This window comes from Scyliorhinus torazame, chromosome 17 (assembly GCF_047496885.1).
Source record: "Scyliorhinus torazame isolate Kashiwa2021f chromosome 17, sScyTor2.1, whole genome shotgun sequence".
NCBI classification, from domain to species: domain Eukaryota; kingdom Metazoa; phylum Chordata; class Chondrichthyes; order Carcharhiniformes; family Scyliorhinidae; genus Scyliorhinus; species Scyliorhinus torazame.
In genome coordinates, this window is record NC_092723.1 from 12,202,500 (window position 1) to 12,346,678 (window position 144,179).

The 144,179-nt window shown below is 48.8% G+C and overlaps 1 protein-coding gene across 1 annotated transcript; it reads left to right on the forward strand.

Moving 5' to 3' along the window:
* Positions 1–3,491: 3,491 nt before the first annotated feature.
* On the forward strand, positions 3,492–86,580 carry LOC140393717 (polymeric immunoglobulin receptor-like). The gene is made up of 9 exons (XM_072480036.1): positions 3,492–3,568; positions 25,273–25,593; positions 31,438–31,761; positions 67,524–67,844; positions 72,524–72,847; positions 74,556–74,613; positions 75,664–75,752; positions 83,787–83,839; positions 85,354–86,580. Exons 1-9 carry the CDS (start codon positions 3,532–3,534, stop codon positions 85,666–85,668), a joined length of 1,842 nt encoding a protein of 613 aa, XP_072336137.1. The 5' UTR covers positions 3,492–3,531; the 3' UTR covers positions 85,669–86,580.
* The last annotated feature ends 57,599 nt before the right edge of the window (positions 86,581–144,179 follow it).

Consider the following 144,179-nt stretch of genomic DNA (forward strand, 5'->3'; position numbering starts at 1 on the left):
TTCACCAGTAATGCTACAGGTGAAGGCAGTGACAGCCTCCTCCTGCCCCAGGGAGCAGGTCCTTCTCCCAGACAAAAAAAAGACAGCACAGTAGCAGCAGAGACAGCAGCTGCAGCAGAGGGTGTTGACAATTGGGTGCCAATCAGTGGCATACATGCATTTCAATGCTGACTAAATTGGTCTCACCAAGAAAGGGTCAGGGAGCTGAAAAGGCAACTGGCTGTCCCTTGTGGTCAGGCGAGGCACAACTGATTCGTGTGAAGACAGAAATGGGCATGTCAACTTCATCCTTAGAGGGAACCCTCATTTCTCCAGCTTACTTGGGCTACAGATTAAATGACCCTTCCAACTGGAACAGCCAGTCACCCGGACACTACTCCCTAACGGCCTGGCCACCATAACCAGTGGCCTTGAACTTCCATACAGATCTGAAGGAAACCTGCTATTTCTGACAGCTAAAAGGATCATTGATTTAGCCATTTTGTTATAAATACTAAAGCCCAGTTCAAAAATCATTTGTAAAATGGATTCCATCATAAGACTGCAAATATAATCAAACACAACCTCAGATTACAAAAGCACATAGCTTGCAATAATAAAAGCATGGATTTCGAAACATTTGCAGTCCAACCAAAAGCAAATGTAACATTTCTACTGAAGGTCAAAATGAGCACCATAGTTAACATGAATGTACCATTGCTCAAAATGTGAATAGTATAGCAGTCAGCAAATACCAGAACTGATAATAAGTGTAAATGTACATTCCAACAGAAAACACCCAAAGATGCAACATAGTCATACCTCTGTGGCACATTGATGATTGACAACTAACCATCCAATCAAATGCATTTAAGATTCATCCAAACCAATCAGCATGTTACAAGGGTAGGAACAGATGGAATCACTCTATAATATTTGCCTAAGCTATCGACTATCTTTATTTTGTATTTTCATATTTCCACTCTAACTCTAAGTCTGCGCAAGCTGTTTTGCTTTGAGCAAGAAACCATTACTGTATTTTGAAAGTTCAATTTGTTTGTACGCTACTAAGTTTAATTATATCTCTTAAAGCATCCTGCAGGGGCTTTCTTGAGAACATTTGATTTGTAACGACAAGAAGATTTAAAACTCTCAATTATAATAAATAGACACCCAATAAGGATTTCATTACGCATCCGAGACGTGTAGTGCAAATTTCTACTGAGTTAAAGTGTATACGAGACTACACTTAAACCGCACGGTAGATTTCTTCAAGCTTGTGCCCTCTGGCTTCACAGTGCTGACTGAGTGTGGGGGTTCACTCTCACTGCAGGCGTTTTGCCCCCTGTGTGAGGGACTTCAGGCCTCATGAGGCTGGAAATCACCCCTTGTCAGAGTCTCCCACTCTGCCCGTACAGCCTGGCCTCTCACGGGACCCCACCCAAGAACCTTACAGTCACCCTCGGTGCTGACCTGCTCCCGTCCACTTTCCAGCTGCCCCACCGGAAGGGCGATCCCTCATCACGCGGCTCGCTTGGGGCCGGGAAATTCGGATATAGTGATCTCGCCGCAGAGAATAGCGTTTCCGATTCAGGCTGAATTTCCTGCCCGCGTCGCCATTCCCACTGCCTGCCAACGCGGGCTCAAAATCGCACCCAAGAATACTACGCGCAATGTTATTCTCCATATTTAGGGGGGGACATGTTTGCATTGGAGGTGGTGGAGGAAAGGTTCACTGGCTTGGTTCCTGAGATTGGAGGCCTGCCCTAAGAAGACACGTTGAGTACAGTTTGGCTTCTACTCTCTGGCGTTTAGAAGAATGGGAGGTGGCCCAATTCAAACAGATGAAATTCTGAAGGGACTGAACGCACTGAGGGGGTGTTTGTTTCTCCGATTGGAGAGTCGCAAACACGGGGCACAGAGTTTCAATAGGGAAACAATCATTTAGGAATGGGATGAGGGGCAGAATTTCCGATCCCCAGCTACATGTATCCCGACCGTGCGCCATTCGCTGGTGGAGGAACTCTCTACTCCCAACACTTGTCAACGGGATTTCCCATTGAAGCCCCCCCACAATGCTGGTAAACCGATAGGTAGGAGTGCGCTGCCGACAGGAATTGAGAGCTCAGAAAGTTTCTTCACTCAAAGGCACCTGAATCTTTCGATATTCTCTACCCCAGGAGGCTCTGAATGCTCTGTTTGCTTCTTTTCTCTCTTTCCCTTTTTCTGTTTCTTGGTTAGTTTTTATTTTCCAGTGAGCGTCCGCCTCCAAAAAAACAAAGCTCTTCAACCATGATGATGGTTTAAGGCTGAGACAGACATAGAGTTTTAGCCTGGCAGGTAATCAAGGAATATGGGAAGAGGACAGAAAACCGGGTTTAAGGAAAATGATGAAGATTGATTGTATTGAACGGTGGACCAGGTTCGAGACGCAGTGTGGTCAACTCCTGCCCTTCCTTCTGCAAATATGGGACACAATCGACAGAATACCCTTCGTCGTCCAGTACTTCCCCGGAGCGGAGAAACTACGACATCTTCTTCACAGCCTTCAACACGTCATTGATGAAGATGAACATCTTGCCAAGATCATCCCCACACCCCCACTACTTGCCTTCAAACAACCGCGCAACCTCAAACAAACCATTGTTTGCGCAAACTACCCAGTCTTCAGAACAGTGACCACAACACCACACAACCCTGCCATGGCAATCTCTGCAAAACGTGCCAGATCATCGACATGGATACCACCATTACACGTGAGAACACCACCCACCAGGTACGCGGTACATACTCGTGCGACTCGGCCAACGTTGTCTACCTCATACGCTGCAGGAAAGGATGTCCCAAAGCGTGGTACAGTGGTACAGACCATGCAGACGCTGCGACAACGAATGAACGGACATCGCGCGACAATCACCAGGCAGGAATGTTCCCTTCCAGTCGGGGAACACTTCAGCAATCAAGGGCATTCAGCCTCTGATCTCCGGGTAAGGGTTCTCCAAGGCGGCCTTCAGGACGCGCGACAACGCAGAATCGCCGAGCAGAAACTTATAGCCAAGTTCCGCACACATGAGGCCTCAACCGGGACCTGGGATTCATGTCGCATTACATTCATCCCCCACCATCAGGCCTGCAAAATCCTACCAACTGTCCTGGCTTGACACAATTCACACCTCTTTAACCTGGGGTTACCCCATCTCTGGATCTGTAAAGATTTAATCACCTGCTAATGGTCGCATTCCAAGCATTGTCTGGCATCTTTGAATCTGTCTATATATATGTTTCTGGAACATACCTCTCCATTCACCCGAGGAAGGAGCAGCGCTCCGAAAGCTAGTGACACCGAAACAAACCTGTTGGACTTTAACCTGGTGTTGTAAGACTTCGTACTGTACTTATTTCATCAGCAGTTAACTGTAATTTCATTACCCTGATTTCCTGCTGCCTTCTTCCTCTTTCAAGTTGTTTGTCATCTATTTCAGACAATTATTTCAATATGAAAACGAGGAGCGACTGACGACAAGTGCTGGTCTGACCTCTGCAAATAAAACGATGTGGATTCTGATTCCCCTCATCTGTTCCCTGCCCGGTGAGTAACAGCCCGAACTGAATATTCAGATCATCAGCGTTAGTTAAATTCTAGTCCACAGTTTACACAACAGAGATGTTAAAATACTTGGAGAAATGTAAAAGCATAAGAAACTAGGTAGAGATAAATGAATGACATTTGTATGAAGTTCTGTCCCTTTCAACTATTGTAACACCAAAATATTTATTAATTTATTATCTGTGAATAGAAAATTAAAAGACAATTTAATTAATTAAAAAGCTACACGTGGAAGAAACAAAACACAAAGGTAATCTGTTTAAATCATGTAAAGTGTGATGCTTCTTAATATAATCTGATGTCCAATATAATGATGTTGAAAACTGTACTGCGAGTGATCTCTACAACAGAACATGGGCGGGGTTCTCTGATCCGGCTTCCCCCGGCTACCCCTCCCAGCCAGAGCGGAGAATGTGGGGCTCAGCCCAAACTCCATTCACTGTAGCGGAATCAGAGAATCCCGGCCCATGTCACGAGTTTCCAGTTATTTTGGTTGTTTAAAGTGTTCGATATAAAATGAGGCTCTGCGAGACACGGGTAGATTGTTCATCTACATTTCCCTCCCAATGGATTTTATTCACATTCTTTTACAAGAAACAACTCTCTTATGTTTCACTCTAACTCTATATAATCCAGGAAAATGAGACGGCCGTGGGATCTTTGATCAACGCTACCACTGCTGATGAATCGATGTTCTATCTCGCAATGTTAAACTCAGTCTCACACTGATATAATTGGCCAAGAAAAACAACAGGTCTGAGGATTGGGAGCAGTTTAGAATTCAGCAAAGTACCAAGAGAAAGCGAAAGCAGCGCGAGAGAAGAAAGAGCCGGGACAGCGAAAACAGCGCGGGAGGAGAGAGCCGGGACAGCGAAAACAGCGCGAGAGGAGAGAGAGCCGGGACAGCGAAAACAGTGCGGGAGGAGAGAGCCGGGAGATTTAAAAAGCGCGGGAGGAGAGAGAGCCGGGACAGCGAAAACAGCGCGGGAGGAGAGAGCCGGGAGATTTAAAAAGCGCGGGAGAAGAGAGAGCCGGGACAGCGAAAACAGCGCGGGAGGAGAGAGCCGGGAGATTTAAAAAGCGCGGGAGGAGAGAGAGCCGGGACAGCGAAAACAGCGCGAGAGGAGAGAGAGCAGGGACAGCGAAAACAGCGTGGGAGGAGAGAGCCGGGAGATTTTAAAAGCGCGGGAGGAGAGAGAGCCGGGACAGCGAAAACAGTGCGGGAGGAGAGAGCCGGGAGATTTAAAAAGCGCGGGAGGAGAGAGAGCCGGGACAGCGAAAACAGTGCGGGAGGAGAGAGCCGGGAGATTTAAAAAGCGCGGGAGGAGAGAGAGCCGGGACAGCGAAAACAGCGCGGGAGGAGAGAGCCGGGAGATTTAAAAAGCGCGGGAGAAGAGAGAGCCGGGACAGCGAAAACAGCGCGAGAGGAGAGAGAGCCGGGACAGCGAAAACAGCGCGGGAGGAGAGAGCCGGGAGATTTAAAAAGCGCGGGAGGAGAGAGAGCCGGGACAGCGAAAACAGCGCGAGAGGAGAGAGAGCAGGGACAGCGAAAACAGCGTGGGAGGAGAGAGCCGGGAGATTTTAAAAGCGCGGGAGAGAGAGCCGGGACAGCGAAAACAGCGCGAGAGGAGAGAGAGCCGGGACAGCAAAAACAGTGCGGGAGGAGAGAGCCGGGAGATTTAAAAAGCGCTGGAGGAGAGAGAGCCGGGACAGCAAAAACAGCGCGGGAGGAGAGAGCCGGGAGATTTAAAAAGCGCGGGAGGAGAGAGAGCCGGGACAGCGAAAACAGCGCGAGAGGAGAGAGAGCCGGGACAGCGAAAACAGCGCGGAAGGAGAGAGCCGGGAGATTTAAAAAGCGCGGGAGGAGAGAGAGCCGGGAGAGCGAAAACAGCGCGAGAGGAGAGAGAGCCGGGACAGCGAAAACAGCGCGGGAGGAGAGAGCCGGGAGATTTTAAAAGCGCAGGAGGAGAGAGAGCCGGGACAGCGAAAACAGCGCGGAAGGAGAGAGCCGGGAGATTTAAAAAGCGCGGGAGGAGAGAGAGCCGGGAGAGCGAAAACAGCGCGAGAGGAGAGAGAGCCGGGACAGCGAAAACAGCGCGGGAGGAGAGAGCCGGGAGATTTTAAAAGCGCAGGAGGAGAGAGAGCCGGGACAGCGAAAACAGCGCGGGAGGAGAGAGCCGGGAGATTCAAAAAGCACGGGAGGAGAGAGAGCCGGGACAGCGAAAACAGAGCGAGAGGGGAGAGAGCCGGGACAGCGAAAACAGCGCGGAAGGAGAGAGAGCCGGGACAGCGAAAACAGCGCGGGAGGAGAGAGCCGGGAGATTTAAAAAGCACGGGAGGAGAGAGAGCCGGGACAGCGAAAACAGAGCGAGAGGGGAGAGAGCCGGGACAGCGGAAACAGCGCGGGAGGAGAGAGAGCCGGGACAGTGCTGGGAGAGGTGAGTGCACAAAAGGTGTGGCAGGAGTGCCTTTAGTCACGAAGTGCTGGTTGGAACAGAGTGCATCTGAGTTTAGGTGAATGACTGAGTTTGGGTGAGTGGCGAGAGGGGGCCGTGTTTGGGTTTATCCTTGAGGTTCTATAATAAAAAATAAAATATATATTTTTTTAAAATTATTATTTAAATTAATTAACTAATTGATTATGGCTGGACAGGTGATGTGCTGTTGCTGTATGACGATGGAACTGGTGGATCCCATTGAGACCGTCAGTGACCACATCTGCAGCAAGTGTTGGCTGCTCGAGGAACTTTGGCTCAGAATTGATGAGCTGGAGACCGAGCTGCACACACTGCGGCACATCAGGGAGGGGGAACATTACCTGGACGCTTTGTTTCAGGAGGCAGTCACACCCGGTAGAATAAGTACTGTTAATTCGGACAGTGGTCAGGGACAGAGTGGTGTGACTGCAAAGGAGGCAGGTAGGGGGATCCTGAGTTTAGGAGTTGAGGAGCCTCAGCCCTTGACCTTGTCCAACAGGTGTGAGGTACTTGCTCCCTGTGTGGATGAGGAAGAGGGCTGTAGGGAGGATGCGTTAACTGACCACTGCACCGTGGTACAGGAAGCCATTCAAGAGGGGGGAGCAAAAAGACAAGTGGTAGTTGTAGGGGATTCTATAATTAGGGGGATTGATGGCATCCTTTGTAAGCCAGATTGTGAGTCCCGCATGGTATGTTGCCTGCCCGGTGCCAGGGTGAGGGACATCTCTGATCGGCTTGAAAAGATTTTGGAGAGGGAGGGAGGATCCAGTTGTTGTGGTCCACGTTGGGACTAACAACATAGGTAAGACTAGGAAAGAGGACCTGTTTGGGGATTATCAAACACTAGGGACTAAATTAAAGAACAGGTCCTCCAGGGTTATAATCTCTGGATTACTACCCGAGCCACGTGCCAATTGGCATCGGGTTGAGAAAATTAGAGAAGTTAACATGTGGCTAAAGGAGTGGTGCGGGAAAGAGGGATTCCATTTCATGGGGCATTGGCATCAGTACTGGGGCAGGATGGACCTGTACCGTTGGGACGGTCTTCACCTGAACCATTCTGGGACCAGTGTTCTAGCGAATAGGATAAATAGGTTGGTCACAAGGACTTTAAACTAGCAAGTTGGGGGGAAGGGAAGTGTAAAGCTATGGACAGTATAATGGTTAATGGAGATCAAGGCAGCAGGTTACGTGACAGGTTATTATGTAGAGATATGGGTTCAAAGACAAGGAAAATTAGGAGAAAGGGTAAGAGGAAAAATAAATTGCGAAAAGTTACTGATCAAAGTGTTAGGATTCATAACAAAGACATTAAAAGCAGCATAAGTGTACTTTACCTGAATGCTCGTAGTATAGGAAATAAGGTAAATGAGTTGATGGCGCAAAGCATCGTGAATGACTATGATTTAGTGGCCATTACTGAAACATGGTTAAAAGATGGTCACGACTGGGAGTTAAATATCCAAGGGTATCAGACTATACGAAAGGATAGAATGGACGGTAAGGGCGGTGGTGTAGCTTTGTTGTTTAAGGATGGCATCCGGGCAATAGTAAGGGATGATATTGGTGCTATGGAGGACAAGGTTGAATCAATTTGGGTGGAAATCAGGAATAGTAAGGCGAAAAGGTCACTGATAGGAGTAGTCAATAGGCCACCAAATAGTAACAGGATGGTAGGGCAGGCAATAAGCAAAGAAATAACGGATGTATGTAGAAATGGTACAGCGGTTATCATGGGAGATTTTAATCTGCATATCGATTGGTTTAACCAGGTTGGTAAAGGCAGCCTTGAGGAGGAGTTTATAGAATGTGCCCAGGATAATTTCCTGGAACAGTATGTAATGGAACCTACAAGGGAACAAGCGGTCCTAGATCTGGTCCGGTGTAATGAGGCAGGATTGATTAATGATCTCATAGTTCGGGATCCTCTTGGAAGGAGCGACCACAATATGGTGGAATTTAAAATAAAGTTGGAGGATGACGAGGTAAAATCAAACACTAGTGTTTTGTGCTTAAACAAAGGCGATTACAATGGGATGAGAGAAGAACTAGCTACGGTAGACTGGGAGCAAAGACTTCATGGTGAAGCAGTTGAGGAACAGTGGAGAACCTTCCGAGTGATCTTTCACAGTGTTCAGGAAAGGTTCATACCGACAAAAAAGAAAGACGGTAGAAAGGGGAAAAATCGACCGTGGATATCTAAGGAGGTGAGGGAGAGTATCAAATTGAAGGAAGAAACATACAAAGTGGCAAAAATTAGTGGGAGACTAGAGGACTGGGAAGTCTTTAGGGGACAACAGAAAGCTACTAAAAAAGCTATAAAGAAGAGTAAGGTAGACTATGAACGTAAACTGGCTCAGAACATAAAAGCAGATAGTAAAAGCTTCTACAAATATATAAGACAAAAAAGAGTGGCTAAGGTAAATATTGGTCCTTTGGAAGATGAGAAGGGAGATTTAATAATAGGAGACGGGGAAATGGCTGAGGAGCTGAACAGGTTTTTTGGGTCAGTCTTCACAGTGGAGGACTCAAATAACATGCCAATGACTGATGGAAATAAAGATATGATAGGTGAGGACCTTGAGATGATTGTAATCACTAAGGAGGCAGTATTGGGCAAGCTAATGGGGCTAAAGGTAGACAAGTCTCCTGGCCCTGATGGGATGCATCCCAGAGTGTTAAAAGAGATGGCTAGGGAAATTGTAAACGCACTAGTGATAATTTATCAAAATTCACTAGACCCTGGGGTGGTCCCAGAGGATTGGAAAGTAGCAAACGTGACACCACTGTTTAAAAAAGGAGGTCGGCAGAAAGCGGGTAATTATAGGCCGGTAAGCTTAACGTCGGTTGTAGGGAAAATGCTGGAATCTATCTTTCAGGAGGAAATAGCGGGGCACCTGGAGGGAAATTGTCCCATTGGGCAGACGCAGCATGGGTTCACAAAGGGTAGGTCGTGTCTGACTAATTTGATAGAATCTTTTGAGGACGTTACCAGTGCAGTAGATAATGGGGAGCCAATGGATGTGGTATATCTGGATTTCCAGAAAGCTTTTGACAAGGTGCCACACAAAAGGTTGCTGAATAAACTAAAGATGCATGGCATTGAGGGTAAAGTGGTAGCATGGGTAGAGGATTGGTTAACTAACAGAAAGCAGAGAGTGGGGATAAATGGGTGTTTCTCTGGTTGGCAACCTGTAACTAGTGGGGTCCCTCAAGGATCAGTGTTGGGCCCACAGTTGTTCACAATTTACATAGACGATTTGGAGTTGGGGACCAAGTGCAATGTGTCAAAGTTTGCAGACGACACTAAGATGAGTGGTAAAGCAAAAAGTGCAGAGGATACCGGAAGTCTGCAGAAGGATTTGGATAGGTTAGGTGAATGGGCTAGGGTCTGGCAGATGGAATTCAATGTTGCCAAGTGTGAGGCTATCCATTTTGGGAGGAATAACAGCAGAATGGATTATTATTTAAACGGTAAGATGTTAAAACATGCTGCTGTGCAGAGGGACCTGGGTGTGCTGGTGCACGAGTCGCAAAAAGTTGGTGTGCAGGTGCAACATGTGATTAAGAAGGCTAATCGAGTTTTGTCTTTCGTTGTTAGAGGGATGGAGTTCAAGACTAGGGAGGTTATGCTACAATTGTATAGGGTGTTGGTGAGGCCGCATCTGGAGTATTGTGTTCAGTTTTGGTCTCCTTACCTGAGAAAGGACATATTGGCACTGGAGGGAGTGCAGAGGAGATTCACAAGGTTGATCCCAGAGTTGAGGGGATTAGATTATGACGAAAGGTTGAGTAGACTGGGACTGTACTCATTGGAGTTTAGAAGGATGCGGGGGGATCTTATTGAAACATATAAAATTATGAAGGGAATAGATAGGATAGATGCGGGCAGGCTGTTTCCACTGGCGGGTGAAAGCAGAACTAGAGGGCATAGCCTCAAAATAAGGGGAGGTAGATTTAGGACAGAGTGTAGGAGGAACTTCTTCACCCAAAGGGTTGTGAATCTCTGGAATTCCTTGCCGAGTGAAGCAGTTGAGGCTCCTTCTTTAAACGTTTTTAAGAAAAAGATAGATACCTTTCTAAAGAATAAAGGGATTCGGGCATATGGTGTACGGACCGGAGAGTGGAGCTGAGTCCACAAAGATCAGCCATGATCTCATTAAATGGCGGAGAAGGCTCGAGGGGCCAGATGGCCTACTCCTGTTCCTAGTTCTTATGTTCTTATGTTCTTATTAAGAAGGGGAAAATAGAGCACGAGAGTAAGCTTGCAGGGAACATAAAAACTGACAGTAAAAGTTTCTATAAGTATGTGAAGACAAAAAGATTGGTGAAGACAAATGTAGGCCCCTTATAGTCAGAAATAGGAGAATTTATAATGGGGGACAAAGAAATTGCCGAGCAACTAAATGTGTACTTTGGTTCGGTGTTCACAAATTAGGACACAAATAAGAGACCAGAAATGTTGGGGAACACAGGGCTTAGTGAGAGGGAGAAGCTGAATATTAGTAGAGAAATGATGTGAGGGAAATTGATGGGATTGAAAACTGATAAATCCCCAGAGCCTGATAATCCACATCCCAGGGTACTTAAGGAAGTGGTTCTAGAAATATCAAACCCATTGGTGATCATCTTCCAAGATCCTACAGACTCGGAAACAGTTCCTCCAGATTGGAGGGTAGCTAATGTACCCCACTAAAATGGGGGTAAAGACCAGTAAGTCTGACATCGGTAGTGGGAAAAATTCTAGAACCCGTTATCAAAGATTTTATGGCAGAGCACGTGGAAAACAGTGTCAGGATTGGACAGAGGCAGCATGGACCAGGCCATACAGGATGAGAGGGCTACGGGTTTGGCAGATAGCTGGTCTGCCACAGGTGCAGGGGACAATAGACTGCACCCATGATGCTCTCCATGCCACATGGCACCAGAGAGTCTCCATCATCAACTGGAAGGGATTCTGCTCCCTCAATGTCCAGCTGGTGTGTGACCACTAGATGCGGATCAATCACATGTGTGAACATTTTCCTGGGATTGTGTGTGACAGCTTCATCCTCAGCCAGTCGCAAATCCCTGGAGTCTGCCAGGGTCCCCCCAGAGGATAAGGGATATCCCCGCAGATTGTGGCTAATGACACCAGTGCGAAGGCCACAGACCACTGCAGAAACCAGATACGAGGATCACCATGCGTCTGATCTGTCATCAAGTGGTGCATTGATCTGTTAAAGATGCTGTTCCACTGCATTGACAGGTCCCGTGGAGTCATTCAATACAGCCCCCAGAGGACCTACTGCATTGCTGTAGTCTGCTATGCCCTTCGTAACCTGGCTCTGCAGTGGGGTAAAGAGCTTCCTGAGGATGACCTTGAGAAGCGGTGTGTGTCCTCAGATGAGGAGGACATGCCTAAGGACGAGGCAGATGCCCGCTAATGCGCCTGAGGATGGAGGTCAGGTGGGTGGGAGGGTATGCACAGGCAGGAGGGCTAGACAGCCTCTTCATGCTTCTTGGGTGAAGACTAGCTCGCTGGTCTACAGCTGTGACCACCCTCCCAGGACGTTGCGACCCCTTTTTGGCGAAGGGAAAAGGGGTAAGGGATATCCCCGCAGATTGGCCGAGATCACAATGATCAGGGTTCTGGGGCTGGGGAGTCCTTGAGTGCCTGCCGACAGGTCAATGCAAGAGAGTAATGGTGATTCCCAGTGAGGAATGGGCAGTGATGCTCCTCAGAGATGCTGCTTATGTCTAACAACTGTCTGTCAGCTGCCAGCATGCTGGGCGCGATTCTGTGGGCCCGTTAGCTGGAGGCGCAAATTGCATAATGGCCGCGAACTCCTGCGAGAGGACAAAAACAGGATTTGCGTTGGTGAGATTTCCTTTCGCGACATTCCCGGGTCCTCCCTGATGATGTGATCAGGTTCACACCCAGGAAAGGCGAGAACCTGTTTTAAGTGAGTTTAAATCAATTTCAACACCATTAGCGAGGTAATAATCGCTTCTGCAGACCTCATTGAATTTTCCCGCCCACCAGCATGATGTCACGCAGGCGCTATTCACTACTCCGAGACAGAAGAAGGAGGTGAGCCCCATTGTCTCCACCTAGAACCTGGGTGTACAAGGGGACAGTACTCGCTAGCCGCCTGTAGAGGTGCAGGTGCAAGGATGTTGGGCGGGGGCTTGAGAGGGGTGTTGTAGTCGGGGTCAACCTCTGGGATGGGGGTCGCGGCTGCTGTGAGTTGCCCTGAAGCCTTCAACCTGTCTGTCTTAGAAAGTGTTCATGGCCTTGAATGAGACTTCTGCTGGGTAGCCAGGAGGTGACAATGTGATCTTGGTTAACAGCTGTTAGTGGCATGGGAGTGTGGGGCACCTAAAGGGGTGGGGCTCATGAGGTTGGAGGACGGCTGTAATGAAACTGAAGGCAGGATGATGAGCAGTCTAGCAGGGGGGCACTAAAATTAGCGCTGGAGACCAGATACCCCGTCTCTGTACCAACAGAAGGGAAAGGGAGGGGGTGGTGGGGATTTTGATTTGATTTGATTTATTATTGTCACATGTATTAGTATACAGTGAAAAGTATTGTTTCTTGCATGCTGGACAAGCAATGCATACCGTACAGGAGAGACTGCAGAATATAATGTTACAGTTATAGCAAGGTGTAGAAAAAAGATCAACTTAATACGAGGTAGGTCCATTCAAAAGTCTGATGGCAGTAGGGAAGAAGCTGTTCTTGAGTCGGTTGGTACGTGACCTCAAACTTTTGTATCTTTTTCCTGACGAAGAAGGTGGAAGAGAGTATGTCCGGGGTGCGTGGGGTCCTTAATTATGCTGGCTGCCTTTCCGAGGCAGCGGGAATTATAGACAGAGTCGATGGATGGGAGGCTGGTTTGCGTGATGGACTGGGCTACATTCACGACCTTTTGTAGTTTCCTGCGGTCTTGGGCAGAGCAGGATCCAGAGCACAGAGAGAGGGGAAAGGAGGGTGGTGAGGAGGGAGGGAGTCGGGGTGTTGGTGGAGGTGGGTACCAAATAGGGCACTGCCTGAACTATCTACGGAGGCAGAGAAATAAAAGAACTTTCAATTAAGATGTGCCAGATTTCAGGAGTCCCCCAGGGGGAGTGAGGGGCGACACAGTGTCAGGCACGAGTGAGCCCCACACCCCGCTACAGAGCGCCTCATGTGCACCCTGCGCTCCCGACACTGGGCGGCTGACAGCGTTTGGACAGTTGCCCTCCGGGCCCGACACGGGCCCACCAACCAACCCAGGGGCTGCCTTGATCCTGCCACCGGGATCATTGACTGGCGACATCTCCTCAGACTCCTCCCGGGGCCCTGTGCCAGTGGGAGGCGGTGGTGCAGATGCCTACTCCACCCAGGCCAGTTGGGAAGCATTCAGAGATCTTGCAGTGGCCACCCAGGAGTCTTAAGTGCAAAGGCATGACAGCAATCGATCTCGGGATCACACAGCCTGATTATGGACTTTGCCAATTAGGTGTTCTCAATCTCAGCTACCTCCGACTGGTGAGGGGCTAGCAGCCACTGCATGTAAAATGCACGGACTTCCGATATAAACGCCTGGAGAATTGCCAGATCTGTGGTGGTGCATGCACATGGCGGTGACCCGTATGGGACGCGTCGTACAACATGGCGCCGGCCGCGCGCGAACCCGACCTGCCAGATAGTGCCCCCCTGGACACCCCCTCGCCACCCCCACCGGTCCCCCCAGCCCCCTGCCGAAGCCCCCCCCCCCCGGCCAACAGTACGACTCCCCCCCCCGACTGTAGCGGCGCTGGACACAGTCCGCAGCCACCACGCTGGGTTCACGAAGGCTAAGAGCACACGTGTCCCGCGCCATCTGGAACTCGGCCCAGCGGAAGCGGAGCATCGAGGAGGACCTTCAGTAACGTCCTGAGGCTGTCCCAACGGTGTGCAGCGTACTCCTCGATGATGCCATTATGGAGGGGGCAGAGCATCTGAAAACAGGTGCCAACCCCCCCCCCCCCCCCCCCCCCACACCCGCCACCCCGATTCGGTCGTAAGCAGGGATTCTCTGCCCGATCACCGATTGTGATATCGGCGTCGGGCTATGGAGGATTTCGCCCAGTGTTCTTTTTCTTGTGCTTTTGGTGATAATGTTGTGTCTCCTTTACACGGAAAATCGGTTTAATTTCTGGTCTTTGAGCAAGTACCAACTCTGCTAATTTGTCAGATTGCGGCTTTTTTCTGCTCTTTTTTTCTTCTGGCATTAGCGCCATCATTCGTGAACTTGGTATGACCTCCACACACATCTGTCTGTGCTATCACGAATTGTAGAGTTTCTTCAAACAATGTCCTGCAGTCCCTTGGTCATTTGCTATCTGGATTGCTTTCCATACTGTATGGTTTGTCAACTGTGACTGCAGTCCCAACACTTTGTGGTCATTGAATTGCAATGCGTTGGTTAATTGTTCTTGGTTTCAAAGTCGTACCTTTGTGCAAGTTCTGTTGCTCTGTCGTTACTCATAGAATTTACAGTGCAGAAGGAGGCCATTCGGCCCATCGAGTCTGCACCGGCTCTTGGAAAGAGCACCCTACCCAAGGTCAACACCTCCACCCTATCCCCATAACCCAGTAACCCCACCCAACACTAAGGGCAATTTTGGACACTAAGGGCAATTGATCATGGCCAATCCACTCTTTGTGTTCTTTTGGCTTATCAGTTCCCTTTGGATTATCTGACATATCTTTGAGCTCTTTGTGCTTCTCATCTGGAGTCATCTTCTCCAAGGTGTCTTCATTTTCTTGTTGGCTGTTCACAATTAATGTGCTTTCAACTGATTTGTTCACTGTTGCACTCTCATTGTCAGCCTCTGCACAATCCAGCTGAGAACAGTCAGTCTCGCCGTCGTCCTGCACAGCTTGTGTGCTATCTGTAGTCACCTCGTCACTAGTTGCAAATAAAGTAGATAGACCTTCGTAGTCTTCCTCTTCTGGCTCATTGTCTGATTCTTCACATGTATCCGATGTCGCACCGGCGTGCACTTCCACCTGGTTATTGGTTGTGTCACTCTTCAGTGAACCGACACATGGATTGGTACTGTGAATCCTTTCCAGAAGATTCAGCATTAAGCAAGCATCAACACTTGGTAGAGACGATTTATTGGCATCAACTATTTCAAATAGCACTGGCAGGTGGATATCATTGTTGCCGACTGTTAGACAACACGATCCTCTAGTGCTAATGATATTGCCATTATCGTCCCTCAATTGGCATTTAGTAGCTTTAATTGAGGACACTGTACTTTAGAGAGGTCTGATTCCGTGATCAAATTAACCTGAGCTTCAGTATCCAACTTGAAGGTTTTTTGACCCATTACTCTTAATGGTACATTCCAATCTTTCTTTACATGAACAGATGATATCTGCCTTAAATGTCGTGTTTCAGCATTATCAATCTTGCTGACTGCATCAACAAAGAATGTGTCTTCTAAATCTGATTGCTGTGCTTCAACATCGGAATGAGAAATTTCTTCTTAATTTGATCCGTTTTGCACACTTCTAATCTTCAGGCATTGTTCAAAGAGCGTTCCATTTTAATCTGAGGCTTTTAAAACTTTTAAAAATAAATTTAGAGTATCCAATTCATTTTTTCCAATTAAGGGGCAATTTAGTGTGGCCAATCCACCTAGCTTTCACATCTTTTGGGTTGACACTTGGGGTTGAAACACGGGGAGAATGTGCAAACTCCACACAGACAGTGACCCAGAGTCGGGATCGAACCTGGGACCTCGGTGCTGTGAGGCAACCGTGCTAACCACTTGCGCCACTGTGCTGCCTGGCTTTTTTTACTTGAATGGCACTGTGAAGCGTAATGATTACGTTTGCCACAGTTCGGGCATACTTTCCCGGTAGTTATTTTTCTCAAATGCTTTCTCAAAGTGGAATGAGTTATACAATTCTATAGCGAGCGGTCCAGCTATTAACAGTTGTAATCTTTCATTGGTCACTGGCTGACTCTCCAGCTGAAGCAGAGAGATACAACTGAAACTGTTGCTGAAAACGTCTCCAATTTACATCTAGTTTACCGGAGGTTTTGAAGTGTTTGGGAGGCTTCCATCTCTTCTTGTTTCACTCTGTGCTTCTAGATGCGACTGGCTTGTAGAGTGCGATGGTTCTTTCTACACAAAGATTTTTTTTCTCTCGACAAAGTCGAGGGGGCCACAGAGCACGCATAGAGGCCGGCCGCAGTTTAGGCCGAACAGGGGGTTCGACGGCGAAGACGAAGGAGACTGAGGATTTATAGGTCCTGGCACCTGGCGCCTGGTGGAGGAGAAGGACAACCCCTTCTTGTGGCCGTGAGTCACGGAAGCCCTCATCCTTTACACCATGGGATCATTCCAGGGCTCAGCGGGAGACCTTTGTGGCTTCTCACAGACATCCACCCACAAATGGATCCATGATGTCCCGGATGCACTCTCTGGAAGGGCCTCTACATTCATTTTGACCTGGACCAGGCCCATCAGGACAAGACGGCTGCGGGATTTGTTGCTGTCATTGATATGCCACAGGTGCAGGGGGTCATCAATGGCACCCATGTGACTCGACGTGCCCTGTGGCATCAGGAAGTCCCTTCTATAAACTGAAAGGGCTTCCACTCCGTTAATATGCAGCTGGTCTGTGACCCCGGGTGAAGGTCATGCACGTGTGTGCACGTTTTCCAGGGAGTGTGCGTGATAGCCTCGTGCTTGGGCAGTCTCAAATCCCTGAGATATTTGAGGGTCACCCCAGGCTGCAGGGACAGCTCTTTGGGGACAAGGTTACCCGCTGAGGCTTTGGCTAATGGCGCCAATCTGATCAGCTCCCGGACCCTTCCATGAAGCCACAACACTACAGCCTAAGCAATGGGCCTGTATTTTTGACCCCCCCACAAAGCCCACCGACCTTCTCTCTGAGCCACCCATCCACGGCCCAACTCCGAGGCCTCCAACCCCACCCCAACCAGAATCCAAATCCAACCCCGACCCCCCGGCCTTCTGCAAACCAACCCCAATCCACCCCGTGTGGTACAGAGGGGGGCCGATCTGGTCCTGCGCCGTCCTCCCACTGTTCCCCGATTGAAGACAAGCCTGTCAATCAGTCAGTGACATTGCAGACATGCAATGGAGTTGAACTTGACAATGCACAACAGAACCCTGATTTCCATGATCCCCTCTAACTACCAACCCCCAATTTTTGCCATTGGATCAAGAAAGTTAATACACCCCAAAAGTTTCACAAGTTATTCATTGGCTGTGAAATTCTCTGTTAAATCTTTCTTTTTTAGCAAACAATTTTATTGAAGTATTTTAGACATATAGAAAAAGTGACATTGTACAGTACAAAAAAAAGAAGTCAAGACACAAATTTCAAAATAAACATAGTGCAAACCACGGCCCTGTTCAGGCACAGACCCCCACCCCCACCCCCCGCCACCCCCGCCCCCCCCACTGACGCTTACTCCTCTGCGAAGAAGTCAATAAATGGCTGCCACTTTTGGGCGAACCCTAGTAGCAAACCTCTCAAGGTGAACTTGACTTTCTCTAGGCCAAGAAAGCTCGCCATGTCCGATAGCCATACCTCAGCCCTCGGAGGCTTTGAGTCCCTCCATGTCAACAGTATACGTCGCCGGCTAACAGGGAAGCAAAGGCCAGAACGTCGGCCTCTCTCTCTTCCTGGACTCCCGGGTCCTCCGAAACCCCAAAGATTGCCACCTCCAGGCTCAATACCACCCCAGTTTTCAATAACCGGGACATGACATCTGTGAATCGCTGCCAATACCCCCTGAGTTTGGGGCATGACCAGAACATGTGTACATGGTTAGCTGGCCCTCCGGCGCATCTAGCACACTTGTCCTCCAGCTCGAAGAATCTGCTTATCTGGGCCACCGTCATGTGGGCCCGGTGCACAACCTTAAACTGGATCAGGCTGAGCCTGGCGCATGTTGCGGTCGTGTTTACTCTGCTCAGGGCCTCTGCCCAGATACCGTCCTCCAGCTCTCCCCCCCCCCCCCCCCCCCCCAACCCCGAGCTCCTCCTCCCGCTTAAGTTTCAGGTCCTCGGTCAGCGTATCCTCAGCTCTCATTAGCTCCTTGTAGACGTCTGAAACTCTACCCTCTCCCACCTCTCCCCTAGAAACTACCCTGTCCTGCCTCCCCTTCGGCGGGAGCCGTGGGAAGAATGACACCAGTCTGCGTACAAAATCCCTCACCTGCAAGTATCTAAAGTCATTCCCTCTCATCAGCCCAAACTTCTCCTCCAGCGCCCTCATGCTCGGAAAGCTCCCTTCCAGGAACAGATCCCCCAACCTCACAATCCCCGCCCTCCTCCACAGTCGATACCCGGGGTCCATGTTCCCCGGGGCAAATCGGTGGTTGCCGCAGATTGGGGTCCACACCGATGCTCTTACCTCCCCTACATGCCTCCTCCACTGGCCCCAGATCCGAAGAGCCGCCACCACTATCGGGCTGGTGGAGTACCGTGCTGGCGGAAGCGGCAGAGGTGCCGTGACCAGGGCTGCTAAGCTAGTGCCCCTGCACGAAGCAGCCTCCATCCGCTCCCAAACCCACCCCGCACCCACCATCCATTTCCTTATCATCGCTCTGTTGTCCGCCCAGATATAGTTGCTGAAGTTCGGCAGCAACGCTAGCCCCCCTTCTCCTCTGCTCCTTTCAAAAATCACCCTCTTCACGCACGGGGACTTCCCTGCCCAGACAAATCCCAGAATAATTTTATTCAGCCTCTTAAAGAAGGACCGCAGGATAAAGATGGGGAGACACTGAAAAACAAACAAGAACCGCGGGAGAATCGTCATCTTAACAGTCTGCACCCTCCCCGCAAATGACAGCGGGAGCGCATCCCACCTCCGGACCTCCTCCCTCACTCGTTCCACCAGTCGGGACAGGTTGAGCTTATGCAACCTGCCCCAGTCCCGTGCCACCTGAATCCCCAAATATCAGAAACTCTCCACCACTAGCCTGAATGGCAACCCCTACAGCCTACTCTCCTGCCCCCTCGCCTGAATTACAAACAACTCGCTCTTAGCCAAGTTCAGTTTGTATCCGGCGAACCGGCCAAATTCCCTCAGAGTTGCCATAATACCCACCATTGGGTCCGATACATATAACAGCAGATCATCCACGTATAACGAGCCTCTATGTTCCACTGCCCCCCTGGACCAGCCCTTTCCAGCCACTAGAAGCTCTCAGTGCAATTGCCAGCAGCTCTATGGCCAGCACAAACAGCAGTGGGGAGAGAGGGCAGACTTGTCTTGTCCCACGGTGCAGTCAAAAGCCTTTTCAGCATCCATGGCTACCACTATCTCTACCTCCCTACTCTCCAGGGGTATCATAATCACGTTGGGCAGCCTTCTTACGTTGGCCATCAGCTGCCTCCCCTTTACAAACCCGGTTTGGTCCTCCACAATTACATCCGGGACACAGTCCCCAAGTCTGGTCGCCAGAATCTTGGCCCAACTTGGCGTCTACGTTGATCAAGGAGATCGGCCTGTATGACCCACAGGCCTCCGGGTCCTTATTCCGTTTCAGAATGATCGAGGTGGTGGCCTGCGACATCGTCGGGGGGGGGGGTAAACTCCCTCTGTCTCTTGCCTCGTTAAAGACCCTGACCAGAACCGGCCCCACTATCCCGGCAAATCTTGTGTAAAACTCCACCGGATACGCATCCGGCCCCGGGGTTTTACCCGACTGCATGACCTTCAGGCCCCCCAATACCTCTTCGATCCTGACCAGGGCCCCCAGTTTATCCACCAATCCCCTGCCCACTCTTGGGAAGGTCAGTCCGTCCAGGAATCGCCTCATCCCCCCCGGTCCCACGGGTGGTTCCGAAATGTGCAGCTTCCTATAAAACTCCCTAAAGACCTTGTTCAGCCCTGCTGGATCACCCACAAGATTACCTTCCCCATCCACTGCCCTCCCTATTTCCCTAGCCGCTTCCCTCTTCCTCAGTTGCTGTGCAAGCATTCTACTGGCCTTCTCCCCATGCTCATAAATCGCGCCTTTTACCTTTCTAAGCTGCTCTGTAGTCAACACCCCAAACTCGGCCTGCAGCCTGTCGTTTCCTGAGTAACTCTGGCCTCGGGTATTCCGCGGAACTCCTATCCGTCCATAGAATTTCCTTAATCAGTCGGTTCGTCTCTGCCCTATCCATCCTGTCCCTGTAAGCCCGGATTGAAATCAGCTCCCCTCTCACCACTGCCTTCAGTGCCTCCCAGAGCACTGCTGCCGAGACTTCCCCAGTATCGTTCACTTCTCTGTTATATCTTGATGCTGTGATAAGTCGCGATATTTGGATTTCGGCGGCAGCGGTGCGCAGGGGCCTTCTGGGAGGTGAGTAGCGACTTTAAAACCACTTACCTTTACAGGAGCAGCCCTTTGGATTTCGGCGGCAGCAGTGCGCAGGGGCCTTCTGGGAGGTGAGTAGTGAATTTAAAAACCCTTACCTGGTCCCGTGTCTGTTCTTCTTTTCTGTTTTATTTGTTTTTATATAAGGCGGGAACCGGAAGTTCGACCCGCGGACCTCTGGGAATTCCCCCCCCCAACCAATAAATTCTGGTGGAGAGGAAACTCGAGACACTACACGTGTAGTGTCTCCCACCCGCCCTCCTCCTCTAACCTAATAATAAGACCCATTGGTGTGAGGTAAGTGCCATATTATATTATTATTATATTATTAGCATTGTGCAGGTCAAGGTTCGGAGGTGGAGGAGCAGTCTCTGTCAGCGAGAGAACCTGAGAACATCTAAGACACTCAGAAGGTAAGAAGGTAAGTAAGTGATTTTTACTTATTTTTACTTTTATACCTTTTTTCAAATTGTGTGTGTCGGGGGGAAACTGAAGTGACATCACAGAAAAGCTGTGGCCAGAGTGGGTAGTATTTGGTAACTAATTAAACATAATAACTTATTTATAATTTAGAGGGATATCTAAGCCAGAGATCGGAGCGTACTATAGTTAGCTATCGCATTTCTTTTAGAAATCTAGTGCTAGGAAACAGATAGTTGACAGTAACTTTGAAATTTTTTAAAAAATATTTTTTTAAAAAAGACAAGTTTTAATTTTAATTTTAATTAATTGACTCAATGTCAGTTAGAGGGGTGCTGTGCTCTGACTGTGAGATGTGGCAGGTCCTGGAGGCTTCCAGCGTCCCGGATGGCTTCATCTGCAGAAAGTGCACCCAACTGGAGCTCCTCACAGACCGCATGGTTCGGTTGGAGCAGCAATTGGATGCACTTAGGAGCATGCAGGTGGCGGAAAGCGTCATAGATCGCAGTTATGTAAATGTGGTCACACCCAAGTTGCAGGCAGAGAAATGGGTGACCACCAGAAAGGGCAGGCAGTCAGTGCAGGAATCCCCTGTGGTTGTCCGCCTCTCGAACAGATATACCCCTTTGGATACTGTCGGGGGGGGGGATTGCCTATCAGGGGAAAACAGCAGCAGCCAGAGCAGTGGCACCACGGCTGGCTCTGATGTTCAGAAGGGAGGGTCAAAGCGCAGAAGAGTAATAGTAATAGGGGACTCTATAGTCAGGGGCACAGATAGGCGCTTCTGTGGACGTGAAAGAGACTCCAGGATGGTATGTTGCCTCCCTGGTGCCAGGGTCCAGGATGTCTCCGAACGGGTAGAGGGCATCCTGAAGGAGGAGGGCAAACAGGCAGAGGTCGTTGTACATATTGGTACTAACGACATAGGCAGGAAGGGGCATGAGGTCCTGCAGCAGGAGTTCAGGGAGCTAGGCAGAAAGTTAAAAGACAGGACCTCGAGGGTTGTAATCTCGGGATTACTCCCTGTGCCACGTGCCAGTGAGGCTAGAAATATGAAGATAGAGCAGCTAAACACGTGGTTAAACAGCTGGTGTAGGAGGGAGGGTTTCCATTATCTGGACCACTGGGAGCTCTTCCGGGGCAGGTGTGACCTGTATAAGAAGGACGGGTTGCATCTAAACCGGAGAGGCATAAATATCATGGCCGCGAGGTTTGCTAGTGTCACACGGGAGGGTTTAAACTAGTATGGCAGGTGGGTGGGACGGGAGCAATAGGTCAGAAGGTGAGAGCATTGAGGGAGAACTAGGGAATAGGGACAGTGTGGCTCTGAGGCAGAGCAGACAGGGAGAAGTTGCTGAACACAGCGGGTCTGGTGGCCTGAAGTGCATATGTTTTAATGCAAGGAGCATTACGGGTAAGGCAGATGAACTTAGAGCTTGGATTAGTACTTGGAACTATGATGTTGTTGCCATAACAGAGACCTGGTTGAGGGAAGGGCAGGATTGGCAGCTAAACGTTCCAGGATTTAGATGTTTCTGGCGGGATAGAGGGGGATGTAAAAGGGGAGATGGAGTTGCGCTACTTGTTCGGGAGAATATCACAGCTGTACTGCGAGAGGACACCTCAGAGGGCAGTGAGGCTATATGGGTAGAGATCAGGAATAAGAAGGGTGCAGTCACAATGTTGGGGGTATACTACAGGCCTCCCAACAGCCAGCGGGAGATAGAGGAGCAGATAGGTAGACAGATTTTGGAAAAGAGTAAAAACAACAGGGTTGTGGTGATGGGAGACTTCAACTTCCCCAATATTGACTGGGACTCACTTAGTGCCAGGGGCTTAGACGGGGTGGAGTTTGTAAGGAGCATCCAGGAGGGCTTCTTAAAACAATATGTAGACAGTCCAACTAGGGAAGGGGCGGTACTGGACCTGGTATTGGGGAATGAGCCCGGCCAGGTGGTAGATGTTTCAGTAGGGGAGCATTTCGGTAACAGTGACCACAATTCAGTAAGTTTTAAAGTACTGGTGGACAAGGATAAGAGTGGTCCGAGGATGAATGTGCTAAATTTGGGGAAGGCTAATTATAACAATATTAGGCGGGAACTGAAGAACATAGATTGGGGGCGGATGTTTGAGGGCAAATCAACATCTGACATGTGGGAGGCTTTCAAGTGGCAGTTGAAATGAATACAGGACCGGCATGTTCCTGTGAGGAAGAAAGATAAATACGGCAATTTTCGGGAACCTTGGATGACGAGTGATATTGTAGGCCTCGTCAAAAAGAAAAAGGAGGCATTTGTCAGGGCTAAAAGGCTGGGAACTGACGAAACCTGCGTGGAATATAAGGAAAGTAGGAAGGAACTTAAGCAAGGAGTCAGGAGGGCTAGAAGGGGTCACGAAAAGTCATTGGCAAATAGGGTTAAGGAAAATCCCAAGGCTTTTTACACGTACATAAAAAGTAAGAGGGTAGCCAGGGAAAGGGTTGGCCCACTGAAGGATAGGCAAGGGAATCTATGTGTGGAGCCAGAGGAAATGGGCGAGGTACTAAATGAATACTTTGCATCAGTATTCACCAAAGAGAAGGAATTGGTAGAAGTTGAGTCTGGAGAAGGGTGTGTAGATAGCCTGGGTCACATTGTGATCCAAAAAGACGAGGTGTTGGGTGTCTTAAAAAATATTAAGGTAGATAAGTCCCCAGGGCCTGATGGGATCTACCCAGAATACTGAAGGAGGCTGGAGAGGAAATTGCTGAGGCCTTGACAGAAATCTTTGGATCCTCGCTGTCTTCAGGGGATGTCCCGGAGGACTGGAGAATAGCCAATGTTGTTCCTCTGTTTAAGAAGGGTAGCAAGGATAATCCCGGGAACTACAGGCCGGTGAGCCTTACTTCAGTGGTAGGGAAATTACTGGAGAGAATTCTTCGAGACAGGATCTACTCCCATTTGGAAGCAAATGGACGTATTAGTGAGAGGCAGCACGGTTTTGTGAAGGGGAGGTCGTGTCTCACTAACTTGATAGAGTTTTTCGAGGAGGTCACTAAGATGATTGATGCAGGTAGGGCAGTAGATGTTGTCTATATGGACTTCAGTAAGGCCTTTGACAAGGTCCCTCATGGTAGACTAGTACAAAAGGTGAAGTCACACGGGATCAGGGGTGAGCTGGCAAGGTGGATACAGAACTGGCTAGGCCATAGAAGGCAGAGAGTAGCAATGGAGGGGTGCTTTTCTAATTGGAGGGCTGTGACCAGTGGTGTTCCCAGGGATCAGTGCTGGGACCTTTGCTCTTTGTAGTATATATAAATGATTTGGAGGAAAATGTAACTGGTCTGATTAGTAAGTTTGCAGACGACACAAAGGTTGGTGGAATTGCGGATAGCGATGAGGACTGTCGGAGGATACAGCAGGATTTAGATTGTCTGGAGACTTGGGCGGAGAGATGGCAGATGGAGTTTAATCCGGACAAATGTGAGGTAATGCATTTTGGAAGGTCTAATGCAGGTAGGGAATATACAGTGAATGGTAGAACCCTCAAGAGTATTGAAAGTCAAAGAGATCTAGGAGTACAGGTCCACAGGTCATTGAAAGGGGCAACACAGGTGGAGAAGGTAGTCAAGAAGGCATACGGCATGCTTGCCTTCATTGGCCGGGGCATTGAGTATCAGAATTGGCAAGTCATGTTGCAGCTGTATAGAACCTTAGTTAGGCCACACTTGGAGTATAGTGTTCAATTCTGGTCGCCACACTACCAGAAGGATGTGGAGGCTTTAGAGAGGGTGCAGAAGAGATTTACCAGAATGTTGCCTGGTATGGAGGGCATTAGCTATGAGGAGCGATTGAATAAACTCGGTTTGTTCTCACTGGAACGAAGGAGGTTGAGGGGCGACCTGATAGAGGTATACAAAATTATGAGGGGCATAGACAGAGTGGATAGTCAGAGGCTTTTCCCCAGGGTAGAGGGGTCAATTACTAGGGGGCATAGGTTTAAGGTGAGAGGGGCAAGGTTTAGAGTAGATGTACGAGGCAAGTTTTTTACGCAGAGGGTAGTGGGTGCCTGGAACTCGCTACCGGAGGAGGTAGTGGAAGCAGGGACGATAGGGACATTTAAGGGGCATCTTGACAAATATATGAATAGGATGGGAATAGAGGGATACGGACCCAGGAAGTGTAGGAGATTGTAGTTTAGTCGGGCAGCATGGTCGGCACGGGCTTGGAGGGCCGAAGGGCCTGTTCCTGTGCTGTACATTTCTTTGTTCTTTGTTCTTTGATATTGATGTTTGTTTTTATCAAAAACGTGAAGGTATTTTACTGGATTAGAAGGTGCACTGGAGAGATTCCTCTGCACACATTAGTAACTTCTGTTAAAATGTACCTGTTTGTATTTAACAATTCTTCCTTGTTCAATTTCTGAAACGGTGTCTCTTCAGTTTCAGGTGCATTGTGGGCAGAAAAGAAGGTAACAGGAATTGTGGGAAGAGCGATCACAATAAATTGTCACTATGATGTAAAGCACCGGGAAAAGGTGAAATATTGGTGTGATGGTGTGACTATTCAGTGCTCCGTTTTGGTAAAATCAGGTAATTCAAATGGACGGAGAGGGAGAATGTCGATCACAGACAACAAGGCAGAAGGAATATTTGTTGTTACTGTGCAGGATCTTCGTTCAGAAGATACAGGATGGTACAGCTGTGGAATTAAAATATATGGCCCGGATGCATTATTTGGAGTCGAGCTACAAATATCTGAAGGTACGTTTCTTGGTGATTATCTTTGTTGATCTCGACTGAAATGTCTGATCAATATTTTCTCCAGGAGGAAACACAACGGGTGGAATTTAACGGAAACATTTGACGTTTATTTGTGGCACTTTTTAAGACAATAAGACATAGGAGCAGAATTAAGCCATTCAGCCCATCGAGTCTGCTCCGCCATTCAATCATGGCTGATCATAACCCCCAATCCCTTATTAATGGTGGCCGCTGTTGCCACTCCATAGGGTGGCTCTGGATTGGCACCTAGCTCCCTCTCCTCCCAATCAGTGTCCATAGGGCCCTGGGGTTCACCCCGGGATGGAGGGGAAGCTGGATAGAGCCCCGGCTGGCCCTGCACCATCTGGCTCTGCCAGCTCTGGTGGCTCCCCAATGCCTGAAGCACAGTGTTGCCGCCCGCAGTGATGCTCCTCAGTGACTGGGCGACGCTCTGGAGCGCCTCGGCTATGCCCACCTGAGACGGGATCACGCTGTCGTGGTGCTCTGCCTGACCTGGGATCCAACAGACTTCGGGCTGCTGTTACGCCTGGGGTTTCCTGACTCCACCCGATGTGGATCAGCAGGATTGTGGTGCTCACCAGAATGTGCCCCAGAAGCCTGTCGACTACATTCTCCCTTCAGGGTGTGTGTCTCTGCGCTGGTGGAGGGTGAGGATGACAGCTGTGCCAAGAATACTGTGGTGTGCGGCCCCCTGTCGCCCGTCTGGGCCTCTCCCACCTGCTCTGGGCCAACTTCTCCTGCGGGGACAGAGAGGGTTTTGTGAGCCGCATCTTTGATTGTGGGAGGTGCTCAATGGGGGGGGGGCTTGGTGGAGGAGGGATGGGCCATATGGGGGGGATGGAGAGGAAGGGGGCATGTGGAGTATGAAGGCATGAGGACTGGGGCGTATGGGGGGACAGTTGTTGGAGGGGTAGTGGGAGTAGGGGGTGGCGTAGGTGGCACAGCTGGCCCTGGGTGGGCCGGGGCATGGAACCGATCTGGGCGGGGGCACTGCCAGGTGCATTCCAGTGGGGAGGCTGCCTACCCACCCGTGCGGCCCGGTGGTGGTCGTTGACCTTCCTGTGACACTGGATGCCAGTCCTCGTCACGCTCCCTGAGCTTACGGCCACTGCCACCTTATCCCAGGCAGTACTGGCTCCCCTGTGGCTGGCCCTCCTCGACCCCGGGTGGAACAGGACATCCGTCCTGGCCTCCACCGCACCCAGAAATCTGCCCAGGTCAGCTTCTCCGAAGCGTGTGGCTGGTCTCCGTGACGACTGGCTGTGAGCTGAGTGGGGTCGGCTGAGCAGGAGCAGTTTGAGTGCTGCTGTCACTTGTTAGTGGGGGACTGGCCAGTGTGGTCCCAGGTAAATTAGCTAGTGAATGATGATTTACGGTGTGAATCCCATGGGGCCTCGTTAAGTGGACCAATGAACGTTTTATAGCGGTGACGGCCTCGCCGGACCGAGCGTCGGGAGACGCGCGGCATTTCCCGCTCGCTACCACAGAGCTGGTGAAATCTCGCCCCTGAAATTGTTTTCAGCACTAGGGAGCTGAACTCAGAGATCGTGCCGCCATTTTGAAAGGATGCTCTGAGTGTGCTTGTGGATCCGATCCCACCCATAGACAATGTCACACCCCATACATATAAACATTACCCCCTCCTCCCCGAGTGAGGACACCCCGCTTTGGGAGCCCTTGGGTCCCCATCTCTTCAGTTCTCCCCCCACACCCCGTTACAGGCCCCTTCCCTCCAGGATCCCTACCTGTCACCCCCACCAACCTCCTAGAGGCCCCTATGAACTGTCCTGCGCCTTCAAAGATGCCCTCCACCCACCTTTCATGGGCATGGCCCCCCCATCAGGCCCTGTCCCTTGTCAGTGCCACTCTGGCACCCGGGCACCCTTGCACGGACACACTGGAATCCTGGACATGCTCCTGCAAGGGTGACAGTGCCAAGGTGCCAGCTGGATAGTGCCAGGGTGACAGTGCCAAGGTGCCAGCTGGGTAGTGCCAGGGTGACAGTGCCAAGATGCCAGCTGGATGGTGCCAGGGTGACAGTGCCAAGGTGCCAGCTGGATAGTGCAAAGTGCCCATGTTCCAGGGGGAAGGCCAGGGAGGCCACCCTGCACTTGCCTGGCCACTCACTGGCCTCGGGAGACCCCCGGATGCCATTCCACCTGGTCTATGTTTGTATAGACCAGTACTGAACGGGGCCTGGCTGCAATCTCACTGGGGAGGCTGGTAAATCTCAACGGTTTAAAACCTACGTAGGCGCCTGCCATTTGGCCACGCCCCTTTTGGCGGGATTCTGACGCCTCGTGGGGCTTGGGTATAATCCTGCGCGGCGTAGACTGACGGAAGGCCTCTCCCAGGATCTCCAAGGATCCACGCAGAGAGTGCAACGCAGCCGGAGATCACACCCGACAGCTCCGATATCCCGAGTCTCCACTGCAGTGCAGAGTCGGGCAGGTAGAGGGCAGCGGTCAGGAATTCGATCTGTGTTACACAAACCCAATTCATGGCCTGTCCAACATTCCCACCAAGGATTTCAGATATGTTCGGATAAACAATTCCTTTAACTATCAGGCATGGGACCAAATATCACATGAGCTGCTCACCACACCTTTCTGTCTCTGAGCAGTATTAAATGTCACTGAAATTAATGGCAAAAAAATAATCAATGTCATGATCAGCCCAGAAAGTATGAAAAATAGTAGCAAGGAGCAGAGTTTAACATGTTTGATTGGTTCTCTGATACGATGGATGGTATTCACAGTCACCAAGACGACAGGCTGTGGTGTCAGACATCAATCTCGAGGCTCAGCGCATTTTCCTGTCTCTGAACATGATTAAATATCACAGAATCAGGGGCGAAATTCTCCCCCAACGGCGGGATGCCCGCCGACTGGCGCCAAAGCCGGCGCCAATCAGACGGGCATCGCGCCGGCAAAAAGGTGCGGAAGTCTCCGCATCTTTGGCGGCCTAGCCCCAACATTGAGGGGCTAGTCCGACGCCGGAGGGATTTCCGCCCCGCCAGCTGGTGGAAATGGCATTTGTTGCCCCGCCAGCTGGCGCGGAAATGCGGCGCATGCGCGGGAGCGTCAGCGGCCGCTGTCAGTTTCCCGCGCATGCGCAGTGGGGAGAGTCTCTTCCGCCTCCGCCATGGTGGAGGCCGTAGCGGAGGCGGAAGGGAAAGAGTTCCCCCAGGACCCCGGAGCCCGCCCACGCCGCCTGGTCCCGCCGGTAAATACCAGGTTTGATTTACGTCGGCGGGACAGGCAATTCCTGGGCGGGACTTCGGCCCATGCGGGCCGGAGAATCCAGCGGGGGGTCCCGCCAACCGGCGCGGCCGGATTCCCGCCCCCGCCCAATCTCCGGGAGCGGAGACTTCGGCGGGGGCGGGGGCGGGATTCACGGCGGCCAACGGCCATTCTCCGACCCGGCGGGGGGTCGGAGAATGACGCCCCAGATGTTTGCACTCAGCCAAGAGACAGATAATGCTCATTGTACAGCACTTGTGTGGCACAAATATTAGTTGCCACTTGTCGTCGCAAGCCTGGTATTGTCCAGGTCTTGCTGCATTTGAACATGGACATCTTCAGCATCTGGTGTAGTCGCGAATGATGCTGAAAACTGTGAAATCATCAGTGAACATCCTCACTTCTGACCTTATTGTGGAAGGATGGTCATTGGTGAAGCAGCTGAAGATAGTTGGGCCTCGAACACTTATCTGTATTTGCCCTTAAAAAGATGGTGGCAGAGCAGCACAGTGGCACAGTGGTTAGCACTGCTGCCTCATGGCTCCGGGGTCCCAGGTTCGATCCCAGCTCTGGGTCACTGTCCTTGTGAGGTTTGCACATTCTCCCTGTGTTGGCGTGGGTTTCGCCCCCACAACCCAAAAGAGATGTGCAGGGTGGGTGGATTGGCCACGCTAAATTCCCCCTTAATTGGAAAAAATGAATTGGGTACTATAATTTAGTTTTAAAAAGATGGTGGGGAGCTGTCTTCATGAACCATTGCAGTGCATGTGGTGATGTTGCTTCCACTCACTGTGCTGTTAGGGAGGAAGTCTCAGGATTCTGACCCAGTTGTAGTGAATGAAAAGTATAAATGTCCAAGTCGGGATGATGTATGACTTGTAGGATGCAGTGTTCATCTGCTGCCCTTGTCCACCTACGTGGTACAGGCCCCGAGTTTGCACGATGCAATTGAAGAAGTTTAACTGAGTTGTCACAGTGCATCCTACAGATGGTAGACAATCCTATCGATGGTACACAATGCAGAGATTGTACACAATCCTATAGATGGTAGACAATCCTATTGATGGTTCACAATCGTATAGATGGTACACAATGCAGAGATTGTACACAATCCTATAGATGGTACACAATGCAGAGATTGTACACAATCCTATAGATGGTACATAATCCTATTGATTGTTCACAATCCTATAGATGGTACACAATGCAGAGATTGTACACAATCCTATAGATGGTAGACAATCCTATAAATGGTACACAATCCGATAGATGGTACACAATGCAGAGATTGTACACAATCCTATAGATGGTACACAATGCAGAGATTGTACACAATCCTATAGATGGTACACAATGCAGAGATTGTACACAATCCTATAGATGGCACACAATCCTATTGATCGTTCACAATTCTATAGATGGTACCCAATGCAGAGATTGTACACAATCCTATAGATGGTACACAATGCAGAGATTGTACACAATCCTATAGATGGTACACAATCCTATTGATTGTTCACAATCCTACAGATGGTACACAATGCAGAGATTGTACACAATCCTATATATGGTACACAATCCTATAAATAGTACGCAATCCGATAGATGGTACACAATCCTATAGATGGTACACAATCCTATTGATCGTTCACAATCCTATTGATGGTACACAATGCAGAGATTGTACACAATCCTATAGATGGTACACAATCCTATAAATTGTACACAATCTGATAGATGGTACACAATCCTATAGATGGTACACAATCCTATAGATGGTACACAATGCAGAGATTGTAGGTTGTAGAGGTGGAGGGTGTAGTGATCTGTACATCTGTACATACATCTGCACATACACCAGGGACTACAGACAGATGTAACAGCCACAGCATCACTAGAGGGCAGCATTAGAGACGGGTATAAAGGGTCCAGCCCAAGGGAGGATCCGCCTCTTTCAGAAGCACAGGGCTAGGGAGCAGCAGCACACAGAGACAGCTCAGCATAGGCAGTTTACCTTAGCTTCACTGGTCATACCTCTTGACTGTATTATATCTAGTTAAGCTCTGGAAACAGAACAAACCCACTGAATAAAGTATTTCTGTGAACTGGAAGTCTACAATCTTTATTCAGACTTAGAGAATAACATAGAGGGAGTGAAATTTTAGTTTGGTGTTTGTGGTGCCGATCAAGCGGGTTGCTTTATTCTTGATGGTGCCAAGCTTTTTGAGTGTTGTTGGACCCGTGGTGGCGGCTGGGATCCAATAGGTAGCAGTGCTGATCAGGGCTCCCTTTCAGGATGGGAAATGTCATTGACAAGCGACGGGAGTATGGAATACCGTCGCTGAGCGGACTGCACGGTGCAGGGAAACACACGGCTGGGGGGGGGGGGGTCGGAGAATCCCGCCCTGAAGCTTTGATACAATGGCCGTAGTTCAGACTACAGGAGGATGGAGTGATACAGAGAGGTGGATGTGCTGGTCAGATTCCAAAACACAGACCCTGTGTGAGATACATTACTGGTGAAATTCATTTGAAATTTGGACGTTCCGACAGCATCTGAATGTTTGTTTCTTTCCCACAGAATCCGTCTCTGTTCCTGTGCTCAGATTTTTATCATTGCCAAATGTCTCATGTTCTGGGGGCTCAGTGACCGTCTCCTGTGAGTCTGTCCGGGGATCCCTCCCCATTCAGTACACATGGACTGAAAAGACCCCGTCTGAAGAATCAAAGATCTCCGACACCAATGAACTGGATCTCCGTTGTCAATCCTTCAAACAGCAACAGCATCAATATTACTGCACAGCCTCAAATAATCAGGGGGAACAATCCAGTGAAATGGTGAATGTTTCGGTAATCAACCTTTCAGAGCAGAACTGCAGTTATGTGGCGAAAATCAGCAGCAATGGTAAGTGTTACTGTAAACAATTGAATCTTTTAATTAATGTTGATCCAAATTGGTCGCAGGTTAAGTTTCGTCAGTCATTCTGAATTCGAGGAGTTGACCAAATTCACTTCATTTGGTTTATCAGCCGTTCTAAACAAGGTCATTGATTTGCATTTTTCATATAAAATGGTCAGAAATATTCCCCAAAACAAGTGGAAACATTGCAGAAACTCCAATTATCCCATGAAATAAAAACAGAATCTGATTGGATATTGTGTATATTATTGCTCTCCTCATTTAAGGAAGTAGCATGTTCACTATTGGTTGTGACAAGAGGCCTCAATACAGTCAGAAAGAAGACAGTGGCTGGAATCCTCCATCTATTCCCGCTGGCGGGATTCTCCGCTCCCGCTGGAGTGAATGGAGTATTGACTGAGCACCCAGTTCTCCGTCCTCGCTGGCAAGTCTTCCAAATCCATTATCCCAAACATGTCCCGAGGTTCCATTTGGGAAGAGTGCTCTCTCCGTTGGCTGAATGAGCTGAATCCGAATACTATCTTCATGTCTCAACAGGAGTTGGATATACTTGTGACCTTTCAGCAACAATATCACCAGCAACTTCTCCGAGATCTACATGTGTCAGTAAAAGGTACAGTGTTCTCATTGCTGTTGTTTCGATTAGCATTGTTTTCAAATAGAAATTAATTATTATCAGTTTTGGCATAAGGATTTACAATTATTTACCAGAATGGAAATAGTGGCTTTGTTTATATAATGTTATTGTGTTAGCTTCCTGACAGTCGCTGTTACTATTAGTGGAAATTCAGACTAAGAAGTCAACATTTTTTGTTTGCTGCCCCTCAGATGTTGCAGTTTTTATTATTCATGTGAATCACTTCACCATGTACTCAATCTCATAGATTGTAGTTGTTACACTCCAGTAATGGCAGATTTCCTGTGTGTTCTGGAGTATCTCAGACAGGAACATTTCAATCACTGTCATCTTCTCCTTCTCAGTTGCCCAGTTTTGTTCATTGTCGCTAAACTGAGAGGGTTAAAGGTCGTCTGCTTCCAGTTGGTTAAGAATTTCCTGATAGGACTATCATAATATCCACTCGTGTATATAATGAGATTCAGACAGGCAGTGATTGACACACAGGATAACCAATGAACACACATGACACAGAACAACCAATCGCCAGACAGGACACCGCCACGATAAAGCCCACAGGGCATTAAGACTCTCCCTCTCTCACAGGACACAGCTACTGAGATAGTTAGAGTGCACAAGCCAGTGAGCACCATCTCCATGCGGTAGAGAGCTAGTCTGGTCAAGCCAGAGGAGGTTATCAGTTAGATTGATAGAGGGTCAACCCACAGCAGATTATGTACAGCAATCGGCAAGTTCAATAAAACAGTGTTGGACCATCTGTGTCGGAAGCCTGTTTCTAGTTTCACTGCATCCAGTTGCAGTAAACATTGAACCAACTCACTTAACACATCATGGTACCAGGGAGCTATTAATTCTAATGAACCGACCTCGAGTGAATCTGCAATGACCAGCAAGCAGCCATCCAGCGGCATGGAAAAGATCCAGCCCCCTCCGCAACTCCGGATCTCCGGCAACCTCGGTGCCAACTGGAAAGTCTTCAAACAGAAGTTCCTCCTGTACATCGAGGCCTCCGACCTCGAGGCAGCATCGGATGCCAGAAAGATTGCGCTGTTCCTGTTAACTGCGGGGGATCAAGCCATCCACATCTATAACTCGCTCACGTTTGCCGATGGCGAAGACAAGACGAAGTTCAAGACAGTTCTGCTGAAATTCGACAGCCACTGCGACATTGAGGTGAGTGAGAGCTTTGAACGGTACATCTTCCAACAGAGGCTTCAGGGTAAGGATGAAACTTTTCAGTCCTTCTTGACCCATCTCCGCATCCTAGCGCAGTCATGTAACTATGACTCGATGGCTGATTCCATGATCCGGGATCAGATTGTTTTTGGGGTCCAGTCCGACTCCCTGCGGGAGCAGCTCCTCAAAATCAAACATTTGACCCTCTCAGTCGCCATCGAAACGTGCATTGTCCATGAGCATGCCAGAAATCATTACTCCCCCCTTAGGGCGGCAGAAACTGCAAAACTGGCCTCCCACGAGGCAGAAAGGGTGCAGGCCATCCCAAAAATGCAAGGCCTGAGCATTGAGGAGAGTGGCCATTTTGTGCGCTTTTGCTGGGTCCCTACGCATGCGCGCCACGACCAGGTGGATGATGAGGCCGAAGACCCTAATGCGTACGTGCGAACATCGGCCGACCGCCGTCGATGGCGCACAGAACGGGCTGACGTGTCTAAATTGTGGCTCCGCCCATTTAAAGCGGCAATGTCCAGCCAAAGGAAGGCGATGTCTACAGTGTGGAAAGCCTGGCCACTACGCGGCCTTCTGCAGGTCCGCTCCACCGAACAACAGCCAGCGATCCCAGCTGCAGCGCAGACGTGTCCGCTGCGTACAACAAGGCATGCAGGATTCTGATCCAGACAGCCCAACGGACCCTGATGCTGACTGCCTCGAGTCTCCATATCGGGTGGGCATCATCACCACACGCGAGCTGGTCTCCACCGCGCCTGCAAACCGCCTTCCAATCCGGAGTGTGGGTCCTGACGACGAGTGGTGTGCTGTCATCACGGTCAACCAGTCTCGCATCCGATTTAAATTGGACACTGGCGCGTCTGCAAACCTCATATCACAGTCGGACCTCGACAGTATCCGAGACCAACCTAGCATTCTTCCACCAGCGTGCCAGGTCCTTGACTACAATAGTAATGCCATAGCTGCCAGTGGATCGTGTCAGCTAGGTGTCTCTCACAAGGAAATCAAGGCGACGTTAAGATTCAAGATCGTCCAGCCTGACAAGGCATCCCTGCTCGGTGCTCGCGCATGCAAACTCCTAAATCTGGTCCAGCGAGTCCATGCCATGTCCTCAACACCGGCGACTGCCTCGCCCAATCCGAATCTCCAGGCTGAGATAGACGACATTCTCACACAATACCACAGTGTGTTTGATGGGATGGGCATGCTCCCATATCGCTACAAGATATTGCTCAAGCCGAATGCCACTCCAGTCATCCATGCACCACGCCGGGTGCCAGCTCTCCTCAAGGATCGTCTGAAAACGCAGCTACGAGAGCTCCAAGACCAGGGCACCATCTCAAAGGTCACGGAACCAAAAGATTAGGTCAGCTCCATGGTCTGCGTCAAGAAACCCTCTGGTGAACTCCGCATTTGCATCGATCCCAAAGACCTGAATCGCAACATAATGCGAGAGCATTACCCGATCCCGAAGCGCACAGAATTAACCTGTGAGATGGCTCATGCCAAATTCTTTACCAAGCTGGATGCCTCCCGCAGTTTCTGGCAGATACAGCTGGACGAGTCCAGTCGGAAGCTGTGCACGTTTAACACTCCGTTCGGCAGGTATTGCTACAACCGCATGCCTTTTGGTATCATCTCAGAAGTATTTCATCGCATAATGGAGCAAATGATGGAGGGCATCGAGGGGTGCGAGTCTATATGGGCGACGTCATCATCTGGTCCACGACGCCCGAGGATCACATTGCTCGCCTCAAACAGGTTTCCCAGAGGATTCATGAAAATGGCCTCCAGCTCAACAGGGCCAAATGCTCGTGTGGGCGGTCCGCTATCAAGTTTCTGGGTGACCACATTTCACAGCAGGGTGTGCAACCTGACGCTGACAAGGTGCTGGCAATCAATGCCATGAAGACCCCAGAGGACAAAAAGGCGGTCCTCCGCTTCCTCTGGTTGGTAAATGTTCTCGGAAAATTCATTCCCAACATGGCATCCCACACCACGGCCCTCCGGCATCTCGTTAAAAAGTCGACAGTGTTCCAGTGGCTTCCCGCACATCAAGCGGAGTGGCTTGAGCTGAAGGCGAAGCTCATCACAGCCCCAGTACTGGCGTTCTTTGACCCAACCAAGGATACCAAGATATCCACAGACGCAAGTCAGGACGGCATTGGGGCGGTGCTCCTCCAGCGAGACGACTCCTCAGCCTGGGCTCCAGTGGCACATGCATCCAGGGCAATGACGCCTACCGAACAACAGTATGCCCAGATCGAAAAGTACGGCATACCACTCATAGTAATGAGTGACAACGGTCCATGTTTCTACAGCCAAGACTGGTCCGACTTTGCATGAACCTACCACTTCAGGCATATCACATCCAGTCCCCATTACCTGCAATCAAACGAGAACGCCGAGAAAGGGGTCCGTATTGTCAAGCAGTTGCTGTGCAAGGCTGCAGACACAGTCTCTGATTTCAACCTGGCGCTGTTGGCACACAGGGCAACCCCTCTGTCGACTGGTTTGTCTCCGGCGCAGCTGCTCATGAACCGCAACCTGAGGATGACTGTTCCAGCCATCCATGTTCCAGACCTTGACCGCCTCACGGTGCTGCAGAAAGTGCAGCAATCCAGGGACCAGCCGAAGATCACGTATGATGCTCATGCCACGGATCTGCCTGCGCTGGCTCCAGAAGATGTTGTTCGCGTCCAGTTGCCTGAGGGAGGCTGGTCAGCCCCAGCTGTTGTCATCAGACAGGCTGCCCCGAGGTCTTTCATTGTTGAAATGGCTGATGGCTCCATTCTACGGTGCAACAGGAGGGCGCTGCGCAAAGTTCCCTGCCCACCAACTAACCGCACTTCTCCGCATGTCATCATGCCCCCTCAGGACATCTCGCCCCACGTGGCCACCGATCTGGCAGCGATCCTGCCTCTCCACGAGGCCACCGACATGGCAGCAATCGCGCTTGTCCAGGTGCCGTCGTCCCCCCCCTCCACCTCTGAGGCGATCGACAAGAATTCGTCGCCCGCCACAAAGACTGAATCTATAGACTTAAATCTTGTAAATTTTGTTCAGTATCCGCACGATAGACACCGTCCCATGTACATATGTTAATTCATTCACCACTTGTACATAGTCATGCATGTATATACCGCCACGTTCCAAAATTTATTTAAAAAAGGGGAGATGTCATAATATCCACTCATGTATATAATGCGATGCAGACAGGCAGTGATTGACACACAGGATAACCAATGAACACACACAACACATAACAGCCAATCACCAGACAGGACACCACCACTATAAAGCCCACAGGGCATTAAGACTCTCTCCCTCGCACAGGACACAGCTACTGAGATAGTTAGAGTGCACAAGCCAGTGAGCGCCATCTCCATGCGGTAGAGAGCTAGTCTGGTCAAGCCAGAGGAGGTTATCAGTTAGATTAATAGAGGGTCAACCCACCGCAGATTATGTACAGCAATTGGCAAGTTCAATAAAACAGTGTTGGACCATCTCCTGTGTCGGAAGCCTGTTTCTAGTTTCACTGCATCCAGTTGCAGTCAACGTTGAACCAACTCACTTAACACATCATGGACTTGCAGCAGGGAATTGTAGGATGATAAAAACAGGAAGTTCTGGAAAAACTCAGAGTTCTGGGGTGGGATTTTCTCACCCCGGGGGCCGGCCGGAGAATCGCCGGGACCGTCGCAAATTGCGCCACGCCACCCCGACGGCGATCCGCCAATTCTCAGGAGAGCAGAGAATTGGCGCCATTGGTGCCGGCGTGGCGCCGGTCGGAGGCCGCTCTATGCGGGCCCCCCCCCCCCCCCCCCCCCCCGCAACAGCGATTCTCGGCCCAGGATGGACCGAGCGGCCACGCTAAAAAAGCCGAGTCCCGCTGGCGCCGTCCACACCTGCTCTTACCTGCCGGGACCTCGCCGTGGGTGCACCTGGGGGGCGGCCTGGTGGCGGGGGGGGGGGGGGGTCTGACCCCGGGGAGAGCCTCCGCTGTGGCCTGGCCCGCGATCGGGGCCCACCGATCGGTGGGCCGGCCTCTCGGGCTTGGGGCCTCTTTTCTTCAGCGCCGGCCCATGCAGCCATGTTGCGTTGGGGCCGGCGCGGCAAAGGGAGCCACTGCATTTGCGCGCATTGACGCCGGTCCCACTGCGCATGCGCAGACCCGCGCCGCCCATCTGACGCCGGGGATCGGCAGCTGGAGTGGCGTTGGGTCAGAATTGCTGCTCCTGAGGCCATGTTGACGCCGTCGAGAAATGCAACGGCGTTTACGACGGCGACAACACTTAGCCTCAGGATCAGAGAATCCCGTCCCTGATATTACAAACACAGACCAGACCTTGGCAGCGAATAGGTTCCAATGGCAAAATCACGCCAGCGCCAAATCCCGATTTTCCGTCGACAGCGGCAACAATGCATTCCGGAATGCCTGTATCGTAAACACTGTTCGCATATCATTAGTAGGCCCGACCCGGTATTGTCCGGGGCCGCCGCGATTCTCCTCCTCCGATGGGACAAGTTCCCAGTGGCGCGGGTCACTTGTGCTGATAAAAATCGGGAAACTGGCGTGGTGGCTGATGGAGGAGAGAGGCAGGAGGTAGGCCACAGAGAGGAGCGACTGCGGGTGTCGAGCCGGACACTGACCAGGCTGGCTGGGGGGGCTCCTGCCGGGGGAGGGGGGGACAGGGAAACAGCGAGTGGCCAGGATAACCCCTCCCACGGGACTGGGGCAGTGTCCAGTCACGAACCGCCATTACCGCGGCTCTCATGCTGCGCTCCCACGGACCACCCACCTTGGCCCCTGGTTCTGCACAGTGACACCAGCCATATGGGTGCCCCAACTCTGCACCCCCCCCCCCGGGCCCCCCGCCACACCCCCCGGCCCCCCGCCACCCCCCCCAGCCCCCTCACCCCACACCCCAACCCCCTCACCCCACACCCCAACCCCCTCACCCCACACCCCAACCCCCTCACCCCACACCCCAACCCCCTCACCCCACACCCCCACACCCCAACCCCCTCACCCCACACTCCAACCCTCTCACCCCAGACCCCAACCCCCTCACCCCACACCCCAACCCCCTCACCCCACACCCAACCCCGTCACCCCACGCCCCCAACCCCCTCATCCCACACCCCCAACCACCTCACCCCACACCCCAGCCCCCTCACCCCACACTCCAACCCTCTCACCCCACACCCCAACCCCCTCACCCCACACCCCAGTCCCCTCACCCCACACCCCCAGCCCCTCACCCCACACCCCAACCCCCTCACCCCACATCCCAGCCCCCTCACCCCACACCCCCAACCCCTCACCCCACACCCCAACCCCCTCACCCCACATCCCAACCCCCTCACCCCAGCACCCCCAACCCCCTCACCCCACACCCCAATCCCCTCACCCCACATCCCAGCCCCCTCAGCCCACACCCCCAACCCCCTCACCCCACACCCCAACCCCCTCACCTCACACCCCAACCCCCTCACCCCACACCCCAGCCCCCTCACCCCACACCCCCAACCCCCTCACCCCACACCCCGAACCCCCTCACCCAACACCCCAGCCCCCTCACCACACTCCCCAACCCTCTCACCCCAACCCCCTCACCCCTCACCCCACACCCCAGCCCTCTCACCCCAGCCCCCTCACCCCACACCTCCAACCCCCTCACCCCACACCCCCAACCCCCTCACCCCACACCCCAGGTCCCTCACCCCACACCCCAGCCCCCTCACCCCAACCGCCCACACCACCCTCACCCTACACCCCAGCCCACTCACCCCACATCCCAGCCCCTTACCCCACACCCCAACTCCCTCCCCCCACACCCAGCCGCCTCACCCCACACCCCAACCCCACACCCCAACCCCCTCACCCCAGCACCCCCAACCCCCGTATCCTACACCCCACACCCCTCACCCCAGCACCCCCAACCCCCTCACCCCATACCCCAACTCCCTCACCCCAGCACCCCCAACGCCCTCACCCCACATCCCAACCCCCTCACCCCACACCCCAACCCCCTTACCCCACACCCACACCACCCACACCCCAGCCCCCACACCCCAGCACCCCTCACCCCAGCCCCCTCACCTCAGAACCACCAACCCCCTCACCACAGCAACCCCAACCCACACACCCCAACCCCCTCACCCCACACCCACACCACCTTCACCCCACGCCCCAACCCCCCTTACCCCAGCACCCCCGGGCCCCTCACCCCACACCTCAACCCCCTCACCCCAACCGCCCACACCACCCTCACCCCAGCACCCCAACCCCCTCACCCCACACCCCCAACCCCTTCACCCCACACCCCAGCCGCCTCACCCCACACCCCACACCCCAACCCCCTCACCCCAGCACCCCCAACCCCCGTATCCTACATCCCACCCCCCTCACCCCAGCACCCCCAACCCCCTCACCCCATACCCCAACTCCCTCACCCCAGCACCCCCAACCCCCTCACCCCACACCCCAACACCCTCACCCCACACCCCAACCCCCTCACCCCACACCCCAACCCCCTCACCCCACACCCCAGCCCCCTCACCCCAGCACCCCTCACCCCAGCCCCCTCACCCCAGCACCACCAACCCCCTCACCCCAGCACCCCCAACCCACACACCCCAACCCCCTCACCCCACATCCACACCACCCTCACCCCACGCCCCAACCCCCTCACCCCACACCCCAACCCCCTCACCCCACACCCCAGCTCCCTCACCGCAGCACCCCTCACCCCAGCCCCCTCACCCCAGCACCACCAACTCCCTCACCCCAGCACCCCCAACCCACCCACCCCAACCCCCTCACCCCACACCCACACCACCCACACCCCACGCCCCAACCCCCTCACCCCAGCACCCCCAACCCCCTCACCCCACACCCCAACCCCCTCACCCCAACCGCCCACACCACACTCACCCCAGCACCCCAACCCCGTCACCCCACGCCCCCAACCCCCTCACCCCACAACCCCAACCCCCTCACCCCACACCCCAGCCCCCTCACCCCACAGCCCAACACCCCTCACCCCAGCACCCCAACCCCGTCACCCCACGCCCCCAACCCCCTCACCCCACACCCCAGCCCCCTCACCCCACACTCCAACCCTCTCACCCCACACCCCAACCCCCTCACCCCACACCCCAACCCCCTCACCCCAGCACCTCAACCCCCTCACCCCACACCCACACCACCCTCAGCCCACGCCCCAACCACCTCACCCCACACCCCAACCCCCTCACCCCACACCCAGCTCCCTCACCCCAGCACCCCTCACCCCAGCCCCCTCACCCCAGCACCACCAACTCCCTCACCCCAGCACCCCCAACCCACACACCCCAACCCCCTCACCCCACACCCACACCACCCTTACCCCACGCCCCAACCCCCCAACCCCCTCACCCCAGCACCCCCAACCCCCTCACCCCACACCCCAACCCCCTCACCCCAACCGCCCACACCACCCTCACCCCAGCACCCCAACCCCGTCACCCCACGCCCCCAACCCCCTCACCCCACACCCCCAACCCCCTCACCCACACCCCAGCCCCATCACCCCACAGCCCAACACCCCTCACCCCACACTCCCAACCCCCCTCACCACTTCCCGCCTGACCCCCGTCTGGCTGTCTAACCATACATGCTGTCTTGTGTCTCCCAGGACCAGCCGGCGATGGGCCAGGCCCATCCGAAGCCTCCCGTCCCCAACCAGTGCCCCCCAGGGGCACAAGCACCGACGGGGAGGCCAGCCATCACAACAGCCCTCTGCGCGAGACGAGCCAGGACACCACGACCCAGGGGACAGAAATGCATGACATTGACTTTCCGGCACTGCTGTCTCCAACACCCTCCACCATCTCAGAGACAATCACCTCGGTTGGGCAATTTAGTGAGGAGGCTCCTGGGACACTCACTGGTGCGCACCACACAGCCGCTCCAGTACAGCAGGTGGAGGTAGGAGCAGCCGAGGGGCCGGACGGTCGGAGTGCAGCCCAGCCCCAGCAACCAGCGTCTGCCCAGTCGGGTGCTGTGCTCCTGTAATATTCATTCCCACCCACAGTGCAGGTGCAGGCAGAGACCCAGGGACCAGAGGAGGGGATGACAGCCGGCTTCCAGCACCTGCACACACTAGTGAAGGAGTCTAACGCCTGCAGGAGCAGGGGGCGGTGCCGGTCGTGCGTGCCCCGCAAGCCGAAACGGACATGGGTCATGTTTTGCAAGGCCTCGGGCTCTCTGTGCAGGCGGGGGCCGTTGTCCCGGACAGGGCTGCCCACTTACAGGCAGACATGTGCCAGAGCCAGCTGCAGATTGCAGCAGGGCTCCTCAGCGTGGCCCAGTCTTAGCAGGCCATTGCTGAGAGCGTCGCCGCCATTGCCCAGGTGCTGGCCGGCGTCGCACAGACCCAGATGGAAGTGGCATAGTCCCAGACAGGGATGGCCCACTCCATGTGCTCCATGGCCGCTAACATTCAGAGCCTGGTTGATACCAGAGCAGGCATCCAGGACTGGCAGCGCCAGATGTCGGCGGGGCCTCGGGGTTTGGCTCCGCTCGTGCCCCCATCCCATGGAGAAGCCCAGGGGGCCATCGCTCACCCTGAGGGAGGAGAAGATGCATGGGCCCGTGCCGGTAACTCCTGCAGGGGAGGTGCTGGAACGCCTCAGCACCTCGGACTCCCACCCACGGGTGCAGGGCAGTCTAGTTATAGGGGCTAGGGCACAGACTGTATATATTTGCTCACAATAAACACCTGCTAACACCTCTGAGAGCTCTGTCTGATGGGTGTGGGTGTGGGGCGGTCAGAGCTGGCCACTGGAACTGGGCGCTGGGGGCCGGGTGAGGCCCTGCGGGTGCACCGTGTAACCCCTCCCCCGACCGTCCCCATCACCCCGTCCCCAGCTATTCGACAGGGCCATGTGATGGACTGGCCAGCTGGCATGCAGGGATCACCCAGGTGGGACGTGCTGCTGTGGGCAGGAGTCAGACAATGTCTAACGATGTGGAGCACGGAGCTCATCGCAGACCAGACTGTCATCAACCACCATCCCATGGACCAGACCCGCTGTCACTGCCAACAGTGTCCCCAGCTCATTGTGCCGCAGGTATATAAAATGGAGGGGGGTGGTTCGGTACAGTGGGAGGTGAGGGTGGGGATTAATGATTGCGCCAACACGAACAAGTCATGCACACTGCCCGGGTACTGGGCGCAGATGCGCAGGATTCTCATCTGGGGGTCACAAACCACCTGAACGTTCATGGAGTGGTACCCCCTCCCTGTTCGTGAACACCAGCCTGTCATCCGCTCGTGGCTGCATCGATGACCCCCTGGACCCGGGCCATCCTGGCAACGGCAGTGAACCCCACTGCCTGGGCATCCTGGTGGCCACGGTCCACAGGGAACTGTATGTACCGGCCCGCAATGGCATACAGGGCGTCCATCATGGCACACGGATGCACATGTGCGCAGATGCCTGTAAAATGTCGGACAGGTCCCCACTCGGCGACTGGAACGACCCCGTCGCATAAAAGTTCAGGGAGAGGATGTCACCCCCCTCCCCCACTCCCATGCGGTGCCAGGTGTGCCATCATGTACGGTCTATTAGCTTTTATTGGGAGAGGGATTGAGTTTCGGAGCCATGAGGTCATGTTGCAGCTGTACAAAACTCTGGTGCAGCCGCATTTGGAATATTGCGTGCAATTCTGGTCACCGCATTATAGGAAGGATGTGGAAGCATTGGAAAGGGTGCAGAGGAGAATTACCAGACTGTTGCCTGGTATGGAGGGAAGATCTTATGAGGAAAGGCTGAGGGACTTGAGGCTGTTTTCGTTAGCGAGAAGAAGGTTAAGAGGTGACTTAATTGAGGCATGCAAGATGATTAGAGGATTGGATAGGGTGGACAGTGAGAGCCTTTTTCCTCGGATGCTGATGTCTAGCACGAGGGGACATAGCTTTAAATTGAGGGGAGATAGATATAGGACAGATGTCAGAGGTAGGTTCTTTACTCCGAGAGTAGTAAGGACGTGGAATGCCCTGCCTGCAACAGTAGTGGACTCGCCAACACTAAGGGCATTTAAATGGTCATTGGATAGACATATGGACGATAAGGGAATAGTGTAGATGGGCTTTAGAGTGGTTTCACAGGTCGGTGCAACATAGAGGGCCGAAGGGCCTGTACTGCGCAGTAATGTTCTATGTAATGTTCTATGTAATGTTCTATGTATGTTCTATGTATTTTCTATGTGGCAGGTGCGTCTGACAGTCTCCAGGCTCATCCGCAGTCTCCTCCTGCATGCCCGGTCCGGGAGTTCCTCGAAGGACATGCAACGCCGGTACACGCGGGGCCTCATCTGGCGCTTAAAAGTCTGCCAGCCTCAGCTTTTTATGATGGTTTGATTGCACCACCGGCTCCCAAAAGATATTTGCCTTTCAAACTAGGATTTGTGTTAAAACATGACTGCAGCAGTCACACACACACTAACACAGATTTTAACACTTATTGGATCAAATACATATAATAAAATCCATCTGAAATTCCTACATTCATCACACCGACATCATCTGTCGAGAGAGGAACAGAGTTAACATTGAGTTGAACATGACTATACTACAAATCAGTGTTGGATGGTGTTATTCTGCGTTCCTTAATCACTGAACAGATACGTCACCATTGCTATACTGCACCACACAGTGCATCCGCCCCAATGACCAGACAATTTATAAAATTATTTCTCAGATTTTACTGCGGATGAGAGATATGCTGTGGAAATGTAATAAAATTTGTTCCATTTGATCTTTATCTGATAATCATGAAGTTGATCAGTAAAACGTTAGTTTATTTTTCCAGCGGTCGTGCCCTGTCTCTGCTGCTTTACGTTGCTACAATACACTGAGGTCACAGCAGAAACAAGTGATTTACGTTTCAAACGTGAAGTAGTCTCATTTCCTGCAAGTAATGTTGTAAGTTTTCCGTTTTCCTCAGTTACATTATCTGGGAAGTGATCCGCTGGGGGCTCTTTACTCTGCTGGTGATTTGTGCTGTTTCAGTCACATGGTGTACAGGGAAATCTAAGGTGAGCTTTACAGATTTTACAAGAATCATTCTGAGCGCTTTGTAAACCCTCCATCAATTATTCCAAATACATTGATCACAGATATTGGGAAGAAAATCTTGCGTTGATGTAAACTGTGGTATATTTAAAAGGATAGGCTTGCAGACCACAAAGGTGCAAACAAACAAGAGCTTTATTGGAAAGGTGTTGTCACACAGGCTGCTAGAATAGACTGACGTTTAGCCCGCCCAAACAGTTGATAATGTCATCCATACGTCACGCGGTCGACCTAGGAACAAACATGAATGCACAAAACCTACAACAGAGGTTTCTGCAATGAAACACAATGTAACATTAACAAAAACTTACAAGGTGAATAATTAACAAATGCAACAGCCAATAAGTTAGATGTTTTGGAGGACCCGGATTTCTGTGTGGTTGTCGGCGAGCCTCAAGCATCTGTGTTTTCATGTTGGCTCTGGTGTCGTTTCGACGTCGTCCGTAAGTGTCTCAATCAGAGTTCATAGAATTTATAATGCAGAAGGAGGCCATTTGGCCCATCGAGTCTGCACTGGCTCTTGGAAAGAGCACCCTACCCAAGCCCACACCTCCACCCGATCCCCATAACCCATAACCCAACCCAACACTAAGGGCAATTTTGGACACTAAGGGCAATTTAGCATGACCAATCCACCTAACCTGCACATCTTTGGACTGTGGGAGGAAACCAGAGCACCCGGCGGAAGCCCACGCACACACGGGGAGAACGTGTAGACTCCGCACAGACAGTGAGCCAAGCCGGGAATCGAACCTGGGACCCTGGAGCTGTGAAGCAGTTGTGCTAACCACCATGCTACCGTGCTGCCCTAAGTTGATGTTGTGTTTGCAAGTTGACACTGTTGGTGTCTGTAACTGGGGTACTGACATCCACAGTTGTTTCTGGTACTGTCAGGTTTCAGGAAGGTCTAGGTATACACTTGGCACAGTTTGTTGTGACTCTGTCTCTGGCAAACTAGTTCCAGTTGCTAAAAATTGGTGGGCATGTCTTCTCCCCAAAAAATCGTCCTGAGTTTGAATGGTGTGGGAGACCGGTTGTGTCTGTGCTAATACGATGGCAGGTATCCACTTCTCACTGAGGTACAGTTCCTTGCCAATACTTCTTGACCATTATAAAGACGTGGGGCGTGATTCTCCACTCCCGCGCCGAAGTGCCCACGCCGCCATGAACGCCGTCGAGGTTCACGACGGCGCGAAACGGCCCCTATCCCGACCGATACAGGGCCTGATAATGGGCCAGGAGCGGAGCTTTGTCTCAATTTGTTGCCATTTGCAGAATTCTGTTCAAAACTCAATTGATTCATCGTTCTCATGCTCAGTGTCTCTGATGTTTGTCTTTTCCAGCCACTCAGTGATTCCGGTTCTCACAGCTTGTCCAATGTGGGGAAATGACGATTCTGGGCGTGCATCGACATTGATGGAATTTTGCCTCCTGATCAAATATTCAATACTCATCAAGCTTTGAACATTTCAATAATTTTTTTTAAGCCTGTTTATTAAGGTTGTACATTTTAGCAAACAACATGCACAGTGGCAGTGGTTATCACTGCTGCCTCACGGCACCTGGAACCCGGGTTCAATTCCGGCCTTGCCTGACTGTGTGGAGTTTGCACGTTCTCCCTGTGTCTGCGTGGGTTTCCTCTGGGTGCCCCGGTTTCCTCACACAATCCAAAAATGTGCAGGTTAGGTTGATTGACCATGCTAAATTGCCCCTTAGTGTCCAAAGATGTACAGATTAGGTTGGGTTATGGTGATAGGGTGGGGGAGTGGGCCTAGGCAGGGAGATCTTTCGGAGGTTCGGTGCAAACCTGATGGGCCGAATGGCCTCCTTCTGCAAAACAATTGCAAAAGTTAGACATCGCCATAAGCAAAGAAAGGAAATGCCCCAACGACAGAACAACATGATAACTGGCTCGATATAATCATTGGACATCGCTAGGTCTCTCTATGGCCCAACCAAAGACCAAGAGAGAAACAGGATGAAGCCATGAAAAGATGGAAAATGGTGCACACATTCCCACACTGCGCCTGCTCACAATTACCACGGGAGTTCAGGATACATTATCTGCCCCATGTTCGATCGCGCACCAATATATTTCTCCCTCAACCCAAGCAGCAACAAGAACACCAATGACAAAGAACAAAGAACAAAGAAAAGTACAGCACAGGAACAGGCCCTTCGGCCCTACAAGCCCGTGCCGACCATACTGCCCGTCGAAACTAAAATCTTCTACACTTCCGGGGTCCAGATCCCTCTATTCCCATCCTATGACACATCACAACCTCCTCTCCTCGGATAGCAAACCCGTCTGCACACATGCAGGAACCAATCACGGAATCTTTGTACCCACCCTTACAAACAAAAACCAAGAAAATACCTGGAATTCCCAGTTCTACGGGGAGTTACATTCGTGCCACACAACACATCAAGATATTAACCAAAGAACCAAAGTTGGCTCATCCCCAGGCTGTGGTGCACCGAAAAGGCCAAAACCAGTCTCTCAGCATGTCCCTAATAAGTGCTTTAGAGATGGGACATCACAAGCCCCCGGGGGCAACACGATTTTAGCCACATCACCTAAACAGTGTCATGTGAGAGTACCTTTAAGAAATGGGTGTTTATAAATTGGTGTGTATATAAATATCTGTAGTGAGAGTACCTTTAAGAAATGGGTGTTTATTACTGCAGTGATGTCAGAGAGTGGGTGCAGCTGGGCTGTCTGTCAGCTTTTTACTTTCGTTTTTGAGCAGGCTGCAGGGAGTGTTTCAGTTTCATTTTCAGTGTTGGAGCTGAAGCCAGACCAAGCAGGTGTACTGTTGATCTCTCTGCCATCAGAAGACTACCTCTTGATCATTTGGTGAATTCAGAATTATAAATGTTTTCAGTAGTGAATGTAAACCTGATGTGCTTCTGTTAAAAGATGTTTCTTCTGTCTTCTGGATGTTGTTTGGGAAGTTATTAAGCATTACTTAGTGTTGTATTCTTTGGGGTTGTATTTGAATTAATGGTTGCTAAGATGTTCACTGTATGTTTTAAAAAGGTTAACTTGAGTTCATTGAATAAACATTGTTTTGCTTTAAAAAATACTTTTCCATTTCTGCTGTACCACACCTGTAGAGTGGGCCGTGTGCTCCCCATACCACAATCTAGTAAAAGTTGTGGGTCAGGTGAACTCCATGATACACTTTGGGTTCTCTAAACCCTGGCCCATAACACCAGGCCTAGCCCAGCACATACCGACACACAGGAATCGATAGCCCCTGGGCCTCTAGCACACCAAATAATCGACAGCCCAGCCCATCTCTCCAATCAATGTAACTGTTTCACTGTAGAATAGGAGACACACTGGATTAAATAAGAATTTATTTCCCTTTATCTCAGAAAGCTGGGTTGATGTTTTAGGGGTTGGGCATTTTAATGTTCCTCTCTGTTGATTGTGTTACGATCCCAGTTGATGTTATAACTGGACGGGAAGATCGCAGAAAGGAGCCCTGGTGCAAAAGACTGCAATTTTAATAAAACATAGAGGAACAGTGTCATGGGACTGCTAATTCGTTTCAACAAAAAGAAAAAAACATTTCTGAAACATGAAAGACTTGGATTAACGACTTGGATGATGGCATAGAAAATCATGTATCCAAATCTGCTGATGATACAAAGTTAGGTGGCATTGTAGACGGTCTAGATGACAGCATAAAATTGCCGGGAGATATTGACAGACCAGGTGAATGGGCAAAATTGTGGCAGACGAAATTCAATGCAAGCAACTATGAGGTTATCCATTTTGGACCAAAAAAGGATAGAGCAGGGAACTTTCTAAATGGAAAGAGGTTATGGACAGTGGATGTCCAAAGAGACTTGGGGGTTCAGTTGCAGAGATCTTTGAAATGCCAAGGACAAGTGAGAAAGTAATTAAGTTTTGTATAGCTGCAGCTGGTTAGACCCCACTTGGAGTCACTGCGAACAGTTCTGGGCACCACACCTGAGGAAGGGTATATTGGCCTTGGAGGGAGTGCAAAAATGATACCTGGACTACAGGATTTTGGTTAGAGGAGAGATTACATAAAGTAGAAGTGTTTTCACTAGAAGTTAGAAGGTTAAGTTGTGATCTGATCAAAGTCTTCAAGATATTAACAGGAAAAGACAAGACAGATCAAGATAAATTATTTCCACTGGTTGGAGATTCTAAAACTAGGGGCAGAGTCTAAAAATTAGGACCAGACCATTCAGGAGCGATGTCAGGAAGTACTTCTTCACTCAAAGGATGGTAGAGATTTGGAACTCTCTCCCACACACAGCAGCTGAAGCTAGGTCAGTTATTCATTTTAAATTTGAGAGAGAGAAATTTTTGTTTCTCAAAAATATTAAGGGATATGAGCCACAGGCAGGTAGATAGAGTTAGGTCACAGATCAGTCATGATCATATTGAATGGCGGAGCAGGCTCGAGGGGCTGAGTGGCCTACTCCTGTTCCTCTGGAGGTTTTCGACTTTACAATTCCCTTGTCCTTTCCATCTTCTGGCAGAGTTAAGAAATGTTAACTCATCCCAACGTGTACTGGCGTCAACCCAGTGCATCTCATCCCATTTTTTACCTATATCGTTGGTGCCTATATGCACCACAACAACTGGCTGTTCACCCTCCCCCTTCAGTACATCCTGCAGCCGATCTGAGACATCCCTGACCCGTGCACTCGGGAGGCAACATACCATTCGGGAGTCTCATTTCCGACCACAGAAATGCCAGTCTACTCCCCTTACGATTGAATCCCCTATGACTATAGCCCTGCCAGTCTTTTTCCCGCCCTTCTGTGCAGCAGAGCCAGCCACGGTGCCATGAGCCTGGCTACTACTGCCTTCCCCTGGTGAGTCATCTCCCCCAACAGTATCCAAAACGGTATACCTGTTTTAGAGGGAATTGACCGCAGGGGACACCTGCACTGCCTTCCTGCTCTTTCTCTGCCTTTTGGTCACCCATTCCCTGTCTCCCTCACCAATCCTAATCTGCGATGTGACCAACTCACTGAACGTGCTATCCACGACCTCCTCAGCATCGCGGATGCTCCAAAGTGAGTCCATCCGCAGCTCCAGAGCCGTCATGCGGTCTAACAGGAGCTGTAGCTGGACACACTTCCCGCACATGAAGGAGTCAGGGGGCATCGGCCGCGTCCCTGAACTCTCACATTGAGCACGAGGAGCATAACACGGGTCTGGGATCTCCTGCCATTTTTACACTTTACCTTAACTGATTACAAATATAATATCAAATAATGAATAAGTGAAAGGAATAAAGATTTTATTTACCAATCACAATACTTACCAGCACACGAAGAGTTAAATTTCTCCCAGCTACTGCTAATTGGAGCACTTTCCTTCCCAGCCAATCAAGTCACTGCTTTGCTGTGATGTCACTCTTCAAGGTAAGTTTTTAACGATTTAAAGAGGTAAACTTACCTTCCCGACAGACCCCTGGCCACTGCTCCCGCCGAAAATCTGAAGGCCGCTTCTCCGGCAGCTGTGTCCCCGCCGCTCTCCTCGCGCTCTTTTATCCTGTGTCCACGCCGCTCTCCTCTCGTTCTTTCACCGTGCCCCCGCCGCGCTCCTCGCGCTCTTTCACTGTGTCCCCTGTCATGATATTTAGATCAGCATATCATGGTGCAATCAAACACACACTGATGGACATGCAGTAGGACCAACCAACACACACACAACATCCAATCACCAGTGAGAGCACTACAGTTCCCGCTCATTCCAGCAGCAGCCAGCTCAGAGCACCGAGCTCAGAGCCTGCCACTCAGACATTCACCATGTGCCGAGTGCCTCACCCAGATAGTAATAGGACAGGGATACTTTTCCAGTTATCCAGAGGTCATACGCCTGCACGACACCACGTCATCAGCTATCATCCGGGCCTGCAAAGAGACCTTTGCTCGCCACGGCATTCCACTCACCGTGATGTCAGACAATGGCCCCTGCTTTGCGAGTCAGGAATGGTCTTCCTTCGCCAGCTCATACAACTTCACACACATGACGTCCAGTCCTCTGCATCCTCAGTCGAATGGCAAAGCAGAAAAGGGCAACCATATCGTTAAAAGGCTCCTCTGCAAGGCTGCTGATGCAGGATGTGACTTCTGCCTCGCCTTGCTGGCCTATCGCTCGGCCCCACTCTCCACGGGCCTATCGCCGGCCCAGTTGCTTATGGGTCGCACCCTCAGGTCCACTGTGCCATCCACTCACGTCCTAGACCTCGACCATGCTCTGGTACTTCGGCGGATGCAGCAACAGCGTGAGCAACAAAAGGCGACACATGATGCTCGGGCAACTGATCTTCCTGCCCTGGCGACTGGCGATAATGTCCGCATACACCTTACGGAGGGCGGCTGGTCGGCAACTGCTGAGGTTCTCCGACAGATAGCTCCCCGCTCGTTCCTGGTTCGTCTGCCTGATGGCTCTATTCGCTGACGCAATCGGCGTGCCCTTCGTCTGGTTCCGCGCTCGCTACCTGATCCTGCCGGTACCGGTGCCACGCCCTCCTGTTGTCCCTGCAATGGACTTTGTTGACCTTCCGGACACCCTGCATCCTCCTCACTCGACCGTGGCCCGGTCCGTTCCTCAGCCGATGGATCCTGACCCACCCTGGAGGCGGTCAACCCGAATTCGTCGCCCAGCTGAGAGACTTAATTTATGAACCTTTTCATATTGGACTCACTGACTTGTTCTGACATACTGTTTCAGACTTTTTGCCATACTGTTTAAGATTTTGACTTTTTGCCATAATGTTTAAGATTTTGTTATTATTTGTTAATGACATTGGTTTTGTTCTTGGTGTAACACAGTTTGTTTCTGCACCTGGCACCTTCCTGTGTATATAGTATAGCCACATGTACATATTATTGTAAATATTGCACACACATGATTAGATACACTCACCACACTTCTTTATTTATCATCATGTAGACACATATTCTTTGCGAAAAGGGAGGATGTCATGATATTTAGATCAGCATATCATGGTGCAATCAAACACACACTGATGGACATGCAGTAGGACCAACCAACACACACACAACATCACAGCCAATCACCAGTGAGAGCACACGCACTATAAGAACAGGGGACACTACAGTGCCCGCCCATTCCAGCAGCAGCCAGCTCAGAGCACCGATCTCAGAGCCTGCCACTCAGACACTCACCATGTGCTGAGTGCCTCACCCAGATAGTAATAGGACAGGGTCCACAGATTAGCTGGTAATGCACATACCCAAGTTAGCCGTGTGTTGTTACAGTTAACCAGTTAATAAAATTGAGTTACACCATCTCCAGCCATGTTGGATTGCTTGTACATCAGAACACCCAACATGACATCCCCGCCGCTCTCCTCACGCTCTTTCACTGTGTCCCCGCCATTCTCCTCGCGCTCTTTCACTGAGTCTCCGCCGCTCTCCACACGCTCTTTTATCCTGAGTCTCTGCCGCTCTCCTCGCGCTCTTTTATCCTGTGTCCCTGCCGCTCTCCTCGCGCTCTTTTATCCTGTGTCTCCGCCGCTCTTCTCGCGCTCTTTCATTGTGTCCCCGCCGCTCTCCTCGTGCTCTTTCACTGTGCCCCCGCCGCTCTCCTTGCGCTCTTTCCCAGACAGTCCCCAGCCAGTGGTAAGCAGGCAGGTTATAACAGTGACAGATTTCCATTCCCCCTTGCTGGATAGGAAAGATGGCTAACATTGTGCGGTAAGCGGTGGCGCAGTGGTTACCAGTGGGACTACGGCACTGAAGACCCGGGTTCGAATCCCGGCCTGGGTCACTGTCCGTGTGGAGTTTGCACATTCTCCACATGTCTGCTTAGGTTTTAACCCCCACAATCCAAAGATGTGCTGGTTAGGTGGATTGGCTACGCTACATTGCCCCTTAATTGGAATAAAATAATGGGGCCCTCCAAATTTTTTTTAAAACATTGTGCGGTAAGGCATGATGATAAAGGAGGACAATGGCTAACATTAAAGAGGCTAACAGAGAAAACTGAAGCTCTCTGTAAAATTAGTTTCATGGCAACAGACAGAATGACTACTTGCAACTGGACCTTTTGCTGATAACACATTGTTTCGGAACAGTGAGAGGAAGGCTCTCTCAAGGCTGAATAAGGCCGTGTAGGATTCTTTATATAAATGAAGTATGAACTGAGAACTAAAACCTTTTTCCAAGATTTCGGCGGCTATAAGCCCGGGGTCAACATTTACAAGACAAGACCTGAGTTTGCAAAGTCACAGAGCACACCCTCCAGAGCGAGGCTGGCCAAGCTCTCTCTTCCAGGTAGTATTTGTTTAGTTTAAATTGAGGGTCTTGAAACTTATGTAACTGTTTCATTAAAGCTTGGTGAGAAAATAAAGTCTGAATTAATTCAAATCTTGTGAGGATTGATTTGTCTGCTTCGTCGGCTGCCGCCAGCTGAGGGCAGCAACACCCACGCTACAGATAGTGACCTCACCAGTGCCCACTCAGTGCCCCTCACTCTTCTTGATCCTCCATGGTCTAGTGCTACGTCTTGTTGTGTCCTCAGGATGAATATCAGAGGGGGAGGTAGCCTATTGCTTTCTGTGTCCTGTGGCCTTTGATGCGCTTTGTGGATGTTCTCTGGAGGGCCTGGAGCCAGTGTCACATTGTCACTGTGCCACCCTGTTCTGCCCACTGCTGTTGAGATGCCCCGGTGTCAGGCGGCGGGTGTTCAGAAGACCACGCTTGTCTCCTTGGTGCAAGACCCCAGGATGGGCTCCAGCGCTTCCTCCTCCCTGAGGGTATCTGTAGGGCCTTGGGTGACTCTGTGAGTGAGCTCCAGAAACCACGGGATCTGCCAGTCCTCTGGCTCCCTGATGTCTGCGCCATATCTGGAGTTCAGAAGAATGAGAGGTGACCTCATTGAGACATTGGAGATTCTGAAGGGACCTGAGACACTGAGAGGGTGTTTGTTTCTCCGATTGGAGAATCTCAGAAACGGAGCACAGGGTTTCAATAAGGAACCAATCATTTCGGAATGAGATGAGAAGTTTCTTCACTCAAAGGGACGTGAATCTTTCGATATTCGCTACCCCAGGAGGCTCTGAATGCTCTATCTGTTCCCTTTCTCTCTTTCCCCTTTTTCTTGCCTGTTTTGTTTTTGTTTTCAAGTGCGGGTCCCCCTCAAAACAAAAACAAAGCTCTTCAACCATGATGATAGTTTAAGGCTGAGACAGACATAGAGTTTTAGCCTGGCAGGTAATCAAGGAATATGGGAAGAGGACAGAAAACCGGGTTTAAGGAAAATGATGAAGATTGATTGTATTGAACGGTGGACCAGGTTCGAGACGCAGTGTGGTCAACTCCTGCCCTTCCTTCTGCTGCTCTTATTTCATCAGCAGTTAACTGTAGTTTCATTACCCTGATTTCCTGCTGCCTTCTTCCTCTTTCAAGTTGTTTGTAATCTATTTCAGACAATTATTTCAATATGAAAACGAGGAGCGACTGACGACAAGTGCTGGTCTGACCTCTGCAAATAAAACGATGTGGATTCTGATTCCCCTCATCTGTTCCCTGCCCAGTGAGTAACAGCCTGAACTGAATATTCAGATCATCAGCGTTAGTTAAATTCTAGTCCACAGTTTACACAACAGAGATGTTAAAATACTTGGAGAAATGTAAAAGCATAAGAAACTAGGTAGAGATAAATGAATGACATTTGTATGAAGTTCTGTCCCTTTCAACTATTGTAACACCAAAATATTTATTATCTGTGAATAGAAAATTAAAAGACAATTTAATTAATTAAAAAGCTACACGTGGAAGAAACAAAACACAAAGGTAATCTGTTTAAATCATGTAAAGTGTGATGCTTCTTAATATAATCTGATGTCCAATATAATGATGTTGAAAACTGTACTGCGAGTGATCTCTACAACAGAACATGGGCGGGGTTCTCTGATCCGGCTTCCCCCGGCTACCCCCCCCAGCCAGAGCAGAGAATGTGGGGCTCAGCCAAAACTCCATTCACTGTAGCGGAATCGGAGAATCCCGGCCCATGTCACGAGTTTCCAGTTATTTTGGTTGTTTAAAGTGTTCGATATAAAATGAGGCTCTGCGAGACACGGGTAGATTCTTCATCTACATTTCCCTCCCAATGGGGAACGATTTTATTCACATTCTTTTACAAGAAACAACTCTCTTATGTTTCACTCTAACTCTATATAATCCTGGAAAATGAGACGGCCGTGGGATCTTTGATCAACGCTACCACTGCTGATGAATCGATGTTCTATCTCGCAATGTTAAACTCAGTATCACACTGCTCTAAATCAGGACTCTATTAATTCCATTTAATCAAAATTCCAAATAGAAATCGATGTCTTTAATTTACCAATTTTATGCAAAATATTTGATGTGCTTCTGTACTTTTAAGTGACGTGTGCATCTGTCTGTTGACGATCTTCCTCTTTCAATACTCCCGTTTTCTTACCTGAACTCTTGTCCCTTTCATTCAACTTCTTACATTTTTCCTAAATATTTTTCCTGTTCTGCTCCTCTCTCTGTCTCTTTACCTTGTTTCAGAGTCAGCTCTTTCCCCACCTGTTACGTTCCTCACCCAGCAGGGTTATTGGTCTGATAACTGTTCCAGTAAATTCCCCCAGCCTCTGGGCTGAATTCTCCGTCGGCTGAGGCCGCAATCGAGAACCGCGATCGGGCGGAGAATCACACATCAGCCGAAGATATAGAACTGCTCAGATTACCCCCAGAGACAGGTGAATCAGATGCTTCACACTGTAGCCATCAAAGATGGCCACCTGCAAAGGACCATGGGAATTCTGGCCAACCCAAGACTCAGACAGATCCAGAGCCTATGTGTATCTGAAACACAGGTAACCAGGCCTGATCAAAACCCCCCACTCGTTTGCATTTTAATGGCCGATTTTCCCAGGACAATAGCCACAGACTGATCGGCGCCAATCCCCTTACTCAGAAAGCCCAACTGCCAAGGTCAATGACCACTAAGGACCCACTCAGCCACCAAGGCACCCGCCTCTTTATAGGCTGAAATCGAAGACAGTGATCAGAGCCCTGTCGGACTATTAGGTCCAAGGTTAAGGACCGCCCCAAAGAGCGCGAAATCCCAGAGGGATAAAAGATGACACAGCCATGTGTTCTGCCTCTTTTGGATCCGGCCTGTGCCACCCAATTGCAGCAGGAACAGCCAGCCAAGTTCAAGGCCAACGATCGCTACCTGACGGTTGAGCCCAGCAGAGAGAGCCACTGTCTTCGAACCAGCCAAGTGAAATCCAGATAAAGGCCTTATCCATTTGCACAGTGCCGGTCGCCCTGAAGTTAAGTACAGGTTATTGTAGCTGATAGGCGTAGTTTAACTCGTAGTAGACATTGTGTTTGCATGTCGAGGTAACTCTTATTTATGTAAAAAAAACATCTTTTGAACTAACTAACTGGTTGTGTGGTCATTTGATCGATATAAGGGAAGGCTTGTGATTCACCAACATTATTTATAGAGCAACAACGCCAACATCTTTCACGTGGAGAATTTGTTTTTCCACCAAATAGCTACGAATTGTGCTCTGGACCACGACCCCAGGGCCGATAGGATTCGCACTAACTTCACGCCAACATCTTTCACGTGGAAAATGTGGATTTTCACCAAGTATCCGGATCGCATCCTCAGGGCCGACAGGATTCACACCAATTTTCGCATCAATATTAACAGAGCCACATTTTGGGGAAATTCCACCCTCTGTATCTAAATATATACATTCATAACAAAATGGAAGAATTGTTAGTGAAGATAATAATATAATATCTGTGACCTGTTAGCCATTGTCGGCATGGTTGCAAAATGGCCAAGGTTGGGTCTTGAATATTGAAGGATATTTGACATTTTGAAGGGACAGGAAGCTAAGAAAAGGTGGTGGGGTCGCTCGGTTAATCAACAATCTCATTAACAGAGGGGTGAGAGATTACCTTAGCTCAAAAGAACAACGTGTAGCATCAGTACGGGGAGAGTTGAAAAACAGAAAAGGGAAGAGGTAAATTGATTGAGTAGCTTCTAAGCCTCCGAACAATAGTTCGACTGTAGGACAGACAGCACAGGAAGAAATAAATGGAGCGTGTAAGGGATGTACCACACCAATCATCAGTGGCTTAATCTACATTTGGATTGGGTGAATCAGATTGACAAAGATAACCTGGAAAGTGAGTTCTGGATGATTTCTAGAGCAGTATATTCTACAGCCAACCAGAGAGAAAGCTATTCTAGACGCGGGAATGTACAATGAGACAGGATTAATCAATAACCTCATATTAACAGAGCCTCCAGGAAACAGTGATCATAACATGATAAAACGTCGTATTCAGTTTGAGGGGAGAAGAGTGGGTCTCAGACTCGTGTCTTACATAAGACAGTAAGGGGTCTGCGCACTCACCCACCTTCTCACCTATATTAAATGCCCCCTGCCACCAAAGTCGTCACAGGGCAGGACACAATATTCCACACATGGTTTCCATGGTCTGAAAGTACAGCACCTTCAGCACCGTACCGGAATGTCAGCCGCCATTTTCCCCTCTGAGTGGAATTTGAATCTCCATCAGAGGTGAGTGAGAGCGGGAGGGACATCAGGGGAGAGGGTTTACAGGGGAGTTGTGGTGATGGAGGGTAGGAAACACAGGCAGGAGTGTGGCTATCAGCGACCCCCCTGCTTCCCAATGCCAGGTTCATCGTTCAGGCCCTGAGTGCCTTTCACTGAAGGAATGTCACCCTCACCAGCAGCCCATAACCACACACAGGGGTTTGCTTGTTGAGTCCCCAATTGGTGAGTCCCCCATTTGTCACTGGGTTCATGCCACCAGTTGGAGGATGAGGTCATTAAGTGGGCATTAAATGGCCCAAAATTGGTGGCATTGTGGCAAGGCTGTCTCCCAGCTTCTCTACCCACAATTTAATTAGGAGTGGAGGGGCTGAGGTGGCAATGTCCACACTTCCCAACTTCCCAACCAATTAAATGCCCCTGCCACCAAATGTGCCCTGGAGAGGACACGGGATTCCACCCAAGAGGGGTGATTTTGAGCCCACATTGGCCGTCAGTGAGGACGCTGATGTAGGCGGAAGATCCGGTGCGAATTGGAAAATGCTATTCTCTCCGGCGAGGTAAGAATTTCCGATTTTCCAGCCCCCTCGCCGGCGACGTGATGAGATAGCTGCTGTGGAATGCCGGAATCTCCTTATAATACCTTAAAATGTAATTAGTGAGTCCTCCCTCCGAGACTTCCTCACTCACTGAATATTCATTGGTCTCCGGCGAGGCGTCGCGCCGGCGTGATTTACAACAGCTGCAACTGAATGAGAAACTGCCGGCCTCACCTCTGACCTCACCTCCGAAGGGAATATTGGAGATGAGCGCTCAGGTCACCACCATGTTCTGGTGCCAACGCAGAGGGGGCTGTGGAGAGGATGCGGGAGACCCAGATAGACTCATCTTGGGGTGGGTGTGGTTGAGCCTCAGCACCTCAGGAGTTGGGGTCACTCGCAGGCCTTAGCGGCCCTTCATGTCTGTGAGCCTCTAGATTTAAAGGGGTCCGGCGGCTGGTGTGCTGGCAGCGATTCCCGTGCCCTCCTTGCTGGGTTTGTGGCCATTTCACCGTTCAGGGATTGCCCCTCCAGAGTGGCAGCTGGAAAGTGGGTGGGAGCGGGTGAATCCATAGGGGCAGCACTGAGGTTGAGTGTGAGGTCCCTGGTGGGGTTCCATTGGAGGGCAGGCTGCAGGGGCAAAGTGAGCCCTCTGAGAATGGGTGTGATCTGGACTCATGAGGTCTGAAGACCCTCACGCAGTGAGAGTGAACTCATACACTCAGGCAGCACGGTGATGCCAGCGGGCGAGAACTGAATGGAGGATCAAGGTCCACTACTGGTGATGAAGGTCAAGCTGTCAGGGATTAGTTTCTGGGTGGCTGGTTGTTCCTGTTCAAAGACTTGTTTAATTCACAGCCCAAGTGAATTGGATGAATGAGGTGACCTCTAAGGATGAGGTTGATATGCTAATTGCGCACCTGAATCAGGAGTGACTCGCCTGACACAAGGGGAAACCAGTTGTCTGATCAGCTCCCGGACCCTTCCATGAAACCACAACACTACAGCCCAAGCAATGGGCCTGTATTTTTGACCCCCCCACAAAGCCCACCGACCTTCTCTCTGAGCCACCCATCCACGGCCCAACTCCGAGGCCTCCAAACCCACCCCAACCAGAATCCAAATCCAACCCCGACCCCCGGCCTTCTGCAAACCAACCCCAATCCACCCCGTGTGGTACAGAGGGGGGCCGATCTGGTCCTGCGCCGTCCTCCCACTGTTCCCCGATTGAAGACAAGCCTGTCAATCAGTCAGTGACATTGCAGACATGCAATGGAGTTGAACTTGACAATGCACAACAGAACCCTGATTTCCATGATCCCCTCTAACTACCAACCCCCAATTTTTGCCATTGGATCAAGAAAGTTAATACACCCCAAAAGTTTCACAAGTTATTCATTGGCTGTGAAATTCTCTGTTAAATCTTTTTTTTTTTAGCAAACAATTTTATTGAAGTATTTTAGACATATAGAAAAAGTGACATTGTACAGTACAAAAAAAAAGAAGTCAAGACACAAATTTCAAAATAAACATAGTGCAAACCACGGCCCTGTTCAGGCACAGACCCCCCCCCCCCCCCCCGCCCCCCCCCCCCCCCCCCCCGCCCCCCCACTGACGCTTACTCCTCTGCGAAGAAGTCAATAAATGGCTGCCATTTTTGGGCGAACCCTAGTAGCAAACCTCTCAAGGTGAACTTGACTTTCTCTAGGCCAAGAAAGCTCGCCATGTCCGATAGCCATAACTCAGCCCTCGGGGGCTTTGAGTCCCTCCATGCTAACAGTATTCGTCGCCGGCTAACAGGGAAGCAAAGGCTAGAACGTCTGCCTCCCTCTCTTCCTGGACTCCTGGGTCCTCCGAAACCCCAAAGTTTGCCACCTCAAGGCTCATTACCACCCCAGTTTTCAATACCCAGGACATGACATCTGTGAATCCCTGCCAATACCCCCTGAGTTTGGGGCATGACCAGAGCGTGTGTTCTGGTTAGCCGGCCCTCCGGCGCATCTAGCACACTTGTCCTCCAGCTCGAAGAATCTGCTTATCTGGGCCACCGTCATAGATTATCATAGAATTTACAGTGCAGAAGGAGGCCATTCAGCCCATCAAGTCTGCACCGGCTCTTGGAAAGAGCACCCTACCCAAGGTCAACACCTCCACCCTATCCCCATAACCCAGTAACCACACCCAACACTAAGGGCAATTTTGGACACTAAGGGCAATTTATCATGGCCAATCCACCATCCTGCACATCTTTGGACTGTGGGAGGAAACCGGAGCACCCGGAGGAAACCCACGCACACACGGGGAGGATGTGCAGACTCCACACAGACAGTGACCCAAGCCGGAATCGAACCTGGGACCCTGGAGCTGTGAAGCAATTGTGCTAACCACAATGCTACCATGCTGCCCCGAGTCATGTGGGCCCGGTGCACGACCTTAAACTGGATGAGGCTGAGCCTGGCGCATGTTGCAGTCGTGTTAACTCTACTCAGGGCTTCTGCCCAAATACCGTCCTCCAGATCCCCCCCCTGAGCTCCTCCTCCCACTTAAGCTTCAGGTCCTCGGTCTGCATATCCTCAGCTCTCATTAGCTCCTTGTAGACGTCAGAAACTCTACCCTCTCCCACCTCTCCCCTAGAAACTACCCTGTCCTGCCTCCCCTTCGGCGGGAGCCGTGGGAAGAACGACACCAGTCTGCGTACAAAATCCCTCACCTGCAAGTATCTTCAGTCGTTCCCTCTCGTCGGCCCAAACTTCTCCTCCAGCGCCCTCATGCTCGGAAAGCTCCCTTCCAGGAACAGATCCCCCATCCTCACAATCCCCGCCCTCCTCCACAGTCGATACCCCGGGTCCATGTTCCCCTGGGCAAATCGGTGGTTGCCGCAGATTGGGGTCCACACCGATGCTCTTACCTCCCCTACATGCCTCCTCCACTGGCCCCAGATCCGAAGAGCCGCCACCACTATCGGGCTGGTGGAGTACCGTGCGGGCGGAAGCGGCAGAGGCGCCGTGACCAGGGCTGCTAAGCTAGTGCCCCTGCACGAACCAGCCTCCATCGCTCCCAAACCGACCCCGCACCCAACATCCATTTCCTCATCATCGCTATGTTGTCCGCCCAGTAATAGTTGCTGAAGTTCGGCAACGCCAGCCCCCCTTCTCCTCTGCTCCTTTCAAGCATCACCCTCTTCACCCGCGGGGACTTCCCTGCCCATACAAATCCCAGAATAATTTTATTCAGCCTCTTAAAGAAGGACCACAGGATAAAGATGGGGAGACACTGAAAAACAAACAAGAACCGCGGGAGAATCGTCATCTTAACAGTCTGCACCCTCCACGCCAATGACAGCGGGAGCGCATCCCACCTCCGGACCTCCTCCCTCCCTCGTTCCACCAGTCGGGACAGGTTGAGTTTATGCAACTTGCCCCAGTCCTGTGCCACCTGAATCCCCAAATATCGGAAACTATCCCCCACTAGCCTGAACGGCGACCCCTTCAGCCTACTCTCCTGCCCCCTCGCCTGAATTACAAACAACTCGCTCTTAGCCATGTTCAGTTTGTATCCGGAGAACCGGCCAAATTCCCTCAGGGTTGCCTTAATACCCACCATTGGGTCCGATACATATAACAGCAGATCATCCGCGTATAACGAGACTCTATGTTCCACTCCCCCCCCGGACCAGCCCTTTCCAGCCACTAGAAGCTCTCAGTGCAATTGCCAGCAGCTCTATGGCCAGCACAAACAGCAGTGGGGAGAGAGGGCAGACTTGTCTTGTCCCACGGTGCAGTCAAAAGCCTTTTCAGCATCCATGGCTACCACTATCTCTACCTCCCTACTCTCCGGGGGCATCATAATCACGTTGAGCAGCCTTCTTAGGATGGCCACCAGCTGCCTCCCCTTTACAAACCCGGTTTGGTCCTCCACAATTACATCCGGTACACAGTCCCCAAGTCTGGTCACCAAAATCTTGGCCCAACTTGGCGTCTTCGTTGATCAAGGAGATCGGCCTGTATGACCCACAGGCCTCCGGGTCCTTATTCCGTTTCAGAATGATCGAGGTGGTGGCCTGCGACATCGTCGGGGGGGGGTAAACTCCCTCTGTCTCTTGCCTCGTTAAAGACCCTGACCAGAACCGGCCCCACTATCCCGGCAAATCTTTTGTAAAACTCCACCGGATACCCGTCCGGCCCCGGGGCTTTACCCGACTGCACGACCTTCAGGCCCCCCAATACCTCTTCAATCCTGACCAGGGCCCCCAGTCCGTCCACCAACCCCCTCTCCACTCTTGGGAAGGTCAGTCCGTCCAGGAATCGCCTCATCCCCCCTGGTCCCACGGGTGGTTCCGAAATGTGCAGCTTCCTATAAAACTCCCGAAAGACCTTGTTCAGCCCTGCTGGATCACCCACAAGATTACCTTCCCCATCCACTGCCCTCCCTATTTCCCTAGCCGCTTCCCTCTTCCTCAGTTGCTGCGCAAGCATTCTACTGGCCTTCTCCCCATGCTCATAAATCGCGCCTTTTACCTTTCTAAGCTGCTCTGTAGTCAACACCCCAAACTCAGCCTGCAGCCTGTCGTTTCCTGAGTAACTCTGGCCTCGGGTATTCCGCGGAACTCCGATCCGTCCGTAGAATTTCCTTAATCAGTCGGTCCGTCTCTGCCCTATCCATCCTGTCCCTGTAAGCCCGGATTGAAATCAGCTCCCCTCTCACCACTGCCTTCAGTGCCTCCCAGAGCACTGCTGCCGAGACTTCTCCAGTATCGTTCACTTCTCTGTTATATCTTGATGCTGTGATAAGTCACGATATTTGGATTTCGGCGGCAGCGGTGCGCAGGGGCCTTCTGGGAGGTGAGTAGCGACTTTAAAACCACTTACCTTTACAGGAGCAGCCCTTTGGATTTCGGCGGCAGCGGTGCGCAGGGGCCTTCTGGGAGGTGAGTAGCGAATTTAAAAACCCTTACCTGGTCCCGAACCGGAAGTTCGACCCGCGGACCTCTGGGAAGTCCCCCCCCCCCCCAACCAATAAATTCTGGTGGAGAGGAAACCCGAGACACTACACGTGTAGTGTCTCCCACCCACCCTCCTCCTCTAACCTAATAATAAGACCCATTGGTGTGAGGTAAGTGCCATATTATATTATTATTATATTATTAGCATTGTGCAGGTCAAGGTTCGGAGGTGGAGAAGCAGTCTCTGTCAGCGAGAGAACCTGAGAACATCTAAGACACTCAGAAGGTAAGAAGGTAAGTAAGTGATTTTTACTTATTTTTACTTTTATACCTTTTTTCAAATTGTGTGTGTCGGGGGGAAACTGAAGTGACATCACAGAAAAGCTGTGGCCAGAGTGGCTAGTATTTGGTAACTAATTAAACATAATAACTTATTTATAATTTAGAGGGATATCTAAGCCAGAGATCGGAGAGTACTATAGTTAGCTATCGCATTTCTATTAGAAATCTAGTGCTAGGAAACAGATAGTTGACAGTAACTTTGAAATTTTTTTTAAAATATTTTTTTTAAAAAGACAAGTTTTAATTTTAATTTTAATTAATTGACGCAATGTCAGTTAGAGGGGTGCTGTGCTCTGACTGTGAGATGTGGCAGGTCCGGGAGGCTTCCAGCGTCCCGGATGGCTTCATCTGCAGAAAGTGCACCCAACTGGAGCTCCTCACAGACCGCATGGTTCGGTTGGAGCAGCAATTGGATGCACTTAGGAGCATGCAGGTGGCGGAAAGCGTCATAGATCGCAGTTATGTAAATGTGGTCACACCCAAGTTGCAGGCAGAGAAATGGGTGACCACCAGAAAGGGCAGGCAGTCAGTGCAGGAATCCCCTGTGGTTGTCCGCCTCTCGAACAGATATACCCCTTTGGATACTGTCGGGGGGGGATAGCCTATCAGGGGAAAACAGCAGCAGCCAGAGCAGTGGCACCACGGCTGGCTCTGATGTTCAGAAGGGAGGGTCAAAGCGCAGAAGAGTAATAGTAATAGGGGACTCTATAGTCAGGGGCACAGATAGGCGCTTCTGTGGACGTGAAAGAGACTCCAGGATGGTATGTTGCCTCCCTGGTGCCAGGGTCCAGGATGTCTCCGAACGGGTAGAGGGCATCCTGAAGGGGGAGGGCAAACAGGCAGAGGTCGTTGTACATATTGGTACTAACGACATAGGCAGGAAGGGGCATGAGGTCCTGCAGCAGGAGTTCAGGGAGCTAGGCAGAAAGTTAAAAGACAGGACCTCGAGGGTTGTAATCTCGGGATTACTCCCTGTGCCACGTGCCAGTGAGGCTAGAAATATGAAGATAGAGCAGCTAAACACGTGGCTAAACAGCTGGTGTAGGAGGGAGGGTTTCCATTATCTGGACCACTTGGAGCTCTTCCGGGGCAGGTGTGACCTGTATAAGAAGGACGGGTTGCATCTAAACCGGAGAGGCATAAATATCATGGCCGCGAGGTTTGCTAGTGTCACACGGGAGGGTTTAAACTAGTATGGCAGGGGGGTGGGACGGGAGCAATAGGTCAGAAGGTGAGAGCATTGAGGGAGAACTAGGGAATAGGGACAGTGTGGCTCTGAGGCAGAGCAGACAGGGAGAAGTTGCTGAACACAGCGGGTCTGGTGGCGTGAAGTGCATATGTTTTAATGCAAGGAGCATTACGGGTAAGGCAGATGAACTTAGAGCTTGGATTAGTACTTGGAACTATGATGTTGTTGCCATAACAGAGACCTGGTTGAGGGAAGGGCAGGATTGGCAGCTAAACGTTCCAGGATTTAGATGTTTCACGCGGGATAGAGGGGGATGTAAAAGGGGAGGTGGAGTTGCGCTACTTGTTCGGGAGAATATCACAGCTGTACTGCGAGAGGACACCTCAGAGGGCAGTGAGGCTATACGGGTAGAGATCAGGAATAAGAAGGGTGCAGTCACAATGTTGGGGGTATACTACAGGCCTCCCAACAGCCAGCGGGAGATAGAGGAGCAGATAGGTAGACAGATTTTGGAAAAGAGTAAAAACAACAGGGTTGTGGTGATGGGAGACTTCAACTTCCCCAATATTGACTGGGACTCACTTAGTGCCAGGGGCTTAGACGGGGCGGAGTTTGTAAGGAGCATCCAGGAGGGCTTCTTAAAACAATATGTAGACAGTCCAACTAGGGAAGGGGCGGTACTGGACCTGGTATTGGGGAATGAGCCCGGCCAGGTGGTAGATGTTTCAGTAGGGGAGCATTTCGGTAACAGTGACCACAATTCAGTAAGCTTTAAAGTACTGGTGGACAAGGATAAGAGAGGTCCGAGGATGAATGTGCTAAATTTGGGGAAGGCTAATTATAACAATATTAGGCGGGAACTGAAGAACATAGATTGGGGGCGGATGTTTGAGGGCAAATCAACATCTGACATGTGGGAGGCTTTCAAGTGGCAGTTGAAATGAATACAGGACCGGCATGTTCCTGTGAGGAAGAAAGATAAATACGGCAATTTTCGGGAACCTTGGATGACGAGTGATATTGTAGGCCTCGTCAAAAAGAAAAAGGAGGCATTTGTCAGGGCTAAAAGGCTGGGAACAGACGAAACCTGCGTGGAATATAAGGAAAGTAGGAAGGAACTTAAGCAAGGAGTCAGGAGGGCTAGAAGGGGTCACGAAAAGTCATTGGCAAATAGGGTTAAGGAAAATCCCAAGGCTTTTTACACGTACATAAAAAGCAAGAGGGTAGCCAGGGAAAGGGTTGGCCCACTGAAGAATAGGCAAGGGAATCTATGTGTGGAGCCAGAGGAAATGGGCGAGGTACTAAATGAATACTTTGCATCAGTATTCACCAAAGAGAAGGAATTGGTAGAAGTTGAGTCTGGAGAAGGGTGTGCAGATAGCCTGGGTCACATTGTGATCCAAAAAGACGAGGTGTTGGGTGTCTTAAAAAATATTAAGGTAGATAAGTCCCCAGGGCCTGATGGGATCTACCCCAGAATACTGAAGGAGGCTGGAGAGGAAATTGCTGAGGCCTTGACAGAAATCTTTGGATCCTCGCTGTCTTCAGGGGATGTCCCGGAGGACTGGAGAATAGCCAATGTTGTTCCTCTGTTTAAGAAGGGTAGCAAGGATAATCCCGGGAACTACAGGCCGGTGAGCCTTACTTCAGTGGTAGGGAAATTACTGGAGAGAATTCTTCGAGACAGGATCTACTCCCATTTGGAAGCAAATGGACGTATTAGTGAGAGGCAGCACGGTTTTGTGAAGGGGAGGTTGTGTCTCACTAACTTGATAGAGTTTTTCGAGGAGGTCACTAAGATGATTGATGCAGGTAGGGCAGTAGATGTTGTCTATATGGACTTCAGTAAGGCCTTTGACAAGGTCCCTCATGGTAGACTAGTACAAAAGGTGAAGTCACACGGGATCAGGGGTGAGCTGGCAAGGTGGATACAGAACTGGCTAGGCCATAGAAGGCAGAGAGTAGCAATGGAGGGATGCTTTTCTAATTGGAGGGCTGTGACCAGTGGTGTTCCACAGGGATCAGTGCTGGGACCTTTGCTCTTTGTAGTATATATAAATGATTTGGAGGAAAATGTAACTGGTCTGATTAGTAAGTTTGCAGACGACACAAAGGTTGGTGGAATTGCGGATAGCGATGAGGACTGTCGGAGGATACAGCAGGATTTAGATTGTCTGGAGACTTGGGCGGAGAGATGGCAGATGGAGTTTAATCCGGACAAATGTGAGGTAATGCATTTTGGAAGGTCTAATGCAGGTAGGGAATATACAGTGAATGGTAGAACCCTCAAGAGTATTGAAAGTCAAAGAGATCTAGGAGTACAGGTCCACAGGTCATTGAAAGGGGCAACACAGGTGGAGAAGGTAGTCAAGAAGGCATACGGCATGCTTGCCTTCATTGGCCGGGGCATTGAGTATAAGAATTGGCAAGTCATTTTGCAGCTGTATAGAACCTTAGTTAGGCCACACTTGGAGTATAGTGTTCAATTCTGGTCGCCACACTACCAGAAGGATGTGGAGGCTTTAGAGAGGGTGCAGAAGAGATTTACCAGAATGTTGCCTGGTATGGAGGGCATTAGCTATGAGGAGCGATTGAATAAACTCGGTTTGTTCTCACTGGAACGAAGGAGGTTGAGGGGTGACCTGATAGAGGTATACAAAATTATGAGGGGCATAGACAGAGTGGATAGTCAGAGGCTTTTCCCCAGGGTAGAGGGGTCAATTACTAGGGGGCATAGGTTTAAGGTGAGAGGGGCAAGGTTTAGAGTAGATGTACGAGGCAAGTTTTTTACGCAGAGGGTAGTGGGTGCCTGGAACTCGCTACCGGAGGAGGTAGTGGAAGCAGGGACGATAGGGACATTTAAGGGGCATCTTGACAAATATATGAATAGGATGGGAATAGAGGGATACGGACCCAGGAAGTGTAGGAGATTGTAGTTTAGTCGGGCAGCATGGTCGGCACGGGCTTGGAGGGCCGAAGGGCCTGTTCCTGTGCTGTACATTTCTTTGTTCTTTGTTCTTTGATATTGATGTTTGTTTTTATCAAAAACGTGAAGGTATTTTACTGGATTAGAAGGTGCACTGGAGAGATTCCTCTGCACACATTAGTAACTTCTGTTAAAATGTACCTGTTTGTATTTAACAATTCTTCCTTGTTCAATTTCTGAAACGGTGTCTCTTCAGTTTCAGGTGCATTGTGGGCAGAAAAGAAGGTAACAGGAATTGTGGGAAGAGCGATCACAATAAATTGTCACTATGATGTAAAGCACCGGGAAAAGGTGAAATATTGGTGTGATGGTGTGACTATTCAGTGCTCCGTTTTGGTAAAATCAGGTAATTCAAATGGACGGAGAGGGAGAATGTCGATCACAGACAACAAGGCAGAAGGAATATTTGTTGTTACTGTGCAGGATCTTCGTTCAGAAGATACAGGATGGTACAGCTGTGGAATTAAAATATATGGCCCGGATGCATTATTTGGAGTCGAGCTACAAATATCTGAAGGTACGTTTCTTGCTGATTATCTTTGTTGATCTCGACTGAAATGTCTGATCAATATTTTCTCCAGGAGGAAACACAACGGGTGGAATTTAACGGAAACATTTGACGTTTATTTGTGGCACTTTTTAAGACAATAAGACATAGGAGCAGAATTAAGCCATTCAGCCCATCGAGTCTGCTCCGCCATTCAATCATGGCTGATCATAACCCCCAATCCCTTATTAATGGTGGCCGCTGTTGCCACTCCATAGGGTGGCTCTGGATTGGCACCTAGCTCCCTCTCCTCCCAATCAGTGTCCATAGGGCCCTGGGGTTCACCCCGGGATGGAGGGGAAGCTGGATAGAGCCCCGGCTGGCCCTGCACCATCTGGCTCTGCCAGCTCTGGTGGCTCCCCAATGCCTGAAGCACAGTGTTGCCGCCCGCAGTGATGCTCCTCAGTGACTGGGCGACGCTCTGGAGCGCCTCGGCTATGCCCACCTGAGACGGGATCACGCTGTCGTGGTGCTCTGCCTGACCTGGGATCCAACAGACTTCGGGCTGCTGTTACGCCTGGGGTTTCCTGACTCCACCCGATGTGGATCAGCAGGATTGTGGTGCTCACCAGAATGTGCCCCAGAAGCCTGTCGACTACATTCTCCCTCCAGGGTGTGTGTCTCTGCGCTGGTGGAGGGTGAGGATGACAGCTGTGCCAAGAATACTGTGGTGTGCGGCCCCCTGTCGCCCGTCTGGGCCTCTCCCACCTGCTCTGGGCCAACTTCTCCTGCGGGGACAGAGAGGGTTTTGTGAGCCGCATCTTTGATTGTGGGAGGTGCTCAATGGGGGGGGCTTGGTGGAGGAGGGATGGGCCATATGGGGGGGATGGAGAGGAAGGGGGCATGTGGAGTATGAAGGCATGAGGACTGGGGCGTATGGGGGGACAGTTGTTGGAGGGGTAGTGGGAGTAGGGGGTGGCGTAGGTGGCACAGCTGGCCCTGGGTGGGCCGGGGCATGGAACGGATCTGGGCGGGGGCACTGCCAGGTGCATTCCAGTGGGGAGCCTGCCTACCCACCCGTGCGGCCCGGTGGTGGTCGTTGACCTTCCTGTGACACTGGATGCCAGTCCTCGTCACGCTCCCTGAGCTTACGGCCACTGCCACCTTATCCCAGGCAGTACTGGCTCCCCTGTGGCTGGCCCTCCTCGACCCCGGGTGGAACAGGACATCCGTCCTGGCCTCCACCGCACCCAGAAATCTGCCCAGGTCAGCTTCTCCGAAGCGTGTGGCTGGTCTCCGTGACGACTGGCTGTGAGCTGAGTGGGGTCGGCTGAGCAGGAGCAGTTTGAGTGCTGCTGTCACTTGTTAGTGGGGGACTGGCCAGTGTGGTCCCAGGTAAATTAGCTAGTGAATGATGATTTACGGTGTGAATCCCATGGGGCCTCGTTAAGTGGACCAATGAACGTTTTATAGCGGTGACGGCCTCGCCGGACCGAGCGTCGGGAGACGCGCGGCATTTCCCGCTCGCTACCACAGAGCTGGTGAAATCTCGCCCCTGAAATTGTTTTCAGCACTAGGGAGCTGAACTCAGAGATCGTGCCGCCATTTTGAAAGGATGCTCTGAGTGTGCTTGTGGATCCGATCCCACCCATAGACAATGTCACACCCCATACATATAAACATTACCCCCTCCTCCCCGAGTGAGGACACCCCGCTTTGGGAGCCCTTGGGTCCCCATCTCTTCAGTTCTCCCCCCACACCCCGTTACAGGCCCCTTCCCTCCAGGATCCCTACCTGTCACCCCCACCAACCTCCTAGAGGCCCCTATGAACTGTCCTGCGCCTTCAAAGATGCCCTCCACCCACCTTTCATGGGCATGGCCCCCCAATCAGGCCCTGTCCCTTGTCAGTGCCACTCTGGCACCCGGGCACCCTTGCACTGATACACTGGAATCCTGGACATGCTCCTGCCAGGGTGACAGTGCCAAGGTGCCAGCTGGATAGTGCCAGGGTGACAGTGCCAAGGTGCCAGCTGGATAGTGCCAGGGTGACAGTGCCAAGGTGCCAGCTGGATGGTGCCAGGGTGACAGTGCCAAGGTGCCAGCTGGATAGTGCAAAGTGCCCATGTTCCAGGGGGAAGGCCAGGGGGGCCACCCTGCACTTGTATGGCCAATCACTGGCCTCGGGAGACCCCCGGATGCCATTCCACCTGGTCTATGTTTGTACAGACCAGTACACCCGAAGGTTTAAAACCTACGTAGGCGCGTGCCATTTGGCGGGATTCTGACGCCTCGTGGGGCTTGGGTATAATCCTGCGCGGTGTAAAGACTGCCAGGAAGTCGACGGAAGGCCTCTCCCAGGATCTCCAAGGATCCACGCAGAGAGTGCAACGCAGCCGGAGATCACACCCGACAGCTCCGATATCCCGAGTCTCCACTGCAGTGCAGAGTCGGGCAGGTAGAGGGCAGCGGTCAGGAATTCGATCTGTGTTACACAAACCCAATTCATGGCCTGTCCAACATTCCCACCAAGGATTTCAGATATGTTCGGATAAACAATTCCTTTAACTATCAGGCATTGGACCAAATATCACATGAGCTGCTCACCACACCTTTCTGACTCTGAGCAGTATTAAATGTCACTAAAATTAATGGCAAAAAAATAATCAATGTCATGATCAGCCCAGAAAGTATGAAAAATAGTAGCAAGGAGCAGAGTTTAACATGTTTGATTGGTTCTCTGATACGATGGATGGTATTCACAGTCACCAAGATGACAGGCTGTGGTGTCAGACATCAATCTCGAGGCTCAGCGCATTTTCCTGTCTCTGAACATGATTAACTATCACAGAATCAGATGTTTGCACTCAGCCAAGAGACAGATAATGCTCATTGTCCAGCACTTGTGTGGCACAAATATTAGTTGCCACTTGTCGTCGCAAGCCTGGTATTGTCCAGGTCTTGCTGCATTTGAACATGGACTGCTTCAGCATCTGGTGTAGTCGCGAATGGTGCTGAAAACTGTGAAATCATCAGCGAACATCCTCACTTCTGACCTTATTGTGGAAGGATGGTCATTGGTGAAGCAGCTGAAGATAGTTGGGCCTCGAACACTAATCTGTATTTGCCCTTAAAAAGATGGTGGCAGGGCAGCACAGTGGCACAGTGGTTAGCACTGCTGCCTCATGGCTCTGGGGTCCCAGGTTCGATCCCAGCTCTGGGTCACTGTCCGTGTGGAGTTTGCACATTCTCCCTGTGTTGGCGTGGGTTTCGCCCCCACAACCCAAAAGAGATGTGCAGGTTAGGTGGATTGGCCACGCTAAATTGCCCCTTAATTGGAAAAGATGAATTGGGTACTCTAAATTTATTTTTAAAACGATGGTGGGGAGCAGTCTTCATGAACCATTGCAATGCATGTGGTGATGTTGCTTCCACTGTGCTGTTAGGGAGGAAGTCTCAGGATTCTGACCCAGTTGTAGTGAATGAAAAGTATAAATGTCCAAGTCGGGATGATGTATGACTTGTAGGATGCAGTGTTCACATGCATCTGCTGCCCTTGTCCACCTAAGTGGTACAGGCCCAGAGTTTGCACGATGCAATTGAAGAAGTTTAACTGAGTTGTCACAGTGCATCCTACAGATGGTAGACAATCCTATTGATGGTTCACAGTCCTATAGATGGTACACAATGCAGAGAGTGTACACAATCCTATAGATGGTACACAATGCAGAGATTGTACACAATCCTATAGATGGTACACAATGCAGAGATTGTACACAATCCTATAGATGTACACAATGCAGAGATTGTACTCAATTCTATAGATGGTACACAATCCTATAAATGGTACACAATCCGATAGATGGTACACAATCCTATAGATGGTACACTATCCTATAGATGGTACACAATGCAGAGATTGTAGGTTGTAGAGGTGGAGGGTGTAGTGATCTGTACATCTGTACATACATCTGCACATACACCAGGGACTACAGACAAATGTAACAGCCACAGCATCACTAGAGGGCAGCATTAGAGACGGGTATAAAGGATCCAGCCCAAGGGAGGATCCGCCTCTTTCACAAGCACAGGGCTAGGGAGCAGCAGCACACACAGAGACAGCTCAGCATAGGCAGTTTACCTGAGCTTCACTGGTCATACCTCTTGACTGTATTATATCTAGTTAAGCTCTGGAAACAGAACAAACGCACTGAATAAAGTATTTTTGTTAACTGGAAGTCTACAATCTTTATTCAGACTTAGAGAATAACATAGAGGGAGTGAAATTTTAGTTTGGTGTTTGTGGTGCCGATCAAGCGGGTTGCTTTATCCTTGATGGTGCCAAGCTTTTTGAGTGTTGTTGGACCCGTGGTGGGGGCTGGGGTCCAATAGGTAGCAGTGCTGATCAGGGCTCCCTTTCAGGATGGGAAATGTCATTGACAAGCGACGGGAGTATGGAATACCGTCGCTAAGCAGACTGCACGGCGCAGGGAAACACACGGCTGGGGGGGGGGGGGGAGTCGGAGAATCCCGCCCTGAAGCTTTGATACAATGGCCGTAGTTCAGACTACAGGAGGATGGAGTGATACAGAGAGGTGGATGTGCTGGTCAGATTCCAAAACACAGACCCTGTGTGAGATACATTACTGGTGAAATTCATTTGAAATTTGGACGTTCCGACAGCATCTGAATGTTTGTTTCTTTCCCACAGAATCCGTCTCTGTTCCTGTGCTCAGATTTTTATCACTGCCAACAGTCTCATGTTCTGGGGGCTCAGTGACCGTCTCCTGTGAGTCTGTCCGGGGATCCCTCCCCATTCAGTACACATGGACTGAAGAGGCCCCGTCTGAAGAATCAAAGATCTCCGACACCAAGGAACTGGATCTCCGTTGTCAATCCTTCAAACAGCAACAGCATCAATATTACTGCACAGCCTCAAATAATCAGGGGGAACAATCCAGTGAAATGGTGAATGTTTCGGTAATCAACCTTTCAGAGCAGAACTGCAGTTATGTGGCGAAAATCAGCAGCAATGGTAAGTGTTACTGTAAACAATTGAATCTTTTAATTAATGTTGATCCAAATTGGTCGCAGGTTAAGTTTCGGCGGTCATTCTGAATTCGAGGAGTTGACCAAATTCACTTCATTTGGTTTATCAGCCGTTCTAAACAAGGTCATTGATTTGCATTTTTCATATAAAATGGTCAGAAATATTCCCCAAAACAAGTGGAAACATTGTAGAAACTCCAGTTGTCCCATAGAATTAAACAGAATCTGATTGGATATTGTGTATATTATTGTTCTCCTCATTTAAGGAAGAGTGGCAAATGCATTGGAAACGGTTCAAGGAAGGTTTACTAGGTTAATCCCTGGACAGGGAAGGTTGTTTCATGAAGACAGATTGGGCAGGATAGGCTTGTGTTCACTGGAGTTTAGAAGACTAAGAGATGACTTGATTGAAACATTTAAGATCCTGAGGGGCATTGACAGGATGGATGTGGAAAGGATGTTCCTCTTGTGGGAGAATCTAGAACTAGGGCTCACTGTTTTAAAATAAGGGGTCATCCATTTAAAATGGAGGTGAGGCAAAATTAGTTCAATTTTAAACACAAAAATATCCCACCAGCCCTCACCGCCCAAGCACTACCTATGCCCTACCCATGACTGACTACGCCAACCCGTGCTTGACAGTTGGACAGTTCTTTGACATCTTGACAGTTCCAATGCATTTGTACGTAAAAAGTGTATCATCATTTTCAATTTTAACAATTCCAAAGGATGCCTAACCTCTCACAAAGGTGTCTCAGAACATTATCCAAGGGGTACCTTACCATTCCAAAGGATATATCTGGATTGTAGTCTGTCATGTCAGAGTACCTTTAAGAAATGGGTGTTTATCAAATAACTATAGTGGATGTACCTTTAAGAAATGGGTGTTTGTCAAATAGCTGCAGTAATGTCAGTGTGGGTGGTGCTGGGCTGTCTTTCTGCTTTTTCTTTCGTTTTTGAGCTGGCAGCTACAGTGCGTGTTTAGTTTCATTTTCAGAGTTGGAGCTGCATCCAGCCAAACAATGTGTAATTTTGATCTCGCTCTGCATGAAAAGAATGTCTTCAGATCACTTACTAATTTAAAAGTGATAACTGCTCTCAGTAGAGAATTTAAACCTGCTGTCTTTGTTAAAGAGGGTATTTGTCTTATGTATGTTGCTAGGAAAGATTAAGGGTTACTTATAGAGTACTGTATTCTTTGGGGGAAGTATTTGAGTTGATAGTTGCTAAGATGTTTACTGTGTGTTTATAAAATGTTAACTGGATTCATAGAATAAACATTGTTTTGTTTTAAAAGTACTTCAGATCTCTGTTGCATCACACCTGTAGAGTGGGCCCTTGTGCTCCCCATAATCAAAATCGATTAAAGGTTGTGGGTCAGGTGAACGCCTTGACTTTGGGGTTCTCTCAACCCTGGCCCGTAATAAGTCCACCCTCTAACTGCTCCTGTCATAACTCTGCTGCATCAACACCAAGGTATGGAGAAGAAACAGGAGTTATCATACAAATTAGCTCAGCCAGGTGTCAGCATGAACTCTACCTGCTATAAGATGGGGAATTACACTGAAATTAAATCATCCAAATTATTATGTCATCCAGGCTCTTATTGTAGCTTCCATTTCACAATGATGATCTCTTAGTTTGTGACAAGTGAAAATGAGGTGAATCTGAATGTTGTTCCCTTGTTTCAACAGGAACTGGATATTCTTGTGAAAGTTCTCCAACACATCCCCCATCCACATTTATGGCAAGGTACAATGTTGTTGTTGCTGGTGTTCTGAGTAGCACTGTTTTCATAGGAACGATACAACAGCTGGAATTTTGTCCACAGGTTTCATTCCCAATGTCACTCTGATTCTCCCTCGTTGCCCTTTCCCACTCAATTACAGTTAAAATTTCATGCGTGAGGAAGAGCCTGGCCGGGATTCTCCGAGCCTCCGGGGCGGAGAATGGGGCATCAGAATGGACCATTGAAAGAGGCCCCCGCGGCGATTCTCCACGGTCGACCGGCCGAGTTCCCGCCGGCGGGAGCTCATCGTCGCGGCTGCAGTGGCCGTCCTTGTGGGGGGGCGTCGAGTTATGTACTCTGGGATAACACAGGCTGCAACTGGATGCAGTTTTAACCAAAAGATACTCCAGACCTTGAAGTTAGTTCAATCTGATTTATTGAACCAGTAGCACAGTTAGCACAGTTTTCTATGAGTTCGACTCTCTGCTAACCTAAGTGTGGTTACTCTGTCTGACTGAACCAGACTAGCTCTTACCACGTGCTAGAGGTGTGATACTGTAAATGCGCCCTGACTCACTCTGTAGATGTTCATCAGTGGAAAGAGAATCTGTCCAGAGAATCCGTCCGCCAGCGAACAGCCGGAGAATTCTGGCTATTATATCGGCGGACACTCCCGGGCGGTACTGAGGGAGTGCTGTGCTGCCAGAGGTGCCACCTTTTGGGTGTGATGTTAAACCCTATTTGCCCCCTCAGGTGGATGCAACAAACCTTGTGATAATATGTGAAGAAACACAGGGAGTTTTCTCCAGAGGCTTAGCCAAAATTTATTCCTCGTTAAAATAAACAGATGATCTGGTCCCTCTCACATTCCTGTTTGTGTGACCATGCTGTGTGCAAATTCCCTGCATTACAGCAATAACTGCACTTTCAAATTCCTTCATTGTGTAAAGTGTTGTGAGGCGTCCTGAAATCTTGAAAGATGCTCCACAAGTATAAAACTTACTCTATTGTAACAAATGACCAAGGATCAATTGTGCACCCACACTGACCCTTTCCTATTCTCTGTATCACAGTGCGGTTTACATTGTGCTCGGTGTGCTGGGCGTCATGCTCATCGTGTTTGCTGTTTTTCTACTTTTGTACCTGAAGGAAAACAACAAGGGTGAGTTTCTATTTCTCTTTTATCATTTCATTGCATGTCAGTAATTTGCTGCAGAATATGGGCATGATCTACCAGCCGCATTGCACCGGAAAGACGGCGCGGACAGTCGATGGCGGGAGGTCGCTCTTCCGGACCTTTCCGGCTCGCCATGCTTCGTGAGATCTCGCGAGACATTGTGATCTGAATCCCACCCATACTGGGCGGGATCACGATTTTGCAAATCTGCATATTTGAGTGCGTAGCTCATCTCACTCTAATATGCACTTCATTGATTTACACGAGGAGTTGGGATCTAACCCCTTCGCCTTGAAGAGCTTGGGTGAGAGCCGTTCAGTGCTGATCCCCACAAATGGGGATCAGACAGAACGGCACTTGTGGGGATCTGCCAGGGCATCGGAGGCCCCCAGATGCTTGCCCTTTGGGCAGTGTGGCACCCAGGCACTGCTGGTGCCATGTAGGCACCTTGGCACTGCCAGCCCAGCACTCTGGCAGTGCTACTCTGTTCAAGACTGGCACACGCCAAGGTGGGAAGTGCCAGGCTCGCTGTACCAAGGTGGCAGGCTGGCATTTTTCCCGCAGAGGGGATCAGGCCTGGGGGTACCCTGCGTGTGTGAGGTGGGGTACAGGGGGCCTGAGCACCGCCTTATAGCTGAGATGGGGCTTAGGGGGTTCGGGAGTCGCGTCGGTGGGTCGAGAGATCGGGACCCCATTTTTGAATGGTGTCCTGATCTCTTCCCGCACTGAGGAGTTCCGACGAGCAGAGTTCCCCAGTGCAGGAAACAGGACTAAGTGTGGCCCTAGCAGGACGTTCCCCGCTGAGGCCCCCAATTGAAACAGAGTCCTGGTAGAAAGCGTGGTGTTTCTCGGCGTTATGAACACCGGCAGAAACCCAGCTAAACGCGCTCGTCACAGGGGGGGAGCCATGTTGCTGGCCTGGGGGGCTTCGGCAAGGCTTGGGGGGGAACTGGTGGGGGTGGCGTGGGGGTGTCCAGGGAGGCATTATCTGACAGATCGGGTCCGTGTACGGCCGGGGCCACGTTGTTAGGCGCGACCGCTGAAGGATATTGCCGTGCACATGCACGGCCATGGACCTGACAGTTCTCCAGCCGTTTTTGTCATGGAGACTGGGCGTATTACGTGACACGGCTGCTAGCCCCTCACCAGCCGGAGGATCGGTGCTGGGGCGCGGACATTTTTTTGACGTAAAACGCCTTGGATCCTCCAGACATCGCCTGTAAATCAGAGAATCCAGCCCATAACCTCCCAAATGGGGAATCCAGCCCATAATTGCTATGTCGAATCCAGAGGTTCATCATCTGAATTGGACTCAGTAGGGGCCTGGTCTCCAGCAGTCCTCGGAGCACCTCCTCCACCAGCTGTGGACCTATATCTGTGAGGAGATCACCAGATTGCGAACCTGAGCCTGCTCTGGAACTAAGACCCACCAAGGTGTGTGTATCTGTGCTGATGGAGGGTGCAGGTTAATGCCATGGCAGTGCACCCTCTACCCCTCTGAGGAAAGGCTTTCTCCTCAGAGGTGAGCTAGGTGCTGGGGCTGCATCGTCTCCTGGATGATGTCCTCCCCTATTTCTTGCTGGTACCTGGACTAGAGAAAAGAGTGAATTAGTGCTTGACGAAGCAGGCTCGTACATTAAAGATCGCTCATTGGCAATTCCCGCATATTGCAGATGGAGACTGGATGCTTCTGAACTCAGTTGTTGTGGGAGGTCATTGTGGCCTTCAGCACAGGTCCAGTGCCACCCTTCCCCTGCCAGCTCTGCCACCTGCTCCGGAAAAGTACTGAGGAGATGAAGTTCTTGGCCCACTCTCTTTTGTTATGCATCATCCTGTCCTGCAGAAAGACAGAGGAATTGTTTGTGACGCAATTGGTTAAAGGAGCATCCAGAAGCGGGCATGCCTATTTCTGTTGCTGAACCCTCCTCAGTCAGTGGTTAAGAAACTGTTTATCCAAGAACTAATAAGAGATGAAGAGCATAAAGAAGTTTTCTTTTATTCATTTATGGGATGAGGGCAACACTGGTTAGGCCAGCATTTATTGAAAATCCCTAGTTGGCCTTGACAAGGTGGTGGTGAGCTGCCTTCTTGAACCATTGCAGTCCTTGAGGTGTAGGTACACCCATGGTGCTGTTAGGGAGGGAGTTCCAGGATTTTGATCCAGTGACAGTGAAGGAACGGCCGATATGTTTCCAAGTCAGGGTGGCGAGTGACTTGGTGGGGAACCTCCAGGTGGTGGGGTTCCCAGTTATCTGCTGCTTTTGTCCTTCTAGATGGCAGTGGTCGCAGTGGAGACGAGCCTTTGGCATGTTCACAAAATTTCTATCCTCAATAAGAAGTCTGACAACACCAGGTTAAAGTCCAACAGGTTTGTTTGGAATAACGAACGTTTGGAGTGTAGCTCCTTCGTCGCTCTCCTGAGTCACTCACCTGAGGAAGGAGCTGCGCTCCGAAAGCTAGTGATTCCAAACAAACCTGTTGGACTTTAACCTGGCGTTGTAAGACTTCTTACTGTGCCCACCCCAGTCCAACGCCGGCATCTCCACATCATGGCTATCCTCAATATGCTTAGGGAGCGTGAATGGAATGAGTTAATGAGTTAATTATTGCCTTATATTCATACACACATGAACTTGCTGAGAGCACTTTAAGCACTCATACAAAAATAATTGTGTGGACCAAAGTATTTTCCCTGTGACACCAAAAACAGCTCCTGATTGAAACAGTTCAAGTTTGAAACCAAAGTTATGTACAGCAGGAATCCAGATGTTTGGCTTTGACATCTGAAGCTCAGTCCAGACGTGTAATTTCAAAAGCTGAGCACCAAAGAGGACACGGTGTAGGCTGGGATGTTAATTAAAGCAGGGACAGCACAACAAGACGGTTAGAAAATCTGATAAACCTGTTATTTTCTCATTTTTCACCCATCGTTAATCTTGCTTTTACTCTGTGGCAATTAATTCCGTGCGTAGGTTTGAGAGGAGGAGGTTGTGTAAACAGTGCTGCATCTCATCACAGATGCTGCAATAACAGGAAGGTTAGTCAATGTGACCATGTTTCACAATGCTTCACTTCTATAAGCGCCCAGATTCAGCAAGATTCTGGTAGAAACCATCCCTTAACTCTTTCGTTGGGAAATAGGTGTTTAACGGTATTGCTTTATTAATTATGTTCCTAATATTTTTTTTAATATAAATTTAGCGTATCCAATTCTATTTTTCAAATTAAGGGGCAATTAAGCGTGACCAATCCATCTACCCTGCACATCTTTGGGTTGTGGGGGTGAGAATGTGCAAACTCCACACGGACAGTGACCCAGAGTCGGGATTGAACCCGGGTCCTCAGCACCGTGAGGCAGCAGTGCTAACCACTGCGCCACCGTGCCGTCCTTTTATGTTTCTAATATTATTGCAGTAGTCACACACCTTTATGACCATCCTTATACATACAAACTATACATTAATAAAGAAATGTTTTCCTTTTTCTTTATTACACCATAGGCAGGATTCTCCGACCCCGACCGGAGAATCGGCGCCACTGGCGCCGGTGCAGTCGACGCGGCGCCAGTCGGGGGCCACTCAACGCGGCCCCCACCCCCGGCGATTCTCCCCGCGCGATGGGCCAAGTGCCGGCCGAGTCCCGCCTTCATCGTTCTCGTGTAGTCAAGCCCGGCAGGACCTCGGTGTTCATGCTTTTGGGAGGGTGCGGGGGGGGGGGCGATCCAACTCCGGGGGGGGAAATCCACGGTGGCCTGGCCTGTGATCGGGGACTACCGATCGGCGGGCGGGCTTATCCCGGTGGGGGCCTATGTTACTCTGCGCTGGGCCCCTGTAGGTCTCCCCCATGTTGCGTCGGGACCGGCGCAGAGACGGCAACCCACGCACATGCGCTAACTCGCGCCGGCCATGCCGTGGATCCGCGAACTTGCACCGGCCCTGGCGCGCATGCGCGAACTAGCGCCGCCCGTGCTGACACCCGTATCGGCCACTGGAGCAGTGTGAGGCTCTCGAGTGCCATGCTGGCCCCCTGTGCAGCGCAGGATCGCTGATCCTAGGGGCCAGATGATGCCGTCGTAAAACGCTCTGCCGTTTTCGACGGCGTGAACACTTAGCTCCAGGATCGGAGAATCCCGCCCTATATTTTTGTCCTTTTTCCTTCAGTAATTTGAGATTTTCAGTTCTATGAATGGCTTTGGTCAAGTGACTAAGGGAACATGATTTCTTCTGGCCAGGAAATCTGTGAGGGGAGGGTCATCAATTTAAAATTATGACTGGGAGAAATGTGAGGAGAAGTTTCCTTGATCAGGGGTTTGTTGAAGTGTGGAATGCTTTGTCACCAGGAATGGTAAAAATCATCAGATTCTGTGAGGAAAAATTGGGATCATGATTTGAAGCAGAGAGAAATACAGAACATTGAAGAGTAAGCAAACGCATTTGTTTTCAATTGCCCCAGAAGGAATTGTCTCAAGGGGATGTGGTTCCCTAAGACAAGTACTGTTCATGGACCAACGATTTGCATGAGCTTCCAATTGTTAATGCAATTCCAGAGGCTTCTTTCTCAAAGCGAAACCACTATTCCAGGCCCTAGAGATGTTGGATGATTTCTGCATCCATTACACCTATAAACGGCACAGCTGTAACTGACGAGGATTGATTGTACGGACAAATATAACAACTATCTTCCACGAAATGACCCTGTTTTTAAAAGCAGAATTTGAATTAGTTCTGGTCATCAATTCTGTTTCCTCTATTTAGCAGGGACCCTTTTACAGTAGATTCTGTTTGCTGTTGTGCACTGTCCAGGTAGACCCTTCTGAGTAAATGGACTTTATTTGCTTCATTGTATGTGTTGTGTTATGCTTCTTCATGTAGCATAAGCTGCTTCCTTGATGTATACTCTGACAAAGGAAGGTTCCGACTTGGAGAGAGGTTTAACACATTTATTGAACAGTTAACAATTCTCCTACTTGAGTTCGACTCTCCTGCTAATCTTGCTATAGTAACTCAACCTAACTAACCAGTCTGCTCTAATCCATGCGGTGGGTGTGATGCTTCCTGATCTGCCCCTGTCTCTCTGAGTGTCGCCTATGGAAAGAGAAAGAGGACGTGTGCCCCGTTCTTTTATACGGGTTGCCCCCTTGTTGTAGTGTCACCTCTGGGTGTGTCTTGACTGCCCATTGGTCGTGTCCTACCTTACTGACCTATTGGTTGAATGTCTGTGTGTCATGATGTCTCTGACATTTGGAGGATCAGGAGCGACCTGGTAGAAGTTTATAAAATTATGAGGGGTATAGATAAGGTGAACAGTTGGAGATATTTTCCCAGGGTGGAAATGACAATTACATTTGCTCCCTCTATACAATACAATTGCTCCCTCTAGTGTTTACCTCGTTGCAGTGTACCTACATTAACCCCTTGTACCTACATTAACCCCTTGTGTATTTACAGTGATGCATATCACCACAGAATGATGAGTAAATAAATGTTGTTTGCTGTTACATAAGGTTGTTTCTCCTTGTCGCCAACAAAGGCAGTTGGGTCGTCAGACAGAGCCCACTTTTAACTCTGCGTACAAAGAACAAAAAAACAGTACAGCAGAGGAACAGGCCCTTCGGCTCTCCAAGCCTGCACCGATCACGTGTCCTATCTGGACCAACCGCCTGTATCCTTCTGTACCCCGTCTGTTCATGTGTCTATCTAAATAAGCCTTAAAGGTTGCTGACGTATCTGCCTCAACCACCTCACTTGGGAGTGCATTCCAGACCACCACCACCCTCTGTGTAAAAAACATCCCCCGCACATCTCCACTGAACATATCCCCCCTCACCTTGAACTTGTGCCCCCTTGTAATTGTCATTTCCGCCCTGGGAAAATGCCTCCAACTGTTCACCTTATCTATACCCCTCATAATTTTATAAACTTCTACCAGGTCGCCCCTGATCCTCCATCTTTCTAGGGAGAACAATCCCAGTTTATTCAATTTCTCCTCATCCTTTCTCCAATACCATCCATACCAGGCAACAATCTGGTAAACCTTTTCTGTACTCTCTCCAAAGCCTCCATGCCCTTCTGGTAGTGTGGTGACCAGAATTGGACACAGTGGGCGTCATTCTCCGACCCCCCCGCCGGGTCGGAGAATGGCCGTTGGCCGCCGTGAATCCCGCCCCTGCCCCCGCCGAAGTCTCCGCTCCCGGAGATTGGGCGGGGGTGGGAATACGGCCGCGCCGGTTGGCGGGACCCCCCGCTGGATTCTCCGGCCCGTATGGGCCGAAGTCCGGCCCAGAAATTGCCTGTCCCGCCGACGTAAATCAAACCTGGTATTTACCGGCGGGACCAGGCAGCGTGGGCGGGCTCCGGGGTCCTGGGGGGTGGGCGCGGGGCGATCTGACCTCGGGGGGTGCCCCCACGGTGGCCTGGCCCGCGATCGGGGCCCACCGATCCGCGGGCGGGCCTGTGCCGTGGGGGCACTCTTTCCCTTCCGCCTCTGCCACGGTCTCCACCATGGCGGAGGCGGAAGTGACTCTCCCCACTGCGCATGCGCGGGAAACTGACAGCGGCCGCTGACGCTCCCGCGCATGCGCTGGGAAACTGACAGCGGCCGCTGACGCTCCCGCGCATGCGCCGCATTTCCGCGCCAGCTGGCGGGGCAACAAACGCCATTTCCGCCAGCTGGCGGGGCGGAAATCCCTCCGGCGTCGGCCTAGCCCCTCAATGTTGGGGCTAGGCCGCCAAAGATGCGGAGACTTCCGCACCTTTTTGCCGGCGCGATGCCCGTCTGATTTGCGCCGGCTTTGGCGCCAGTCGGCGGGCATCCCGCCGTTGGGGGAGAATTTTGCCCAGTATTCCAAATGTGGTCTAACCAACGTTCTATATAACTGTAACATAATTTGCAAACTTTTATACTTGATGCCCTGACCAATGAAGGCAAGCATGCCATATGCTTTCTTCACCACCATTTCCACCTGTGCTGCCACTTTTAAGGATCTGTGGACCTGCACGTCCAGATCTATCTGTGTCTCTATGCTCCTGATGGATCTGCTACTTATTTTATAGCTCCTACCTGAATTAAATCTACCAAAATGCATCACCTCGCATTTGTCCGGGTTAAATTCCATCTGCCATTTCTCTGCCCAATTTTGCAGCCTATCTATATCCTGTTGTATTCTCTGACAATCTTCATCACTATCCGCAACTTCTGCAATCTTAGTACCAACTGCAAACTTGCTAATCCGACCTGCTACGTTTTCTTACATATATTACAAACAACAGAGGTCCCAGCACTGATCCCTGCAGAACACCATTAGACCTCCATTCAGAAAAAGATCCCTTCCATTGTTACCCTCTGTCTTCTATGGCCAAGCCAGTTCTGAATCCATCTAGTTAGTTCACTCCTGACCCCGTGTGACCATGAGGGACCTGGTTTACTAAAGTACATGTAGACAACATCCACAGCCCTTCCCTCGTCAACCATTTTTATCACCTCCTCAAAAACTCAATTAAATTAGTGAGACATGACCTCTCTCGTACAAAACCATGCTGTCTGTCGCTAATCAGCCCGTTCACTTCCAAAGGTAAGGTGAATGCAATTTGAGTTTAAATTGGGGGCTGATTTTCCCCTGTTTGGCCTCCCACTGAGAACACAACGGAATAAGAGTTCCCTTTCAGTGCAGAATTGAAGGATCGTTGTGCTGCAAAACCCTAAACACACATTGGATGAGGGTGGGGGAAACAGGGTTTAATTTTCAACTTCGCACCTGAAACTCAAAATCAATGATAGCAGGCAAGTTTCTGCTCTGTCAGACAGTAAGGGTAAGAATTACCTCCACTCCTTCTGAATATAATGAACATAAACGAGAACAAGTCCGCTGCCTATAGGGAAAACACGAGTGCAATGCAAGCCCGTATGAAGGCAGATCAATGTAAGGTCATGCTCACTGCGACACACATTCAGATTAGAGATTTTAAGTATGTTTAAACATCCCTGTTACACTCTTCCAACAATAACATTGTAATTTTTCAGATTCAAACGCCGTTAAGTTTCATCCAAAAGACAAGACAATGAGCGATAATCAGGTAATAATATTCTCTGAATGATGTTTGGCAATTTGCAGAACTGGATGTAATAGATTTCATAGAATCCAGAACAGGTCATTCGGTCAAACTGATTAATCTAACCCTGGTAGCATTCCATAGAGTCCCTACAGTGCAGAAGGAGGCCATTCGGCCCATCGCGTCTGCACCGACCTTCCAAAAGAGCACTCTACCTAGGCCCGCTCCACCACCCTATCCCCGTAACCCCACACATTGATCACAGCCAAACCACCTAACCTGCACATCTTTGGACGGTGGGAGGAACCGGAGCACCCAGAGGAAACCCACGCAGACACGAGGAGAACGTGCAGACTCAGCACAGACAGTGACCCAAGGCCGGAACAGAATCAGGGTCCCTGACACGGTGAGGCAGCAGTGCTAACCACTGTACCACCATTTCCTTCTACTCCTTTCTCCCTCATGTACGTATTGAGCTTTCACATAAATGTAATGAGTCGATTTGCGTGACCAGTCTTTAGGAAAGAAAGAGGGAATGCCGGAGAATTCTTTACCAGTGGTCAGAAAGTGGAACTCGCGACCACAGGGAGCAGTCAAAGTGAATGCGGTAAATCCATTCTCTTCGCAGGGAAGATAGATAAACACAGGAGGTAAAATGAATAGAAAGATAAACTAGTGAGATTAGATAAAGAAGGACGAGGAGGCGTGTGAGGGGAATAACACCTGCATAGACATTTTGGTCCAATGGCTTGCTTCTTTACCATAAATGTATTTGTTTATGGGATGCGGGCATTGCTAATTGGGCCAGCATTTATCATTCATCACCGAATTACCCCTGAACTGAGTCCTTTTCAGAGGGTATTTTAAGAGTCAACCACCTTGCTGTGGATCTGAGTCACGTGTTGACCGGACCAGGTAAGGATGATAGATATCCTTCCCTCAAGGACATTAGTAGCACAGTCGTTAGCACTGTTGCTTCAAAGCTCCAGGGTCCAAGGTTCGATTCCCAGTTTGGGTCACTGTCTGTGCGGAGTTTGCATGTTCTACCGGTGGGTTTCCTCCGGGTGCTCCGGTTTCCTCCCACAAGTCCCGAAAGACGTGCTGTTAGGTAATTTGGACATTCTGAATTCTCCCTCTGTGTATCCGAACAGGCATCGAAATGTGGCGACTAGGGGCTTTTCACAGGAACCTCATTGAAGTGTTAATGTAAGCCTACTTGCGACACTAATAAAGATTATTATTATAGTGAACTAGCTGGGTCTTTACAACAGCATTAGTTTCATCGGTAGACTTTTAATTCCAGATTTTAATTGAATTCAAATTTCATCTGGTGTGGTGGGATTCGAACCCGGGTCCCCAGGTCATTACCCTGGGTCTTCGGATTGCTAGTCCAGTGACAATACTGCTACCCCACCGGCTCAATACTTTATAAACTGACATAATAATCAAGAAATAGATTTCTCCCTATATCGGCACAAATCACTGCTCAAGTTATTCAGAAATTAATTGGATCATGTGTGTTTTTTAATATATTGTAGCAACTGGTAACAGAAGAGAGCATTGTATATGCAACGGTAACGGCCGCTGGAAGTAGCTTCCCGGGAACACAGAGCAAAGGAAATGCCCAGATCGAAAATGACAAAAATGGAATTGCATATGCAGCAGTGCAGTTTCAAAAGGAATCTCCAGCCCAGGGCGGTGAGGTGGAAAGGCACTCGGCTAATAACGTGGACAGAGTCACCTACAGTGGCATCAATTTCCAAAACCAGCCCCCAGAACACAACAGAAAAACGTCATCACTCAATACGCCTCAAGATTCTGAAATGGCAGTTTATGCTAATGTTACTCATTAGGAAAACCATTCTTGCGGTGCAAGTGTTTCTTATTATTCCATCTTGCTTTGTAGTTCACTTGCATTGCATTTCTTTTGCCAAGAGCCACCCAAGTCCTGATTCTGTGCAACGCTTTCTATAACTTGAGAGTTATTCCCTCCCTTTCCACTGATCCTCCCAGTTTGGTATCATCAACAAATGTAATCAATCTACCTTGAGTTTCTGTGTCAAGGTCGTTTGTACAAATGAGAAACAGTAGTGTTGCGAAGATCAAGCCTTGTGACACCCAACTCAGTGCCTATTTCCCCAAATACCCGAACCAGACCACCATCATATAACACTGCTAAGGGTCCTCTTTCTTGAGCATCAAACTTTTGTCTCCCAGTCAGGAAGTCATCTATTCGAGCTCCAAGGTAGCGACAGAAGAACATCTGTACTGAGGTGTCATGTGAGAGTACCTTTCAGAAATGGGTGTTTATAAATGGGTGTGTATATAAATATCGGTAGAGTACCTGTAAGAAATGGGTGTTTACTACTGCATGATGTCAGAGTGGGTGGAGCTGGGCGGTCAGCTTTTTACTTTCATTTTAGGTTGTTTGCTGCAGGGTGTGTTTTAGTTTCGTTTTCAGTGTTGGCGCTGAAGCCAGACGGAGCAGGTGCACCGTTGATCTCTCTGCCATCAAAAGACTATCTCTTGATCATTTGGTGAATTCAGAATTATAAAAGTTCTCAGTCGTGAATGTAAACCTAATGTGCTTCTGTTAAAAGGTTTTTCTTTTGCCTTCTGGATGTTGTTTGGGAAGTTATTAAGGATTACTTAGTGTTGTATTCTTTGGGGGTTGTATTTGAATTGATGGTTGTTAAGATGTTCACTGTATGTTTCAAAAAGGTTAACTTGAGTTCATAGAATAAACAATGTTTTGCTTCAAAAAATACTTTTTCATTTCTGCTGTACCACACCTGTAGAGTGGGCCGTGTGCTCTCCATAGCACAATCTATTAAAAGTTGTGGGTCAGGTGAACTCCATGGTACACTTTGGGATTCTCTAAACCCTGGCCCATAACAAATTGGGGGCTCGAGGGGGATAAAAGCCTATCTATTGGAATGGCTTAGTGAACTTAAAGACAGTGAGGGGTGAGCATATTGTGGTTGCTTTTCAGGTGTGGTATTCTAGTTTAAGTGGGGAGTGTGTTGTGGACAATGGCTCTTTCAGAGGCTCTGAAGTTTTTGGGGCTGGAGACAGTCACACGCAGTACCTTACGGACAGAGACTAAAAGCAGACTGTTAGATTTGGCAAAAACATTGCAGTTAACATTACCTGACAAAATGAGAAAATTTGAGGTAATTATGGCAGTGGTTAAGCACTTAAAGTTGCCTGAGATACAGTTTGACTCATTGGAAATGGCAAAAATTCAGTTACAAATTAAACAAATGGAACATGAGAAAGAATTAAAGCAGCTTGAATACGAAAGAGGGAGAGAAGAAAAAGAGAGAGAAGAAAGGAAAACAGAAAGAACAGCCCCAGCAGAACAAAAAGAAAGAGAAAGGGAGATACAGATCAGGGAAAAAGATAAAGCGAGAGAGTTTGAACTTCAGAAAATGGCCATGAAACATGACAGTCAGCTAAAATTGGCAGACGTAAAGGGAAACGTACTGTTGGATGATAGTGATGAGGATAGTGAGAAAGAGCGTCAAAGTCGAAGGCTTAGTGGGAATCTATTTAAATATGTCCAAGCATAGCCAAGGTTTGACGAGAAGGAGGTAGAAGCCTTTTTCATTTCATTTGAGAAGGTGGCTAAACAAATGAAATGGCCACAGGACATGTGCGCATTACTGATTCAAACAAAGCTGGTAGGTAGAGCTAGTGAAATGTTTGCATCACTACTGGAGGAGGTATCTGGGACGTATGAGGAGGTGAAAAAATCCACCTTAGGTGCATATGAATTAGTGCCTGAAGCTTACAGACAAAGGTTTAGAAATTTAAAGAAAGAATTTGGTCAAACATACATGGAGTTTGAAAGGCTCAAACAAAGTAATTTTGATAGGTGGATAAGGGCTTTGAAAATAGACCAAACGTATGAAGCTCTCAGAGAAACTATACTTTTGGAAGAGTTTAAAAATTCAATTTGTGATGTAGTGAGAACTCATGTGGAAGAAGAGGGTTAAAACTGCGAGATTAGCAGCAGAAATGGCAGATGATTATGAATTAGTTCATGAATCAAAGCTTGGTTTCCAACATCAGTTTCAGCCTGTGAGGGACAGAAACTGGGGACATAAGAAATACTAAAGTGGTAAAAGTAAAGGTGACCTGATGGGAGATAATAAGGAGAGTGTACCTCGGATTAAAAAAGAAATCCAGGAGGGTGGAAAAAAAATTAAAAGTTTCAAATATTTTCACTGTAATAAACTAGGCCATGTAAAGTCACAGTGTTGGTGGTTGAAGAAAAGCACTGGGAAAGCTGATGTGGTAAAACAGGATAAGACAGTTGGGTTTGTTAAATTGGTGAAGGAAAGCCCAAGTGAAGCGAAGGAGGTGCAAAAGATTGTACAGCCTGATCAAGAGGTGATTGATAAGAAGGTGCCAGATCTCTGTAAAGAATTTACTTGTGTGGGTAAAGTTTACTCATGTGTATCAGGAGGAGGAGGTAAAGAAGTCACAATTTTAAGAGATACGGGAGCTAGTCAATCTTTAATGGTAAGAGATGAGGAGTTATGTAGTTTGGGAAGAATGTTGCCAGAAAAGGTGGTAATATGTGGAATTCAGGGTGAGAGAAGCAGTGTTCCATTATATAAGGTAAGGTTGGAAAGTCCAGTGAAGAGTGGTGAAGTGGTAGTAGGAATAATAGAGAAACTATCTTGACAAGGAATACAGTTTATCTTGGATAATGATATAGCTGGATCGCAGGTGGGAGTGATGCCTACTGTGGTGGATAAGCCAGTGAAAAAACAGATAACTGAAGTGTTGAAGGACGGATGTCCTGGGATTTTTCTGGATTGTGTAGGAACAAGGTCGCAAAGTCACAGGTTAAGACAAGAGGAGAAATCAAAGAGTGAAGATGACGTTGAAGTGCAATCATCAGAAACGATTTTTGATCAGATGGTTGAAAAAGAACAAGAACAGGTGGAGGATGAGGCGGGTATTTTTAGTTCAGGAAAATTGGCGGAGTTACAACAAAAAGATGTCGAAATAAAACGGATGTATCAGAAAGCATACACGGAAGAGGAATCTGCGTGTATACCAGAGTGTTATTACCATAAAAGTAATGTCTTGAAGAGAAAATGGAGACCTTTACATATGCAGGCGGATGTAAAATGGGCAGAAGTTCATCAAGTAGTATTGCCGGTAGGGTATAGAAAGGAGGTGTTGCGAGTTGCACATGAGGTACCAGTGGGAGGTCATTTGGGAATAAGGAAAACTCAAGCTAAAATCCAGAACATTTTTATTGGCCTGGACTACATAAAGATGTAGTTACATTTTGTCGATCATGTCACACATGTCAAGTGATAGGGAAACCTCAAGCAGTGATAAAACCAGCACCCTTAATATCCATTCCAGCATTTGAGGAACCTTTTACAAGGGTCCTAATTCATTGCGTAGGACCACTTCCTAAAACAAAAAGTGGGAATCAATATCTTTTGACTATAATGGATGTGTCTACTAGGTTTCCAGAGGCCATTCCAGTATGTAATATTACAGCTAAAAAGGATGTGGAGGAGTTACTTAAATTCTTTACTAGATATGGACTACCCACAGAAATACAATCGGATCAAGGATCAAATTTTACCTCGAGGTTATTCAAAGAAGTTATGGATAGCTTAGGAATAAAACAATTTAAATCAACTGCGTACCATCCAGAATCGTTAGAAAGGTGGTATCAGCTTTAATGTTGAGGGCTTATTGTCACGATTATCCAGAGGATTGGGATAAAGGAATTCCCTTCGTACTGTTTGCAATTAGGGATGCACCAAATGAGTCAACCAAATTCAGTCCTTTTGAACTAATTTTTGGACATGAGTAAGAGGACCATTTAAATTGATTGAGGAAAAATTGGTGAGTGAGAAATCGGAACTTACATTATTGGATTACATGTCAAATTTTAGGAAATGATTAAATAGAGCAGGTGAATTGGCGAGACAACATTTTAAAGGTGCACAAAATGTGATGAAACGGGTAGCGGACAAGAAATCCAAAGTTCGTAGTTTTGCCAGTGAAGATAAAGTTTTAATGTTGTTACCAGTGGTAGGTGAGCCTTTACAAGCAAGGTTTTGTGGACCTTATCAGATTGAAAGGAAATTAAGTGAGGTGAATTATGTGGTAAAAACACCAGATAGAAGGAAAACTCACCGAGTGTGTCATGTGAATATGCTTAAAAGGTACTTTGAAAGGGAAGGAGAGAAAAAGGAGGAGGTTTTCATGATTCTAACTCAAAGTGACGAACCAAATCCAGATGACTGTGAATTTGACATCAAAATAAATTGGAAAACGAGAATGTTCTTAAAAATTGGGATACATTTTTGAGTTGCCTTACAGAGGAAAAACAGACTGACCTGAAAGAGTTATTGATATCACATGGGCATATTTGTGGAGATAAATTGGGAAGTACTAAAATGGCTATACATGATGTAGATGTGGGAAATGCTGTTCCAATCAAACAACATCCATACAGACTTAACCCTTTAAAATTGGCAAAGGTTAACAAAGAGATTGAGAGTATGCTTAAAAATGGCATAATTGAAGTGGGTTGCAGCCAATGGAGCTCACCCACAGTGATGGTACCTAAACCAGACGGTACCCAATGGTTGTGTGTGGACTATAGAAAGGTTAATGCAGTTACAAGAATGGACTCTTATCCTATCCCACTTTTGGAGGATTGCATTGAGAAAGTGGAACAATCAGCTTTTATTTCCAAACTGGATTTACTTAAAGGTTACTGGCAGGTACCTTTATCCAATAGGGCGAAGGAGATTTAAGCTTTTGTGACTCTAGATGGTATATACAAATTCAAAGTTATGCCATTTAGCATGAGAAACGCCCCAGCCACATTTCAATAGTGAACTAACAAAGTTGTTTCTGGATTACCCAATTGTGCGATATCCATCGACAATCTGGTAATTTACAGCGAGACATGGAAAGAACATTTAAAACATCTGATGGAGTTATTTGATCGACTTCAGGAGGCGGGTTTGGTGATAAACCTAGCCAAAAGTGAATTTGGAAATGCCCAAGTCACTTTCCTTGAGGAGTTTCCGATACCCTCAAGACGAAGGGAAATAAGGCGATTTCTTGGCATGAGTGGTTTTGATCGAACATTTGTGCAAAAGTTTTGTAGTGTGATTGCTCCACTGATGGACCTGCTGAAGAAACGTCGAAAATTTCAGTGGACAGCGGACTTTCAACAGGCATTTGACGGCCTGAAAGCTGTGATAACCAATGCTCCTGTGTTGGAGAATTACAAGGGACTCTGCGATCAGATTGAACTAAAGTATCTGACTTTAAAGAGAAATGCCGAGGTGCAGAAAAATGGACGGATCGTGCAGAGATCTTCTAGTTCAAAGAGACTGTCAGTCGAGAAGGATTTCAGTTGGAGGAAGAAGAACAAAAGAAATTGGGCTATATTATTATACCTGTTTGCATGTGTTGTTTTTTTGAAACGAAAAAGTATATTTACTGTGTGCATTTCTTAAAGGATCGTGAAAAGGTGAAAAATGAAACTATCTTGAAGTTGATGGGTTTTTTTTCTTGGGGGGAGGTGTCATGTAAGAAATGGGTGTTTCTAAATGGGTGTGTATATAAATATCTGTAGTGAGAGTACCTTTAAGAAATGGGTGTTTACTACTGCAGTAATGTCAGAGAGTGGGTGCAGCTGGGCTGTCTGTCAGCTTTTTACTTTTGTTTTAGGCTATTTGCTGTAGGGTGTGTTTTAATTTCGTTTTCAGTGTTGGAGCTGAAGCCAGACAGAGCAGGTGTACTGTTGATCTCTCTGCCATCAAAATACTATCTCTTGGTCATTTGGTGAATTCAGAATTATAAATGTTCTCAGTAGTGAATGTAAACCTAATGTGCTTCTGTTAAAACGTGTTTCTTTTGTTTTCTGGATGTTGTTTGGGAAGTTATTAAGGATTACTTAGTGTTGTATTCTTTGGAGGTTGTATTTGAATTGATGGTTGCTAAGATGTTCACTGTATGTTTTAAACAGGTTAACTTGAGTTCATAAAATAAACATTGTTTTGCTTTAAAAAATACTTTTCCACTTCTGCTGTACCACACCTGTAGAGTGGGCCGTGTGCTCCCCATAACACAATCTATTAAAAGTTGTGGGTCAGGTGAACTCCATGATACACTTTGGGGTTCTCCAAACCCTGGCCCAAACAGAGGTCAGAAGCTGAGGTCACTCAGCTCCTGATCTCAGTGCGGCCTTGTGTCGAGGGTGGACATATGCGCTGAACTCCAGAGTGAGGTGAGAGCAACTGCCCTTGACATCAAGGCAGCAACTGACTGAGTATGATATCAAGAAACCCGAACAAAACTGGAGTTAGTGGGAATCGTGTGAAACCTCTCCACTGATGTTACTCATTAGGACAATTAGAAAGTCAGCATGGCTTTGTAAGGGAAAAGTCATGTCTCACGAATTTGATATGAGATTTTTGAAGGGGTAACCAAGAAAGTAGATGAGGGCAGTGCGGCCGACGTTGTCTACATGGACTTTAGCAAGGCTTTTGACAAGGTACCGCATGGTAGGTTGTTGCAAAAGGTTAAATCTCATGGAATCCAGGGTGAGGTAGTCAATTGAATACAAAATTGGCTTGGCATTCGATGTGGTTGTTAAGAGTGGTTGTAAAGGGTTGTTTTTCAAACTGGAGGCCTGTGACCGGCGGTGTGCCTCAGGGATCGGTGTTGGGTCCACTGTTATTTGTGTTATATATTAATGATTTGGATGAGAATGTAGGAGGCATGGTTAGTAAGTTTGCAGATGACACCACGATTGGTGGCATAGTGGATAGTGAAGAAGGTTATATAAGATTGCAACAGGATCTTGACCAATTGGGCCAGTGGGCCGATGATTGGCAGGTGGAGTTTAATTTAATTTGGATAAATGTGAGGTGATGCATTTTGGTCGATCAAATCAGTGCAGGATCTACTCAGTAAATGGGAGGGAGTTGGGGAGAGTGACAGAACAAAGAGATCTAGGGGTACAGGTTCGTAGCTCCTTGAAGATGGAGTCAGAGGTGGACAGGGTGGTGAAGAAGGCATTCTGCATTCGAGGTTTTATTGGTCAGAATACTGAACACAAGAGTTGGGACATCTTGTTGAAGTTGTACAAGACATTGGTAAGATCACATATGGAATACTGTGTTTAGTTCTGGTCACCCTATTATAGGAAGGTTATTGCTAAAATAAAAAGTGTGCAGAAGAGACTTACGAGGATGCTCCCAGGCTTGATGGTCTGAGCTGTAAGGAGAGGCTGGATAGGCTGGGACTTTTTTCCCTGGAGAGTAGGAGGCTTAGGGGTGATCTTATAGAGGTCTATAAAATAATGAGGAGCATAGATAAGGTAGATATTCAACATCTTTTTCCAAAGGTAGAGGAGTCTAGAACTAGAGGGCATAGGTTTAAGGTGAGAGGGGAGAGATACAAAAGAGACCAGAGAGGAAATCATTTCACACAGAGGGTGGTGAGCATCTGGAATGAGCTGCCAGAGGCAGTAGTAGAGGCGGGTCAATTTTTTCCTTTAAAATACAGTTAAAGACAGTTACATGGGCAGGGTGGGTATGGAGAGTTATGGGCCAAATGCGGGCAAGTGGGACTAGCTTAGTGATAGAAACTGGGCGGCATGGACAAGCTGGGCCGAAGGGCCTGTTTCCGTGCTGTTTCCATGCAGACTCTATGACACAGGCACAAAGGAAGATGGTTGTGATTGTGGGAGGTCAATCGTCTCAGTTCCAGGTCATCACTGCCGGAGTTCCTCAGGGTAGTGTCCTAGGCCCAACCATCTTCTGCTGTTTTATTAATGACCATCCTTTCATCATAAGGTCAGAAGTGGGTATGTGCATTGATGATTGCACAATGTTCAGCACCATACATGACTCCTCAGATTATGAAGCAGTCCATGTTCAAATGCATCTTGACCTGGACAATATCCAGGTTTGGGTTGACAAGTGGCAACTAACATTTGCACCACACTAGTGCCAGGCAATGGCCATCTCCAATAAGAACAGTTAACCATCAACCCTTGATATTCAATGGAATTATAACATAAGAACATAACATAAGAACTAGGAGCAAGAGCAGATCATTCAGCCCCTTGAGCCTGCTCCGCATTCAAAATGATCATGGCTGACCTCAGCCTCAACTCCACTTTCCTGCCCTTCAACCCATCACTAATTTAAAATCTGTCCATCTCCTCCTTAAATTTACTCAATACCCGACATCCACCGCACTCTGACAGAAAGCAGAGGGTCGGGATAAATGGCTCCTTCTTTGGTTGGTGAACAGCAACGAGCTGGGTGCCGCAGGGGTCAGTTCTCGGATTTCAACTGTTTAAAATCTATATAAATGATCTGCAAGCAGGGGCAGAGTGTAAATAACAAAATTTGTGTACAGTACCAAAAGAGGTGGGAAAGCTGGCAGTGAAGAGGCGCAACGCAGCCAGAGAATATCGGGAGAGGCCTGCAGCGACCCTCCCGACAGGCTCCGCGCCTCCTGGGATTCTCCGAAGTATCGCATGACGTCGGAGTCAGAACCCCGAGCCAAATGGGCGGGACCGAATTACCCTCGTGGAAGTAGGTTGTAAACCTACTTGTGCGGGATCCAGCAGCCTCCCTTGATTCTTAGACCACCCCAGGGAGGCCCCTAGCCGGGCGCCGATCAGTGCTGGTCCACACAAATGGGGACCAGGCGGTACGGCACCCGGGGAGGTCTCCAGGGCCACCAGAGACCCCAGGGTGGTCAGGGTAAGTGCAGGGTGGCTCCCTGCCCATCCCCCTGGAACCTGGGCACCTTGGGACTGCCCAGCTGGCATGTTGGCACTGCCACCCTGGAACTGCCAAGGTGCCTGGATGGCATTGCCAAGCCAGAAGGAACACTGCCTGGGTGCCAGTGTGGCAATGCAAGAGTGCCTGAATGCCAGGGTGGCACTGCCAAGGGCCAGGGGGCGAGGAGTGCCATGAAATGAGGGTGGAGGGGGGGTTGAAGGGTAGGGGAGTGCAGGGTAGGTAAGTAGGGGCCTCTGGGAGGTTGGGTGGATGATGGGTGGGGGAGCCTAGAAGGGGGGGGGGGAGTACTCCCAGGGCAGTCTATAGCGGGGTGTCCTCACTTGGGGGGTGTGGAGTAGGGCCCATGTGTGTGGGGGGTGATATTGCCCATGCATGGGGGGGTGACCCACACGCTCACTTAGAGATCAGGGCACCCTTTCAAAATGGTAGCCCGACCTCTGAGTTCAGCTCCCCAGTACTAATAAAAATTCTAAGTGTGGGTTAAACTGGTGAGAAACTCCCCAGGGTCCAAAAAAGTGACTAAGTGTCATTGAATAGCGGTGGGGAGCTCGCCGGCAGAGCCGTCGGGAAACTCCCTGAAAAACCCGTCACAGATTAACTGAGAAATTTTGGGGGAGAATCGCATCCAAAGGTTTTACAGATGGATATAGATAGGCCAGGAGATTGGGCCAAAGTTTGGTAGGTGGAGTTTAATGTAGATAAGTGAGAGGTTATAAATTTTGGCTGAAGAAATAGAAAGGCAAATTATTATCTGAATGAAAAGCAGATTCAAGATGTGTCTGGGCAGAGGGATCTGGGTGTCTTTGTTCATGAATCGCAGAAATTCAGTATGCAGGTACAGCATGTAATTAAAAAGGCAATTTTAGTGTTTATTGCAAAAGGACTGGAGTATAAAAGTAGAGAAGCATTGTTGCAATTGTCCAGGGTGTTGGTGAGACCACATCTGGAGTATTGTGTCCAGTTTTGGTTTCCTTATTTGAGGAAGGATGTGGTGGCATTGGAGGCAGTTCAGAGGAGGCTCACCAGATTGATTCTGGGGATGAAAGGGTTGAGATGTGAGGAGAGATTAAACAGTTTGTGCTGATACTTGCTAGAGTTTAGAAGGATGAGAGGGGATCTGATTGAAGTATATAAGATACAGGAGAGATTGATAAAATAAACGTAGATCAAATGTTCCCACTTGTAGGGCAATTTAGAAAAAGAGGTCACAGATATAGGTTGAGAGGCAGTAGATTCAGAACTGAGATGAGGAGGAACTACTTCTCGCACAGACTGGTAAATAGTGCAATGGAATCTGAGTGGAATGCAATTGGAAATGTTTTCAAGAAGGAGATAGATATATTTCTGATTTTAAAAATGTGTTAAAGGGATATGGGGAACACGTGGGAGGTGGATTTGAGACCAGGAAGAGATCAGCCATGATCTGATTGAATGGTGGAGCAGGCTCGAGGGGCTGAATTGCCGATTTCTGCTCATGATTCGCGGGCGAGCGATTCTCCGGGGACTGGACAATCGCGGGAGCGGAGCCGGGCCCGATTCGGGCGTTAAAGTTGATTCTCCACCCCCGCGCCAAACGCGATTTCGGCACGGAGCTGCAGAGAATCCAGCCCAGGAAAGGTGGACCGGAATCCTCCGGCTGTTGGGATCCTCTGTTCCCGCTGGCAGCTCACCCCCATAGCGGGTTTCCCAGCAGAGTGGGGTGGCTTCAATGGGAAACCCCATTGAAAAGCGGCGAGAGCAGGGAGTCCACTGCCAGTGAACTAATAAATCCAGCAGGGAAATAAAGAGAAATTTATTTCGTTAGGCAATCGTTGGAACACTGCGATCACAGTAATTGACTGCAGCAAATAAGTTAGATGCTCACAAATCGTAACCGGGTGAGTACATGAGAGAAAAGGGAAGAAAGGGATATGCTGTAAGGTTGAGATCCGACAGATACAATGGAAGGAAACATGTATGGACTATAAACAGGACAGCTACTTAGGGTATTGTTGTGCTGTACATTCTATGTAATTCGATGCAAATTCTTCGCAGTGTTTTGAAAGCTTTGTTCACTTTTGTTTTAAAGTTCTAGTCTCAAAAAAGGCACCTTGCAAAAGTCTAAAGTTTCAACTGAGCCAATTTGAATGTGTGTATCATTGGTGTTAAAAATTAAAACTGATCATATTTTACTGAGTTTACTTTCTCGAGTGGTACAAGACATGTGATATTATAACTTTTTCAAAAACGAATAAAATGCAGTAATAAGAATATGCAAAACCAAACAAATGGAACACCACAAAAAGAACAATATTCTGCAATTATTTTGTACGTGTGGTATAGGCTTGGACACAATACAGCATTCGAGGTTCAACAATCATTTATAAAGGTTCAGTACAATGTCCTTACTTTTATACTCTACTCCTCTAATAATGCCAAGGATATAATTTTCTTTTTGGAACAGACCTCTCAGACCTGCCACCTTCACATATTTTTTGTGCATTATTGAGATGATACATGAGGAGGATGAATGTTGACATCCCAACATAAATCACACAGCTGTGGCACTCAAAATATTAATAATTATATCTGTCTCACGGTGCGATTGCACTCGGTTTCAGAAATAAGCTATGACATCCTTTGTAATTAACAAAACAAATGACTCTTTGCTGCACCTTTTTATTTGCCCCTTTCCGGAGTTTTTCCACGTACTGCTGTGAAAATGTCTGACCATCGAGTCGAGCTCGCCTTTCCTCGAGAATGTAGCCTCTGATCATCAACCAACAGCAACTTAGCCAATCCAAGTTCCACAGGCACAGTCTTCACCAAAATGGTACAAGACTGCAGAACCTCCTCAATCCTGTTCACGACAGTCTTGATGGCATTAGTGTGACCTTATGCGAAATGTTCAGGACACAAAGGGTAATGTCCTATCATAATTAACCACTAGATGGAGCTAGATGCAGAACTATATAAAGCACTGAATCAAAGACTTCTGGGAGAAGGCTGGCGAAGAGCAGTGAGAGGGTGTAGAGTACAGTTCTAGATAGAGTGCAGAGACTAGTGGTGGTACAGTGCAGATTGTCGATTACTAGATTATTGTTTACTATAGGAGTAAGTGGTTGAGCTTTAATAAGTAGTGTAAATAAATGTTAGCTTCGTTAATGAACTTAGCTTCTTATAATAATAATAATACTAATCTTTTATGTCACAAGTAGGCTTACATTAACACTGCAATGAAGTTACTGTGAAAAGCCCCTATTTGTCACATTCTGGCGCCTGTTCGAGTACACGGAGGGAGAATTCAGAATGTCCAAATGACCTAACAGCACATCTTTCGGGACTTGTGGGAGGAAACCGGAGCATCCGGAGGAAACCCATGCAGACACAGGGAGAACGTGCAGACTCCGCACAGGCAGTGATCCAAGCCGGGAATCGAACCTGGGATCCTGGAGCTGTGAAGCAACAGTGCTAACCACTGTGCCAACAAAAAATAGCTGCAACAACTGCGGGCTCTTCCTACCGGTGGGAATCTTCGGAATCCTGACATTTCCCGGAGGCAGGATAGTTGAGTCACTCAAAACGCCTTAATATTGGCGCGTTGGAAGGTCCCGGCGACGGCCAATAGTGAGCTGCCTCTGCTGCTGAAAAACTAGCTGTGGGGGAGGGGGAGGGGGGCTGGAAAATCCCGCCTTGTGTATTTGCCTATTCCCAGCTCCTGGAGCCAGCCTTCATCGTCCTCAGCATGTCTGTATAGCACTATTGGCATCTGAACTCAAAAGCTCTTTGTCTGTTTATCTCATTTCAATCAGTTTATGGGACTGGGGCGGGGGCTTGGGTGTCAGTGCGGACTTTATGGGCCAAACGGCTTTCTTCTGCACTGCAGTGATTCTATAAACACTAATTTTAAAAAATCAGATGTTACAAAGACAGTGACGCCAAAAAACCCTGCGGCGCTTTTAAAATCTTATCACCATAATCTACATTAAAACATACAAACATTTTTAAGCATGCCAGATGTAAAATTATACAGTAATATAGTGCAGATTTAAATAGTTTCACAGATTTAAAACAAATAATCAAACTTATGTTCACTTCTAAATAATCACCTTTGATCATAAAAAAGAATTACTTTAAAAAAATCAACAATAGTAATGCCTGTTTAAAAGAAAGAGCAATACAAATTGTGAAATAAAAGTCTACATATCTGTAAAACACTTGCTAAAATTGTAGCTTGTTATTTATAAGGAGCTGATGGACTAGGAGGGAGCTCCGATAGGGGAGGTGAAGCGTAAGTGGGAGGAGGAGTTGGGTAGGGAGTTGGAAGGATGCCCTGAGAAGAGTTAATGCAGCCTCGTCGTGCACTAGGCTTAGCCTTGTTCAGTTGAACGTGATCCACAAGGCACATATGACTGTGGCCCGGGTGAGCAGGATCTTTGAGGGGGTGGAGGATAAATGTGGGCGCTCTGCGGGGGGGGGGGGGGGGGGGGGGGGGGGGGCGCGAGAACCATGCCCACATGTTCTGGACGTGTCCAAAGCTTGGGGGATTCTGGCAGGGGTTATGTCGAGGTTCTGAAAGTGCGGGTGGTCCCGAGTCCAGAGGTGCCGATTTTTGGTGTGTCAGAATACCCGGGAGTCCAGTGGGTGAGAGAGGCTGATGTCTTGGCCTTTGCCTCCGTGGTATCCCGGAGATGGATCTTGTTTGAATGGAGGGACTCGGACCCTTTGAAGTCAGGGGTATGGGTGAGTGACCTGGCAGGGTTTCTCAGTCTAGAGAAAATAAAGATCGCCTTGAGGGGCTTGGTGGAAGGGTTTGCCCGGAGGTGGCAGCTGTTTATCAACTGCTTTGGGAAAAATGAAGCTGTCTGCAGTGGGGGGTTTAAAAGGGGGAAGCAGGGAGGAGTTGGGCAGGTCGGTGGAGAATCCTTTTGGTGTGCTGGTAATGTACAGCCATGTTGGCTGGTTGGGGTTGTGTTGCTGCCCATTGTGTTAAAATTTAAAATATAAATGCCTCAATAAAATATTTTTCACAAAAAAAATTGTTTCCTGTTGTTTTCTATCTAAATCTATTTTTTACCATGCCTGCCATCAATGGCGTTCGCGACACTGCTGCGTCATAGGGGAGCGGGGCTGTACTCCTCCTGCTTTACGCTGGAGCCTGCGTAGGCCAGGCCGCTGGAGGCACGAAGCTGCCACGGAAGGTTCCTCGTAACATCGGAGCGCAGGTGTGCATGCACATTTTTATTTCGGTGTAAATTCGGCGGCCCGTGGCTTCCCGCTGCAAGCAGGAAGCTGCGGGCCCATGTTTTACTCGCTCTTCCTCCTCCAGCATTGTCACACGCTTGCACCTGCATTTCCCTGAGTGTCTTAAGGCAGATATTTGATTTATGCCCCAAATGAGTGTGTATCCAGGAACGCATACATAGGAAATTCCATGCTTTCAAGTTTAAATCATCGTTCTCATTCATTTGGAGTTCTGACAAGAGTTATATTTGACTGGCAATGTGAACTATGTTTCTCTCTGCACAGAGGCTGCCAGACATGCTGAGTTTTCCCAGCACTTTCTGTTTCCATTTCAGATTTCCAGCATCTCCAATATTTTGCCTTTATTCCCATTAATTTGCATCACTTTCAAGCTGCTGATCTCAATGTTCTGATTTGCGATTATTTTACAAACAGTACCAGTGGTTTGATGAACGCAGTGTGTTTGAGTGGAACAAGGCCGAAAACAAGAAATACAAAAGCAAATGGGATGACTTTGCCCAGAGCTACGCTGTCAAGGCTGGAGGTCTGCAGGTATCGTTCGGGATTGAGCCTGGTAAAATCAGGGCATGTGGCCAAAATCAAGGACCCTTGTTGAAAGCCAGCGTGTCTGTCCTCTGTGACCAAGGGCTCTGACCAGAACCATTGTACGTATGTCATGTATTTAGGTGTGTGGAGAAGTCAGAGATTGAAGAAATCAGAAAGATTGAATTTGATTTGGTGCACTCTCTCTCGGAGTAAGCACAGCGTGCTGGGATGGGTTGAAATCCAAAATGATTAATTAGTGGCTGCCTGCATCCATTGGTGACTACATTCCTCAATTTCTTACTTCCATTCTTACTCATTTAAAAGTAGCCCTTTTGATTAAATATACCACTTGCTTTCCTCATAATGTGCTTCCCTTTGAACTTTCTCTTCGGTGTAAGCTATGACTCAGTTAGCATTCTAGCCTCTGAGTCAGAAGGCTGCGGTTTGAAGTGATGTTCCACAGACTCTGGCCACATATCGAAGCTGATGCTCCTGTGTAGCACTGAGGGAGGTGCCGCACTGTTGGAGCTGTCTTTTTTTCATATGAAGTATTAAACTGAGGCCCATTCTGCTCCCTCAGATCGATATAAAAGATCACATGACACTATTTTGAAGAGCAGTAGAGTTATTCTTGATGTCCGGGCCAATATTTGTTACTCAATCAGCATCACTGAAATAGATGGTTTGGTCATTATTACATTGCAGTTCCTGGAAGCTTGCTGTGCACAATTTGGCTGTGGAATTTCCTACATCGTCAAAATTCCGCAACATTTGCGATGGCTGTAAAATGCCCTGTGGTTATGAAAGGCGCTAATCAAATGCAGATCTTTTTTCTTCTGCCGTTTGTATTAATTACCTGTTCCTCTTAATTTTTCCCCAACTCTCCCAGGGTTAGGCAGGTCGCTGCGAGCTACAATGAAACATGCAGAACCAGCTCCTTGCATTTCTGTCTTCAGGTTCCACATCATTCGCCACCACCCCTACACCACTGCCAAAAATAGAACATCTATCAGTACAGTAACATTGTGGCATCAATGGTAAAATCTCACTTGTGAGTCAGAATGCTTTGGCTTCAAGTCTCACTCCACAAACTAAGAGTAGATAATTGAGGCTGAAACTCCAGTGCACCTTTGACGATGCCAGCTTTTGGATGGGATGTTAAATCACCGACATCTATTCCCCTTCTCAGTTGGACCTAACAAAATCCCAAGATCATGGGCTATGTCCCCTTTCCTGAAGAAAGTCCAGAGTGATTCTCCTATCTGAAGGGGGCTGGCAGGGCCCTGGAGTGCTCCTCGCAGCTCTGGCTGCGGGTACGGTACCCTGCACTTCCGGTTGGGAGTCCACGCATGCACAGGGCCTTCGGCAGCTGCCCCGTGCGACATGGCGAACTCACACTGCAGAGCGGCCCCGGAAATATAGGCCCGCCCCGAGATCGCACGCGCCCATGGATTGGTGCCGCCCCATCACTGGCCTGGCCTTCCGTGAGGCCCCCCTGGTGAAGGATCCCCCCCGCCCACCACCAGGACGGCTGCAGATTGACTCTGCAGCCGCCACTGGCCGTTCCCGACTGGCAAAACGTGGTTACAATCACGCCATCGGGAACTCAGCCAGTTTTCGGCGGAAAATCGCCGCGGCGGCCTCTGCCAATGGCTCCCTACCGTGGACCGGAGAATCACGGGAGAGGCATCGCACCGGATTTTGGCATCAACGCCCATTCTCTGTCCCGATCGCCAATTTCGGCACGGAGGCTCGGAGAAACCTGCCCACTATTTTAAGGTACTGAAATCATGAGAGATATATAAATGCAACTTCCTTCTTTCAAAATCATTAGCAATAAGGAAGTCCCAAGTGAGCCAATGTTTGAATGGTTCAGCTCCACCAGTTTACAAGTAGCATTGTTTGAATTTACCATTCTCTTCTGCTGACTGTTCTCACGTTTCTCCTCCTTCCTTTCGGGATGCTACACATCATTCTTTCAGTTTCTAGAGCATGCTACTTCCCAGTTGGTCACACTCTTGTTTCTGATTTAGAAGGTTGTGGATGGAAATCCTGCTACAGAGACTCGAGCACAAATGTCTAACCTGATGCTCCTGTCCATTATTAAAGAATTGCTGCACTGTCGAGGGGTGCTGTCTTTCCGATGAGGTGTCATACCTGTGTTCTCTCTCAGTTGGATGTAAAAGCTCTCTTGGTACCACTTCAAAGAAGAGCGGAAGAGCTTTTATCGATGATCTGGCCAACAACAGCATTTTTGAGTAACAAGAGTTCTCACATTGTGGGTTGTCAAGGCATCTCTGTTATCTCTGACTCAGATGGGTCAAAGTGTCAGGCCCCACTCCAGGGCAAACCTTACTCTATGACACTAAAGTACAGTGGTCACTTCCAGAGAGGAAGTTGTTGCCATGTCAACCAGCTCTAGTGACACAAAAGATCCCAGGTCACATTTCAAAGAAAAACAGGGGCATCCTCATTCATACTTATCCTTGTATCCAACAGCACCTAAAGGCATTAACCAAACATTTATTTCATTCCTGTTCATTTTGCATTTTTGGGTGTGGTAGGTTTCCATGGTTACCCATGTAAACACTGGGGCTAGTTTTATTGTCAATGCCTCTAATTTCAAGGATTCTGTATGAAAGCCTGAAGAGTCTCGATCTATTTTATGCCTTGCTCCCTCACTTGCACAAGGAATTTTGTATTACTCCTCCATACGAAGCTGTTTAAACAAGGTTTCTTCTTGTATGTCTGCCTCCATGTTGTTTAGCTCCCACCATTCAAAACTAGAAAATAGAAAACCTGGCAGACCTTCTATAGAGAATCTGGGACTAACAACTCCCAAAGCAATGGGTGTGATCCTCTTCTCGATTCCCAAGCTATGTAATGAATTGCTTATTCGAACTGTCTATGGGGAAAATTATCAATGCAAATTCATTTGCATCTTAACGGGGTGGCACGGGAGCACAGTGGTTAGCACAGTTGCTTCACAGCTCCAGGGTCCCAGGTTTCATTCCCGGCTTGAGTCACTATCTGTGCGGAGTCTGCATGTTCTCCCCGTGTCTATGTGTGTTTCCTCCGGGTGCTCCGGTTTCCTCCCACAGTCCAAAGATGTGCAGGTTGGGTGGATTGGCCATGCTAAATTGCCCTTAGTGTTCACGATGGTTAGGTGGGGTTACTGGGTTACGGGGATAAGTTGGAAGTGTGGGCTTAAGTAGGGTGCTCTTTCCAAGGGCCTGTGCAGACCCGATGGGCTGAATGGCCTCCTTCTGCACTGTAAATTCTATGATTCTATGATTCAATGAACTACTCATCATTTCAAACCCTCCTCCCTTTTTTATAACTTGGATGAAAACATTGTGCTCTAAAATACAACATTGCAATTAACAATTTTTCTGAAGTTGTTCTGGGGGAAAATGGCCCAAAGGTCTGAATAGAGAATTGGGTTTATACTTAAAGAGCGAAAAGTTGCAGGCCATGGGGAAAGTGAAGCTGCGTGGGACTAATTAGATAGCTCACTCAAACAGCCAGAAGAGGGAAGATGGGCTGAATGGACTCCTACTGTGCTGTACAAATCTACGATAGCGGCACCACTGTATAACCAATTTTTAACTGGCTGAGCTGACGTTAGTGGAGAGTGTTCCCCTCCTCAGGAGTAACATCCCTCAGTAAGAAACTACAATTTACTATTAGGCACTTTCCATTGGAACTTGAAGTGAAAATTAAATTGGGCAATTTTTAGATTCAGCTATCTTAGTTAGTAATGATATTAAACAGCTTTTTTAAAAAAATGCTCAGCAATTAACACAAGATCTATAATCCTTACCTTAATTTTTCTTTGTCCAACATGTGACTAAAATGGCAGAAATCAGCAAGAATATAAATCCCGCCCATCGTAGCGAACTGCAGATAATGTAGCTGGACAAACTGAACAAATATTAAATCAATCAATGTGGGGGGGCAAAGGAACATTGCACAGCACAGGGATTTCAGGGGCAAAATAATTTATCGTTCAGAAACTGGGGCGTCATTCTCCAACCCCCCCGCCGGGTCGGAGAATGGCCGTTGGCCGCCGTGAATCCCGCCCCCGCCGAAGTCTCCGCTCCCGGAGATTGGGCGGGGGCGGGAATCGGGCCGCGCCGGTTGGCGGGACCCCCCGCTGGATTCTCCAGCCCGGATGGGCCAAAGTCCCGCCCAGGAATTGCCTGTCCCGCCGACGTAAATCAAACCTGGTATTTACCGGCGGGACCAGGCGGCGTGGGCAGGCTCCGGGGTCCTGGGGGGGGCGCGGGGCGATCTGACCCCAGGGGGCCTGGCCCACGATCGGGGCCCATCGATCCGCGGGCGGGCCTGTGCCGTAGGGGCACTCTTTCCTTTCCGCCTCCGCTACGGCCTCCACCATGGCGGAGGCGGAAGAGACTCTCCCCACTGTGCATGCGTGGGAAACTGACAGCGGCCGCTGACGCTCCCGCGCATGCGCTGGGAAACTGACAGCGGCTGCTGACGCTCCCGCGCATGCGCCGCATTTCCGCGCCAGCTGGCGGGGAAACAAACGCCATTTCTGCCAGCTGGCGGGGCGGAAATCCCTCCGGCGTCGGCCTAGCCCCTCAATGTTGGGGCTAGGCCGCCAAAGATGCGGAGCCTTCCGCACCTTTGGGCCGGCGTGATGCCCGTCTGATTGGCGCCAAGCTGGCGCCAGTCGGCGGACATCCCGCCGTTGGGGGAGAATTTCGCCCCTGATATTTCACTAGCTCCAGGACTTTTCAATGACAGCTGTAATACTCACACAATAACATATGCTATCAATGGTACGCGTGGAAATTCATGCCGTTTACACTAGGATGTCACACAATGCCAGAAACAGCTTTCTGGTAAGGGAGCAGGACTACTGATCCATCAAGGATTGTGCTGATAAGTACATAAGTACTTATTTATTGATATTAAAAATATTGATAGAAGTAGCGTGGAAAGAGAAATGGTAATATCGTGAAAGAAAAGTGATGTATTTTGTACAAGAATATGGGGCAGGATTCTCCGACCCCCTGCCGGGCCTGAGAATCGCCGGGGGCGGCGTGAATCCCGCCCCGCCGCCGGCTGACGGATTCTCCGGCACCGGTTTTTCGGCAGGGGCGGGAATCGTGTCGCACTGATCGGGGACCATTGGCAGAGGCCCCCCCCCCCAGCGATTCTCCACTCCGTGATGGGCTGAGTGGCCGCCCGTTTTCGGCCGGTCCCGCTGGCGTAAATCAAACCAGGTCCGTACCGGCGGTACCTGGTTCTGTGGGCAGCCTGCGGAGTCCTCGGAGGGGTGCGGGGGGATCTGGCCCCGGGGGGGGCCCCCACGGAGGCCTGGCCCGCGATCTGGGCCCACCGATCCGCGGGCGGGCCTGTGCCGTGGGGGCACTCTTTCCCTCCGCACTGGCAGCTGTAACGGTCCGCCATGGCCGGCGCGGAGAAGAACCGTCCTGCGCATGCGCCAACTCGCGCCGGCTGGCGGAGGCCCTTCGGCGTCGGCTGTCACGGCGCCAACCCCGCCGCCGCTGGCCTAGCCCCTGAAAGTGCAGAGAATTCCGCACCTTCTGGGCTGCCCGACGCCGGAGTGATTCACGGCACTCCTCCCCGCCAGTACGGCCCACCCCACCGGTTAGGGGAGAATCCCCCCCATGACGTTTGCAGGACGTTAGATGTTGAGAAAAAGGTTGCTTGTACATGTTCATACTGTTATTCATCTGTTCTTTGTATATAGTTGACCCACAGTTAATGTTGATAAATCGTCTAAAGCTTTAACAACAAGTGTTCTTGCAATATAAATCAGGCCATCCGACCAGAACATTAGACAGGTGTTTTATCACAGCCTCCCCTTGGATTTTGACTTTGTAAAAACCCGGACCTGTCTTTTCCTGCATGACTCCTGGGATCCATTGGGAGCCATTTCCAAAGTTCTGAACATAGACGCCAACTCATGTTCTGAAGGACATTTCGAGTCTTCTGGTGTCCTAGTTCCTTTTTTGAGTCTCCTGCTTTGACACCACCTTTCCTGTTTAGTAAAACTTGTGGAAGCCAGTGGTAGTGGAACAAGGATTTATTGAACTATGCACAATACTTTGCACACGGCAGTAACTCTCTCCCAGTCCAGTCTTTGCTGGGAGAACCAACCACACTGGGCTCTGCTTGGGTCGGCTTTTATGTGTCGGTCTTTGCTGTGCTCAAGCTGGGTGGCCTCCACTCCCTGCCTGGGAAGCTCGTTCTCCACGAGTCCCACAGGAAGATCGAGAATGGGTTCCCCGTGGTCCTCATGGGGGTTATAACACCCACCAAGTTGGGAAACAGCAGGCTGAGCCTGGAATGCAGTGGTCATCCCATTAACTATTCCGTTGGTGACTTCCGGTGGCGGCCATGAGCGGTCGCACGAAAGGTGTCTCCCATCTGGGAACTCTTTCTTGGACATTTTTGACCCAATGAGTGGGCACCAAACCTGGAAAAACAGCACTAATCTGACCCTCATCAATAACCCGTCCAGTTTGGGATGCTGGCGACCCAACAGTCTAGTTGGACTGTTGGACTGTCTAGTTGGACTAGCAAGAGGAGCAAAACCCCAGCATCGGAGCCAGTGGACCCGCGTGGCAACACAAATCCAAATATGGAGGACCCAGCCGAGTCGCCAACACCTTCCCAGTCTTTGGAGAGGCTGATGGAGTTCATCTCAATATAACTCCAGAAGCAGAGGGAGGCAGTAAGGGAGGACTTAGTGTCGGCGATGGAGCCGGCAATCAAAGCCGTGCTGGCCCCCATACGTGGGTCGATGGACAGGGTGGAGCAACAGCTGGAGTCCCAAGGAGCAATGATCCGGGAGCTAGACAAGGCGGTCACCCAACAAGACAAACAAATCGCCTAGCTTAACAACAAAATAACGAGGCTGGCGGCGACCCAAAAGACTCTGATGGTCAGAATAGATGACGAGGAGAACAGGTCTGGGCCAGAACCTCCGGAACGTCGTGCTACCAGGGGGCACGGAAGGTAGGAGCCCAACCGAGTACATAACAAAGATGCTCAGGTCAGGGAGGAGGGCTGCAATAAACCCCTAGATGTAGACCAGGCCCACAGGTCACTCCGTCAGAGACCACCGCAGGCGGTAATCGTCAGGCTACACAGGTGCCAGGACATGGAAATTATCCTGACTTGGGCAAAGAACATGCGGCCTTGCAACTAGGAAGAACACGCCATTCATGGCGACCAGGGCATTGGAGCCGACCTGGTCAAACGCACAGTGGAGTTCAACAGCATCAAGGTGGCACTTTTCGAAAACAAGGTAACATTCGGCATTCTGAACCCGGCAGAACTTTGGTCACGTACAAGGACAGGGCCCACTTTTTTAACAGGCCAGAGAAGGCAAACAAATTCATGCAAAGAAATGGACTGGGCATTAACTGAGTGGATGGCATGAGGCCATGGACCTTTATGAATGGTGGTGGGGGTGGGGGTGTATGCATTGCTTGTGTGAGTTTTTACTTTGTGTTTCGTCTTTTCTCAAATTCTTTTGCAGTTTTTTGCCTTGGTTTGCGGTCAATCCTGCTATGTCTCTTTCTACGGATGTTTGGTGGGGAATTCCCACATGTTTGGAGTATTGCGTACAGTTCTGGTCACCGCATTATCGGAAGGACGTGGAGGCTTTGGAGCGGGTGCAGAGGAGATTTACCAGGATGTTGCCTGGTATGGAGGGAAAATCTTATGAGGAAAGGCTGATGGACTTGAGGTTGTTTTTGTTGGAGAGAAGAAGGTTAAGAGGAGACTTAATAGAGGCATACAAAATGATCAGGGGGTTAGATCGGGTGGACAGTGAGAGCCTTCTCCCGCGGATGGAAATGGCTGGCACGAGGGGACATAGCTTTAAACTGAGGGGTAATAGATATAGGACAGAGGTCAGAGGTAGGTTCTTTACGCAAAGAGTAGTGAGGCCGTGGAATGCCCTACCTGCAACAGTAGTGAACTCACCAACATTGAGGGCATTTAAAAGTTTATTTGATAAACATATGGATGATAATGGCATAGTGTAGGTTAGATGGCTTTTGTTTCGGTGCAACATCGTGGGCCGAAGGGCCTGTACTGCGCTGTATCGTTCTATGTTTTATGTTCTATGTTTCAGCCCTGTCTTTTGTCTTACAGATCTCGTGGGACACTGTGGGTTCTGGTTACAGGGCATGATGCAGTGGGTCTCCAGAGATGGAGGGGATATCTGGCAGGGGTGGGGGGTAAGTTACTGGACTGGGGAGGGCAGGGTCCGGGGGGGTAGGGGGGTGGGTGGGGAAGGGGGGTCAGTAGAGGAGGGGTAGATGACTTGATCGGAGGGGATCAGGAGTTGGGGACTGGGTAGCGCAAGGAAGGAAGGGTGGGTAAAATGCTGGTCATACACGTTACATGAGGGTATGGGTGGAAGGAGGATGGCAGTGGCAGCCATTTTGGATGGACAAAGACAAACGAAAGCCGGAGCTTGCAGGGGCATGTCCACGAGGCAAACATGGCTGACTCCAAGGGAGCAAGGGACAGAAATTCCCCATCAGGAAAGTCACCTGGAATGTGAGGGGCTCAATGGTCCAATCAAAAGATCCCAAGTCTTCGCCCACCTGAAAAGCCTGAGTGTTAGCATTATCTTTCTGCAGGAGACATAATGAGAGCCAAAGAACAGATGAGGGTAAGGAAAAACTGGGTGGGACAAACATACCAAGCGAACTTTGACGTGAGGGCAAGAGAGGTGGGTATTATATTTAACAAGAGGATAGCCTTCACGGCAACCAACACAGTGATGGACCAGGGGGACAATACATAATGGTGAGTGGGATTCTGGAAGGGGCCCAGTGATACTGGTAAATGTGTATGCCCCAAACTGGGACGATGCAGAGTTCATCAAGAAGACGCTGGCAGAGACCCCAACCTCAACACCCAGCAGCTGATCATGGGGAGAGACTTCAATTGTGCCCTGGACCCGAAACTGGACAGGTAAAGCCCCAGATCAGGTGCAAAGTCGGGAATGGCAAAGGAACTGACCATCATTATGGATCAGTTGGGGGGTGGGGGGAGGGTGGACCCTCGAAGATTCAGCCACCCGAGGGACAAGGAGTCCTCCTATTCTCCTGAATAGATGTCTTTATGGTGGGGCAATTGGTGCTTCCAGGGGTAGTAGGGGCGGAATATTCAGCAATAGTTATCTCGGACCACGCACCGCATTATGTAGCTGTGAGGTTGGAGACCAGTCGGGACCAGACCCCCCATATAGGCTGGACACGCCCCTACCCACCAACAAGGCTTTTTGTGAAAGGATGGCACTAGATGATAAGTAAGTGAGCTACAACCAGAATGGGGAGGTCTGTCCCTCCACATTCTGGGAGGCGCTGAAGGCAATGGTCAGGGAGGAGATAATAGCATATAAGGCGCTTAGGGATAGGGGAGAAGGTAGCCAGACAGCGGTTGATTGACTCCGTATGGGAGGTGGATTGGCAGTATTCCACAGTCTGACTGTGGAGCTGCTGGCGGAGAGGGAAAGATTATAAATGGAGTTTGGCTGATAGGGAAAGCAGTGAGCCAGGTGCCCGGACATGGGGGACCTTCTATGAACATGAAGACAAGACCAGCTGCCTGCTGACACACCAGTCGAGGAAGCAGGCGGCCGCACGAGAGATTGCACAGATCAGTGATGAAGGACGACGGGTTGTCACGGCTCCGGAGCAGATCAACGGAGCCTTCGCAGCCTTGTATCAGGGACTGTACACATCCGAATCCCTGAAGGGGGACTCGAAGATGAAGCAGTTCCTGGACGGGCTGCTCCCCCAGCTGTGGGGGAAGAAAAGGGGCAGTGACTGGAAGCAGCACTGGATCGAGAGGAGGTCATGGAGTGCATCAACTCTCCAAATCAGGAAGGCGCGCGGAACCTGATGGGTTCGTGGTGGACATCTACAAAAGGTTTGCGGCAGTACTGGCTCCGCACCTGCTGGGGATATTCAACGACTCGCTGTTGAGGGGGGTCCTATCGCCTTACGGGCACTGGTCACTGCCCCACTCCCATTCTCCCCAGCCAAACACTGGACAGGCCCGGTGGTGGTATGCCTGGAACCAAGTACGGCACCATTTCAAACTGAGAAACATGTCTGTCTCAGCTCCCATTTGTCATGATCATCGATTCATCCCGGCCAGAATGGACGCCACATACAAGACTTGGAGAAGGGAAGAAGGGGTGCTGGTGTTCAGGGATATGCATGTTGATGGTAAAGTGGCAAACCTGGTGAATCTAACAGAGTAACACCATATCCCAAAAGGGAACGAGCGCCAATCCTCCAGTTACGGGACTTCCTCTGCAAGGAGGCCCAACATTCCCCCCAGCAGCTCTGGTATCCACCTCTATTTCTACGGAATGGACGTTGACCAACAGTGTTATCTTTATTGGGGCAACCTTAGGGGTGATGATGCAGCCCAGCTCCATTGTTTCGGCCTTCACAAGCTGATAGACTTGTGAAACCTGGCCGGGCCCGAGGTGGCTTTGACTTCCCGCCTGGGCGGTGGGCCTACTGCTGATTCTGGCAGCCTCGCCTGGGTCGTGTTCTTTGTCCTTTGGCCACATTTACAGCAGCCTTGCAGCTGACACGTGTAGTCCTCTGGGAGGCTAACCTGGTACTTCTCGGGTTTTGCTGGCCATCTTTTGAGATGCCAGAATGTCCTGGCTGGACGTTGAGTTGGTTGTGGATGAGGTACGTGGAAGCCTTTGCTGGGAATTCTGGTTTTTCTGTTTGAGGGTCCTTTCCTCTTCTCCACCCCACACACACACAAGCTTGAGAATTCTACCGTCCATCACCCCTTGAAGTTCTTGGGCCCCTTTCGCGGCCTTCACCAGGGATATTGCTAATTCTATAGCCATTTTGAGGATGAGAGTGGGTTCTGCCACCAATTTGTTTTGCAGAGCAAAATTATTGATCCCACACACTAACCGGTCGCGTAGCATCTCAGTCATGGATGGGCCGAACTCGCAGTATTCGGCCAGGTTCCTTAATATAACCAGGCATTCTGTCGCTAGTTCCCCAGGGATCCTCCCAGCTCCGTTGAATCTGTAACACGTAAGGATTATGGCACCTTTGGGGTTGTAATGGTTCTTTACTAGATCCCATTGAATATTTTTGTGTCAGGGGCTGCGGGATAAGTTAAACCCTTAATGCTGAATACTGAATATTGAAAAGGATTATTTTATGTCTGTCATCCCCTTCTATAATGTTGGCACGGAAGACGTAGCGCATGTGTTTTACATGCTGGGGCCAGTCCTCCACATCTGTGTCATAAGGTTCGAGCTTTCCAAACAAAGGCATTTCCGAGTTTTTCTTTTTGCTTTGTTTCTTACCAGAGTTGTCATCGAGGAGTTTAGAAAAGGATGCTCAGAATCCCGTGTTTCATCCTTATCGCCAATGTAATAATTCCAGGAGATGCGGAGTAAAAAGCCAAACTGGTTTATTTTAAATTGAAAACACACAAAGCAGACATCCCAGCCCAGGACTATTGGGAACTGCTGGTCCAGGCCTGGGAGCTACATTTAAAGGTCCCACTTAATGGGCCCCTGCTGGGCCGGCTTCCGCCCACTCTCCATGGAAACTCATAGTCTGTGAAATCCACGGGGAGATCAATCAGCAATCTCCTGTGCTCCTCGTGAGGGTTATCACGGAACTGTTGGGGGATAGTTTAGCTGGACGGCTGGTTTGTGATGCAGACGGAGGCCAGCAGCACGGCGGGTTCAATTCCCGTACCGGCTGAGGTTATTCATGAAGGCCCTGCCTTCTCAATCTTGCCCCTCGCCTGAAGTGTGGTGATCCTCAGGTTAAATCACCACCAGTCAGCTCTCCCCCCTCAAAGGGGAAAGCAGATATGGCTATCTGGGACTATGGCGACTTTACCTTACCTATTTACCTATAACCGAGAGCTGCGCCAACTGTAACTTCACCTAGTGGCATTTAATAGACCGCTTCTTCAGGTTTTTAAGGAGCATGTGAGTGGGTTAATAAAGAAGTCTTTAGGACGGGCAGCACGGTGGCCCAGTGGTTAGCATTGCAGCCTCACGGCGCCGAGGTCCCAGGTTCGATCCCAGCTCTGGGTCACTGTCCGTGTGGAGTTTGCACATTCTCCCCGTGTTTGCGTGGGTTTCGCCCCCACAACCCAAAGATGTGCAGGTTAGGTGGATTGGCCACGCTAAATTGCCCCTTAATTGGAAAAAATGAATTAGGTACTCTAAATTTATATAAAAAAAGAAGTCTTTAGCATCTCCTTCTCTTTAAGCTTCGTAACATTACAACTAGCTTAGTAACACTTCCCTCTGGGGTGTTTTACCCTCATCATGGTTTGGTTCCTGTGATCCCTGTATACCTGCTCACTGTCATTGGACATTTTCACAGTAACTTCATTGCAGTGTTAATGCAAGTCTACATCTGACTCTAATAAAGATTATCATTATTAAGATGAGAGAGGTGTGAGAGGCAATTGAACGCTTACTCATGGCATTCTGTGTGAGCATGTAAATTCTTAACCATATGACCAATTAGGAAAAGACAGGCCTATAAAGACAATCACAATATTTTCACTATTAACAGAATTAAATTGATATACCTCTCATTGGTAACAGCAATGGTTTGAAAAGTATTTTCACTTATTGTTGTTTGTTCGATAATAGGATTAGGCTCCATGACTGTATTTACTGGAAAATCTTCACAACTGTAGAACATATTTCCTAAAATGGAAAAAAAAATCCCCAAGTAATTATCGCAGTGAATCTCCTGTGATCGTGTGCCAGAAGTCAGAGGGGCTGGATTGATTAGCCCTCAAAAACGGCATTGGGGATTGCGATGCAGAAATAACCCAAATCTCCGCGGTTGTATTGAGGCAAGTTGGCAATGTCATGCTGCCTGCTCATTGTAATGATTTCTAAGTACAGCCAGTTCTCAGAACACTAATAGTTGACTGGCCACATCAGGGGGCCCAATATGGGCACTTGGTAGCATTACATCAAGCTGGACTGCACTTCGAAAAGAAAAGGTGCCTCCTGGCTGCTGACGATGTTGAGATTATTGAGGATAGCGCTGCGTAACATTTGAACCTGCAGATTCTAAACACCACGGGGTGAGCATACACTTCTTACCTCCGCCTCTCTCCTCACCACAACCATACCCTCAACCCCTTTCCCTTTCACACAGCCCAGAACTCTAACCTGCTCAGACAGAGAAATAGCAGGAAAAAAAAGTGAAGATTAAGACACACTTTCAGATTTTAGTGATAATATAGAGGCAGGATGTGCATGTAATGAGACATTTTTTTTTCTTTATTCATTCATGGGATGTGGGCATCACTGGTTGGGCCAGTTTTCCTGAGTGCATTTCAGAGTCAACCACATTGCTGTGCGTCTGGAGTCACAGGTAGTCACAGACCAGGTAAGGATAACAGATTTCCTTCCAGATGGGTTTTTACAACAATCGACAATGGTTTCATGGCCATCGTTAGACTTTTAATTCCTGATCTTTATTGAATTCAAATTTCACCATCTGACCTGGTGGGATTCGAACCCAGGTCCCCAGAGCAAAACCCTGGGTCTCTGGATTATCAGTCCAGTGGCAATACCACTACACCACTGTCTCCCTTGTGTGCATCAGTACACAAGTGCACTACAGATAAGGCAGTGAAACTAAATAGAACATAGATCATAGAAAAATACAGCACAGAACAGGCCCTTCGGCCCACGATGTTGTGCCGAATCTTTGTCCGAGATTAATCATAGATTATCATAGAATTTACAGTGCAGAAGGAGGCCATTTGGCCCATCGAGTCTGCACCAGCTCTTGGAAAGAGCACCCTACCCAAGGTCAATACCTCCACCCAACACTAAGGGCAATTTTGGACACTAAGGGCAATTTATCATGGCCAATCCACCTAACCTGCACATCTTTGGACATGGAGGAAACCCACACACACACGAGGAGGATGTGCAGCCTCTGCACAGACAGTGACCCAAGCCAGAATCGAACCTGGGAACCTGGAGCTGTGAAGCAATTGTGCTATCCACAATGCTACCGTGCTGCCTTTAAGAACAAATTAATCGACACTATATCATTCAACCGTAATCCATGTACCTATCCAATAGCTGCTTGAAAGTCCCTAATGTTTCCACAGGCAGTGCATTCCATGCCCCCAGTACTCTCTGGGTAAAGAACATACCTCTGAAATTCCCCCATATCTTCCACCATTCACCTTAAATTTATGTCCCCTTGTAATGGTTTGTTCCACCCGGGGAAAAAGTCTCTGACTGTCTACTCTATCTATTCCCCTGATCATCTTATAAACCTCTATCAAGTCAGCCCTCATCCTTCTCCGTTCTACTGAGAAAAGGCCTAGCACCCTCAACCTTTCCTCGTAAGACCTACTCTCCATTCCAGGCAACATCCTGGTAAATCTCCTTTGCACCTTTTCCAAAGCTTCCACATCCTTCCTAAAATGAGGCGGCCAGAACTGTACACAGTACTCCAAATGTGGCCGTACCAAAGTTTTGTATAGCTACATCATCACCTCACGGCTCTTAAATTCAATCCCTCTGTTAATGAACGCAAGCACACCATAGGCCTTCTTCACCGCTCTATCCACTTGAGTGGCAACTTTCAAAGATGTATGAACATAGACCCCAAGATCTCTCTGCTCCTCCACATTGCCAAGAATTCTACCCTTAACCCTGTATTCTGCATTCATATTTGTCCTTCCAAAATGGACAACCTTACACTTTTCAGGGTTAAACTCCATCTGCCACTTCTCAGCCCAGCTCTGCATCCTATCTATGTCTCTTTGCAGCCGACAACAGCCCTCCTCACTATCCACAACTCCATCAATCTTCGTATCGTCTGCAAATTTACTGACCCACCCTTTAACTCCCTCATCCAAGTCTTTAATGAAAATCACAAACAGCAGAGGACCCAGAACTGATCCCTGTGGTACGCCACTGGTAACCGGGATCCAGGCTGAATATTTGCCATCCACCACCACTCTCTGACTTCTATCGGTTAGCCAGTTCGTTATCCAACTGGCCAAATTTCCCACTATCCCATGCCTCCTTACTTTCTGCATAAGCCTACCATGGGGAACCTTATCAAATGCCTTACTAAAATCCATGTACACTACATCCACTGCTTTACCTTTATCCACAGTAAATAGTGCAGAAGGCCAGATCGCACTCAAGCTCTGGGGCAAAGGACTCAAATCGTGATATTGTTGTGCCAGGCTGGAGAAGACAGCTGATGGGTGCACACACCCTTACACGTGGTGTGTCAGGAACGCTGCTGGAAAATCTGCCCTCAATATCAAGGATCCTGGAGGAGACTAGTCCCAACTTGACACAGGGCTTGGTGCAGAACATTGATCTTAACCCTTACAACATGAAATGGATGATACTTCCATTAACACATGTGGAGCCAACAATGTTGCAGCAATATACTTAGGTCTAGCATAAATGCTAAGATCTTTGTAATCAGGTAATAGAACATTCCAGATCCATACGCAGTAAGACTTTGGAACAATCAGGCCTGGACTGAAATGTGACAATTAGGATTCACACTGTGCAAGTACCAGGCAATGATCAGCCCCAATGAGAGATATTCTAACCACCGCACTCACATTTCTCCGCAATTTGACATTCAACAGCATTATCATTGCTTATCAAACCCCACCCCCACCCCCCTCCCACCCCACCATCAATACCGAGGGGTTATCATCGACCAGAAACTTAACTGGACCAACCACATAAATACAGTAGCTACAAGAGCAGGTCAAAGGCTGGAAATTATGTGTTGAGTGACTCACCCCCAATTCTCCAAAATCTTCCTGCCATCTACTAAATACAAGTCAGGGGTGTATTGGAATACTCCCCACTTGCCTTGATGAGTACAGTTCCAACAACACACAAGAAGCTTGAAGCCATCCAGGACAAAACAGCCCTCTTCACTGGCACATCATGCTATCTACAAGGGGGACTGTAACAACTGACCACTGCTCCTTCAACAAATTACCTCAACCTCTGTCACTTAAGGGCAACAGGTGCAAGGAAGAACGACACCCTGCAAGGTGCCATTCCCATTCCGGCTTGGAAAGAAATCACCACTTATTCATCATGGCTGGATCATATTGCTGGAATACCTCACCGAACAACACAGAGGGTGTACCTACAACACATGGACTGCAGGGGTTCAAGAAGGCAGCTCACCACCACCTTCTAAAGGGCAATTAAGTGTCAGCAGTAGACTTCCCAAAAATGAAAGAATGCAATAAAGTTTACCAGTCCCATTTGTGATGCTGATGTCAACGTTCAAATTTAAACTTTCACAAAATGAAGTCAGTTCCCTGAAAGAAGACCGTAAGACCGCTATGTCTAGCTGACATTGTAAATTTGTTTTCATTACCCACAGACATGCAAACTTTAAAAATATTCACCTTTAGTCAAATCTTTAACACGACAAAACATTTAAAGGTGGCACAGTGGTTAGATTAGCACTGCTGCCTCACAGGGCCAGGGACCCGAGTTCGATCCCGGCCCCAGGTCACTGTCTGTGTGGGGTTTGCACGTTCTCCCCGTGCCTGCGTGGTTTCCTCCGGGTGCTCCGGTGTCCTCCCGCAGTCCAAAGATGTGCAGGTTAGGTGGATTGGCCATGATAAATTGTCCCTCAGTGTCCAAAGCAGGTTAGGTGGGGTTGCGGGGTAGGGCGGGAGAGTGGGCCTAGGTGCGGTGTTCTTTCAGAGGGTCAGTGCAGACCCGATTGGCCGAATGGCCTCCGTCTGCACTGTATGGATTCTATGGGACTAGAATCAAACTTACATCCTTAATAACTACCAGTTACACATATATTCCTAATACTTCATCCAGTGTTAAAGATTTGAATCAACTAGTCAAAATTCATTTTCAAACTCTATATTTGCCAGTAAATAAATCAAGCATTCAGTGAATGAGATGGTAGCAAATAGGTGATTCTGAGTGAAAAACCATTTACCAGTATTGCGGATATACACCAAGAACCTGCAGTCCTTCTCTGCTGCCTTTAAGAGTGACACGTGAAGCATTTCACTGGACGCGGTGCCTTTATTGTTTGAAGCCGTGCACTGATATTGCTGATCCTCAGAAATATTCTTGCAGTGTAGACACAGGCTATTTGAGTGAGAAATCTCTGAAGTAGCCCTTTGCGTCTTTTTATACCAAGCGTAGGTGATAGGGAGGGAGCCATGGAGCGACTCGCACGAGACTGACACCGAGCCTCCAACGCACGAAACATTTGGCGGGTGCACAAATTTGAGAAGAGGCTCTGAAACCATTACTGTGGGAGAGAAGAAAGAGTCTGTTAAACAATACTCGAAACTGACAGTGAGGGCGTGGGTTAATTTCTCACACCACCAAGTACACATTCCAGTTTGTGCTGAAATGAAAAAGTTTCTCACTCAAATATTTCACTTTTATCATTACAATTTCCACATATTAAAACTGAAACACCTGGATATTGAGGCTCAATTATTAATCAGGCTCCAATATCCCCCATCACGTAGGTTTTTGCCTGAAACGGCTTCTGTAGCCTAATCTGCCTGCTACAAAGCTTCACAATGTCCTCTTGTCAAGTAATTTAAACACAAACCCAATGGGATTTAAGATTGGCACCTCAGTGCTCCATCCAAGAGTGGTTTGACGGAAACTCTTTCCCTTGCTGGAGGGCACACCATCAACAGCTGAGTGCTCTTGAAGTTAGGATTGTTTGAATATGGTGTTGGGCTCACATGTAGGCCTGAAATGCCTTATCAGGTGTACTTCCCATTGCCTGTAAAGGAGGTATAACAGGCAGGATTTTCCTGATACATTCAGAAGAATGACAATGGCATCGCAGTAACCTCTCTCTACACCTCCCTGCGTCCCTTGCTACTGCAGCGAGAGAAACCCGAAGGAAATTCACACCCCCTATCATTTTTGTTTGTAATAAGGAAACTCAAATTGACCTCCAAGTACAACCTCACCAAGGCCAGATACAATGTCAACACCACGTTGCTTGACGTATCAGTCACATACATAGACACACATCCCAGCATTTTATTTTTCTTAACCACTTGTGAACATTAACTTGACCGTTTTCTCCATGAAACACTCCATATCTTGTTTATAGCTTAATCAATGGGTGGTGCAGTGGTTAGCACTGCTGCCTCGCAGCGCCAGGGACCTGAGTTCAATTCCGGCCTCGGGTGATTGTCTGTGTGGAGTTTGCATGTTGTCCCCGTGCCTGCATGGGTTTCCTCCGGGTGCTCCGGTTTCCTCCCACAGTCAAAGATGCGCAGGTTAAGTGGATTGGCCAAGCTAAAATTGCCCCTTAGTGTCCAAAGATTTGCAGGTTAGGTGGGTTGGCCATGGGGATGCAGGGGTGTGGCCCAGGTAGAGTGCTCTTTTGGAGGGTTGGTGCAGACTCGATGGGCTGAATGGTCTCCTTCTGCACTGTAGGGATTCTATGCATTCATATATTCTACATTATTCCTTCTTTGATGCAATCTCATAGCTTTACATTTATCCACGGTGAATTCTATCTGCTGCTTCCTCATTTTTATTTGACTGTCCTGGTCCCTTAAACAATATTCTGTACTTTAAGTGAAAACAATCCAAAACAAATGTTAAAAGCACAGTACAGTAGGAATAAAGAACTGAGAAAAAGCACCATCAGATATGTGTATAAATACAGCAGACATTGCATCTATGTAAGTTCTCTCGATGCCACAGTTGTACCACCCTGTATCGGCTGAAGTAAGATTGCTCATGGTAACAGTGAATATTCCTTGCGTCTTGTCATCGATAATTGATATTCTTCCTTGCTTTCCAGACTCTGTAGTGGTATCAACTAATACAGCACACCGAAAGCGAAGCCACTTCTGACACCAATATTTCTTGTCTGACTCGTAGTTCTGTTTGTTGTAATGGCAGGAGATTGTAACTGTTCTTCCCACAACTCCTGTTACCCTTTCTTCAACCGACAAGGAACCTGAAGCTAAGAAAGATAATTTTAGGAATTAGATTTTATTACTTGATTCCTTAATGAATTTTAATATCTTGTCGATTGATATCTCAGTCTAAAATATTTAATGTCTTGTACCTATGCTTCTTTTTTTGGCACACTTCCTAGCTGTTCTTCTTGATGGTCACATTTGTCCTGTGGTTATTCCTATTCCGACTCCATTCTAAAGCAGACTTACATCTGTTTCCATAGTTAGTAATTCCTGGAATGGGTCGCTAGGCGGCACGGTAGCACATTGGTTAGCACTGTTGCTTCACAGCACCAGGGACCAAGGTTTGATTCCTGGCTTGGGTCACTGTCTGTGCGGAGTCTGCATGTTCTCCCTGTGTCTGCGTGGGTTTCCTCCGGGTGCTCCGCTTTCCTCCCACAACTCCCGAAAGACGTGCTTGTTAGGTGAATTGGACATTCTGAATTCTCCCTCTGTGTACCCGAACAGGTGCCGGAATGTGGTGACTAGGGGCTTTTCACAGTAACTTCATTGCAGTGTTAATGTAAGCCTCCTTGTGACAATAATAGAGATTATTTATTTAGTCTGTCACTAGGGGCTCATAGCTTGAGGGGCAGCACTCCGCATCAAGTGTGGTTGACCTGGAGTCTCTCCCGCTCTTACAGCCTGCCATTGGCATGTACGGAAGGATTTACAGGTTGTCATATTGAACTTGTTTGATCGCATTATGAACACATCACCTTTGGCCATCAAGTCCTGGGATAGGACTCGAACCAAAGGCTTCCGGCAGATACACCAGCCATTGCGTCACATTGCTAGAAAAATTATTTAAAGAACCATAAAATAAGCCGCACAGAAAGAGGCCATTCGAACCATTATGTGTGCATTGCCTCCTTGCTACAACAATCCCAAACCAATCTCCTTGCTCTCTCGCTCCTGTCATCCTATGCTTCAAGTACTTAAGCATTTTTGCTGGCTTCAGCACTGCCCTTTGCACAGCATTTGATTCTCCAGCAACCCACTGTACAAATGTCACAGCCTGGTGACAATTTTAAATCAAGAATTCATCAGCGGGTCCCCCCAACTAAAGGAAAATTGTGTTTCCCTGCTCATTTTATTAAAATATTTAATAAATTTAAAAACCTCTTCATTTTCCACTTAGCCATCTCTCCTCTAGGTGGAAATAGTTCCCATATCTCAAATCTCCACAAATATAGAATGCCAACCACAACAAGCGTTCAATCGATGGAGTGTCAATGTATCAGTAATTGCATCCTTTCGTAATTACATTGTTAAAGACGGAGGTGATCATTGCCTGAACTATAAATAGACACAGTTGGGGACGGATGTTCGGATGAATGGGCGAACGGGGGGGCGGAGTCACTCTGTGGGGCGGCTTTGAGAATAAACTGGCCAAAGGTAAAAGACAAGCTTCAGACGTATTCCTTCATCATTTACTATTACTGGATTTAACATGGAGAATGCAATGGATTTGATATCCTTTGTACAATGGAGTAGCCCAAAATTGTGCAAAGTATCTAACTGCGGCCTATCCAATGTTTTGCATAAATCAATCACATTTTCATTACTATTTATGAAGCCCCAAACTCTACTGACATTTTTTATGTTTTTAATTTTCCTCGCTCATATTAAGGGAAAAGGTGTGCTTAATCCCCAGTCTTATCAAGTTGTTTTTAAGTGCCACAGGGAATAATGCAGGAATATATTGTGGTTTTTTTAATCAAAATGTACCATTTTGCATTTATTTGCATTAAATTCTATTGAATACATTCTTTGCCAACAACCCTATTTTATCAATATCTATCTGCCTTTGGTCCTCTGAATTATTTATTATGCCTTCAATTCGAGCTTTAGCTACAAACCTGGACACCACTCTTTGATGACTCATGTCCAAAGTAGCAATCCCAGAGAGTAATCCTATGGAACACCACTACCCACCTCAAACCATAAGACCATCAGACATAGGAGCAGAATTAGGCCACTTGGCCCATCGAGTCTGCTCCGTCACTCAATCATGGCTGATATTTTCTCATCTCCATTCTTCTGCCTTCCCCCCATAACCACTGATCCCTTTATTAATCAAGTACCTATTTATCTCTGTTTTAAAGACACTCAGTGATTTGGCCTCCACAGCCTTCTGCGGCAAAGATTCACAGATTCACCACCCTCTGGCTGAAAAAATTCCTCCTCATCTCAGTTTTAAAGGATCGTCCCTTTGGCCTGGGATGGTGTCCTCTGGTTCTAGTTTTTCCTTCAAGTGGAAACATCCTCTCCGCGTCCACTCCATCCAGGCCTCGCAGTATCCTGTATGTTTCAATAAGATCCCCCCCCCCATCCTTCTAAACTCCACCGGTACAGACCCAGAGTCCTCAACCGTTCCTCATACGACAAGTTCTTCATTCCAGGGATCATTCTTGTGAACCTCCTCTGGACCCTTTCCAAGGCCAGCACATCCTTCCTTAGATACGGGGCCCAAAACTGCTCACAATACTCTAAATGAGGTCTGACCAGAGCCTTAAACAGCCTCAGAAGTACATCCTTGCTCTTGTATTCTAGCCCTCTTGACATGAATGCTAACATTGCATTTGCCTTCTTAACTGCTGACTGAACCTGCACATTAACCTTAAGAGAATTGTGAACAAGGACTCCCAAGTCCTTTTGTACTTCTGCTTTCCCACTGTCTTTAATTTCTACGATCTTTGTCACTTTAACCAGTTTTTAATCCAATTTGCTATCCTTTAACAGTTGCAGTGATCTTGCCATAATATGTTTTGACATCTTTTAAGGAGTCCTTGGGTTTGGGTTCCATGTGATAGCTCATGGAGTGCCTTTATTCTCTTTACTTAATTAAATGAAAATGTACATAACCAAAGAGAGGAAAGGGGCATCCATGGTTTGTGCTACAAATTGTCAGCCAGACATAAGAATGTTGTTTGTGAAATAGGAGGGCGTGGTTTGAGAGGCCACAGTGGTCTTTAAGCAGTGTCAGTGGGGTTTTGTTGCCAATTATGAGATATGTATGGAATGATTTGAGGCAAGGGAAAGAATGCCTGTACACAGCATGGTGCATGACTTTCAAGAGCAAGCTTTGTTGGATGTGGAGGAATGCCACCTATTGACAATTGGCCAAGATGGACTCAATGGCAGTGGGCTCATGATGATGGTTCAAAGTTCTGCTGAGCAGCCGGCTGCCTGACAGCTGGTACCAGTGCGTCATTGCTTAGTGAGGGAGGCACATTGTGCATCACGGTTGGGGCCATGGGGACTGAGAGGATTAGGGTTAGGGGGCACATTGGTGGTAATCCCCGGCTTGATCTGCAGACATTCAGACATTAGCCACAGCAGGCACTACCCAGAAGGAAATGAAATAGTGAAACAGGGAAATAAGAATACTGGTCTGAACTGTTTTTTTTCCTTCTGGAGAATAAGAGGTGTCTAATGCTCCTGTTCATCCTGGGCTGTCTATGCTGTACTTTCCAATTCACATCCTCTTCTTACACCTCAAAGAAAGAAATAAGAAAGGCCTAAGGAGAAACCAAGGATGATTGTCTAGAATTAAACTTAAAAAGACCAAAACAAATTTTAAAACCTTAGAAATACTTTAGATATTCTTTGTATACTGCTACATTAATAATAATCTTTATTAATGTCACAAGTAGGCTTATATTAACACTGCAATGATGTTACTGTGAAAATCCCCTCGTCGCCACATTCCGGCACCTGTCCAGGTACACAGAGGGAGAATTCAGAATGTTCAAGTCACCAAACATTCTCGTCTTTCGGGACTTGTGGGAGGAAACCGGAGCACCCGGAGAAACTCACGCAGACACGGGGGAGAACATGCAGACTCGGCACAGACAGTGACCCAAGCCAAGAATCGAACCCAGGCCCCTGGCGCTGTGAAGCAACAGTGCTAACTACTGTGCTGCCGTGAATTTTAAAACCTTAAATATACTTGCGATGATTGTCCATTTCAGAATCTGTGACAGCAGAACAAGAGTCACATGGCCTGCGCGATCCATTGGGACTCAGTGTGGAATCGCCCCCATGGTGAGACCTGCTCCTAGGTAAAGATACATATTGGGAACTAGCTACAACCATGGGTCTGCTGTACAATTCTTATTAATAATTACCTCTTGTGGCCATTAATGAAGTCTGAAAATGCATCATTACAATACTTAAATATTGATATAGTCTGAATAAACATGTTTTCAGATTCTTCCAAGCTTCCTGTAGTCTATGGAACACTTCTGGCCCGACACAACCAATTTCAAACATCACTGGGAGACAGGGAAGCAAAGTGGGACCCGACAGGAGACTTAGCCGTCCACTCTCACCTATGCAGCCAGGTGAGAATGTAGCAGAGATAAATTGACCCCCCAAACCGCAGAAATAAGACAAATGGCTGTGTGCATTTCAGGATGACAATCCCATGTCTGGCCTCATCACCAGATTTCTCCCCATTGTCCATCACAGTCAGCAAAACAGAAGAATTAATTTGTCCCCAGAGGTGACCCCTCACCTTGAAGTGCACGCAACTCTTTAAGTTTGATCTGTTTTGTTTGTTAGTTCTGTTAGCTATTTACAGCAAAGAAGGAGCAAATTCAGCCCGTCCTGTCTGTACCAGCTCCTAAAAGAGCAACCTAGCTGGTCCCACCTCCCCCCAGCCCTATCTCCTTGGTGCTCTAAATTAATCACTTTCAAATATATACCCAGCTCCCTTTTGAAACCTCCTATGGAATCCACCTCCACCAGTCTCCCAGGCAGCACATTCCAAACCCCAGCAACTCTCTGAGTAAAGAAGTTTCTCCTCATCTCACTCCTAGCTATCTTGCTGACCATCTTGAAATTGTGACCCCCTAGTCACTGACTTACCAACTAGTGGAAACAGAATATCCTTTTTTACCCTGTCAAAATTGTTCAGAATTTTGAACATCTCAATAAGGTTGCCTCTTAATCTTCTCTGCTCCAAGGAGAACAAGCCCAATTTCTCCAATCTTCCTTGTATCTAAAATTCCTCATTCCAGGTATAATTCTCGTAAATCTCTTCGGCACTCTCTCCAAGGCTTTATCATCCTTCCTTAAATAAAATGCCCAGAACTGAACACAATATTCCAACTGTGGTCTGACCAATAAATTGTAGAGGTGTAGCATCACCTCCTTGCTTTTATACTCTATGCCTCTATTTATAAACTGAAGGACGGTATAAGCCTCCTTAACAATTGTTTCAACTTGCCTGGCCACCTTCAGAGAATTATGCACTTGAACCCCGAGGTCCCTCTGCTCCTGTACTCCCCACAAAGTTGTACCATTGAGCCTGCATTGTCGACCCATGTTTGTTCTCCCAAAATGCATTACCTCACATTTCTCTGCATTGAAATTCATCTGTCAGGTTACTGCCCATTTGGCCAACTTGTCAATGGCTCTCTGAAGTCGCTCAGCATCATCCTCACAATTCACTATTCTTCCTACCTTAGTATCATCTGCATATTTAGAGATTTTGCCCTCAACACCCACTTCAAAATCATACAAATTAGAAAAAGCAACACTGAGCCCTTGGGAACACTACTTTCAACTCATCTCAGTCTGAGAAATGCCTGTCTATACGAGCCTCTGTTTCCTATCTCTCAGTCAATTTCTAATCCATGCTGCCTAGGATTTATCAATCTCAAACATTTTTAATTTACTAACCAACCTGCCATGTGACACTGTATCAAATGCTTTCTGAAAGTCCAAACATACAACATCTACGGCATTACCCTCATGTTTTTAAAATTAATTTACAGGATGTGGGCATCTCTGGTTAGGCCAGCATTTATTGCCCATCCCTAGTTGCCCTTCACCTACTGCCTGTGTCACCTCATTAAAGAACTCAATTAAATTTGTCAGACATGACCTGCCCTTGACAAAATCACAGGTGAAGCATACGGAGTGTAGTACTACTCAACAGAGAACAAGTGTAAGTATTAACCAAATGTATTACTTAAAAATTACTGTATTAATTAGCTACCAGTCTGTAACATGATTAAATAAGTAGTGATCCTTAATTGAGTTACAATTAATGAAATAATAATGAATCAGTAGTTATAGTAAAAGTCTGAGTTTTATTTGTTGTAAAAATGTAAAAGCTTAATTGCTGTGTATATAAATAATGTGCAAAGAAGGGGCTGGTTTAGCTCACTGGGCTAAATCGCTGGCTTTTAAAGCAGACCAAGGCAGGCCAGCAGCACGGTTCAATTCCCGTACCAGCCTCCCCGAACAGGCGCCGGAATGTGGCGACTAGGGTCTTTTCACAGTAACTTCATTGAAGCCTACTCGTGACAATAAGCAATTTTCATTTCATTTCATTTCAAGAGGATAAATGTACCAGCAAGAGAGATATTCCAACTCTGATTAGCCCCAACATTTGAAACTGTATGAATAAGGAATTGTACAGAATCAGGTAAAGGAATAGTATGAAATAGTTTAATTGTATTTGGGCAGCACGGTATCACAGTGGTTAGCACTGTGCCTTCACAGCGCCAGGGTCCCAGGATCGATTCCCCGCTGGGTCACTGTCTGTGCGGAGACTGCACGTTCTCCCCGTGTCTGCGTGTGTTTCCTCCGAGTGCTCCGGTTTCCTCCCACAATCCAAAGACGTGCAGGTTAGATGGATTGGCCATGATAAATTGCCCTTAGTGACCAAAAAGGTTAGGAGGGGTTATTGGGTTACGGGGATAGGGGGGAAGTGAGGGCTTAAGTGGGTCGGTGCAGACTCGATGGGCCGGATAGCCTCCTTCTGCACTGTATGTTCTATGATTGTCTAGTATTAACTTATATCTCTCTAAGTCTATATCCTGTATTATGGCCTCGATCAGTTTTCCCACTATTGATGTCCTCCAGTCTCCCGAGACTAATCTTGTGTTCAGAAAGGCCTGGAAAATTTATGTTGTCCCTATTTCCATGATGAGCCTGGAACCTGATACAAGACCTCTAAACTGCGCAAGTAATTATAAATGATTGTTCAGATAAGCTGGCCACAGGAAATGCGTGGTCAGCTCACCATGTTGCAGACCAGTTTTGCAACAGCAACTGGACAGAAATCCGAAGTATTTGTCTTACACTGCCTTTCCTTGAAGAAACTATTTAATAGTTATTTTGATACACAGCAATAGTTTGACTTTTTGAAACTTTCTGATTACAGCTATTTCAATTGATTTCACAGGCAGCAAAGAGAATGTTATATTTTCGATGTTCTTTCTCACTCACTGAATAATACTGACATTCTGATTATCACTTTAACTCGATTCAATGTCTTACCTACCTGGCAAAGAACAAATGAGAATAATCAGAAGCCGTTCCATTTTCAAGTAAAAGGAGAGAAGGTTATATTCCTTCAGCATTTCGGACCAGAGCTTGGGTGTGGTCTCCCTTCATTTATGGGCATCGCTCACCATTTTTTAAAAAGCTACCGTAATTGTTAACAACTAGCTTGGACATCCAGCCGACTGAAGCAAAAATTAATTGGATCAAATCTGTATTCTTAGTACAGAGCAGAGCTGTTGTGTTACTTGCTAACTTGACGCTGTCTTGTTGAACTGATAGGAAGCGGATTTCCATTTGGAAGTGGTAGTAGGCAGGGCCATCGAGAATAGCAGCCATTCAAATATAAGAACAGTGCTTCATTTACATATTGTGGGTGTCAACCTGCAGTAGTTTAAAGAAAAATTTGCAGTCTGAAGCAGTCCATGTCCAAATGCAAAAGACCTGGACAATATCCAGGCCTGGGCTGACAAGTGGCAAGTAACATTCGCATCACACAAGTTCCAGGCAATGGCCATCTCCAACAAGAGAGGATCTAACCATCGCCCCTTGGCATTCAATGATATTACCATCACTGAATCCCCCACTATCAACATCCTGGGGGTTACATTTGACCAGAAACTGAACTGGACTAGTCATATAAATACTGCGACTACAAGAGCAGGAATCATGCAGTGAGTAACCCGTCTCCTGACTTCCCAAACTTTCGCCACCATCTCCAAGGCACAAGTCAGAAGTGTCATGGGATACTCTCCACTTGCTTGGTTGAGTGCAGCTCCAACAACGGTCAAGAAGTTTGACACTAGCCGGGACAAAGCAATCACTGATTAGTACCCCATCAACAAACATTCACTCCTTCCACCACACACATCCATATGTATATCATCTTTCACAACCACGGGACGTGTTATAGCACTTTAGAACCAATGACATACTTTTGAAGTGTAGTAACTGTTCGAATATCACAAAGACATAGAAAGACACGGCACAGTTCCAAGAGTTGGTGAGACTGTAAAAGCAGTTTTATGCTGTGCAATCACATTGATGGGTAATTGATAAAGTGGCAGAGCACTTCACTTTTCTAATGGTTCCCATCTCCATTAGGTTCATCCAAATCTCTGCTGCTTTTATCCCTACTTACACCAAGTTGCATTAAACGCTTGAGTGATTGTAACGCATTTAATGATTGGAATGCACTTAACTCTCTTTGATGTGGTTGATGATTGGAAACATTGGGGTTTCAGCAATAGAGTCACTCATCCATGAAGGGAGATGAATGAATCAAGGCTGCAACTGTTTTGTGGAAGCTGTCCATCACAGCCCACTATTAGAAATGAATGAATGGGTTGTAGCTAAAGGATCTGAGGGGTTTAAACATGGGTCACAGCTGCTCTCTTTCTAGGAATGGGCATGTGGTGCCCCCAAGTAAGTGTTACAACTATAATGTCTGTCACTGCCCCTGTCTGGACTGCTCTCTATCTTCGAGGCAGGAGTTTTTTTTCTGGGGGGTCTGTGGGGTGGGTCCCTCTAGGTATGGGGTCCCTGTGGCGACTTCCTCTTGTTAAGGGGTCTCTGTGGGGGGTTTCTTTAATTAGGCAGTCTCTGTGGGAGAGTTCCTTTAGTTGGGGAGGTCTCTGTGGCGGTCCCCCTAGTTACAGAGTCTCTGTGGGGGACTCCTGTAATAGGGGGTTTCTGCAAGGGTCCCTCTAGTTATGGGGTCCCTGTGGAGGGGGCCCTTTGGTTAAGGGGTCTCTGTGGGGGTTCCTTTAGTTAAGAGGTTTCTGTCGGGGGGGGGGTCCTCAAGCTAGAGAGTCTCTGTTGGGTTTCCTCTAATTAAGGGGTCTATGTGGGGGTCCCTCTAGTTAGGAGGTCCCTGTGGGGGATTTCCCCATTGAGGGGTCTCTCTGGGCCCTATTAAGGGAATCAATGTGGGGGGTCCCCCTATTAAGGGGATCCCCGTGGAGGGTCTGCCTAGTTAGGGAGTCCCTGCTGAGGGGGCAGGTTGGGTCACCCCGTACTTGGGGAAGAGGGGGCACCCAGAAAATCCAGGGTTGGGGGGCTGCTTTGCAATGTGGGAGGGGGGGCTTAAAAGTGGATAAATCCCCAGGCTCAGATGAGATATGTCCCAGGCTGTTGCTCCCAGTAGATGTCAAGGGCTCTACATCAATTTTCAAATCCTCTCTGGCCACTGGAGAATTGCAAGAGGACTGGAGGACAGCTAGTGTAGTATCATTATTCACGAAGGGAAGCTTGGGAAAAACAGGTAACTGCAGGCCAGTGAGTCCAACATCAATGGTAGGAAACTTGTTGGAAAAAATTCTGAGGGACAGAACTAATCTCCGTTTGGAGAGGCAATGATGAATCAAGAATAGTCAGCATGGCCTTGTCAGGGGGAGATGATGTCCAACAAATTTGATACAATTTTTTCAGGAGGTGATCAGGTGCGTGGATGAGGGCAGTGCAGTTGATGTAGTCTACATGGTCCTGAATGGGAGTCTGATGAAGAATGTAAGAGCCCATGGGACCCAGGGCAATTTGACAAATTGGATCCAAAATGCTTAGTGGCGGGAGGCAGTGGGTGATGGTCGAAGGTTGTTTTTATGACTGGAAGCCTGTGTCCAGTGGACTAGTGTTGGGTTCCTTGCTGCTTGTAGTGTACATCAATAATCTAGTTGTCAATGTGGGGATCTGATCAGTAAGTCCGCAGATGACACAAAAATTGGTGGTGTGGTAAATAACGAGGGGGAAAATCAGCGGGTAACGAGGGGAATGCACAGCGGGTAACGAGGGGAATGCCACAGCATACAAGGCTACGGACTAATGGGATTAGAATAGATAGGTGTTTAGTGGCCAGCATAGATATGATGGACCGAAGGGCCTCTTTCTGTGCTGTAAAACTCTGACTCTATGACAATGAAAACACCATAATAGTCACAAAGTGGCTCATATGGGTATGTTTCGTCAATCTAATCATTAGACGTTCCATAGGTGAGGTGTTGCTAAATGTACTACCCGTCATGCAGAGGTTCATTCAATGGAGAAGCGCTATTGAATTTTTGGGAGGGAAATTTGTTGACTTGTCATTCATGAACACTGGTCAAGACACCTCGCAGCCTAAGGATTTAAAATGGTGAGTGTGCTGACAGGCCTTTCTCAGTGAGCTCGCTTTCTAGATAGAATGACATTTAGACACGGGACGTACATGCATCTCTGAGGCTGAGAATTCCTCACTTACTAGAACCTGTCTTATCAAAGCATCCTTTGTGGCATGACCACCCATGCGCTCACATGCAGGTCTGTGCACCTCTCCTTTGGAGTGTTTCCTCACCTCGTCTTTACCCTCATCATCAAAGGAACGACCAGTATCTGGCATCTTCTCTTCCTCCAGGGCTCCCTCGCTTTGGATGACGGGATTATGGAGAGCGCGGCACACCACAATGAGTGATACTCGTGGTGAAGCGTACTGTAATGCTCCTCCTGATCTGTGCAGGCATCTGAACCTCAGCTTCAGCACCTCATTGTCTGCTCTATGATGCCCCTGGTGGTTCTGTGGCTGACTACGTAGCTCCACTCTGTCTCTGTTCTCAGGATGCTGACTGGAATCATGAACCATCTCTTCCAAGGATAACCTTTCTCACCTCAAAGCCAATAATCCAGGGCATCAGATTTGTTGAACGTGTCAGGTACCTGGGAGTTCCAGAGAATGTACCTGCCATGGCTGCTGCCTGGGTGCCTTGTTCATGCGACATAAGTTGTCGATTATGGTCACAGAACAACTGGACATTCAAGGAGTGATAGCCTTTCCCAATAATAAATGTACAGGCAGGCCTGCTGGATGGAGCCTTAATGGCATTGCAAGTGCAGTCTATTGCTCCCTGGATCCTGGCAAAACTTGCTATTGCCACAAAGTCTCTGATTCTTTCCTGGTCCATTGAGAATGTGAAGTAATGACTTGCCTTTCTGGCCATTGCACCTGTAAAGACTTTAATACAATGGTGTGCAGCAGGCTTGTAACGAAAAGGGTTTCCTTTACTCCACAACAGGCTGGTATTGGGTGTCACAGATAACTGTGGGTGTCTCTCTCCTGCAGGTGTTAAAACCACGACCCGGAAGTGTCGCACTGGGACAGCTTCGCAAGAGCGAGGGGAAAAGTCTCACTGTTTATACCTACCCAGTGAGGTTGTCCTTATGCCACACCAGTTACCCTGACTGCCACCTATGCTTGTGTGAATCTCTCTCCTATGATGGTGAAATGTCACCCGGAAGTGCCCCACTAGTGCAACTTCACAAGAGAGAGAGAAAGGGAGACCACTGTTTATTCCTGACCAGTAGCCTCTCTTGAGTGAGCGTGTTCGAAGCGCTCAGATTCCCTTTTCCGTTCCTTGACTATGGAATTATGTCCTGGCAATTACTGTGACTTGACCAGAGCGGACAGTGAAAGGAAGGTGAAACCACAATAATGGTAGTTTTAAAATAATTGATTTATTCAAGAGAAATTAAGTCTTCTGCAACTCAGATTAACCCACACACACAAACACCGATGATGAAATACTATGTGTAAAACAAGAGACTAAACGGCACATCGAAAGTTCTTACAGCTTACACAGATTTACTTTAGCGACGCAAACACAGATACATTCACTCACCCACCCCAAACCTCGACAAGCTATACTAATTGGGAGTTTTCTGTGAGCTGGAGGAATATACTCACCGCTCCAGGGACAGGATAGTTAAACAAACGTTGACACAGATTTCTTTAGATCTTCTTCCAAGCTGGCCAGTCCTTGCGGCTGTTGTTCCTACGGTTCTCGTGGTCTGTTTCAGCAAGGCGAAGCATGTGCAGGCAAGAGAGTAGAGTTCTTCAACAGTTCCTCAGACTTGACTTTTTAAGGGCAAAACCCTGAATGGGTCAAACACTGACCCTCCCACAGGTGAGTTCCAGGGCAAAGGAAGCCTTTCTGATTGTTGGCAGAATGGAAGTGATCAAGTTCCCCAATCAAAAGGTGTCATAATGTAATTTGATTTTAATCAGTGCCCTTACAAAAAGCTTGCAATGTCTCTGGTTTCTGCTGGTCTCTTGACAATGGTCGCTGGAGACAACTTTAATCGTTATCTCATTAAGGTATTGTGCTTCCGCCTGGCCAGGGCAATAAATGATTTGCATTTCAACTGCCCCTGGTCTCTTGACAATGGTCGCTGGAGATAACTTTAACTGTTATCCCATTAAGGTATTGTGAGTCTTTCTGGCCGGGGCCGCAAGTGATTTGCATTTCAACTGCCCCTGGTCTCTGAATGAGATTGGGCTGCTTCATGACTCACGGCCTGTTTGTCTTGATTCAGTTGTCTGCCTGATCTGCCCATTTAAAATGGAATGTCCTGTTCCAACATGTCCAGTTCATTTTGGTCCTTTGATGAGTTTGCTACAACTTACAGGCTGCATAAGGCCACGCTGGTCTCCACTGTCAGCCTGAAAGGATGCAGTGGCAAAGAAATTCAGCGCAACAGTCACCTATACAGCCATTGGCATCAGGTGACCACCAACGCAGTTGGTAGATAATGCCTCTGCCAGCAAGTCACAGAGAGAGATCACTGTGGCTTCAGAAAGCCCAAGTCTCCTCCAGCATTCTATCTCTGACCTTTGAAGGTAGCTCATTCTCTACCCGTGTACTCGATTGGCAGGATACAAACATACAAATTAGGAGCAGGAAGTAGGCCATTTGGCCCCTCGAGCCTGCTACGCCAGAAGGCAGCACGACAGCACAATTGCTTCACAGCTCCAGGGTCCCAGGTTCGATTCCCGGCTTGGGTCACTGTCTGTGCGGAGTCTGCATGTTCTCCCCGTATGTGCGTGGGTTTCCTCCGGGTGCTCCGGTTTCCTCCCACAGTCCAAAGATGTGCTGGTTAGGTGGATTGGCCGCACTAAATTGCCCTTAGTGTCCAAAATTGCCCTTAGTGTTGGGTGGGGTTATTGGGTTATGGGGATAGGGTGGACGTGTGAGCTTGGGTAGGGTGCTCTTTCCAAGAGCCGGTGCAGGTCCGATGGGCCGAATGGCCTGCTTCTGCACTGTAAATTCTATGAAATTCATGGCTATTGTTATTGGAACCTCAACTCCACTTCCTTAGCGGCACGGTGGCACAGTGGCTAGCCCTGCTGCCTCACGGTGCCGAGGATACTGGTTCTATCCCAGCCCCGTGCAATACTCATACTTGCAATACTTACATCATTTAACAGGGGGAGCAATTCGATTAAAGAGTAGGTACTTTTTAAAATATATTTTTAAGTGAAATTTTCAATCTTTACAATCATCGCAGCAAAACATTGAAAAAGAGAAAAAAGCCAGGGGTGTCACGATCCCCTGGGCTAGTGCACGGTCAATTCCAGCCCCACTTGACCAACACAAGTGAAATTAGATGTTAGTTTAAAATACCCGAGGTCCTTGGCTGAGCCCCAGTAAACTGCAGTTACTTAATACACCTTTCCCAAACCCCCACCCCTTTCTAACTACCCCATTCTCTACACACACACACACACAAATAACACAGAGGGGAAAGGGTGATTGAGAGGTAATGCAAATATTAATAAAATAAAAGGATAAAGGATCTTTGATGCACTAGGATGGCTTCCAGTTAATGGGCGCGATCTTCTGGAAACATTTCCAAGTGCTGTAGCGAGCAGAAATTGCCGTGAGCTTCCCGGCCCTCAGTCCAGCGAGGCCGGCAATGCTATCCAATGTTAACTGGTCCACTTAACAAGGCCTCACGGGCTTCTCGCCCGAAATGCAGGCTCGCCAGCTGATTCGCCGGGGCCGCGCTCGCCAGCTTCCCGCTAACAAGGTCGAGCAGCTCTTAAGCTGCACTTGCTCAGCCAACCCCAGCCAGCTCGCAACAATGGCACCCAGGAGACCAACCCCAAGATTCAGGGATGCTGACCTGCGGAGGTCCTGGACGCAGTGGGGGCCAGGAGGGATATCCTGTTCCCGCGGAGAGTCAGCCACATGGCAGCCAATACTGCCTGGGACAAGGTGGCGGCAGCCTTCAGCTCGGGGAGTGGGACCAGGAGGACGGCCTCCAGTGGCGGAAGAAGGTCAACGACCTACACCGGGCAGCATGAGTGAGTAGACACCAACTCCCCACCCCCAGGGGAGCATCCACCCCCCAACTCTCCAAGTGACCACCAGCCCTCCCTCCCCTTCCCCCCCCAAACCCGCCTTCACACCCCCTCTCCCACCACTGTGAACCACGCGTGTGGGTAACAATGCCCTCTCTGTGTCTCCTCAGGAAAACCTCAACCACAATCGGCAGGAGGGCCCAGACCAGCGGAGGGGTGCCAGACTTGAGCATCGTCACCTCCTTCGAGGAGTGGGCCCTGGAGGTGACTGGTGTGGCCGAGAACAGGGCGGTCAACCACGCGGAGGCTGGCGGACGCCGCAGAGGTGAGGGACCACCGGGCTCCACCCGGAGGACCTGTCAAACGTGAGTTGTTACTGCGTTACTGACGGACCCATTCCTCCCACTGACCACATGTCCTTTCTCCTGCAGGTCCTCCAGTCGACGGCGCCAGCCCATCCCAGGTGGCTCCCTCTCCTGACTCCGAGGAGAACACCTCGGAGGAGAGCTCCGAGGATGCAAATGTTATACCCGCGGCACAGCTGTCATCCCCACCCTCCACCAGCGCAGAGACACACACCTCAGTGGGACATGTTAGTAGACAGGCTTCTGGGGCACAGTCTGGTGGGCATCACACTGCTGCTAATGTACATCAGGTGGAGGCAGGAACCCACAGGGGAGACAGCAATCGGAGGTCTGCTGGATCCCAGGACCCAGCTGGGTCCCAGCTTGATGCTGAGTGGGTTATGGAATGGCTGGGACATTCAGAGGTAGATGTCAGCATCACTCCAGAAGATCCATAGCTGCTTGGAGGAGTCCCAGAGGCTATGGGCATAGGAGATAGCACCAGCAATGGGTGACACCGAGGCCAACATTGCTAGGATGGTGATTACAGTGGAGAGCCTCGTGCATGATGTTGGCCCCATTAGTGAAGATGTCCAAGGCATCGCGCAGTCGGTGCCGGCCATGGCTGAGGGCCTCGGCAGAATGACTGACTCGTTGTGGGATGTCACCCAGTACCAGGCTGACCTTGATGAGGTTCTGCGGGACATGTCCTGTTCTCAGATGGGCATGGCTGATGCACTGCAGAGCTTATCCCAGTCACGGAGGAGCATCGCCGAGGGTGTCGACACCTTAATGCGGACCCACCAGGGCTGGCATTGCCAGACGATGCAGGGCAGCCGGGCTCGAACCAGCTGTCCCAAGGTGAACCCTAGGGCCCTCTGGGCACCGATTGGGATAAGGTGGCTGCTGACCCGGACCCATTCAATGGAGTGGTGATGGTGGCCATCAGCTCTCCCGGGTTCCACCCCTCTGATGAGGCCACGTCATGCAGGCAGCACACGGGACAGGGATATGCATGTGCCGCTGACAAGTGTGCAGGGGCCCTCCGGCCCCAGAGCGCCCAGAGGACACCCAACAGGGGCATCGAAGGCCACGAGGCTAGGTAAGCAGCTGGCTGCCTCCACCTCAGATGTGCATGCTGGGGAAACACCAAGACATATGGCCAGGCACGTTGAGCGTCACTGAGAGCATTGGGGTTGGGGGGGAAAGGGGTTAGCGAAGGGGTGGGGAGGGGTTGGGGGCTGGAGGGTTTGGGGGGTGGCACTATTGGGATTGGGTATTATACAGTACATTAAACAACTTTTTGCACAACCATTATGATGCCACAATGCGGGCTGACCCCCAGGCCCTTTTCCCATCTCTCCAGGCAACCCTCACCCCCCCCCCCCCCCCCCCCCCCCGTGGCACCCAACCACCCTCCGTCCATGGTCATGCCGCTGGAGCTGTGTCCCTGGGAGTTTGGAAGTTTGGATGTTAGCTGTGCGTATGTGGTGCTGACTCCCATACAGTGTCCAGGCATCTAGGTGCGATCGGAATGCTCGGCAATGACCCCCACCTGCTACATGGCCTACCTACCCACGGGAATCCACTTGGCATGTGCCAATTGCTCACTTAACCACGATTGCCAATTCCCTATGAGCGCTAGCCTTCCACCGCGCAGTCGGTGGGGGTTATGGGTGATCGATGTGGCAAACGGACAGGGACAAGGGTTGCCCCCGGAATGGGATTGGGAACCAGGGGTTGGCATGGTGGTGCCGCGTGCGATTGTCCCCAGTTTCCCCCCTCAGCGCCTCTCCCCCACCCTCGCATGGCGGCCCACCCCTGCAGAGGATCCCCCACCCCCCGCCAAGCACCGGGTGGCAAGCCCAGCGCTCCCGGTCTCTTTGCCTGTGAGCGAAGTTGGCTACTCACCTCCTCGGCTCCCCACGGAAGTCCTTCTGCTAGGTTCATGTTTTTGAAAAGGAGTACTAAGCGACGACAGAGTGAGCACTTGCTGAGACCGATGAATGACGGGAGGCCGGTGGATATAGGGTCACTCTCACTGATTGTTTGGAAATGGGGCTTATGTGCTGATAATTGGTTTCGCGTTACGCTATGGCGAGTTTCCGATTTTGCCTATGGGAACAGGCCGTTTGCATCACAAACTGTTTGGCGCATGGAGCGGTTCCCGTTTGTGGCCTCACCCGCTATTTACTGGCCTCGTTACGCTTTAGCACGAGTGTAACGTAGCCGGAAGATCGTGCCCAATGTCTTTCCGTTCAGGTTTCAATTCGGTACTTCTTCCTTCTAGGTTTGAGATGGTTTTCTCTGGCAAGGTTGTCTACTTTCTCTGTAGGTTCAGGATTATTTCAAGTTTACAGCTAAGCTGTATCAGATGTTCACTGGTTTTAGAACAATAAAACAGTTCTTTACTTCAGCAGTGAGAGAGAAAAAGAGAGAGAGAGAGAGACTGTCCCTTTGACTTCCAAGGTCTAAACACTTCTGCCAATCTCTCCCAGAAAGCATCAGGCAGGAACCAATCACTGACTGTTGTCCGGCAGAACTCTGTCCCTGGCCAACCCACAGGTTGCCAGCCATCCAATTGGCGCCGACGAGTCTGTTTCTCCTCTCCAAAATACAAAACCTAGGAACACAATGTCCTGCCAAACAGGTTGCTTTAGCCTGAGTCCTTTGCTTAAAGGCACATTCCGAATGTGGGTCCACAGCCCAAAAGTAATAAAATTAAACAAAATAAAAGAAAATAGGAACAAAGCAACAAAATAGGAAGGACTTCACATCGGTATCAATGTAAAGCAGGCACAGTGCATAACAGGAGTCATTACAAATATCCCCAACATGTTCCCTTCACGGACACAAGAGCCATCTGCACCAAAGCAGATACTGTCAACAATACAGAGTTACATCATACCCCTCACTTTCAAAGAAAAGCAACAGAGAAAAATAAAACACATTCCAAGATCCGGAACTACATGTTGAATGACACACTAAAGCTTGGGACAGCTACTGCAAATGGTCAATGGGGAAAGGCCTTTGTCTGAGGCCTTCTCGCCAAAGAATACCAAAGGATTGGAAACCATGTAAAACCCCTCGGGTTTCTGTACCAGAGAATGTCTGACATGAAAAATAAATGTTGATTAGGCACGGTGAGGCATCCTCTGCATTGCAGTGAAAGAAACTGGGGCGAAATTCTCCCCCAACGGCGCGATGTCCGCCGACTGGCGCCCAAATCGGCGTCAATCAGACGGACATCACGCCACTGACAGTTTCCCGCGCATGCGCAGTGGGGAGAGTCACTTCCGCCTCCGCCATGGTGGAGGCCGTGGCGGAGGCGGAAGGGAAAGAGTGCCCCCACGGCACAGGCCCGCCCGCGGATCGGTGGGCCCCGATCGCTGGCCAGGCCACCGTGGGGGCACCCCCGGGGTCAGATCGCCCCGCGCCCCCCCCCAGGACCCCGGAGCCCGCCCATGCCGCCTGGTCCCGCCGGTAAATACCAGGATTAATTTACGCCGGCGGGACAGGCAATTTCTGGGCGGGACTTCGGCCCATCCGGGCCGGAGAATTGAGTAGGGGGTCCCGCCAACCGGCGCAGCCCGATTCCCGCCCCCGCCCAATCTCCGGTACCGGAGACTTCGGCGGGGGTGGGGGCGGGATTCACGGCGGCCAACGGCCATTCTCCGACCCAGCGGGGGGTCGGAGAATGACGCCCCTGGTCTGTATTGTACCTAAATTAATTTCAACATCGGCACATAAGAAATAGAAGCAGTAGCAAACCATTCAGCCCCTCAAGTTTGCTCCGTATTCAACTAAATTGTGGTTGATCTTCTATCTCAACTCCATTTTCAACACTATCCCCATAACCTTCGATATCTTTACTATCTAGAAATCTATCAATCTCAGTCTTGAACATTCTCAATATTGGGCCTCCACAGCCCTTTGGGATAGAGAATTCCAAAGATTTACCACCCTCAGTGAAGAAATTGCTCATCATCTCAGTCCCAAATGACCTACCCCTTTTTGTGCGAGTGTATCCCCTGGTTCTAGATTCCCAGTCAGGGGAAACATCTTCCTGCATCTACCCTGTGGAGCCCGGTAAGAATGTTGTAAGTTTCAAGGAGATCACCTCTGAATCTTCTAAACTCTAGAGCATTGGCCGAGTTTCCCAAACGCTTCCCACAGGACAACCCCTCCACCCCAGGAGTAAGTCTGATGAACCTTCACTGCACTCCCTCTTTGACACATATATCCTTCCTCAGGTAAGGAGACCAAAGCTGTGCACAATACTTCAGGTTCCGTCTCACCAAGACTCTACCCAATTTCAGCAAGACGTACCCAAATTCCCCTGCAGTGACAGTCAGCATACCATTTACCTTAATTACTTGCTTGCACCTGCAGGTTAACTTTCAGTGACTTATGAACAAGAACACCCAGGTCCCTTTGGGGATCAACACCTCACAATCTCTCAATTTAAGGAATACTCAGCATTTCTACATTTCCTTACAAAGTGAATACATTCATATTTTTTCATATTACATTCCATTTGCCATGTTCTTGCCCACTCACTTAATCTGTCCAAATTCTGTTGAAACCTCCTTGCATCCTCCTCACAATACAATCCCAGCTAGTTTTGTGTCATCGACAAACTTGGAAATGTTACATTTAGTCCGCATATCTATTGCGGGCCAGGGTTTAGAGAACGCCAAAGCATATCATGGGGTTCACCTGACCCACAACGTTTAATAGATTTTGGTTATGGGGAGCACAAGGGCTCACTTTACAGATGTGATGCAACAGAGGACTAATAGTATTTTTAAACAAAACAATGTTTATTCTATGAATCCAGTTAACATTTTATAAACGCACAGTAAACAGTTTATCAACTACCAACATACGTAACTCCACAGATACAATTCTCTATAGATAACCCTTAATAACTTCCCAAACAACAGCCATAAGTTAAACCCTTTTAAAATAAAGACAGCAGGTTTAAAATCTCTACAGAAACAGGTATTACTTTGAAATCATCAATGATCTGGAGACATTCTTTCGCTTGTAGAGAGAAAGGTCATTTTATACATCTGCTTGCTTTGACTGCAGCTCTCCAACTCTGAAAAGGAAACCAAAAACATACTGCAGCTCCCAGCTCAAAACGAAAGTGAAAGACAGACAGCCCAGCTCCACCCACACACCGACATCACGGCAGCTATTTGATAAACACCCATTTCGTAAAGATACACTCCCATGACACATCCAAATCACTGATCCTTGCGGTCCCCCAATAGTCACAGCCCACCTACCTGAGAATGGTTCATTTATATTCTCTGTCCATCAAAATTGAACTGTTATGTAATATACGTCTACAACTTTTATGAATAAAGTATATTTTGTGAAAAAAATTCAATCAACTTCTGATCTAATGTTTCAGGAGATAACAAATGTGAATACAGCGATCCTCTGTCTCGATTTTCAAGGTAACCTATTTTTGGCTGGCATTAAGTGAAGCCAGTTGGAAATTCAGACTCAGTCTAAACTGTAATAAATAACTAAAATTAATCTCATTTATCCTGATTACCAGTCAGGTGTGTAATTGTTTCTTCAAGCTGAGATACAATCACCACTGACTTTCTTTCAATGACAGACACAGAGGGAAGCTCTCTGTTGCACTGAGTGCTGGGGAGATATAAATGTGCTGACAGCAGATCCCAACACTACCAGCTGTCTTATTTTCCACTGACAGTGATAACAGTGTCTCCATATTCAGATCGGTAAGGAACCAATATTAAACAACATGGGACAAGCATGCGTTTCCATACAGATTTCACATTTGCATGCTGGTTGCCTCCAACTTTACACGAGGATGAAAATTATGCCAGCTTCACCCCAGTAAATAACAGGCAAACGTCTCAAATTGCAGTTTTAACAAGGAATTGAAATGAGAAGCTAAAAAAATATTTGATTTGAACATGTGTCCAATGGAACATTACAGAGTTTAAACTCACCAGGCATTCTGGTAAAGTGCATTAAAAAAAAATTCAGATAATTAGTTGTACTTTCTCTTGTAGCTCTTCATTTCTCTTCATACCTCTTCATTCACCTGAGGAAGGAGCAGCGCTCCGAAAGCTAGTGATATCGAAACAAACCTGTTGGACTTTAACCTGGTGTTGTAAGACTTCTTACTGTGCATAAACATAAAGCAGGAGAGGACCAAAGAGTTTTAGATGTCTTGAAACATAGCACGTCCAACCAAAACAAAGCAGCAACCAACAATGTCATGGGAATGTTGAGCTACAACTAGTCTCCAATCATAGAATCCCTACAGTACAGAAGGAGGCCGTTCAGCCCATTGAGTCTGCAGGGACCCTCCAAAAGGCTCCCCTACCTAGGTCCACACTCCCGCCCTATTCCCATAACCCCATCTAACCTTTGGACACTAATTTAGCATGGCCAATCCACCTAACCTGCACATCTTTGGATCGTGGGAGGAAACTGGAGAACCCAGAGGAAACCCACGTAGACACGGGGAGAATGGACAAACACCACACAGACAGTAACCCGGGTCCCTGGCGCTGTGAGGCAGCAGGACTAACCATTGTGCTGCCCTATGCAACCAAATAACTGGTTATGGTCTTTTCAGCTGCTTAGGCCGTAAGCTCTGGCATTTCCTCCCTAAACTTCTCCACCTCTCTCTCCTCCTTTAAGATGCTCCTTAAAACCTATCTCCAGATAAAGCTGACAGTCACCCCCTAATATCTCCCAATGCAGTTCGACATCACATTTTGTTTAATAACATTCTTCTTGAGAACCTTGGGACATTTTATTAAGTTGAAGGCATGATCAATCATAGAATTTACAGTGCAGAAGGAGGCCATTCAGCCCATTGAGTCTGCACCGGCTCCTGGAAAGAGCACCCTACCCAATCCCACACCTCCACCCTATTCCCATAACTCAGTAACCCGACCCAACACTTAGGGCAATTTTGGACACTAAGGGCAATTTTAGCATGACCAATCCACCTAACCTGCACATCTTTGGACTGTGGGAGGAAACCGGAGCACCCGGAGGAAACCCATGCACACACGGGGAGAACGTGCAGACTCTGCACAGACAAGCCGGGAATCGAACCTGGGACCCTGGAGCTGTGAAGCAATTGTGCTAACCACCATGCTACCGTGCTTGTGTAAACACAAGCTGCACATTCTAGTAACCAAGGTATCAACCTTTGGCTCAGTGGTAACACTGGTATCTCTGAGTGAACAGGCGACAGATTAAAGTCTTAATCCAGAACTTGGGCACATAATCCAGGCTAACACACTTCAGGCCAGGAATGAGTGAGTTTCTAGCTGTCATCTTTCAGATAAGAGATTAAACTGAGGCCCTGTCTTCCTGTTCAGATGGAAGTTATAGATGCAACACTATCAGAAGATGAGCAGGAGAGTCTGTCATCTCTCTGCTTGGATGAATTAGATGGGTCAAGTGGATTTCCTTATCTAGAGTACCCTTGTGACCTGTTAAGAGAAGTCACTTTGTGGGAATAAAGCATACCCTTGTGTCTTTTAATTCACGAATGAAGTTCTTCTTTGGATTTATACTTATAGCAATTGAATCTCCTCAGCTGCAGCAGGAATACACATTGAACAGTATTTCATATGTGGGAGACAGCACATACTGAGGACAAAGACATATAATTCTGGAAAACACTCCGCAGGTCTGACAGCATCAGTAGAGAGAGAAAAACAGTAGTTAACGTTTCAGGTCAATGGTCCTTCACTGTTAATTGACAACAATGTACTGGAACATCAGAATGATCTATTTTTATTTCCGTTCTGGTCTTCCCCGTCTAATTTGCTGCATCAGAACCTACTCCCTGCATACCATGTGGGCAAGTTGTCAAGAGGAAATGTAGCTCATCCCTTTCTCGCAAGCCTATTCGTGTAGTTTTATTGGTAGTTCCTGGGAAGGTAAGTACAGGGGTATGTATTCAGTCACAGGAGGTGCTTTTAAAAACAGAATCAATTCAGGAAGCTTTAAATGGAGCCACAACACATTGCTTTAGAACATGCTGTTTTTGAGATATTAATACACCCATACTTACCTTGCTCTTGTGACAATCCTCTCTCGGTTACTTTAACAGAGCCATTAGACTGTTGGGTTTAAAATAGCAAACAATATATTCAGTAGCATCAATAATGGGAAATTCTACTTCCCAAATTGACAAATACTGGGAAAATACAAAAACAATGAAGACTTTGGCAACTACAAAGGAATACCAGGGGACTGAAAACAAGCATGAGGAAACCCAGTGCAGAAGCAGGCCGTTCGGCCCATCAAGTCTGCACCTACCCTTTGAAAGGACACCCTACTTGAGCCAACTCCCCCACCTATCCTCATAACCCCTCCTAACCTGCACATTCCTGGACTGTATAATAATATTTATTGTCACAAGTAGGTTTACATTCACACTGCAATGATATTAGTGTGAAAATCCCCTAGTCACCACACTCCGGCGCCTTTTCTAGTACATAGAGAACTCAGAATGTCCAATTCACTTAACAAGCATGTCTTTGAGAACTTGTGGGAGGAAACCAGAGGAAACCCACGCAGACACAGGGAGAACGTGCAAACTCCACACAGACAGTGACCCAAGCAGGAATCGAACCTGGGACCCTGGTGCTGTGAAACAACAATGCTGACCACTGTGCTACCGTGCACCGAAGCACCCGGAGGAAACCCATGCAGACACAGGGAGAACGTGCAAACTCCACACAGGAACCCGGTTTCCTGGTGCTGTGAGGCTGCAGTGCTAACCGCTGCACCACCGCGCCGCCCTAACATTCTACAAACATGCAGAAAGGAAAGACTTACCCCCTTCAGGATTTCCAAAGTACTTTGTAGCCAATAAGTACTTCTGAAGTACAATCACTATTGCAATGTAAAAAAGGTCACAGCCAATCGTTGCATATAAACTCACAGAGACAGCAATTTGATAATGACCAGACAATCTGCTTTGATAATGATGTTGGTTGAAGGATAAATATTGTCTAGGACACCAAGGAGGACTCCTCTGCTTTTCTTGTCCAATTGTTTGATGCCTTGGTGAAAACAAATGGATGCTTTGCCACTCAGCCTGTCACCTTGTGCAATCTAAGCAAAAAGATTTATTCCGAAACAGGTGGAGGAAGTCAATTTTGAGGCAGTAATTGTAGTAGTTACTGCAGAGCTAATTATGTCCTGTTTTGGGATCTGTTGCTTCATTGAAACTGAGGCAGGAATTTGAGTCATTTCAGCAGATGTTATTTGAAATGATGTGTAGATATAACTTAATGGCAATGGTAAACATAGAAAACAGAGTGCCAAATGAGACAGGAGGTTATATATGGATAATTAACCGAGAAAAAGAGAGTGTATTTTCTAGGCCAAAAGCGCACTCTATCATGATGAGTCAGATCCCATTGTCACTAGAAGCATGAATACAAATTTCTTCAGTATGCAGAGATTTTTTACACAAGAGAATCAAAGACGCATTGTGCATATTAAATCATATCTGCAGTTTCTGGCTGCCATGGCAGCACCGACCCATAACTACTCCTCATTTGGAATCCAATCTTGACAGAACAATTTTCCTGACATTTGCAACTCTTAATAAACCTCTGATTGCAAAATCTATACGTTGAGTTGTTGTGAGCTTACAAGCAAAAAGGTATTGCATATCTTCAACGAACAATATATTTATTGTTTACTACTTGCATATTCTGAGTCAACAATTTGAGTAATTGTTTTCTGTCCCTAGCAATAGAATCACTATAAACACATAAAGAGATCCACCACTGTTAATTATGCAAACCAACTCTTGAACCGTCAAAAATGAGTCCACCACTGATTCGATGCAGGAGGCCAACTCCATGAAGGGAAGCTCAGTTCTGTAGTGATTTAGCTATTGTCCTTTTACCTCTAGAATCTAGGTTCGAATC

Bases quoted from the DNA above. Each gene is read 5' to 3' on its own strand.
- LOC140393717 (XM_072480036.1), top strand. From the start codon at position 3,532: ATGTGGATTCTGATTCCCCTCATCTGTTCCCTGCCCG. The intron at 74,614-75,663 runs GTACAATGTTGT...TCTGTATCACAG, and splicing joins CCATCCACATTTATGGCAAG to TGCGGTTTACATTGTGCTCG. The intron at 83,840-85,353 runs GTAATAATATTC...AATATATTGTAG, and splicing joins AGACAATGAGCGATAATCAG to CAACTGGTAACAGAAGAGAG.